Source organism: Clytia hemisphaerica, unplaced genomic scaffold (assembly GCF_902728285.1).
Source record: "Clytia hemisphaerica strain Z4C2 unplaced genomic scaffold, Clytia hemisphaerica genome assembly, whole genome shotgun sequence".
Lineage (NCBI taxonomy): Eukaryota > Metazoa > Cnidaria > Hydrozoa > Leptothecata > Clytiidae > Clytia > Clytia hemisphaerica.
The window spans coordinates 728,418-869,619 of NW_027104591.1; the positions used below are offsets into that span (position 1 = coordinate 728,418).

Sequence of the window (141,202 nt, forward strand, 5' to 3'; positions counted from 1 at the left end):
TATTTTTGGCACTGTACGTTAAACAATAGAGCTATTGTTTACGTGTACATAGGTTTCATAAATAGGTTCCAATCCTCTCTCTTTAAGGTTCGACTAGAAGATTGACCTGTAGATCAGATTAATTAAATCTCTCACTATTTTGGTTATATTGCAAAGTACAACTTTCTGTCCTTTCGGCGCTCCGCGAGTACAAATCTCGAGAAATTCATTTGTTTATTCTGCTTTATCAGCAAAGAGACGCGCCTCCTTTCTAGAAAAGAATATCTTCAACAAAATATCATACTTTTTTCCGGACACTCTTTATCAAAACCTTAATCTAGAGGCTATTATATCCTAATCCACAGCCACGTAGGTTGCACATAAATATCTTTGCACGTGTAGGATCGAACAGAAAATTTTGCATGATTTGTATCTCTCTAAAAAATCTTTCAATTAAATTAGCGGTCACATTAATCTGAAAATCATGATATTCCAGGTTTTTTTGAATGTGTGTGAGCTAAAAATGCTATTTTAATCAATAATGTAATTTTTGTAAACTAATTAGCACAAATATGTTTTTTTAGCCAAAAAGATTTTTTTTTCAGTCTTTTCTATTATAAAAACATTAGGAAGACCAAAGGCGCCTTAATGTAGGTCCGGTAATTATTAAAACATTCTAACTCACGTTGTTAGCACCTCACTAATGAGGTTATTTGTCTAATTATAACCCCCCGGTGTTGTGACATCAAGTGGTCTTTGTAAATCATCAAGAAAATGTTTCCCAAAGGCTCAAACCCAAATTTTTATTACCACTTCGGCACTCAAATATACAGATAAATATACATCGAAATAATAGACAAACTTTATGCTATGATTCTCTATCACTGACTCTTTTTAAAAAGCATCGATGACGTTTTTGAGTTGTGTTCAACGACGGGAATACAAATATCAATTTTGAACTCCATCCAAGATCTTGGATGGTTGTCATGGTTACTTCTCTTTGCGTTGTTTGCGCGCTGAATAGAATCCCGATTGGTCGACACAGGTCAATATATGATATCGGCCTGTGCTTTTCACGGTAATGTTTACGAAATGAAGTCAGAGGGATATCTGCTACTGTTATGTAACTAGTCATTGTTTCTCTCTCGCAATGTAATATTTTGTTCATCTTGACAAAAATAAAATTTTCATTATTCTGAATTCGTATAGGCTAACGCGCTATTTTATTTTAGACGACACGTCAGTCTTGGCTTCAAATTTGCACTATACTTTAGGCGTACAAACTTTCGCGAGCAGAAACTTTTTAGCGAATTTTAGCCCTTTTCACGAAATTTGTCGTTCTTTTTTAATGTTGCGAAAAAGGCACTTTCTCCCCCCCCCGTACTACATGTAATCTACTCCGTTTTTTAGTCTGTTATAAATATGCACTACGTACGTCATCGCTAATTTGTTCCTGTTTGTGGAATTATATCTTTTTTTATCCGTCCCCGCGTCCGCTCGCCCCCATTCATGATTACAGTTTTTCCGTTATTGAAATGATCAAAAATCGAATTTCAGGTTAGGTTCTAGCGTCATGAATTAATTGAACTAATTTCGATTTTGCATGATTTTTCTTCGCAGCACCACAGTGGCTGTTAATCAATGACAAAGTGATCTCAAATAATTTAAAAATCAAGAAGATCCTAACATATATTGTTAAACTTCTATGGCGACAGATTGTAAGATTTTTTGTCGCACGGCTCTGTGTGAATAATGTTGTTACTTTTCGAAAGATGTTAAAAGAAGAAGATTTTCCAAAGTTCTACAAAAAACTAATTCGCACAAGTCCTGTGATGTCTCCACGCACTTGTTGCACACTCGAACCAATAACAGTACTTTATATCTTACTTTAAATTCATCCAAAAATTCGATGAAAATATCAAATACTGCATAAATCTTCTTGTCTTTAATTGTGAAATGTTTATCATTGTAACCCAGAAGGGGGGGGGGTAGTCCCTTGCCGAGCGACGGGTTGTGCCACTGAGGTTCGAAAAATGAACCCAACGTGGGACGCTTTTTTTGAAAGCTTTGCCTAAATTTGCGGAAAAAGTGATCCCGAGAGGAACTGAAATTCAAAATCTCAAAATTTTCCACTTTGTTTTCTAAATTCCCCCAAAATCTTACGAGGGACTGATTTTTGATTTTGATGTTTTACGTCAAAAATCCATCTCCGGAAAACCAAAGCCACTCTGTAATTAAAAGCAAGCTGTTTGTTATCTGCTCGGAAAGAATAAATAGCATTCATTTCAAACATTCTTTTTAAAGGTTGGCTTGAAATGCTTTTTTTGCATATTTTTTCAAGAGAATGTGCCCGCATTGTTCGTCACAGAAATTCATGTCATACACCTTTCAAAAAAATAACCTTTGAAATTACTTGGAGGGGGAGAACTATGGCTTAACTCAAAAAATACCTAGTTCTTTACTGAACATACACAACTAACCTTTCGTAAGTTTAACCAAATAGTTCTGTTTTCACCCAGTTCTGACCGCCATCCAGAGGCAACGAATAGCTCATTGGATAGTCAAAACTGAATGGAAATAGGGAAATATTCATTTTGAACAAACAACAACACGAAATATTTGAATTTTAATTAAAATTATTCTTGGCTCCAATATTTTGATAATTGATAGTTGTCATATTTTGATGTTTTGAAGGAAAATCCCTTATTTTGTTCGTGTTTTCTACATCGAATTGAATTTAGCCCTTTCCCAGCTGGCAAACAACGTTGTTTCAACGTCCATCTAATGTTCATAACGTGAATATAACGTTAGATGAACGTTGAAACAACGTTGTGTGCCAGCTGGGTTCTTTGTTTTCAAGCGGCATAGTTTTCGAAATTTGGTGACAGGTTTTAATTTCAATCTGGCGTTTTGGATGGGAAATGAGTGACTTCATTTCTCGTCTAAAAGTTTCGGATCTAGCCCATTCAGGGCTTTGAAATCAATGAAATGCTCCCTCTTTGCACTCGTACGATGCAGGAGATGCATTCTGATTACATTACATAAAGTTGTTGGACTGATTCACATCAAGGCCCTTCACTGTTCCCGAATGATTTTCTAGTATGGACTCGAGTCTCAGTCGGTACAGCAGTGCACTAGCGATGCAAAAGTCTTCATTTCAGAGTGGTTAGCTACTAAATTGAGGATAGCCTTGTTGTTATTGTTGTTGTTTGACGATTGAATGTTGTTTATTGAAAAGCTACTTCCTTCATTCCTTGTTTGCTGCTCAAGCTGTGCATGATTCATTAATAGTTCAATCCTATTATTGTTTTCGATTATCGATAATACCTTAATTACATTTTCCATAAGAATCAGTAAATTTTTCCTCAGCCTCGGTTATTCTTATTATTTTATAATCAAGCTTAGATGTTTTCATCGTTTTCTTAATACGCTTCTTTGCGTAAGACTCAAAAGGTGCTTATTTTCTCAGTGATTTGTGAATTCATAGTCTCGGATTGTTTTCAATTTATTCGGCCTCGTGTTCTTATAACGTAAATTTGTTCTTATATTAAGTAGCGTCGGGAACACACACTGATAATCTGTGTTCATACAACTCCGTTAAGTCAATTAAATCCACCGATAAATTCCAAATTTATTAAAGCTTTTTTCCTCAATCATTGTATTTCGACTTATCATAAAATTATATAAAAAATCCTAAACTTCCTATTATGTCTGGAACGTTTAGTGTAGAGTTGAGGGTAGCCGACGTCAGTTATGCAACTACCCTGGGGGTACTAGGATTGTGAAATGACGGGTGTGTGCCGCCCGACTTATGGCGGTGGGACTCTTGGAGAGACTGAAATAAAGGAAAAACCTAAATCTTTATAAATTATATGACCCTTATTGGAACTATTTTGCTTGGAATTTAGGCTTTTGAAGTTCAAGAAATAGGATTTCAGCTGATTTTACAACCCTTAAAGGGACTGGAATTAGATTTTGTGATTTTTACGACCCTTAATGGGATTTTGAAGAACGAAAGGGTGCCTCTTAAGGGCGGCACATACCTGTACCCTCCTTTTGCATAAGTGACCCCCTTCTCAGGCATGAGTAGCAGAACTTTCTCAAGCTCAGAATTTGGACACTTTTTAAACTATAACATTGTTATGAAATGGGTCACATCCTTTTGTGTGAAATCGTCGGAAATCGATCACCCCACTATAAAGTTACTTACGTATTTGGACCTCTCCTTATTAACTCGATTGTTTAGCCTTGCTCACTTGTCTCGACAACATTTTTCATAAATTTTCGTAATGAGTTATTTTAATCCTGCTTTAATTTGAAGAAAATGCTAATCAAATTGAAAATCACCCAAGGGTGGTCTTTGCAAAATGACTGGCATCTTTCGATGGTTAATTAGGATTTCATAAGCCTCTGTATTCTCAGAGTTTTTGTGGAGGCTATTTGTACTTTAGACCCTTAGAAAGACTGAACTATTTCATTTTATTTTTTCCCTTACAGAGACTCAATTGCTTTTTAATGATTTTTGTACTTCTTTGGACTTTCGAGGGTGCTTGAAAAAGGGACCCTTATGGCTGACTCCCATCCCCCCCTTTATTTTGGGGAATAAAAAGAAATGTGTCTTACATTAAGTAGGAGTTAGATGCAGAAAAGTTTCCAGCCCCCTTGTTGTATTCAGAATTCATTTTTTCCTTTTTAGAAATTTGACTTTGATTTCTTCCGCAGATAATTTATTAGCTGTATTCGGTTCGTCACGAATGACGATCGAACCAAATAATTATGTCATTATGTTTCGTTTCGGTATATAAGTTACTAATAGAAACCAAACAGGTAAAGATCCCCTGACAAAAATTAAGTGTAAGTCTAATTAATTATTTTTATAGACCTATTATTTTCTATACATAATCTATCATCTGGAAAACAATACTTTGGTGGCGGAGGTAATTAACATTGTTCAACTACAACCATTTATAAATCATGCCATAATTCATTTCTGGCAAGCGTACTGGATCGATTGACTATAAGTCAAAAACATTTTTCGACAAATGTCTCATGTCTGTACTCAGCTGAAATCAATTATTTGTAGTTTTTTCTTCTAAAGGCCGTAGGATGTTTTGACCTGGAGGTCAAATTTGTCGGGTATACCTGCCACATGAGGGTATTTGTGATGTGAAATGTGTGTGTAATAGCCTGTACATAATTCATCCATCCAATACTACTGCTTACACAATGTCATATGTGTTCAGGTTGGTATATGCACGTTTCGTGTCATAAAGGGACAAATGCTTAACCTTACTATTTGCCGGGGGGGATTGCTTTGAAATTTGTTAAATTTGAAAAAGTTTTCTTAACTCGTACCTTTGAAAAGTTACAGGTTGGACTTGAACAAGAACAGGTTTTTTTCCTCTACAATCTTGGACACAAAAGATTGTAGACTTTTCAAAAATGCATGAAAAATCGTTTGCGTGACTGCATGGATTACCCGCTTTTCTCCATTTCTCGTACTCTCGGGTACCTAATAGCCGTCCCCCCCCCGCTAATTAATTTTTCGAAAATTTTCCACCCAGGACATTCTTATTCCAACCCCCCCGCTTATTAATTTTTGGGAAAATGTTTTTGAAAGTTCCTTTTTTTGTCTTAATTCTGCTGTATTAGCCTCTTTTTCAAACATTTTCCACCCAGGACATTTTTATTCCAACCCCCCCGCTTATTAAATTTTGAGATTTTTTCCAACCCCCCTGCTTATTCCAACCCCCCCGGCTATTAGGTACCCGAGAGTACTTGTTTGAATGTGCATGAGTGGAACTAAGTGTTCTCGTCAAAGTAGGTTGGCATCTTACTCTATGTTTAACATAAACAAATCCAACAATGATTTCTTTCTCTAACAACAATATTTTTTTTATCACCGTTTTTTGGTTTCAAGTGGATTTTTTCAGATCATCGTTTGCGGTCTATGGCCATCGTGAACAGGATACTTAGCAAAAATGTGTGTATATTCTGTTAATTTTACAATTAGTGTTTGCTTAATCTGATTTCTGGTTTTGGATTTTCTTTAGTGTTGTTACTTTCCAAGTTAGCAAAGCATGTTTTCGTTGCTTCGATTTGAAAACGCTTGGCCAGCCTAAATTGACTTCGTTTACCATTGTTGATTCTTATCTAGATACAAATATCTAACTTCTTTACCTTAAATGACCCGATTGACCCTTTTTAGAAGCGTGTCCTTATTGGTATGCAGTGGTTTATAAGAGCTAGCAAAACGGGGTAGAGTAAAAAAGTATCTGACCGTCTGTTTATTTCTATCTTCTAATCCTCTCATTTTTTTAGAGACAAACAAACTAAAACTCGCCAGTCAACAAACATGAATACTTTCAATTTGTTTCTAATCCTATCAATGTCGGTGACCGCAACATTTTGTTTACCGACTACCAGCATCGTTAGCATAGACGACAATTGTCGTCAAGAGTTCGTTCCAAAAACTATCCATATCAACGGCTGCCGAGATCGTCATTTCCCGAGATTCCCCGTATGCAAAGGATCTTGTTTCAGTAGTGAAGGCTTGGAAGGAGTGCTTGTGCTTGATGATAACTACATGGCTTCAAGAAAGAAAGACACTTGTGAATGCTGTGAACCTATTGCTCACAAGATTTTCAATGTTGAATTTTCTTGTCTGTTCAACCAAAAAAAACTGGTTCCTATTCACGTGCCGACCACGTGTAAATGTACGGCTTGTAGGGCTGATGATTATGATATCGTGGAAAAATCACCGCCAACTATGAAGCGAAAACGTAAATGGCGTCGTTATTAGATTTTTTATCAACTTTTTGACGATTGAGGGATGAAAGCATTATGGTTTAAAGACATAAATGGTGGTGAAAATCCGTGGTTCATATAGGAATAATACATCGATGGATATTCTGGTCAAATCTATACAGGAGCCTATATGTGCAATGAGCAGATTAACGGTTTTCTGCAGTGTATCTACACTCCATATGGATCGCCCCTTCACTGTCACTTTCAAAACTAACTTAACTACAATTTTGAGACAATGTGCATGGGATCTTCAATTATGTTTAAATCGCAAATTCAGAGGAATCTTTTCAAAGTTGAAGAAAACAAAAAATGTTTGGTGGAGATGTTGTACAGGAACTTGTAATGTCGTATTTATGAAAACATTTTTGAACATTAAAAATATGATTGGTGACATATAGCGGAAAACCTAACGGCCCATCGACAGTTGGTGGAACTACCTTGAAGGACAATATAACGCTGAAAGTAAAAAACAACCGGATCAAAGAGTTGCCCGTTATAGACAATCATTTGTTTCAAACAACGCATGTATCTGAATTCTGATTTTCGTTGAAGAAGGACTTTGGATTATTTCCCTTAAGGTACGTCATGCTAATGAATTGAGTTAAAGAATTTTCATTTCTAAATTTTAATAATTTAATCGTTTTATGAAATCCAAAAGAATATAGTTATCAAAATTTGTTTGTAAATTTTAAAAGTTAATGACGATAAAGAAAGTACAAGTATCACTTTCAATGAATATACAGTAGTTGTAATACAAAAATAGGCAGAGGTATCTTTATAAAGGTCTTTATGGTGTCTCAGCTTTATTCATCTGGTAAACTTTATTCATCGAATTAGGGAGACATTTTGAAAAACTCATCTGCTACGCGAATGTCCCCTTATCTCTAATAATGTCTCTCTCTTATGTCCCCCCTCTACTGACTGCAATTTTGAGATTTGACTGAGATTCGATTATATTCGACTGAAATTTGATCTCTGTCGATTGTGTTCAATCGTGTTTAAAGACGGTCGAAATATACCCGTGTTTTTTCAACGAATTTTTGCATTGCATTTTTCCTGTGACGGGGGAGGTTAGTTTTTCATTTGTCTAGATACTGAAAGTAACAATTGGCATTAAGGGACTCCTTATACCCTCACAGACACGTATGTTTTTTTGGAAAAACACTTGAACTTATTTATAAAGTCCAACTTTTTCAAAGGGTCTTTCTGATGGAAAATGACGGCTAGAATCAAAGATGAGAAAGTGGAACAATGTACTTAAAGCCAGGAAGGTAAACACCTTATTCATTCTAACAATCCAGGAAATATCAAAGAGATAATCCAAATTACAATTTTCCACTTTCTGATCTTTTATTTGGAAAGACGGGAAACTTGTAAGAATTAAATATTGGCATTTTATAATACAGGAAACACCAAAAAATGAAAAAAAAAAAAGATTGCTTTTTTCCACATTCTTTATACTCTACCCGTCAGGCCGTTCAACGTTGTTTCAATGTTCCCATATAACATTTTATGAATGTTCTGTGTCAACTGACCATTTCTGGCCGATGTAAAAATTTTCTTCAGGCATGTAAAAGGTTTTGACGATCTGAAAAATGTTTAACATCATAAGTGTGTTTACAGTACAATGGAATTTAGTCTGAGTGCGCCACAAATTTTACAGTAAGTGGTCTGGGGACATCCTCATTTTCGGTTCCAACCGTTGAGGCAGTGATACAGTATATGACCCAGACAAGAAAGTTTTAAATAAAATCTTCATAATCTATCACTGCGATGTGAATTATTGAAATCCCTAAATGGAACTTAATTCTGTCTAATCACAAGGTTCTACTCGCAAAAAAAAATTACCACCAACCTTGTCACTCATCAGTGTCACCAAGGATTTAAATTAGGGAAAGGGATGACCCAAAAAAACTGAATAATCTTTAAGTAACATCCCTGTCTCATTGACCTGGTGAGATTCTTCTAGTTATTGGGAATAAAATGGTGTTGAAATTCAACGGCGGGGGAAGTCACTTGAGCTTTTGAATTTTTAGATTCCAGGGTTTCCAGTGAAAAAGGGTCTCACTCGGGTTTGTTATAGGGGTTTTATCAGTTAAATTTGTACTGGTTAATTTTGAATTGTCTTCGAATTTTGACTAGTAGTTAATGACCCAATGTAAAGTGCCCTGAGAGATTGATGGTCGGTATAGCATTAATAGATTTATGTATCATAGGCTAAAATTTTAGCCGAATGACTGATGGCCCATAAATCTTACAACTGTTACATTATCTTGACAGTTAGAACAGGATTAGTTTAATTGATATTTAATGGGCATTATCTTAACCAGTTAGATTTAAGCGACATAATTTTGATTATTATACGCATACACATCATTGTTTAAAAATAGGATAGATAACGGTTTGAATACTTGCTAACCAGAATCAAAGCTCCTATAGTACATTCTTAAACCGCAACTGTGATAAACTATCGATTTAGGTAATTGTAAATTTCAGTCAGATCTACCATTAGAAACTATTAATCGGTGCTATAAAGTGTTTTTTGATTGATGTCAATTTAATTGAGACCTGGAACACTACGTTTTTGAAAAAAAACAAAAAAGCTTAGTCGAGCCTCAAGAGGTCTAAATTCATGGTATAATTTTAGGGATTTTTCCACGTGCCTGGAAGTGATGCAATACTCTGCTTCAGATTTTGAAGGATAAGTGGCTGACAACTATCTTTCATCTTCTGAGTCATGGAGTCAAAAAAACTAAATAAACTCGTCAACAAACATGAATACTCATAATCTGCTTCTAATCCTCTCAATGTCGGTGACCGCAACATTTTGTTTACCGACTACCAGCATCGTTAGCATAGACGACAATTGTCGTCAAGAGTTCGTTCCAAAAACTATCCATATCAACGGCTGCCGAGATCGTCATTTCCCGAGATTCCCCGTATGCAAAGGATCTTGTTTCAGTAGTGAAGGCTTGGAAGGAGTGCTTGTGCTTGATGATAACTACATGGCTACAAGAAAGAAAGACACTTGTGAATGCTGTGAACCAATTGCTCACAAAATTTTCAATGTTGAATTTTCTTGTCTGTTCAACCAAAAAAATCTGGTCCCTATTCACGTGCCGACCACGTGTAAATGTACGGCTTGTAGGGCTGATGATTATGATATTGTGGGAAAATCACTGCCAACTATGAAGCGAAAACGTAAATGGCGTCGTTATTAGATTTTGAAGACGCTTTTGGAGTTTCTTTTGGATCTGAATTTATCAACCTTTTGACGATTGAGGGATGAAAGTATTATGGTTTAAAGACATAAATGGTGGTGAAAATCCGTGGTTCATATAGGAATAATAGATCGATGGAGATTCTAGTCAAATCTATACGGGGACCTATATGCGTGCAATGATCAGATTAACGGTTTTCTGCAGTGTGGCTGCGTCCTATATGGATCGTACCCCTTCCACTGTCGCTTTCAAAACTAACTAAACTAAAATTTTGAGACAATGTGCATGGGATTTTCAACCATGTCTTCATCCCAAAGTCGGAGAATTTTTTTTTTCAAAGTTTTGAAGAAAACAAAAAATGTTTGGTGGATATGTTGTACAGGAACTTGCAATGTCGTATTTATGAACATATTTTTGTACATTAGAAGTATGATATTGATAACATATAATGGAAAACCTAACGACCCATTGACAATTGCTGGAACTACCTTGAAGGACAATATTACGTTACAAGTCAAAAACAACCGGATCAAAGGGTTTCCCATTATAGGAAATCATTTGTTTCAAACAACGTATGTATCTGAATTCTGATTTTCGGATTTTCTTTAAAGAAGGACCTTAGAGTATTGTTTGTGCTGCGAACGTGTTGTATTGCACACCCAGGGGGTACTAGGTTTGCGAGGTGACGGGTATGTCCGAGCCGAAAATCGAAAATCGACCCTTTGAAAGACTTTTTCCTAAATTTTGATCCATTTTTTCCAAATTTTGGTTTGATTTTCATCGCGAAATCGTGACCCTTTTAGAGAGAAATTTTTGATTTTCGTGATTTTGAGACTAACTTTTGAATTTGTACCCCTTTTGAGAGACTTTTGAGGAATGAGAAAAGGTACCCTTATGGCTCACACATACCCGGCACCCATTTTGCCTAAGTACCCCCCCCCCGGGATTGCACATAACCTTAATTGACTGTTGCAAAAATATTTCAAGAAGTAGTTTCTCTTTACAATCAAAAGAGAGAAGCTCTTTGAATTTCTTTGCTCTAGACCATGCGAAATTAAAGGTCAACTAGTTTTTAGTCTGGAGTTATACATTCTTATACACGTATACGCAAAAATAAGACTGACTCTAATACATTTGTAATGGCTTCAATGATTTATCTACGTCTTTGTGCGGTCGGGAATAATGCGGGACATTTTTTAACACAAGACACCACAAATCAAAATTCAATTATCATTTGGCTATAGTTTCTAATTCCTTTCCACGCAGAATTGAAATTTCTTTTTTTCCGGAATAAATCAAAGGAGAAAGCTTTCGGATGGATGTGATATTTTTTGACTTTTTTCCGGGAAATATTCCGTAGGTACCTTGAAATATTTACCATCACTTAACTTTTCAATACCGAAGACAAAAGTATCCCTCCACCTTAAGGGAACTAATTTTCTCGAAAATAAAATAGTTCCCTTAAGGTACGTCATGCTAATGAATTGAGTTAAAGAATTTTCATTTCTAAATTTTAATAATTTAATCGTTTTATAAAATCCAAAAGAATATAGTTATCAAAATTTGTTTGTAAATTTTAAAAGTTAATGACGATAAAGAAAGTACAAGTATCACTTTCAATGAATATACAGTAGTTTTCATGAAAAATAGGCAGAGGTATCTTTATAAAGGTCTTTATGGTGTCTCAGCTTTATTCATCTGGTAAACTTTGTTCATTGAATAAGGGAGAAATTTTGAAAAACTCATCTGCTACTCGAATGTCCCCTTATGGAGACTCTACTGACTGCAATTTTGAGATTTGACTGAGATTCGATTATGTTCGACTGAAATTTGATCTCTTTCGATTGTGTTCAATCATGTTTAAAGACGCTCGAAATTTAGCCGTGTTTTTCAACGAATTTTTGCATTGCATTTTTCCTGTGACGGGGAGGTTATTTTTTCATTTGTCTAGATACTGAAAGTAACGATTGGCATTAAGGGACTCCTCATAGCCTCACAGACACGTATGTTTTTTTGGAAAAACACTTGAACTTATTTCGTCTAATAGCTAGCAGTTGTATATAAAGTCCAACTTTTTCAAAGGGTCTTTCTGATGGAAAGTGACGGCTAGAATCAAAGATGAGAAAGTGGAACAATGTACTTAAAGCCAGGAAGGTAAACACCTTTTTCATTCTAACAATCCAGGAAATATCAAAGAGATAATCCTAATTACAATTTTCCACTTTCTGATCTTTTATTTGGAAAGACGGGAATCTTGTAAGAATTAAATATCGGCATTTTATAATACAGGAAACACCAAAAAATGAAGAAAAAAAAGATTACTTTTTTCCACATTCTTTAAACTCTACCCGTCAGGTTGTTCAACGTTGTTTCAATGTTCCCATATAACATTACATGAATGTCCTGTGTCAACTGGCCATTTCTGACTGATGTAAAAAAAAATTTCAGGCGTGTAAAAGGCAGTGCAAAGTGTAAAGTTCCAGTACAATGGAATTTAGTCTGAGTGCACCACAAATTTTACAGTAAGAGGTCTGGGGACCCTCATTTTCGGTTCCAACCGTTGAGGCAGTGATACAGTATATGACCCACATAAAAAGTTTTAAATAAAATCTTCATAACCTATCATTGTGATGTGAATTAGTTATGATTATGATATAGGGGGCCTATATGTGCAATGAGCAGATTAACGGTTGGAGATGTTGTACAGGAACTTGTAATGTCGTATTTATGAACATATTTTTGTACATTGAAAGTATAATTGATGACATATAACGGAAAACCTAACGACCCATTGACAATTGCTGGAACTACCTTGAAGAACAATATAATGCTGAAAGTCAAAAACAACCGGATCAAAGGTTGCCCATTATAGGAAATCATTTGTTTCAAACAACATATGTATCTGAATACTGATTTTCGTTGAAGAAGCACTATGGATTAGAGTATTTTTTTGTGATGTGAACGTGTTGCATTGCACGTAACTTTAAACTGACTGTTGCAAAAACATTTACAATCAAAAGAGAAAATCTCTTTGAAATTCTTAGCTCTAGACCATGGGAAATTAAAGATCAACTAGTTTTTAGTCTGGAGTAGTCAAGTTAAACAATCTTATACATGTAAACGTAAGAATAAGACTGACTTTATACATCTGATGATTTCAATAATTTATCTATGTACGTCTTTGTGCGGTCGGCAATAATGTGGGACATTTTTAACACAAGACACCACAAATCAAAGTTCAACAGAGTGATCAAAAAATTGCGTGTTGGGATAGAGATAGGCTAAGAGGAAACCTTCGGACGGATTCGATATTTTTTGATTTTCTTCACGGGAAATATTCCATAGGTACAATCATGGTTGAAATATATTGAGAATTTCGGTTATTTTAACGTTTTTCAAGATTTAAAGTTCCGGTGAGAAAGTCGATTTTGGGCTATTTCTTTAATTTAATCGAATATTTCAATTTGGGAGGGGTTGGCAGACTTCCAGTCGATTGTGGTTTCAAAACTTCTCGGTGAATTTCCTTTTTTTCTCAAATATTATGACCTTGATTGTACCTTGAATTATTTGCCATATTCTAAACTTTCAATACCTAATACAAAAATTATCCCTCCCCTTAAGGGAACTAATTTTCGCAGGAGCTATTTTTCGCGTAGTGCCTACCGCGAAAACTAGTTCCCTTAAAAGGTACGTCATGCCAATAAATTGAGTTAAAGAATTTTTATTTCTAAATTTTAATAATTTAATCGTTTTATAAGGTCGTTCAACGTTGTTTCAATGTTTCCATATAACATTACTTGAACGTTCTGTGTCAACTGGCCATTTCGACCGATGTAAAGATTTTCTTCAGGCGTGTAAAAGGTTTTGACAATCTGAAAAATGTTTAACATCATAAGTGTGTTTACAGTACAATGGAATTTAGTCTGAGCATGCCATACATTTTACAGTAAGTGGTCTGGGGACACCCTTATTCTCGGTTCCAACCGATGAGGCAGACAAATTACCACCAACCTTGTCACTCAGTGTCACCAAGTACTTAAATTGACCCAAAAAAAATTAATAATCTTTAAGTAACATCCCTGCCTCATTGACCCGGTGGGATTCCTCTATAGTCTCATTACTCTTATCTCCCGAATAGACGGGGGGGGGTCCGAATAAGTAGGGGGATAGGAAGATTTTCTAAATTCTAATAAGCAGGGGGATGGAATAAGAGGAGGGGGGGGGTAATTTGAAGACAGATTTTTTTAAATTGATATCAATTTCAACAACAAAAAAGTAACTTTAACAGATGAACACATAAAATAAGAACCAATACTGACAAAAAGGACAATTTTAACAAGTTTAAGGTCTATCTACACTGTAATAAAATATTGAGTTATTCGAATTTTACTAGTGGGGGGGGGGGGGGTCTTAATAAGAGCGGGGGGGTGGATTTTTTTTTTCTTAACAATTAGCGGGGGAAGTCACTTTGGCTTTTGAATTTTTAGATTCCAAGGTTCCCAGTTAGAAAGGTTCCCAGTTAGAAAGGTTCACAGTGGGTCTGCTATAGGGGTTTTATCAGTTAAATTTGTACTGGTTGATTTTGAATTGTCTTCGAATTTAAAGTAGTTAATGACCCAATGTAAAGTGCCCTCAGAGATTGATTTCCATTACAACATTTATAGATTTATGTATCATTGGCTAATATTTTCGAATGACTGATGGCCCATAAATCTTACAACTGTTACATTATCTTGACAGTTAGAACAGGATTAGGTTAATTGATATTTAATGGGGATTATTTTAACCAGTTAGATTTACATTTAATTTTGATTATACGCATACACATCATTGTTTAAAAATAGGATAGATAACAGTTTGAATACTTGCTAACCAGAATCAAAGCTACTATAGTACATTCTTAAACCGCAATTGTGATGAAACTATCGATTTAGGTCATGGTAAATTTCAGTCAGATCAACCATTAAAAACTATTAATCGGTGCTATGAAGTGTTTTTTGATTGATGTCAATTTAATTGAGACTTGGTGGAACAATACTTTTTGATAAAAACAGCTTAGTCGAGCCTCAACAGTTCTTAATTTGTTCTTAAATTTATGATATAATTTTAGGGATTTTTTCCACACGCCTGGAAGTGATGCAATACTCGGCTTCAGATTTTGAAGGATAAGTGGCCCGAGGGAGGGGGCACTTAGGCAAATGGAGACTTTTGATAAAATTAGAATTAGATAGTGGTTTTGTGCTTGTTGAAACGACAAACAGGAGTGGAATATTATCATAAAGAAAAAACTCAAAAAAGATTGGAAAATGAAGATTGAAAATGAAGAAGAAGAAAATCAACTTCTTCAATAATTGTGCTATAGTTATCATTTTCACACGAGTGATTCTTTAATCTTAGAACATCATTAATATGAAAAAAATTTCCAAAAAGATTTATTCCATCTAAAGATAAAGTCCAAAGTTTATCAATGATTGACTTCAAAAAGCATCAAAAATCATCAAAAATCAACAAAAAAGAGCCCTTTTTTAATAAACCGGGGCAAAGTTTCAAACTGTATTTTTTAACTGAATGATTATTTTTGATTTTTTTTTTCGAATTTAAGACACGTTCTAAGATTAAAGAATTTCTGATATAAAAATGAAGATCATAGCATTATTCTACAAGAAGTTGATTTTCTTCTTCTTCACTTTTCATCTTCGTTTTTTCATTTTCGAATTGTTTTTCTTTTTTGATAATATTCCATTCCGGATTATCTTTTAACGAGCACAAACTGCTATCTAATTCGAATTCTATCGAAAGTTACAACCTTTTCTATCTCCACTACAAATTATATTGACACAGACTTTACCCCGACATTTAGCCCGAAATGGGCCAAATTTCGGGAAATAAAGTCCCAAAATCTACAAATTTTCGTTTTTCTTCGATTTTAGGCCCTAAAATTTCAGATTTTCAAAAATCGGGCTGCACTAACCCGTCATCTCGCAAACCTAGTACCCCCTCTCGGATAAGGGGCTAACAATTGTCTTTCATCTTCTGAGAAGATATCTGTGACGGAAGTTTCCTTTACTTTAGTCAAAGATATTTGAGTACTGATTTTTTTCCTCAGAAAAGGTTTGAACTGTCTAGATTGTTGGAATTAAGATATCAGTTTTGGAAATAGGTACCGTTCCCCTTTAAGACATTACTCTTGGGTGCCAAATAAACGCCCCCCCCCCCCCACTTGTTAATTTTTCGAAAATTTTCCAACCCCCCCCCCCGGACCTTATTAGGACCCCCCCGTTTATTAATTTTAAAGAATATTTTCAGTTGGCTAAAAGAAGTCTCCTTATTTTGCTCCAAAAAGCCTGATTTTAGCCTATATTTACCTTATTTTTGAGTTTTCAAAGTACAATTTCCCAACCCCCCCCCCCGGCAATTAGGTCCCCCCCGTTTATTGAAATTTCGAAAATTTTCCAACCCCTCCGTTTATTCGAACCCCCCCCCCGTTTATTTGGCACCTAAGAGTATACTTTCTACTACAAGAAAGTTGAGCTGAGAAAAGGTAAAAGGTACCTACTGAAAAGGGGCGGTTAGAACTAATTTAGTGACATATAAAAGTATATTGAAACGCCTTCAAAATACTCAACATACATCAAACATTACGCTTTAGTCTAAATTTCATGGCTCAACAATGTAAAATTTACAAGAATCACATATTAGTTGACCCAACAAGCTCGTTAATAACGCGTGACTTGCGCGTAAACTCTGATGACCGTTTTGTAAAATATTTATTGAAGCTTAGAGTTCTTCGTTTAACAGTTTTTTTGATTCGATAGTCCATTCTTTCTTTTTCAACAACTGTTGTCACCCGCCCTTCAATACTGGGCGTGAGGGAGTGACTTCGCCTTCGACGATAACGTTGTTGATAGAAGGTAGACTGCGACATTTTCTGGGTTTCTGAATTTTTTGAATTGTATTTGTTTTCAAAATATCGCCAGCATTCGAGTGATATTATCAACAATACGCATGAACCAATCAGGACGTAGAAATAGTATGACGTAATGAACGGGCCAATTGATATGTAAATGGTAGCAAAAGCTATGGTTGGCATAATGGCGTCAACAATTTCATTTGCGTCTCTAAGTTTCGCTCGCTGCTTCACCATTTCCATAACATATTGGTTTAAATTCTGATGGTGCTAAAAGAGAATAGTTCAATGTTAGCCGTATAATAGCAGTTGCAAGTAAATTCTAAAGTGGAATATTTATCTTGTTGCTTTACAATCCTCTAGATAAGTTGAACACGCGTCCAGGAAAATTCCCTGAAAGATCCCCTACTGAGACTTAGATTGAGATGATCAACCTCAATATCCATGTTTTGACTCCGACCGAACTATGAAAAATGTTTCATCTTATTTAGTTTGAGGATTCAATGAAAAACAGTTGCAAATTCCGCAAAATAGACTTTTTTCCATTGAAAAGTATGAAATTTTACCTTTTCATATTTTCCCTATGTTTCATCCATAATTTTTTTGTCTTTTTTTCAAACGCTTTTTTTATAAGAATGGTGTAAATCCATTTCATCATGGATATTCTTAACTTTTTTGGGAAAATCATCCTAAAATATTCTTACAGCATATTCTTAGGTTAGGGTCCTATTCAGACTAGATTTAACATTTAGTACATACGTCTCAAGCATAAGATGGCATTTTTGTGAAAGGAGTGAGCATTACTTGGGGGTAATTGTCAATTTATAATTGAAAACGCTCTAAAAATGGCATTCTTAGCTTGAGTAGCAAAATGATGGTGATATTCTTAGCATATTCTTAATTTTTTGGCCATTTTCATCATGGAAATTCTTATAAAGTGTATTCTTATAAAAAAAGCGTGTATTAAAAGAAAGAAGAAAGTTCCGTCGATAATAAGCGGGTTTTCTCGTTTTTCTTATTCAAAAACTTCTGTTATATACGCGGGGGCAATCAAAAAGTTGATTTCAAAGTCAGAAAAAAGGAATTCTTAATGGAAATTTGATAGGAAATACTCTTCTTACTAAGATCTGTATCTCTTTCCCATCTCTGTCTGGCAAAATCTTTCTTAGGGAGAAAATATGAAAATTCAATTTAAAAAGTTTTTTTCGCATTAGTGCAATGCAACATGCTCCATCCCACCAACACAAGAAAAAAAGTACATGTTTGGGAAAAAAAAAGTGAGGGAAATACTCAAAAGGCACGCTGATTTTTTCCCTGAGACATTGGAGCAAAATTGATTCGAATCAATTTTACTCCATTGTCACAGGGACAAAAGTGAGAGACACTCAAATATAAAAGTTTTTATTGATAGAAAGAAAAATGGGGTGGAGACAAGAGAAAGCGTTTCAGGTTGGTGAGATGGAGCTAGTTACATTGCACCAACGCGAAAAAATCTTCTCGTGCCCCAAGGCTTTAGTTCCACGTATAGATTTTAAGCAACTGAATCGGGATAATATCAAAGAGTGCTGGATCTGTTTTTCTGAGTTCTTTGGAATCCCTCCTAGAAATATCTATGTGTTGTTCCCTTAGAATGTCAAACTGAATTTAGGACCCCTTCTCCTAGATATTTGAATCTGTTGTTCAGTACCCTGAGTATCAGAGGTTAGTTATCAAAGAATATATTAACCTCTGAAGAACAATAATAGAAATTTTATCGCGCATGTGTCAATCTAATCACTGTAGAAAGAATCAAAGATAAAGAGCAAATATTACCTTATTAATGTCTAGCAGACCGTATCAGTATGCAGTTTACTATTTACGAATTCCCCAGAAACCTCCAAGTGTAATCGAAGTGAATTTCTTTCGAAAGGATCTTTTATATGATCCCCAAATGTAAAACAGTAATTACTAAACTATTAATTATGGAAATGTCACTTTAATTGAATCGAAATAATAGACAGACTTTATGTTATGATTCTCTATCACTGACTCTTTTTAAAAAGCATTGATGATATTTTTTAGTTGTGTTTTCAACGACGGGAATGAAAATATCAACTTTGAACTTCATTCAAGATCTTGGATGGTCGTCATGGTTACTTTTGTCTTCGTTGATTGTGCGCTGAATAGAACCTCGATTCGTCGGCACAGCGTCGATATATGATTTCGACCTGTGCTTTTCACGGTAGTTTTTCAGCTAAAATCTACAATCTACTTTCCTTTCCCTAAAAAAGTGTATTTGATTTGCAGTACAATCTGTACTGTTCATCAAATACGTCAATATCCAGTAATATCTAAAAATTATCATCTGGTGACACAGGGTGATATCCTTCATCTAAAAAAACTACCTGCTGTTCATCGATGATCTCTTTTTCTGTAAACAAACAGCAGATAATTTGAAGAAAACAAGCCATCCTAGAAAATGGGATGGGCTGGTAAAGAACAGCAGATATGTCCTACAAGTGGCTCGCCGGATACTTCTTGCAATCTAATGAGCTAAGTCCTAAAACAAATATCTGTAAAACAGAAATCGATGATCTCATTCAAAACTGAGGTAATATGAGGTATTTTTGTATAAGGCGTAGAAAAGTCGAAGGTTGAAATTGGCCGAAATTGACTTAGCTTTAGATTTTTTGTTAAGTTTTTGAATTGCTGAAATAACAGGTTCATTAGTTTTGAATGACCCAAAATGTTTTGACATTAGATTAGTAAAAGGATTTCGCGTTATGAAGATCTATTTTATGGTAAAATTGTTTAAAAAATCGAAGCTAAAGCCTTAGAAAAATAGATTTTTCCTTCTCAGAAAGAAACATACAGTCATTCAGGACCACTTTACAAGACTTAATCGCGGCAGCTGGCCAGGTTAATTGAAACAAACTTTGTTGAGGGCACCTTTTCTAGGCCCCTCCTAGAATTACGGCAAGCAGTGCTATCCTTAAATAGGCTGCTTGGTCATTTGAGTAGTTACCATAATTTTACTTTTGTTTTAGTTAATAAAAAGTACGATCCAGTATCTCAAACCGCCTACGTGCAAGGTCTTGATTAAGTATTTCCAGCTTACCAAACCTATACCCGTCAACAATTTCTCATCGCCGTAGGACTTCACACATCAATTCATACGTCTATCAAAATCAAATACCTGATGAGGATTTGTCAAACAAAATTTCAAAAAGGATAAGTAGAAGCAACCAAACATCAACAGGACTGTCAAATGCGGAGGCGATGGTAAACACAATGAGACAAATGCTAAAACCGAGAGGATCCTCATCAAGCCCAAACAAATATCTAGAAAACATGAAGAAACCTCTCTTTCATTTTATCCTCACTGAGTAAAAGAATATCATGAGGTTATTGAGACAAGGTTACCGCAAGGTTGAAAACCAAATCAAACCCGTAAACCGGGAACGACCTTGAATTAAAATGCACATTTTCCTCTCTAAAAATTACTTTCCTTAGCAGATCGAAGCTGATAGATTTACAAGACATTTTTTTACTCATCAATACTTATACAGTGGAGCATCCATAGCTGAACACTTGTTCGAGTTAAGGAGACTTTGGAGATTCAATTCAATGAAGTGTAAACCCAAAGGGCTAGAATCGAATCTTCAACCTTTCTCATGCAAGAAAAAGTGAAGCCTTGAATTATGCGTCGTATTTCTGAAGACGGATTGGATCTAGCGATTCCTTTGTTATCGAGTGATATACGATATACGAGCCCTATACTTCATTGCTTCAATTTGTAGATACTCTACTGTATTAATAAGAAACTCAAGAACAACTTAATAGATAAAACTTACCTCAAAAACCATTTTGTTTTTCTTGTCAATCAATGACTTCAATATGCATGAAACCAGCAGTGACGGCCAAGTGGCCTAAGGCCTCTGTGAGCAGTCTGGCTGTGGACCCGTGAAAACAATCTGATTATCGAGCTATCCACGTAAATATCGACTTTTGATAATAGACAGCCAATATATTTCCGGAAAGGTTCTAGTGTTACTAAACTTTTGTTAAAATATAATTATCCTATGAGCTTTCACTTCTTCATTCGCTCCATAAATGTTAATCTCATGAAATCATTAAAATTTCATTTGAGAATGTAAAATTTCCATCCTTATTACCAGCAGAACAGCGAGAAAATATTCTAAAACCGTAGTATAATTTGGAATTCAAGTGCTGTTAAACTTTTATCTTTTTAAGTATACTGAACCCTTTCAAAAAAGTTCCTTTCTCTATTAATCATTAATTTTTAGTGATAATTTATACGGAAGACGGCCTTAATGCGTTTACCAACTACGCTCTCTCTTTGAAGTCTATTCTATGAATCCAGAAAAAGTTTTCTGCTTTTTATCTTTTAACTTTTGCTATCACACCTTTTGCAATCAAATCTTTATATACTGCGAAAATTGAAAAACTTTCTGACTAAAAAGTTCTTAAATAATAAATCAAAGTCTTTTTCTTTTAATTTGAAGTTCTGACTTCAAAATCGAATTATCTATAAAAAATGGGTCAAGTTTGGGTTATAATTGGAAAGTTCAATTTCAAGATTTTTTCGAAATGTCAAAAAGCATGAAATTTACCTCTAGGTGGTATATAAAGAATTAATGACTTGGTGGGGAGCAAACCTGACAAGCTAAAAGTAAATTCAATTTTTATTTATTTTTCATTAAAATATAGATTTTTAGTTAGAAAAAATATAAAAGATTTAATTCTACCTTTAGCTTACAAATAAAATAACTTATATCAACTTTGAAATTTTAAATAGCATGTCTTTCTCAATTCCACTCGACTCTCTTACAAAAAAAACTAATACGTAAAAAATTGAAATAATAAAAATTAAAATCAAAACTCAACAAAAATATTACTTAATTTAAGTATTGGGAATATTATTTCAATTTTTCAAAGAATAGAAAAATTCGTTTCCAAGGACTTGGAATGAGTCCTTCCTAGGACTTAGGACAAAATATAGTTAGCGCATAAACAGTTTATAAACTTTATACATTTAACATAAAAAGAATTGTAGTCCAAAATCTTTGATTTTTGTGCATCATTTATAACACCTTAGATACAGAGCCGATGGAAACCGCTACCACCAGGAAGAATTGGCCAAAAGAAATGTCGCAGTTAGAAAAATGTTGGAATTTATCCCCACTGCGCGTCGGCTTAAAAATGTTCTCGCCGGGTCAGTCTGAAAGGGACGTGTTTAAAATTTCACCACGCCTCGTATTTATTAAAGATTATTGTCCCGGGGGGGGGGGGGGGTACTACAAAATGGGTACCGGGTATGTGCGAGCCATAAGGGTACCTTTTCTCATTCCTCAAAGGGGTACAAATTCAAAAGTTAGTCTCTGAAAGGGTCCCAAAATCACAAAAATCAAAGATTTCTCTCTCAAAGGGTCACGATTTCCAAGAATTTTGACCAAAATTTTGTGAAAATCAAACCAAAATTTGGAAAAAATGGACCAAAATTTAGGAAAAAGTCTCTCAAAGGGTCCCAAAATCACCAAAATTTTGTCTCTCAAAGGGTCGATTTTCGATTTTCGGCTCGGACATACCCGTCACCTCGCAAACCTAGTACCCCCCCCCGGATTATTGTACTTCAACATCCATATTTGGTACTGATGCAAACCTGTCGATGTTTGGGAAATTGATGGTCTGTAATGTTTATTGCTTTGCTACTCATTTAACAATTCATCGCAGATTTTCCCCATTAATCAAAGATGTTCTTGGTAAATTAAGATTGTTCCATCGTTCGTTTCCAATGATTCCGAATGTTGTTCGCCAGTCAACGTACACATTCCCTGTAAACAATTATCTATTGTGTTACAAGCAAATACTCTATTGTTCTAGTATTCACAAACAATAATGTTCTTTGACCCATTTCAGCTCCTCATCACAAATGACTTCACAACAGTACTTGAACTGACAATTCTTTTTAATTTTGCGTTGCACCCATCTCCAACCTCGGCCACGACAGCAAATCTCATTGCAGCTTTTCTTTCCCCGCAACATCTCATTCGGGGGAACCTCCGCCAGACAAATCCGATTCTCAATACCAGATGAGAAACTCGATTTCCGACAAAAATCGGGCGAATGTTCATAAAATTTCAAATTTTCAACGTTAAATAACATATCTGAACGCCGGCTTCTTACGGAGTTGACGCTACGTTGTTGCGGTGTGTCGGCGTCATCGACGGGTAGATGATTGACGTGTATTTTTGGTTGTTGCCGATGTCGGATTAAACTGTTAGCGTCAGTCTCTATTGTTCGTTGATTAGGTCTCTCGTAAACTGCTTTTTCATATAAATCATATAAGTGTTGTCCGATAGGTTTGAAAGTCGGTGGCATTCTTTTTGAACAAATTCGGACAAGACAACTTCCTGATTCACCATGGCATTGACATGAAAGACGAGTTGATTTTTCAATTTGCTATTAAAAGAACGGAAAAATATAAACCTTATTGCCTTATAAAAAAGTCGGGGTCGTAAATCAGAGTCTTAAAAACAGTCTTTTGAAAAGTTTTTAGATAAATTTTGGAATATATTTCCAATAGACGATATCGGCTTTCCGAATTCTCTCCGAATGATTACCCATGATGCATTGCGCAAAAAAATTCACAGACAATATTGACTTACTGAATATTTTTGCGCAATGCATCATGGGTAATCATTCGGGGAGAATTTCGTTAAGCCGATATCGTCTATTAGAGTCAGTTTTTGGTCAAGATTTTCTTTAAACCTTCTCGGCACTATTTCGTCAAGAAGATACTCTCAAATTCTGACTCAAGAAACCTTCACCTACCTTGTAGCCCACAATGCTGTTTTTGATATTAAAGACAGCTCTGATATCACTGTATGGCTCGCCTTTAAACACCACATCGTACCAAGTCCTAAAACCGTATCTCAAATTATCATTACAAGCATCGTTGATTGCATGTGTCCCATTCAAAAGTCGTGTTTCTTTGATGTTAACTTTTTCTGCGCACGTGCGTTGACATCCAATACGACCTTCGGAGCATGCACGAACCATCTCGTATGTTAGACCAGCTGAAGCGAGTGCATAGACAAACGCTGTCTCGCGACACCCTGCAAAGTATAAAGAATTGAAGTATCGTGCAGGGGAATTTGCAAAAAATAACAGCATTCTTAAAAACAGAGATGATTTGATACATATTACTTAATACTTTATAAATTTATAATTAATAGTAGGGGTAAATTTGTTAAATCGCTCGATTTTTTTGTCAAAGCATTCGTTATGCATTTTTGGAAAGCTAAGGGGTAGGGGAATCAAAATAACTTGGGTGCCAATTTTTTTCGGACACTTTGGTGTGATTTTCGGATAAATATGACGGTCTCAGGAATAAATTATAGGGTCAGAAATTAATGAAAATCTTAGCTGTAGAAAATAGAGACCTGTTGTATATTTTTGGAAAGCTCTCAAAAAATTAATATTAGAGATATATTGCAATTATAGCAGTGAAAGTGATTTCAGTACCTAACTCGAGATATTGAGCTCCAAAAAGCTCAAAAACTGGACAAAACAGCTGCTTCTAGCTGAAGACACTGTATTTAAGGGTTAATATCTCGAGTTAGGTACAGAAATCACCCACTCTCGCACTCTCGCAATATATCTCTATAATCTTAATTTTTTTGAGAGCTTTCCAAAAATATAAAACATCTTTCAAAATCGAGCGAACTAAAAAAAATGAACAAATTCTCCTACTATAAATGCAGTTCCGTATTATTTTCAATATAAAGAAAAATTCATCTCAAATTGAGTCTTAGAGTAAATAGAACGATCGATTAGGATCCCTTTGATATAAATAAAACAGAAAAAATTCTTTTTAAGGAACCACAAGGACTAAAACAGGAAATTCCTAATATTTATCATTAATTTAACTTGTTTGAAGGACTTCGTACCTTTTCTTACAACGTCACCAAACGGCTCATGAGGGTTATTTGACCGACAATTCCATCTGTTATATTTGAACAAATTTTGACATTCACTGACAGCTCTCTTTATTCCTTTATTGACGTAGGCGCTATGACTTGGGTTTTGTCGTAAATAACGGCCGTAAGCTCCTCGACGTTCAAAGTAAAACACATCCATCAATGCATACCTCCTAAAAATTAAGGAAGATTTTTCCCATTAGGTATGTTGGAATCAGTGGGGCCTTAAAAGTGAAATCGAAGTTTGTCGGAATCTTATTTATAGCGTGAGGTCTGCAATGTATTGTAGAAAAGCAGGCAACTTTTTTATGAAAATGGTCTGGTAGACGCCGCGACAGAAAATTCGTTCAGACTCGTTTATCTTTTTTACGGAAAATATGGGAAAAAAGGGTGAAATGGTCTTTTAAACAAATTTGGAAAATTGAAAAATTCACCACCGGGTTTATTTTTAGAGCCACAAAGATGCAAAGTTACCCATTAGTTTAGTTCTATTCATACTAGGCTTTTAAGAGCCGTTCAGAACTAGGGCTTTTCCTGTACCACCCCTTAATTTTTGTTCTTTGGTCTTTTTAAATAACCCTGTGTTACAGACGGGCTGGAACCCCAGCCCCTATAGAAAATTCGGCAAAAATGTTGTCCTTATCCGCAGTGGAAAAAATACCCGAGGATTTCAGCCCCACTGGGAAATTAGCTTTCATTATATTCCCATTCGAAATTCAATGTTTAAAATTTCCACTCCAAAACCATCACTGGATTTTTTAATCTTGGAACAATATAATTTTTATCCCCCCTTGAGATTTCAATAGAAATTCTTATCCCCGCTATGGCAAAAAGTTTCACCGGGGCTGTGAGGGGTGTTTTTTAATGAAATTTGGTACACAAGTTCCTTGCCAAGTAAGGTAAAAATTGATGAAAAATAGAATCTTATTTGAACCTATAAGTAGCAAACCTGCTAAGTAGCAAATAGTGGAAATGCCGAACTGTGGGGAGTTGGGGAAATATATAAGTGAGACTCGGATTATGGTTGATAATATCAATGATCGCTTATTTAATTTCTTTGTAAGGAATCTTATGCTACCTGTTTTAAGAAGTCAAATTTAGAAATAGTAAGGCGAGGCCAATTAAATTTGTTGTTTTACGGGTCAAGCTACCCCAAAAAGAGGGTCTTTCGGCGAGAAATAAAAATAAACAAAAATAGAATTTCACCAATAAAATTTCCTAAAAAGGCAGCATAGACTACTACGTCTTGACAAAAATGCAAAATAGAAAATAGAAAGACACAAAAAGCTCGAATTCATGGATAAAATGAAAAATTGAACATAAAACTTTCAAAACTTGGAAAAACTACAAAAATTTTGAAAATTTGGCAGTCTGTAAAGCAACGAAAATAAAAATGTACTACCAAAATCAATTTTATTTTATTTCAATTTCGACTTTTGGAATTTCAGGGTCGGTCGGGCCTGTAGAATTGGTCTCGCGTCTCACCTAATCCAGCGAATGAATCTTTTTGAAGTATGTCATTTAAAATTTATAATATTATTAAAAACTACAAAATCTACATTGAAAACGGGAGCTTATCGAAAAAAAAAAAAAAAAAAAAACAATCAACAACTTAAAATTAGCGAATGCAAACTGTACAGAAACAATACCCTACTGAAAATGCCCAAAATGTTACACCTACCACCAGTAGCTATAAGAGGTCACAAAAGTCGGTAAAAAAACCAACAAAATTAAATGTTGTAAATCCATTGTATTGTCGCTTGATCAGTGTAAAAATTCAATATTTAGTATGTATTATTTCTTGAGTCTCATTTCCAAAAAAAATCCGTTAAAAGTGGTACCCAAAACGGTTGTATTTTATATGTTCCGCCAGTCAAGTTTGCTCCTAATCAAGTAACATGAAGATCGTCAGAGTAATAACGACCAATTAGCTGTGTGCCTGGCATACGTTGAGTCTCTCAATTAAAATCTAATCAATATCGTCTTGCCGAATAAATAGCGTAATCAAAACAAAATGATAATTTAGTTCGCCGTGAAAAAAATTGTACAAGTAAAGAAAAAATTAAAAGACAAATTGAAATTTATTTTTTTGATTGATACACATATATGTATTAATAAAATGTTGGAATTTCTTTTCTTTCATTTCGACCTATTCTTTATTTCTTTTGTCTTATTATTGTTTTAATATCAAAAGGTATCTTTTTTGATCTAATTTGCCGAATATGAATAAAAAAGTGAGAGAAAAAAATGCTGTAGTACTATTGATTAACATGTTTTCATTAGGCTAATAGTATAGAGGTTTGAAAATCGGACTATTCGAGATCTGTCTGACTACACATAATATTTCAAACAAAAAATTAACAGCTTTTGTTTCATATGTATTATTTTGTTCTATTTCTTTTTTTTTGACTTTGACTATATTTTTGTTATAATTGAATGATCTTTTTTCGGGTCTCAAAACAAATGTAGTACTTATGGTCGAAAATTCGCACGGTCTACTTCAAGTCGAAGTATTTAGTACCTCTTTAGTCTCTTTTGATAGAAATCAAAATGTAGATTTATACACGCGTTTTTTTATAAGAACGTCAAAAAGTTTCGAAGCCTGCAAATGTTCTTAACTTGAGTTTTATGCTTGAAAAATCTTCATATTTTCTGTCTGTAACTCCCCAAAATGTTCTTAACTTGTTCTTGATATTTTGACAATCGAAGTTTTTTATTCTTACTCAGTTTGCTACTCTCCTTCAGGGTACTACGTACTAGAGAAGGAGAGTCGCGCCAATTAGTTTATCGCGCGACAAGTGCAAAATCTTACGCGTTCGCGTTAAAAAACGCGCGGAAAGGAAATAACATTAATACGTTAAATGACGCCTACTTTTTATTAATTAGTGTTGTATTCTTAATAAATTTGACCATCTAGTCAACATCTAGAAAAATGTACCTCGCTTTACTTTTTATATGTCAGGGTTTAATTAGTTTTGCTATTGAATTTAACTATCTTTTATAACTTTGGAATGACATTTTTCTATGACGTCATTTTGTCGGATTTAGAAGGTGCAAACTAAACCTTATTAGAGCCTCCATTCTGACAAGGTTCGGGGACTTAAAAGTGTGTAAAACTTTTTCCATGTCCAAAGTACAATAACAAGCACTAATAACAGACTAGTTAAATTTTGATGAAAAATAAAAATTCAAAACTAGATTTTCAGTTTTTAGTAAAGTCTGCAGTCTCTCCGGTTTAGTACTTCAGGCTTAGTTGGCCGAAATTTTAAGAGCAAGTAAAGAACATTTAAACTTTTCATGGACTCTAAAACACCCAATATCTTTGGAAATTGCACAAATAATTTAAGAATATTTTTAAGCTTAAAACTTTAAGAACATTCGAAAAAAAACATATACCTATAAATATTACTAGACAAAAATAATTTTTTCTACATAAAATGAGATGAATTATGAGGATGATTTCAATTTGTATAAGATTCTGATCGGACTTTTTTCGGACAGACTTTTCATTGTAATGAGGATTGAAAAAGGGTCATGAAGGTAGCAAAATTTCATGGATCACTGCAAAAAGTAGTTTCAAACAATTGTGAAATGGAACACCAGGAGGTATTTGGAGAAGATGAATTTTTACCCACTTAATCACGATTACCGCAAAATTTTTAGTATATTTCTCACATCAAAATATTATGGGTTTATCATGATAGAGTATTAGTGAAAAATCGATCACACACTATATAAACAAAGTTTAAGAAATGATGTCGTCATAATTTATGAATTTTTATTGATATTAAGATGTAGCTGATTCTTAATCGAATAAGGAAGTAGATTAGCACTACAACTTGGCGCTCATAATCCAAAATGCTTGTAAAAAGGAATATGACTTATACCTAAAAGTTCAAAGAGTCTTGTATGGAAAAATTGAGACCGATTAAAGGTATAAAAATGAAATAAAAATGATCTTTCTCCAGTTTAATTAGTCATAATGTACTATCTTTAATTTACAAAAATAAATTTCAAAAAGTGTAATCCTGTATAATTTATATTGAAATCATAGCATTTTTTTAAAACGTTCTCGATTCGTATAAATACCCAAATTTTTTTTTCGTACCCTCGACTTTGACATTCTTGTTCGTAAGATGTCTTAAAATATTTCTCGATAATCTTCTTCATAATTGATAATCCTTGAGAAAATGACAGAAAAAATATGTATCACTATTTTACTGTAGTCTCTCTACAATTTATAGTATCGTTTTTTAAGTCTCAAATATTCCATAGCTAAAGGTTCAACAACAGGTCAACTCTTCAGGAGACATGGCCATAAAATCTGTGGAAAAAATTTCGAAAAATGTATCCAAGACTTTGCAGCCAGTTGGTTCAAATACAATTGGAAGAAGTTAACTCGAAATAAGATCGTGATTGTTTTTACCTCCTAAGCTCTATAGTTGTGTTGAGGAACAGCCCTCAAAAAACAACTGTACGAGAAAATGATGACTATATGCGTTATAAATCAGGTCAACATATATAAAAAACATAAAACTTTGTAAAATGAAGAAAAATTATTCACCTAATTTTCCAACACATCAATCAGCTTTTGCAACTTTTCTTCTGGTTTTCAATTTGTTTGAAGACTTCACTGCTGTAAAAAAAAATCAAATTTCATTATTTTGTTTAAATTGTCTCTTTTTTGAAATCTTGCAGATTTTACACATTTTTAGTTTTGTTAGAGATGCACATGTCTTCTTTTTTTGATCCGATTTCACTTTTCACCAAATCTGATCTGATCACAATCAACCTTTAGCAAAACAAAAAAATAACTTAAAAATTACCTTTTTTGTTTTTTTTCTTTTCTTTTTCATCCATTTGTTTGACCATTAGATACGATAAATAACCACAAATCATCATCAAAGGTGTGATACAAATGAAAACTGAAAATCGAATCAAATTATTGATGACTAGAGCTTCTTTTTTAAATACAAAGCATCTTGAAAAGTCTTGAGAGTCATTTTATCTATTCTACTAGTCTATTTTCCTAGTCATTGGATCTATTAAATTAACAATTAATTTAATTGAGGATGTTAACTTGAAGTTTTAACTAAAACAGACATTTATGAAGAACAATGCTTTCCAAAATTTGATGGCGTGTCCCAATAAGCCATAAGTTTGGCAAGAAAACCTATTATCATTCATACAGTTAGTCACACTAGGAAATCAAGCTTTCAGAAAAAACAACATCAGTCATCTACAGGATGTATTTTGAAAATCGAAAATGAGATGAGAGTTGAGACTCATCTCTACACAAATGAGAGTTACCTGAATTAAGTTCAAGTTCCCAAAACAATCAATTAAAACTTGAAAACTTAAAATCAGAATATCAACCAACCAAATTTTGTCATTCAATTTGTGAATTGAACTGACTGATGTCTCGAGAGGCAGCGCTTTGACATTTAAGGCCTTCATTTATACGCTATAGTAAAAATAATCCTGCACATGTAAATATGGGTCAGTGTTTGAGGTCCAGCTAAATTTCCAGGAAATAGCCTATCCGGCAGTGCACGGATCTAGGTGGGTTCCGTCTCCCCCGTAGATATTTTTCTTGGGAAGTTGTTCTTCAAATCAGTTTTAAAGTTTGGCTTGGCTCAAATTTTAGGCAATTTCTCATAGTTTTTGAAAATGTTAATTTCATTAAAAAGCACCGGGTTATTTTTCTATAGCACTTTCACATCATTAATCTTTGATACGCATTTCGGTGGGACGCTATCGTGACTAACTGTCATACATCAAAGAAAGCGTATAATGTTGAAGATTTCAAAAATCACTTTTTACGATGTTATAACAAAATTTCGAGAATTTAGGGAAACCTATTTTTTGACATCATAATTGATGACGTTATAAAATTTCAATATCTCAAAAAGTACTCATCAAAAAACTATGAAACTTTGCCAAATGTCTTGTCTTGGTTATTTCTAACTATTAATAAATATGTTTTCAATTTTTCTGATGATGTCAGCAAAAATCAGCTAAAATGAATCATGACTCAAAAATGATAAAACCAAAGCAAACAGGGTGATTCTGATGTCTCTGGTTTCCTTTTTTTGGCTGCTCGCAGGGTACTTAAATTTTAGCAGACAGTTAGTTTTTTCTGTTTCGATTTTGGCGACCGCTCTTTCCCGTAAAAAAAAGGTAGGTAAAATTCCGGTTCCCGTAAGGAAAAGTAGCAGAGAAAAAGTAGGTAAAAAACTCTTTTTAATCATAATCGTAAGTTGGTCTAATGTCCACACCCCTCTTCTAATTTCGACACCCTTCTTTAGAGAGAGGAATAATGGGAAGGTCTGAATCACTGATTGAAACTATTTTTCTTTACTTAGCGGTTAGAGAGGAAAAAATTTCTTGTTTGTCATTGACTCTGACCTTCCTATTATTTCTATCTCTAAAGAAGGATGTCGAAATTAGAAGAGGAAATTTTCAGGAGAGATCCATAAAATTATCATTGATATCATGTTCAAATATCTAAATCATTCTCTTTAAAGGAAAGAAAAAAATTGACAATTTTTGCATTGCTCTAACCTTCCCCATTACTAAAGTGCGCATTTTTACCTCTATCGCTTTCACGGTGGAACACAATGGAGATAGGGAGACTCCTAAACAGTGTATTCCAGGAATTTTTGTGACAAAGTTCTGTTCTTTCAAACGACTATTTTTTCAGAACTCTTATTGAAAAATCTTACTGTTTGTATCCAGGCTACACTACAAACCCAAAAAATATTTAAAATCTAATAATATTACCAAAATGAAAAAGTTATTTAATTTCAAATGCTAGAAATTCAGGAAATTTGGAGGTAGCTAATCAAACTTAAGAAAAAAAGTGTTTAAAATTTCACCTAAATCAAAATTATAATCAAAATCTTATTAATTTTTACTGTCAACTGCTCCAACTTGGGACTATCTGACAAAACATGGGACGGCAATTCGGCCACCATTTCACCAAACCTACAAAGTCCGCTATACTGTTGATTATGATTGCGGAGATAATTAATTCTCCATTATTTTTAAAATGTAAGCTAAGCAAGCCATAGCGAAATTAAAGATGGCTGACGAAACAGCGATGAAAATGAAAGGCAGTCTAAACTTAAACTCCTATATCAGGATTAGAAACTAGGCTAGTCTTACCTCTTTTATCTTTTCCTTTACAACAATATATACAATGCTGACAAGTTGACACAACACATGTGTACCTTAAGTGGATAAATTTTTGTGTGGATTAATTTTCGCGGTTTTTTGCGAATTTTGGCCATTTTCGCGAAATTTAGTCCAATTTAGTAACAATTTATATAGTCGCAAAATTAATTAAAGAAGACCATTTTCGTGAAATTAAATCCACGCAAAAATTTTAAAGACCCTTGATTTGCGAAATTTAATCCACGCGAAATCTTTAAATTCTCGTCTCGCGAAAATTAGTACACGCGAAAATTTATCCACTTAATGTACAATGTACATTGACAAGTACCGTGAGAACAGGTAACTTGCATCAGTGGAGGCTAACATGCATACCCCTCAAATGAATGACCTGGCTGGTCATTAAAATACAAAGCTAAATCAAAACAAAATGGTAGAGTAGAGCTGCGAAGCGGAGCTGCATACTTCATTTGTTTTGAAATTTTGCTGCTTTGATTGGTCAGTCATTTGATGGCTATGCAAGTTTCCCTCCACTGATGCAAGTTACCCGACTTCACGGTAATCCCTGAGAGAAGTTTTTATAGAAATCTGCAACAAAAACGAATGTGGTCTCTTCTACTAATTGCTTACCAGAGCAGAAATTTGGCACACACCTTCCTGATGTTAAAACTGAGGGGTAATTTTTTCATTTTTTTAAATTTCGCTTTTTTTTGCGAGTTATTCCCATTTTAGTGGAATTTTGCGCTTATTTAACGTCATAAAAGTCAAAATAATTGACGTCAAATATTTTTAATTTTTTTTAGATTCATTGACGTAAATGAATTTATTTGCACAAACCCCTGTAACTATGGGAGAGCACCCTGTTGCTAAGATGTTGGCTTGAAATCGAAAATGAAACCACCCAAAACAAAAGTAAAATCAGCCCGTACACTGGAAATCCCGTAATCTTGATATACTATGAGTTTAAGTCTATACTGAAAGAAGAAAATTTAGAGTTTCATTGATTTTTGATAATTTTTAAACTTTGACGTTAAGAGGTGGGGGTGGGGGGGTTTCAAATTAGCGTCAATTTGACGTTAGTCGTGGGAAGAATCGATATGTGAGTGACCCCTAACAGCAGTGTAGACCTAACTCTTCACACAAAAATTACGGGAAACGCATGTTTGGACTTTGTACCCTATGCTGCACTCAAGCACTTAAGCCAAAGTCCCGCAAAGGCGGGACAAAAATCAGTTTTTTGAAGTTTGCAAAAAAACGCCACATAGAAGATCTTTTAAAACATAAATTCAGTAAAAAATACAACTTTTCTATTTTTGCTTTTTTTTGCAAAAGTTCTAGGAATGAAAAAAAAGGGATAATGATAATTGAATACTATCCATTGATGATCCTCGGCACTATCGTAAAGCTAGAATTGCTTCGCGTACTCTTCGCTTGAGAAAATGATTGACAGATTGAAGTTTTTCATCTCCGCGGTGCGCGCCGCGCGGGAGTTGGGCGCTCTGCAAGAGTTCTCTGCTCAATCCTCGGACCGCGTTAAAAATGGTAGACTGAGCTGTGATAGATCATTTCGATGGAAGTTGTTGGAATGTTTACAAGGCTCTTGACAGAAAATCGTTTGTTTTATTGTCAATGATGACAGTGCGGTTATTAATTTTGTTAGATCTGACAAATTGATGTTTGTAAGTGCACTTAATAGTTTTGATTCCCATTGAAGAATCATATTCTGGTTTTCATGTTATTAGATGCTGTTTTAGAGCTTTAGGTCTACACTGCTACTGAACAGTACTGTAAGTGAAAATACCTAGGCCAGATATCAACAAGTCCCATGTTTTGACCAATCGTCTTAAGTTAGAGCAGTTGACAGTATTAGATTTTAAATATTTTTTGGGTTTGTAGCGCTAATGCTATGCATGCAGTCAAGTTTTTCATAGAGGTTATTTGCCACCCTTTTCATTCTCAACACAGGACAGGCAGTTACATCAAAATGCCTCGAAAATGTCAATATGAAAATTGCGTAATCAGAGAACGTATGTCTCGCTCATTATAAAAAGGCCGAGACAAACTTTCAATAATTGGATTGTAACATCGAGTTAAGTCTCTTTTGTTAAGTCACCAGGGGGTAAATAAAACAGACCTTGATACATTTATCGTTCGTTTCAACTTGACGATTGTTTAAAACTCAGCCTCCTAAATATTTGGGGTAGGTAAAATATGTACAAAGAAATTCATACTTTTCCAACCCGGCAAATCTTTAAAAAAGAAGCAAACAATAAAATATAATTACCCTTTCCAAATAAACCTCTTCGGTGGCGAGCGTAGTCTACTCTGACGTAATTGTAAAATTTATGTGATGGGAGTTTGAGATAGTAATGTAATGTTGTTTGGGGAATTATGAAGTTCTCTGGAATTTCGATTGCATTTATTCAGGTTGATTTTTTATGACTTCTAATGGTACTTTTTCTAACGAGTTTGATTACTCTGTTCTCACACTTATGTCTTTTTTTTTCGCGTCCTTTTCCGTGATTACTTTTATTTATATTTTTAAAGACAGGTAAGAAGGCATATTGATGTAACTGACAGGAGGAGTTCAGCTGATGACACACTCAACTGAGAGAAAATTATCCCAGCAGTTTCATGGTAGAGCCTGATGTTTAGGAGCTTGCTGAAAAAATATTATATACTTACAAGAAACTAGAAAATCCTTTGGGTTTTTGGCAGCATATTGAGCAAATTGATCGAAATAGTCGAATATTTTGTCTTGAATTGACAGTGTTTTGTCCGCCATGTTTGATCCCGTGTTTTGATTTTAAGGCCCCCGATAGCCTAGGACCTTTAAAATTTTCGATGTAGAAAGGGCACTAATTTTTCACGGCAGCCGATATCGAACATTTCATAATGGGACCTACCCTGGAGATCATAAACAAATCACAGCGAAAAAAATGATACTTTTAGCAGGATTTAGCAGTTTAGAGGCACCCTGAAGCTTTTAACCATTCACTTCTATTGACATTGAATATCAGGTAATTTATTGAATATTTTGATCCATGATGCTAATGAAATCCTAATTAAATCAATTTTTGTTTGGGATTTCTTTTTTGAAGGAAATCATCAAGACAAGAGGTCAAGGGCAGAATTTATTTACATGCCTACGGCGTCAATCACAAATATCTTCATTTCGCGTCCTCGTTGGGTCTAAAAAGTGAGTCGGTCGGTCGGTCGGTCGTAAAAATTTTCGGGTTTCCATTTTTCCATCCATTTTTGGAGTGCATTCTTGGAGGAAACTGCCAGCCAGCCAGCAGCCAAAACAACCGCATGTAATGGGTGGTTTAAAATTATGACCTTTGAACACTGTGACCTCTGACCCCAAAATGGGGCATGTAATGATAAACAAAGTCAAAATACTGCGAATGCGCTGTAGAAATTGCTCGCAAAAAATCGGCAATTAATAAAATTTTTGAACGAAGGAAATGTCATTGACAGAAAAAGTCCGACAAATTTACCGACTCACCGACTCAATTCTACTCAATTTTCGAGAGTCGGTCGGGCGACGCGAAACGAAGATATTTGTGATTGCCGCCTACTGTACTGTACAACAGTAAAAACGAAAATTTTTTTTTTAACGTAGCTCATTTTTAAATGTACATTTCCAGGATATACTATTTACAGAAAAAATATATCTACCCATCTATCTTGTTGTGAGCAGTCAGTCACAGGGTCTCCTTGGTCTTTTTTATAATATAAATATATATATTTGTTTGGGATAGAATGAAAACATACCTGATCAACACAACCAATCCAAACCTTCCAGTCAAGAACAAGTGCAAATTAGGATACCTGTCGGCAATCTCTCCTACTTAGGAGAGTTGTATCCTAATTTGGAGATTTAGGTATCCTAAATAGGAGAGCAGACACTTTGACCTGAATTTTGAGGTTACTGCTTCGATCCGCGTTTGGAAAACTATGCAAACCTTTTCTTAATTGAGATTTGCACCACTGACCAAAATTTCAAGTAATTTCTCTTGTGGGTTCCTCGAAAATTAACATCCTTAATAATCTGCCGTTCAGAGCCTAAAATTTTGCGAACACGAGCTAAAGATTTGTTTTTCTTTTTACGGAACAGCCCGATACGGTCTGATTTTCTCGCAAAAAAAGCGTTCGTGTATGCTAGTTAGCACATTTGAGTGGTGTTTTGGGCTATAGTTTTGCATTCCGCCAGCCAAACTCGATGAAATTCAGTACACAATCTCATTTGCTTATTATTTACATCTTGGAAGTGGTAAGATGGCGCGGATGTCTCTGGTTGGTGGAAAATACGGGTTTTTTGGTTTTTAGTATCCTACCGTGAGAGGTCCTAAAGCCGACACCCTTGCCTAATTCCGACCCCCCAAATAACTGTTATGAAAAAAAATTCTATGTTTACAAACATTCCCTCTCCAAGTTGAACTAATGTTAGAACTCTCGAAACAAAACATCTAACAAGATAGCTGTAATGTCAAGATGTCAATTAATGTAATTAAAAAGTGTGAGTTGTAAAAATAATTACCTTTTACCCAGAGTTGCTCATATTTAAAACGATAACAGAACAGTTTTGTAATAAAATGACTTGTGCGGGAAAAATACGAAACAACTTGGGCTGGTTTCCATCAAGAAACAAACGGGTAAATTGCAAAAATGGTGCGAATTTGAAAAAAGGGCGGATGCGGTAGCACTTAATTTGAATAACAAACATTGAATCAATGAGCGGCAACTATCAACGCCCTCTTTACTTTACCACCCATAATTCCAGATGTTTATTTACGGAAGGCCCGCAACCAAGCCAAGTGCCAGTGTAAAGTAATAAAAACCAGGCTTGATTACGTAACGTTTCAAAATGACCACGCTCGTACACAGACCTCTTTTATATTTTCGTGTGCTTTGGGAAATCAAAACATCTCATTACTTTTTATGATGCTGTTACTATATACTGTTGTCATTTATGACGTTGTGCATATTGCAATAAAAAAATATGTTTTGTTATAAGAAGCAATTATTGTTATTTGGTTCGATTGGTTCAGTGTATCAAATCTCTCAGTTTAGTTGACACTTTGGTATCTTCGTTGCGTCACAGCGAAAGGTTTGTTTTTATTTTAGTTTGTATCTTTGAAAGACCCCATCGGATTTAGGCAGTGGTGTCGGCTTTAGGACCTCTCACGGTAATTAGGATGTTGATTGCTATTTTGGATACTTTTTTGTATCCAATTTAAGATACTCTCCTAAGTAGGAGAAATTGCATAAGGTATCCTAATTTGCACTTGTTCTTGACTGCCTTCTGTCTTGCGTTTTTACTCTTTCCTTCCCAACAACTTTCGTTTTTGCTTATGTAGGTCTTAAAATCCACAAGTAATGAACCTATTATCTTATAGCTTTATCTGAATAAATCTGGTTGAAAACCTTCTTTCATGTTTCATTCCGTACGTTTTTTATCCACGTGGTGAACCGGTTTCCCTGATTTCCCGCTAATTAAAAATTTGAAACTTTCCCGTGGGCGCGATTGCGCCATCGCATAATATTTTTCGTGAAAATTTACCGTATTCTAACGCTAATATAATCTAGATAGGAAAAAAATATTAAATTTAATTCTTTTTTTGTTCGTATTTCTAAATTTCACGATAAAAAGGACTATTTACAAATTATTTTCTTTAACGGGCGTTGAATCGGCATTGACATATTTAATGATGTCATAATCAATATTTTGTCAACATCCTTTTCATTTGATAAATACCACTAAGATATACAAGAGAAGTAAACATAAATTTATCGCCTGCAAGCACGGCTTAGCTAAGCGCACCTCTCTTATTCATTGTCTAAGAATTGGAACGGGCAAAGATTACGGCGCGGGCTGATAGCGGACAAAGGTTATTTGAAGATATTTTCAGTTATAATCCAAGGTAGAACAAACTAAACATAGAAAGGGGGTATTTTTTAGTGCTCTATACGGTGATCGGTATTTTTTTTTAAATTCTATGTTTAGATTTTTCTACCCAGCCCCCTTGCTATGTATGCACGCTCTGTTGCTAAGACCTTTTCTTGAAAATGAAAGTGAAACCAAAATAATTTAGCGCGCACTGCCGTTCGAGTAATATTGATAAAGTGAAAGGAGGTCCTGACTGGTTGTGAGACGTGCGGAAATTAGCAAAACGCCCGTGTCCGTCCTATACGCAATAATAGATAATAGAGTCAAGTTACCAAAAAAAACAAACAACCAAAACACAAACGACCCCAGTGCACGAACAAACGTCTTTGAACTTGAAAAAAAACAACCAAAAACAAACTTCTATAGAATTTCCTTTGTGCAGCAGAATCCTCTCAAACTATCCCTGCCCCTGCCTTAAACTGTCCAGAAATTAAAGTAAACGGAGTACTAGAACAACACCAAACCAATTTTGAACGAGGCCAAGTAAAAAAATCACGAAATTCAGGATTTTTGTAAACATGGCTGATTGCAAAAGGAAATGTTTTATATACCATACCGTCAAGTGATGTTCTAACTTGGGACTATCTGACAAAACATGGGAAGTCATTTGATTTGAGTTAATGAATGGCGTATTAAAAAATAAACAATTTTTCTTTTGCACCAAGTAGGCTTTTAAATCGAAATATGAAAAATATCCGTAGTGGAACACACGCAAGTGTCTGTGAAGTAACTCGCGCGGTAAGTTACACACTCGTCATTCGTTAATCCCATCAAGCGATAGGCGAAGGTGTCCGGTCATTTTGAATGAAAACAAAAAAGTTAAAAAGGGCGCCCTATCAGTGAAAGTTATCGTGACATGCTACCGTCAACTGCTCCAACTTGGGACTATCTGACAAAACATAGGACGGCAATTCCGCCACCATTTCACCGAACCTCCAAAGTCATTTGATTTGAGTTAAGGAACGGCGTATTAAAGAATACACGATTTCTCTTTCGATTTTACAGTAAGTGAAAATACAGACCAGATATGCAACAGTCCCATGTTTTGACCGTCAATTGTCCCAAGTTAGAGCAGTTGACAGTATGACAGAAAGTATGATTGATAAACTTGATAGATAGACAGTGATGCAAGTTACCCAATTTCACGGTAGTTATTCAAAAGATGCGTTCTCTGACACCCTTTTTTAGAGCTGAAAATAATAGAAAGATCAACGTAGATAGAATGTTAAAAAGATGTTATAACGATGTTGGTTTCAGTATGCTACAGTTAAACGAATTTGTTTAATAATTATCTAAATACAGCTTCATATTCTTTTTTTTTCGTACAAAAAAGTGAGGTCTCTGTGATTTGATATGGATGTACATTTCTTGAGAAATTCTTTAGAGGTCTTTAAGGTAGGATTCCTTGTTATCAAATTGAACAATGACACGTTTTTGTAACCTTCTATTTCAAAGATTCATGCTCAAGCGACTCAAGTTGTACCGTGAGATCGGGTAACTTACATCAGTGGAGGCTAACATGCATGGCCCTCAAATGAATGACCTGACTGGTCATTAAAATACAAAGTTGAATCAAAACAAAAATGGTAGAGTAGAGCTGCGAGCAGAGCTGCGCAGTTCATTTGTTTTGAAATTTTGCTGCTTTGATTGGTCAGTCATTTGATGGCTATGCAAGTTTCCCTCCAGTGATGCAAGTTACCTGACTTCACAGTAAATATTTCATGATAGAAAAAAGATGTCTGAAATTTTGGAGCAGCTTTATTTCAAGTTTGAGATAGGGATATTAAATCCGTTAAACTACAATTGTCAGTTACTTGAATGGTTGTCTTTTTCCATTTACTGGAATGGTTTCATCTTTCCATCCTATGAGATATTTTATTTGTGGTGTCAGCATTCAGTCCATTTCCCTGCACTGAAATTTAAACAAAAAGCTAAGTGTAAAAAAAAAACAACAATTAAAAAATATTATAATTCACACCTTCTGCCATTATGATCTTTTTAATGTCACTTGTAATTTGAAATTGGAAAGTAATTGTGTTAATATACACTATACATGTTATTTAATTGTTTGTTAATTTGGTGTGGGAATTACTGTCTCATAATGAAAAAAAAAGAATTTTATCTACTTATGTCACATGTTTTTTTTCATTAAATTTGGAATTGATGGCAAGGATGTTTCATGTCTTCCAACATTTTGGTCATTGTTTAACCATGGTATATTTTATATGTATTTTATATCCTTATGCTCATGCAAATTCATTGTAGATTTACAAAGAGACTGGGTTCACAGAATTTATTTCAAACAAAACCAAAATATTTTGGAAATACATCCACCTTCTCTTGTACCAAAAACTGTATGAAATAAGCAGGGATTGAGTTTATTAGGGTGTCTAATGTGAATTGATACATATTCACATACCTTATTACACTTATAACTACCTAAGTTATTTGTACTAGTAATCTCATGGTTATGAGGAGTATTTAGGATAAGATTCCTGAGGTCACTTTTGAAATTTAAAATATTTCGAAATTTGACTGAGGGTAATTTATCCAGAATTTCACGAAAACAAGCATGAGATTCCTGGTTGAAATTCTAACAATTTTGAAAGACGTCAAAACACTGGAGATCAATCTGAAACTTAAAAAAAAGAGGTCTCCAAAAAGTCATACAAAGGCGATTCGAGTTTTAATTGGGTAATATTCCATTTACTTAGTCTTAAGCCTTCGAAGTTAGTAAGAAATTCGAAAAAGGCGATGAATTTCCAAAGGATGGGAATTTCACTTTTGTGGGAAATTACAAAATTTAGGAGGGAAATTACAAGTTTGTGGGAAATTACAAATTAACGTAAGCAAAAACGTCGATCAAATTTCAATCAACCATGAGATTATAACGCTAATTGGCTACCCTCTGCCTTTTGCGTTAATTAATTGTTGCACTCATTTTTTTCTGCATTTAACTCTTGATTTATAATATAAGTGTAATAAGTTATACTCGCTTTTGGCTCTGGTAAACTCAGAACTCATAACCCATCCCATTATTGGGTAATTTTATTTCTTTATTGTGGCACATCTTTTTTCATTTAGAGTTTAAATTTTATCTTTCAGGGTAAGTTAAATTCTTTTTTTACTAATTAATACATAAAATCCACCATGAGGGATAATGCACTTCCATACCATAACACTAAACGTCCCATCATTATGGCAATGTTCAGTGGCCCTGGACCCGCCTGCGTCGGTCGACTTGGTCTTGACAATGGGCCTAAATATTCATTTGGTTTGAAACCTGGTCAGCGGGTAGATGCTTTCACTCCTGGTCCTGCTGCATACACAGTTCATGATAAGTCAACACGGTTTGGTAGTGATGGTTCCCCTAAATACACACTTCACTCACGCACGAAACAAGGAAACTCCTTCACCACTCCGGGACCAGGTAAAATAAACAATTTTCTACAAAACTTTTACAAGAATTTTTCATCCCAAGCTGAGTAAATACTAAATGCCTGAACGGAAAGAATCTTAATGTACAACCTTATACTAATTTGTAGCTTACGTACTTCGATCAAATAATCCATTTTAAACTAATTTTTTAAGTGCGTTTCCTAAATTTCTTTTGAACTGATCGTTTTGGTAATAAACTTTATTTCCTATTCATATCATTATAGCTGCCTATTCAACAGAAAAAGTAAAGATATTCAAGCAACCAACACCACCCAGTTATTCATTCGGATCAAGAACTCGTTTCAATAAACGTGATGGGTCACCGGCACCTAATGCTTATACCGTACCTCCCATTTTCGGCTCCAAAACGCCCACTAAACGTTCGCCACCCGCTTATGTAATGACGGGTCGAGGGCGTGTGGGTGGATTCAGTGAAGACTTGAGTAAGGTCAGACATCTTTGCTTATTCTTCAACCTACAAAGCAGTCTTTCTTGAGTTAGGGAACAATTCTAGTCGAGAAGTTGCTAGTTGCTACTTTCGAGTTCGGAAGTTGCTAGTTTCAGTTGGTCAGACGTCTTTGGTTGTTTGTCAATCTAATAAATAATCTTAGATTTATCCATGAGCGAATCTAATACGATTCTGCTCATCAAAGTTTATCCATTCCTTATTGAACAAAAAGAAGTCTTTCGTTACGTCGCACTTCAATTATTTGAACCTTTCTATAATTGGAAATAATTATCAGTCCTCGCCAAGGTGGAACCCTCTCAAAATACTTCCTATCATTTGATATCTCTAATGTTTTTCGACCAAAAGCAAATTTCGAATTAGTGACAGTCAACTTTTTATACTCGATTGTTTAATCGTTTCAGACACCTGGGCCGGGGACTTATAAAGTGAACGATCCAAATTCATGGAAACATCGGGCGCCAAGCTACTCAATCAGTGGTCGATTTATGATGCCTGGTGATTCAACACAAAAGCCTGGACCTGCGCATTACAGTCCTCATAAGGTAACATTTGTGTTTTGTTAATTACTGTTTGCTTTGTGTTGTTTCGGTCGATGTTGGTTATATTCGAGCTTAATTTGAGTGAAAAGAATTCATATTTTTCTATTCAAGATTGTTTTAAATAATGAATTAATTAGTGGGTGAAAAAGAAGTAATCAATTTTATCCACTATCCTTTGTGTTGTCGAAGTGGGCAAGATTTCATTTTTCGGACTAAGATTAAAATTAAGACTCGCTTTTTCGGAATACCAGCGAAAAGAATTTTTTTTTCAAGAGGTACGGAAAACAGCCTTCTGCCAAATGGCTGACTGAAGTTCATTTATCAAATACCCGAAATGTTGATCTTTTTCTGCTGGAAAATTGCAGTGAAATCTTCATGAAGTCATCAGACTCATTTCGACGGACGGTATTCGTCATATAGATAATTTAAAATATTAAAATAAAATATTAAAGTATTAAAATATATACAGATACATTTATCATGATTTGACTTGGCCAAAAAACAAGAAGACCTACTAAAGTAAGCTTTTTTGCTAGTGTTGATTTGATTGAAATTGTTCTATATTTCCGTTTCTCATTTCAGCAAAGATCCGGAACTGGTCCATCTTTTGGTGTACGGCATTCAGAATATACCGCACCTGTTCTTTTCTCTACATGCTGATTGGTTGTCGCCTGCAATTTGATTGGATTTGAAAATGTTTTATCTGCAAGCTGATTGGTTAAAGATGTTGACAATGCGAACTGATTGGTTGAAAATATTAACTATGCAAGCTGATTGGTTTGTTTAAAGTGTTATTTGTGGATGGGAAGTTCTGATTAAATTACATTCCAGAGATAAATTGAAGTGTGCTTTCATGGTTCTTTGTTGTGTGCTTTTTAGTTTGATTTTAAATAAATAGTTTTTATCCACTCTGTCTTAGTAATATACTAATTCATAGATACTTTGATTAACTGCTCTGTTCTTTTGTGCTTACTTGTAGTGGATGGGGCTATACTGGATTTTTTATGCTGTTACTCATTCCCCAGCTGGCACACAACGTCTTGTACACGCTGGGTCTGAAACAGTTTAAATATTTGACGAATCGAAAGCGAAAGTATAACTTTAGAAATAACTTTCTTTTTCCGCAATCCCTTATTCCTAGTTCCTTATGACCCTTCCCTCACTACACTCAAGCACCAGAGATCTCCATGTAGGGTAAGTATATCTTTTACTTTCGACTATTTTTTCTTGTCTTGTATTATTATTTTGTTATTCTTTCTAAAATCAAATTTTACAGGAAGGCTTTACTCCAAATTTTATAATCTTTTTCTGTAACATATACAACTCAAATTTTTTTAACAAATTATTTTATTTTTAAGTGATTTATATATTTTTTTCTTCTTAACAAATTTATATACACGTTTTTTTTATTAGAACCCAGTTTATAAGAACATTGAGGCTGAAATTCGTCGAAAAATTAATAACATCGTAAGAACATGCCCAGCCTCAGTTTGGAAAAAAATGACGAGAAACTACAATTCTAACTGAACTTAGAGATGAATTTCCTAAAACCGAAAGTCAAGTATTGTCCAAATTTTACCAATTTTAAGTGCTCTTTATTTTGCATGATATTGTCGATTTACAGTAGTCTGAAAAATTAAGAACGCATTTAAGAACATTTTAGGCTGAAAATTGCTAAAAAAGTAAGCACATCCAGGCTCAGCCAAATTTTAGGTGTTCTGATAAAAAAAACAACGTGTACCTACTATTTTATTTCACCTAATTATTTCTTTTATGGGCGTGGTCCCTCATGTACGCTTTTCAATTATTTTTGAACTTTCTTCTTAAAGCTGCGTAATTTGAATTCAAGTCTTTTTTTTATGTATTATTTTTTCTAAAATTTATTTTATTTTGTTGATGGTATTGTAAAAAGAAACCTACATAGTATGAATTTTGAAAATTACGGTGAATGCTTACATTATAATAAAAACTTGTCGAAATTTCCAGTTTCCTCTAGTAAGTCGAAATCGAGGGGGGTCCAAAGGCTTCTTTTTCGTTAGCTGCCTACCAGATAGAGGAGGGCGCCACTCCTTCTCCTGGATTTATGCGCTTATCCTTGACCTTTATCTTTAACTTAAGTCTTCAGCTGAGAGGCACCAAGTACAATTTTTTAAATCTTTAATATGTTCGTAACTTTGTGCACCGTAGCCCAATCTTCTACCTTTATGCCACAGATCCTTTTTTTGCTCTAATTTACCAATTACTCCTAATTCATTAGTTAATCTACGTCAAATACATATCAAGAAATATGACTTTGATATTTTAAGATCAAAATTAACTTATATTTTCTTTAATTTAGTGAATAAGTATAAAATGAGATTTACGTAACATGAAAAGAAAAAAAATGAGTGTAGGAATGACCAGTGACCTTATCATCACCAGACCATGCAAGAATCATTGCAATCCCAAAAAGACTGGTATGAATGGGACAAAGGTACACACATAACTTTTTTATAAATCGTGCCAGAATTTAAACTTTTTTATGTTCCAATTCCTACGCAGTGAAACAAGCAAAGAATCTTTGCGCAAACTCTTTTTCATGATTTACAAGCTTAAAGCAGAGATATCTGAAATCTATTGTAAAAATTTGAATGAGGATGAACTTATTTTTTTTTAATAAAATTTTCAGTGACTTTGTTACCCCCTATACCCTATGCTGGGTACTTTCGAAATGACTTTAATTATTTTTCAAATTCTTCAAAAATCACTTTCAGCTATTCTGTTGGGTCCTTTAACCTATTCCTTTGGGTTAATTGAAAAATCGGTATAAATAAAACCAAACATAGAATAATATCAACATTCTTTTGTATTTTTTGACACTGATTAATACTATTCATCGAAAGTCAATTTTCCCCTTTTTCTTTATCCTGTTGTTCCTCTATTTCCATCTTTTTTTAACAATTTTTATTTCTTTTTTTCTATTGTAAATTTAGTGACAAGATGGCCACCATCTGGGTAAAAAATGGAGGTAGCTTACTTCATCAAAAGACTGTTGTGCTTCTTTTTTTTATTTAACCTTGAATAGTTTCAATCACCCTTTTTTGCCTTTTTTGCCTTTTTTGGAGTCCTTTTTTAAAACTTAGTACAGTTACCCTAGCCGAAAATGGGAATAAAGTTTTCAAGACGTTTAAAAATCGATTTTTTACTCGTTTTGTGAAAAAATTAATATCCCTTTTTTATCAAACATTAATACGAATTTAAAAAAAGATCCAAGATTAGACTTGATTCATATATAATAGTTAGAATGTCTTAACCCCCTAATAGAAAAGGTAACAGTCGCACCCGCTGTAACACTTCTTTGAGAGGAAATTCAAATTTATTTATTATTTAGAATTTTTGTCCAGTTCTCGTACGCATATAATTATAGGTTGCCTTAAAATTGTTAAAAACATCTATTGGTCGAAAATTATATTTTACATTATATCTATCAGTTGATAGATACAAACCGTCAAAATGAAAATGTTAAAAACTTCAGCGTTTTTTAAAGACTTTTTAAGAAGTTTATCTTTCCAAAATGAGCGAGGCCTTCGAAGAAAAAACACTTAGAAACAACAAAAAGGAGCGAAACTAGTCAAATTTTACGAGATCAGCATATTGTCAAGCCCTTAAAGACTAATGTTTCTTCATCTCACAATTGAAAAGAGGCTAAACTATAAACTCTTTTAATTAATATAATAAATTTTCTTTCGGGAAAAGCTTGGACACATCTTTATGACTTTTTCTATTTCGCTTGCAATCTGGTGTAAAACACATTTTTCTGCGTTGATGAAAAACAAAACACACAAAACACGAAAAACAATACGAAAGGACAAGGCGGACAAGATTTAAAGAAATAATTGTAAACTTTTACATCTTATCCCTTTTCTTCTGTACACCTTTTGGCCCGTAAAACTAAAAGATGGCAACTTTTTTTCCCCAACGTAAATATAATTTATCTTTTTTTTTCTCCCTTGTGTTTCACCTTATGTCCATACATCTTTATATATTTTTTGTCTTTTTTTCTACTAGTCCTTTCCAATTGGGAAGTCTACTTGGTTTAAGAAAGAACACGAGCATACAGAGGTTTCTTTGAGTCACAGAAGTTTTTGTTTTTATTGATTTATTGTTGTTGTTGTTATTTTGTTTTAAGGTATTGTTTACTCATTCAAAGATGTTTTTGTCACGTGATCATTAATTTTTGAAGATCTGAGAAGGTATGAGCATTGTTTAGATTTTTAGTATAAGGCTATTTTTCCCAACATATTAACACTTTTTTGGACCTACCCCGGTGGGGTGGAGGTCCTATAAATTAACCCGTGTTCGTTAGTTAGTTAGTTAGTTCGTTCGTTCGTTAGTTACCAACTTTTCTCGAGATTGGCTCATTCAATTTTTCTGATTTTTTGCACAAAGGTGCATTACTATAAACCCTCGAATGTGACGGAGCCCGATTTTCGAAAAAAAAATTTTTCCGGCCGGTAGAACCGGAAATGTCCCGAAAAAAGCGGTTTTTTGAGATTTTCTCGAGATTTTCTCATTAGTTTATTGCGATTTTTTGCACATAGATGCACATTAGTACTGCCGAAAAGGTGTCGAAAACCGTTTGCCGAAAAAAAATTTTTTCCGGTCTGTAGAACCGGAAATGTGCCGGAAATCTTCGTTTTTTCACATTTCCGTCACATTTTTTCAACTTATTTAATTGTTTCTTTACAGAAAAATGTTCTTTATGATGATGCCCAAAACTTAGCATCGTTTGATTTCCAAAAAAATCATCCTTTGAATCCGGAACTTTTAAAAATCGCCGGAACAGCCGAAAACCGGCGTAAAACGGTTTTCCTTCATTTTTTTCAACTTATACTCGACAGATTTTCATGATTTTTTGCCAATGATGTAAAATGGCAAATGCCCAAAATGTGACAGAGCCCAATTTTCGAAAAAGAAATTTTTCCGGCCGCTAGAACCGGAAATGTCCCGAAAAAAGCGGTTTTTTGAGATTTTCTCGAGATGAATGATTGATTAAAGTGTCGATATTATTTTTCTTTCACCGTTAAACATCGATGCGTTTCTTAATTGCTTTCTCCGTTCCAATAGATATATAAATCGAAATTTAAAATTATACATTACTTCCATTAAATTCTAATTATTCGTTTTATAAATAGGTAGGTCCATTAAAGTATTACTTGTTTTCACCTAAAATTCCTATTTCCTCCTCCAAAAGTTGTCCCCGATTTTTTAATACCCCACTTAAAACTTCTCTGTTTTCTTTCATCTCCATGGAACAAATCCATAAACTTTCAATATCCGTTTGTTTCCTGGTTTTCGAGTCTTACCAAATTTTCACACAATTTGTAAACTAAAATTTTAATGGTGTTTCAATGGTGTTCAAAGATTAGTTTAGGAATTTTTTGTTGAAAACTTTGATACCAGAAATCGGAGTTAGGTAAAAGAGTCTCTTTTTGAAAGATCGATCGGTGAAAGTGACTCGGAATTCTTGCAATGACTAAAATTTTCCACTATTTTCTCTCTAAGCAATACACCTTTTCGACCGTAGTCGCGCGGTCAGGTGCGTGTCACTTAATTATTTAATTTACCACCCTAAACTCGATCCAATTTTCTATTGCCTTTAGGCGAGAAAAAAAGACTGGGACGGTTTTAGGGTGGTAAAAACGGACAAAAAATGTCTGCGCGGCAATTGGAGGCTACGGTCGAAAAGGTGTATGGAATCTTTACAGGTCCCTTTAATTTTTAACAACAGTCTCGAAGTATTTGAATTTTTACAATATCTTCCTTGAAATAAAAATCATCATAAAAAACAATTCAACAATAATTACACAACTTCTTTAAATAGTTTTAAAATTAATTCAGATATTTACAGGTTCAAATGGAAATATGGCTGCCAAGCAATATCATTTCTCAAACTGAACTATTTATATTATAAATATTTCTATGAAATGAAATCAGAAAGCTACTGGCTAAGATATACCTTTAAAACTACTTTTTAGTGAATAATCACTCAAAAATGTTCTACTGAAAAACGAAAATTCTCCAATTTTACCAAAAGCCGATTCAAAATGATAATCGATTCAAAAAGTCTCTGGTATTTAAGATGAAATTACGAAATAAATAAAAAAGATCTTTAAAAAATTAAATGACTTGAAACTGACTATCAATAATACTGCATAACTTGCGAGAAATTATCAAACATTTCAGGGTGGTGTTGATGCGTAAGAGTTGGAATCGCCAATCTTTCATCCAAGTTTTTCAGAACAGGTTTAACGCCATCCACTTTTGAGTCTTTCAAAATGGTTGAAAATATTTCTTCGTGACTTCGTTCTTTTCTCATAACGCCCGTTTTATTACCGATAACTTTTTGTTCATTAAGCAAGTCAGTTAACGCTTTTATATAATTGATGGCAAGTCTTAGTGTAGTTATTTTTGCCATATGTCCGTCAGCTATGTAACACGGTAACGCATCACGTAAGGACTCAAACGCTTTGTTTAAGACTCTCATACGGTCCCGTTCACGGGCGTTAACTAGAAGACGTTTCTGGAGGCTCATACGTGGACGTTTAGGTTTCGGTTGGCGCGGTCGATTGTTGGTAGGACCATTAAAGTTATTTTGCCAGGGTGGGGGATACATCATTCTCGGGTATTGTCCAGGCCCCTCTGGAGGCATCCCGTGCGACTGCCTATCCCATGGTTGCGCTGGCTCTATATTACGAGATGGATAGAAGTTTGGTTCGTTCCGGTGGAAGCTTCTACCATTCTGTTCCCCCATCATGAAAGGTGGTGGATAGGATGAAGAAAGGTTGTAAGGGTAGGGTGGTGTAGCTGGCGGTATTGATAGAGAAGGCATCGGTACGGATGATACTCCATTGTGTTGATACTGCTCCTTGGTTTCCTCCCCTCCGTTGCTTTGTCCGTAACCTGAGTAAGGTGCCCCACTCGTTAGTCCAGCCTGGCTGCTACTATGTAACGAGCTGAATGCGGATAGTGGTGGTAAAGGGAAGCTTCCCCCATAATGTAGAGAAGATGACATATGTTTGGAGATTGTTTATATTAGCGTATGTGAACATATGACCTTCCGATCCTATCCCTCTCACAAAATATTATTATGATAATACGGTGACAGCCTGATAATCCTCTTCGAACAAAATAAATGTAGGAACACAGGTTTCTAAAAACAATATTCGGCAATAATAAAGATGGTCAAATTTTTTTGCTTTGTTCTTCTCTTGAAAACAACAAAAATCTTCCTTTCGGACCAGCCGTTTTTTGTAAAATATTGTTCACAAGATAACTTCTTATATGACAATCTTGTTCCTGATGGCTTTTAATTTAGTCCAGCTTTTTTGACTCTGATCTGCATTCCTCTGTCTTTTTTTTCTCTCTGTCTATTTATTTTTCCATCACATCCATTATTTTCTTTGCTATTGTCCTTTTTTACAATCTATTGTTTTCATTTATTATATTCGATAGCGCAATATGGTCGTTCGATGATTAACCCTTTTCTTTGTTCCTTGTTTTTCGTTGGTTTACTCTATGTTGAACTTCTTTTTCGGTCTCGTGGTTTTAGTAGATTATTCTATTAAGTCCATATCATGATAACACATTAGCTGTAGAAAGTCCTGATGAAATTTTCAACTAAAATCTTAGATTCAGCATTATTCATTTTATTTCAATTTCCATCTTCCTCTTTGAATTCCATGTGCTTTTATTTCAAATTGTTTTTAAATGAGTTTAAAATATTCGATAGTTTTTGTTCATGGAAGAAAATAACCTCCCTTCAAAAATTTTTACCCTGAAATTTTTTTCTATAAAATCGATGATTTATTTTTATTATTCTATCGAAACAAGGCGGAAACCATTTTTGATTGTTTTGTTTCTGTTTTTTACATTGTTTTTTAGGTACAGGGGACAAAAATGTAAAAAACACATCTCTCCGTCTTTTCTCAGTTCTGTCATTCCCCTTCAACATGACACAAAAAAGGTTAAAACTTCTCTCAGCCAATCAGATTTGATCATTTTGATAGATTTAAACCAATCAGAGTAGTGAATTTAAATTATTCATGACTCCTTTTTAAAGAACGGGGGACAGAGGTAGCCCAGATGGCCGACTTACTGATCGAAAAAAAATAGTTTTGAAATATCCTTTCAATGATAGTTCAAAATAGACTGAAATGTTATTTAAATTCAAATTTTCATATTATTTTTTCCTTTCTCGAGACGTGTGAATTCAATCATCATTTTTTTCAGATTTTGTTTTTTCCAGATTTGATTATTTTTCATCGCGAATATTATTATTCTCATGAGTCAAAATAATAGAAAATGATGTCAATCCACATCTTAACTTTTCTTTTACATAAATTTATAGAATGAAGTTACTTTTTCCAAAATTTACAATTTACTATATAGATTAATATACTGCAGGCGTCCACTCAACAAATAGTTCAGCGTCCGAAATTCAGAAAAGGCCTTAAAAATGGATTTTTAATCAATCATTAAGATTTTTTATCAATGATCAAGGATCCATCTGTGCAAGCGATTGTTTTTGAATCTGAAAATCATAGATTTGATGCTACTAACGGAAAAGTAAATTATTCATTTTTAAGGTGGGTAAATATGCTGTCATCATCGGAAAACGCCTAAAACGTCGACTTTTGGCATTAAAAAGGCCCTTTCTCTCGCTCCTTTATTTTGTTTTCAGACTTTGAAAGGGAATCCTTAATAAATTTGATCGATCATGGAGGTATAAAGAAACAGGAGAAGTATGCTATTGTAACCAAGCTCGCCCTACGATTAAAACAATTACGGTGTATGCATGCTCATAATCTCATATATCGTGCATTCTTAATGAGCTCTTTTATCCATAGGTGAAATCCTATTGGCTCATTTAAGCTTTAGAAATTAGATGAGACGAGATTCATTGTTTCTGACATCAGTGTAAGAAAATATTTGGACTAAAAAAAGGCCTGTAAACTTGGCAATCCTTCATCAAATGATAAGATTTTTCGATCAATGTTTTCCTTAAGGTGAACTCTATTGCTTGATACTTTCCTCCAAAATCCTCCAGCGATTTTATGTCTACACATTGAGTCTGAAATCGTGTGTGCTTATAAAGAACTTTTCATTTTCTGACTTGAGAAAATATATTTTTGAAACAAAATTGAACGGATAGCGAAATGGAACATAAACTTGCTTCGTGGACGAATTTTTATCTAATTTTCGTATATTAAAAGGCGAGAATCTTCAATACTGATTATTAGAATGTTCATAGCAAACTTGAGTTCTACTAAAAAGTCTTATTTCATCGGGCGAGCTTAGAATTTCTTTTGATACATTTTATAAAAGAAATCAAAAGACTTTAACGACCAATTACCGACACATTCAACTCCTGTTTTTCTTTATACCTCTATGGATCGATTAACTGAAAATCGATTTAAAAACTGCAAGAGATTCGAGAAGCAATTTTGTTCCTATCAGGATCAGGAACAAAATAAAATTTGTCCTGATCTAAAGGGTGCCCGACGAAGTGACGCAATCAACCCCTGTCGTCGGCCGCTGGTCTAAAATCGGGCATCTTGGGTAATAGCATAATTGATGTCTAAAATTATTAGACCCTCAAAAATTTTCCAGTACAACCTTTTTCAAATTTTTCTTTGAGTTCCTCGGAATTTCCAATTCTGTGGTTTTCTTATCAACCGCCAAACCACAAAAATTTGCAATGAATGTATAGTCTAAAGTTCTTTATTGGTTGAAAGTAAATTTTGAAGTGGTTATCTTTCAAACCACAAACCTTAAAAGTCACAGAGAACTCTCTGCCATATTCCTTGCCCAGTTCTAATCTAGTTTTGTTTAAATGCTATCATTGGTTGTGACATACTCCTCCTGCAATGATAGACTCTATAGATGTAGTTCCCTTAGCTCGATCATCGCTCATGTCGCAAAGCTAACGAACTTTACTAGCATATTTGGATGCTGAAATTTATCAAGAATGCCCAGGAATCCATAAATTGAGTTTTGTTTATCTCGGGCACGCCGGCTGTAAACTTTTCCTCGAACATAAAAATTTCTTATCCAATCCTTTAGTTTTTAAACAACTGAAATTCTCTGTATCCTCGTTGCTGTCACGTGATATAAACTCGTAAGGTGATTGGTCATCGTAACATAAATGTGTATTCGTTGATTTCTTGATAAGTATACATCGTCTGTTTCTCGAAGAAGAATCTAGAAAATAAAAATCCGACCTTTAAAATGAAACTCTGACTTCATTGCGTTCAATTTCTTGGTTCTCTAAACCTTTATATGCAGCTAAAAATATTTACTTTACGCTTTTCTTTAAATCTTTAAGTGCCACGGTCATTTTTTTCTAAATTTTTAAAAGAAAATCGCTAGTTCAAATTTTAAAGGCTTACATCTCCGGATCTAGAAGGAGTTAGAAGCTTGTTCATAGCTCGTTGGATAGCTTAGAGTCTCTTTTTTCTCGCCGAAGGCGCCGCCCAATTTAGAAAGGGCGGGGTGGGCGGCGGCTAAGATGGTTCTTTTAACAGTGTTAAGGGCTCTGGACATACCCAATTTTTCGATTTTACACAAACTTAAATGGCAATTTCCGCATTTTAAACATATTAATGTATAACTTTTTTTATATGTCCTGTTAAACCTACCCTTTTAGAATTTAAAAATCGAAAAATTGAAATGAAAAAATTAAATGAAGAAGAAAACGAAGAGTTTTTCGAAGAAGAGTATTTCACCTTTGAAAGCCCTAATCTCGGTAAAAATCAAACATTTTGGAATTTATTTTGGTTTAGGTGATGTATCTATTTAGTATCTAAAAATATAATTTCGGAAAATTTTTGTGGCAACTCATTTTTGGCAATTTTCTCCACTAAATTTCCATACCAAAACATAACTTGGGATGTAGCCAAATAGAAAATTTTTCCGAAAAAATCTAAATAAAGAAATTATTTGTCTTTAACTTAAAAAAAGTTTGAAACAATAAAATGATTTCCCCAAGGAGATTAGGCTTTTTTTGTTAAAAGTATATGAATAGCGCCGTTATGACGTTTTATTAAGGTCCATGCCACACTTATTCCTTAATTACTCATGATGTAATTACTTAAATTCATTTTTTCAAAAGCAGTTTGTTCTTAAACATGTCAAAGAAGCGAAAACAAAAGGTTTTATCTTCAAATTCTGAAATTGATTTTTCACTATGACCAGTGCCCTTAAAACTTTAAACCGCAAAATTTAAACTGATTATCACCTTTATTTGTGATTTCCATTTGAGGCAGTTCTGATCGTTTCCGGAAACAGAGATGGGTGTCCGCCCACAGACTGTCCGGTGATTGATGTGAAATATCTAAACACGTGCATCTGTTACATCGTTGAGCTTTGAGACCTGAACATCCACAGCTTGTTGGGAATCTCATATCTTCAACCCATTTGAAGTCGAATGGCCAACATGGAACTAAAAATTAAATTTTTGAGTGTACAAAATTTCTAGTGCACAACCCTGATAAAAGTGTGGAACCTTTAGCACGGCGATCTTTAGAGTAATGTTTAAAAATCGGGGAAACTAAAATTCATTTTTGTAATAAGTGCAGAACTGTTTTTTAAAACGGCCCCATTTTTCCACTCAATAAAGCCTATATGTGCTCTATTTGAAAACAAAAAAGTTTTTGATAAAAACTACTCAAAATCGGGAATTTTTTTGGAAAGTTTGATTTTAGATCCCTCAAAATCCCGCTTCATCCCGCTTTAGATCCCTCAAAATTGGAATCGATTTAATTCCCGATTGGGAAGAGCTAGAGTTCTCAAATTTTCACTGGACATTCGTTTTTAGCTTTCTTATGAGATAAAAGAAGAATCCTGTCGTTAAACATCGTCAATTTTTCTTTACGACCAAAATAAGGCATTTTTTTAATCCGATAAATCCGATTACAGATCGCCGTGTAGCATCCTCCTCCACCTTGCTTTTTTCTAAAATTTGTTGTTGAAAAGTTAGAATTGTTAATTGAATCATGGGATAGCAGGGCCACAAGTGATCTGTTAACGAATACCCGTTGCTAGACGTTTTGGACCAACAAGAAACCCTTATATGCGCAGTCCTGATTACTTACTACGCCTTACAGGAACTGTGAAATCACCGACTAATCCATTGAATTAAGATATTTACTTACAAAGGTTGACAGTAGGTGGTTGCATGGTGGTCGTTGTATCTGTCTTTATTTTCTTCTTCGGTGTCAATAAACCCAACATAAAGACTGCTTCTGGAGAAGGTTTCTCGTCTAATTCGTCGGAAGTTGAATCTGGTGGTAAAATCTCTTGTTCTTTACCGACGGTTGTCGTTGAAATTGTCGGTGGGTTCTCGGTAGTAGTCGTTTCTATTGTTGTTGGGATTTGGGTGGTTGTTGTCGTTGTGGTTTTAAGCGGGATGAGGTTGATCATGTCTTGTTCACTTTTCGTTCTTGTTGTCGTTGATGATGTTGTTGCGAGTTGTACGCCGAAAAGATCCAAGATTGGTATGGTGGTTGTGGTTTGAGTTGTGGTGGGCGTTGTGGTCATAGTGGGCGTTGTGGTTTTAAGCGGGATGAGGTTGATCATATCTTCTTCGCTTTTCGTTCTTGTGGTCGTTGATGATGTTGTTGCGATTTGTACGCCGAAAAGATCCAAGATTGGTATGGTGGTTGTGGTTTGAGTTGTGATGGGCGTTGTGGTCGTGGTGGGCGTTGTGGTCGTGGTGGGCGTTGTGGTTGTGGTTGTGGTGGTCGTTGTCGTTGACGTGGATGATGTTGTAGATGGCGTAGCTGTTGTGGTCGTGGTGGTTGTCATTGTTGTTGTCTGAATGGATGATTTGTAGTTTGGACACTATGGTGAAAAGAAAGACAATGTATTGCTATTTAAAGGAATATTCAATTAACTAATTAAATTACACTTAAGGCTCGATGACAATTTGATTAAAATCTTATTTACAGGTCCGACCTATACTAGAATTTGAAAAATATAGGAGCTTATCGAATAACAGAATGTCAAATCGTACAACTCCGTAAATTAATTTCAAGTTTTAAATCGCAATATCACAAATCACAAATATACTTACATAAGCGTGGTTAATTTGTTCTAAATCTGTTTTGCTGAAGCCAACTCGCTGTCCGATCCTTGATGGAGGGATGTTCTTTGGAACAATGGTTTTTAGTTTTCCTCTTTCATCACTGAATGAGTATTGGTTATAATGCATGATTGAATAGAGATCATAACTGAAAAGAAAGTGAACATTTTTAATGTGTACTTGAATTGGATTGGACTTGCGCGCTGGTTGTTAATATGGTCTTTGGACAAATAAGGACATTTTTTACGGATTACGTCTTTTTAATTTTCCATTTGGACTAAACTAAAACTAAGGGAACGACACTTGAACCCGTGAATAAGCGAGCAGTACAACTTACGGTGCTTTGAAGTCACTGACAGTTTTATGATCATATTTCTGAAAATTCAATTCCATTCCTAAAAGGATAGAAAGGTTTAAAAAAAGTGTTCAAGCCAGGATTCTCAAAAATAGACCTTTTCATAAATTACGTAAAGAGCAATATTTTCCTCGTTCTCCAAAATATTACTATGTGGTAATCAATTCTCAAAAAAACGTAATCAATTCTCAAAAAGACGTAATCAATTCTCAAAAAGACGTAATCAATTCTCAAAAAGACGTAATCAATTCTCAAAAAGACGTAATCAATTCTCAAAAAGACGTAATCAATTCTCAAAAAGACGTAATCAATTCTCAAAAAGACGTAATCAAAAGTGGAATATTATGAAATACTGTATAGGGAAGATAAAAAATGAAGAAAAAAAATAAACTTTTGTAGAATTATTGTGTTATGGTCACCATTTTTAAATCAAAATATCTTCAATCTTTGAACATTATCACTGTGAATTAGTGATAATTTGTGGGTTATATCTTTAGTCAAGTCAAAATCTTTCTAATCACAATTGTGCCTGTCCCACCACTACCATTAGAAATTTGTGCCTTTTTTCATGTGAAGAAAAGTTCAGTACAGGCCATGCCTAATCTGGCTAGTATAGTGTGAACGCTTCACGACTTACCAAATCTTATATTGTCGAAATTGATCTTAACGTGTCTGTCACCTGAAATAAAGAAACATGGATATTCGTTAAATTCGTTAAATCCCTTATCGGCCCTTTTTACGCCGGCCCTAGTTTAACGCCTGGTCTTATTACGCCACAGCCTGAATTAGGACCGTAAATAACGCCAAAATTTTTTAGAAGGGCTATTTATGCTTCAATTTACATTAAAATATCATTTTTCAGTAGTAAACTGTTGAAAATTCCATTGAAAATCACTGATTTTTGCGAAGTTTTAGCTATGGAGTAATACAGTAAAGCAATGGATAATCTTTTATCTTCGAATCATATACCCAAATCCTTTAAATAGAGAAAAATGGTCAAAAATAACGCCGCTTTTAGGCAAAATTTGCAAGATTTTGGCCCTTTTTACACCGGCCTTTTTAACGCCAGCATAGCAGATTGAATAATTTCCTTCAAGGCCAACGACAATGCGATAAAAGATTGAGCACTTAAGATGACAAACAAACAGAACAAGGAATCTTGGTCGTATTCTCAGGTACCTAATAGGCGTCCCACGTTATATACGTATATTTTTTATATATTTTTTGGAAATTTTCTATTCGGGAACTCTTATTCCCCTGTCCTCCTTCATTTTCGAAAAAATGATTTTCAAAATTCAGTATTTTGCCTGTCTTGATAGATTTCCAACTCGAGACGACTGACCTTTATATATCCCTGGACCAAGCTATATCCGCCATCTTTGATCGAAGTTTTTTGAAAGTTGGTACCCGTAAAGAAGCCGTTGTAGTGTTTGAAACTTTGCCTACCGACAAACGGCGCTACATCACTAGTGGACAAGCGAAACAAGAACTAGTGCTCTCTCCGCGGTTACCAATTTCAAAAAAACTCCGATCATAATATTTTGCTTGGCTGGCATTTAATAACTTGGTCTAGGGATATATAAAGGTCAGTGCTCGAGACATTGCGAGACATCGCGATACATTGTATTTGGACTTTGGAGGACGGTAGAGTGGCAGTAGAGGGATTTGTAATAACCCGCAGTTTTGACCTGCAAAATTGAGGACGATAAAAGTGCTGATTTATCGTTGTCCTCAGCTGGTTAGGATGTACCTTAAAGGAAGAAATTTTGGCGGAAAGAAAATTTGGCGGATTTGGCGGATTTGACTAAAATCCGCCAAATTAAGTTCCCGCCAAAAATTTATTTTTCCGCCATCCGCCAAATTAAATTCCCGCCAAATTAAACATTTTGAAAATATGATCTCTTTTAAGGTGTTTTTGCTATTTTTTCGCTGTTTTGACGCCATCTTAAGGTTAAATTTTTAAGCGACCGCCAAATTAAATTCCCGCCAAATTTAGTTTTTTCGTCCATCCGCCAAATTAAATTCCCTCTGAAAAAACTTTTTTGGTCATCCGCCAAATTAAATTCCCGCCAAAATTTCTTCCTTTAAGGTAGTCAAATTAGAACCTTACCGTCACGAAAAACACACATACATAAACTCGGTATTATTTCTCAAACCTAGCCAGGTCTTTGAGGTACCTGAAAATAGCCATTCGTATACAACCATAAAAGGTTGTAAGTTTTAACAAAGCAATAATTGAGACAGTAGGCGAAATCAAGTTAGTCAAACAACTTTTTGCGGAAAGAAAATTCACTTCCAGAAAAATAGAACAAAACATACGATCAGGTCTTGTATGTTCATGAAAGAAACCAAGGGTATGCATCAATTCATGAAGTAATGTTCCTTTGTATTCACATTTGCGAGCGATGCTTAGTTTTTGTTTGCCACCTGTTCTTCCCAAGTATGACCAACACCTGAAAGTAAAAGAGGTTCTTGTTGATTCGGAATCACATAACGGCCAATATAGACCAATACAATGCTCCTCTGAAATTTCGCAGAGATGTGTTTTTAACTCGAAAATTCCAATATTCGACTGTAATAAATTGCACGATTTAGCGGCGCTGTTTATCAAATCAGCGTCTGTTTGCGCGAAACCACTATATTGTAAAGATTTGTGCTATACTATCTGCTATTTTGTTAAGGTCTGTGATTCAGACTAGATGATCCTGGGACTCTAGCATTCAATTGATTACTAACCAATCCCCACCGGTGGTGCTTCTTCTCATTTAGATCATAACTTAGTTGGACACCCGAACCTCAATCAAAGTATCACTTAGTATTTACGAACCCTCTTTCTTTGACGAATTTGACGTAGTCTTTTTCATCTTTTTCTCTTTGAATAAATCGTATGCAAGTAAATTTCTTGTAGTCTTGGATAGCTTGTTGTAAAGCGAACCGAGCTCTGTCTTTTAAATCGTCTGATATCTTGTATGGGATCACCACGATGGAGCTACCATCTTTATCTTTCGTTACCGGCCATTTCAACGAGTCTTTTACTTCACGTTTTTCGGACACAGTCCCCGATTGCAGTTTCTCGACGGTATTGGTCCGTCTGATGTCACCTTCCAAGAATTTATCTTTGTCTTCGAGAGAAGCTATGTGAGAATTTCGATCGAAATTAGACTGCAGGGTTATAAAGGTTGACTGTTGCAAAATTTGTTGAATTTTGTCTGCAGGTTGCTCGAGTGGCAAAGGAAAATATGATTTTATTACTCTGTCACCTTGCTAATTTTCCATAGGACTTCTAAAAGTCAAACAACGAGGGGATGGAAATAATTATTGATTCATTAGTCTTCATTTATACGCGAATCAGCTAAAAACCAGTCGAAAAGCAGTCGAAAATCGCACTGAAATCGTCAATTATTTAACAACAATAGCACAGGGTATTTTACACCGAAGATCTGACTTTACGAACCTTTTTCTTCGGCTTCGTGTTCTTCTTCCAGTTCTTTTTCACTGGTCGCTTTCAATCCTAAAAGAAGAGGCGGATCTAAATTGATAAAGGTTTTGTCTTTCAAAGCACCCCCATACAACCTCCTCGTTCCCAATCTGACTCGAAATCTTTATCCAACTTTCTACATAATGTTCGATAAGTATTCACCACCATTGATTTCACCGGATAGTTACGTAGAGAGGATTCAGTTTATGCGAAAAATATGAAGATGCAAAATGGAACAATGACCAGAACTCGAACTAGAGAAGAGTCGCTCTAACCTTTTCCAAGGAAGGAAAAGCGAAGTAGTAGATTTTACATTCAATCCAGCGTCCGTGTTAAACCCATGCGGCTCACGCGTTTCGAATAGGAAATAAGTGCCTTCATTTCCCATCCAAGAGTTTCATATCTAGCCCCTTGGGGTTTAAAAGCAATGGCTGATCCTAAGATTAAAAAAAGTTGAAAAGTTGGAACATAAGGCTGCATATGACACAAGAAAAAAACTTAAGACAATATTGTAGATCATCACAAAATGAACAAAAACTTCCACTACACCTTCTTCTCCGTTGACCACTTCATTTGTTTCTTTCAACACTTCTTCATTTGCATTCTCACTTCGCCGCCCGCCATCATTTTTCGTTGTTTCCGCCCCTAAACCGCCATCATACTCTCTTAAAGAGGCGTTTATCCATTCTCTAAAACTGTTGTCTCTTTTCCCGAACAAATTCTCTTGTTTCGGCTTCTCCTTATGGAAACCAAATCGTTGTCGAATAAGCGGTGAAATTCTCGCTAGTGTCAGAGATTCATATACATGGATTAAAGTTAGGAGTGTCAAAGCTGTTTTGAACATTGTTTTTCAATACGAAATATTTTCTTGTTTTATTTTTCGAATTTCCTTGATTGCTTCATTTTCAGTTAAAGTTGACGAGATATCGTCTCAATACCCTACCAATAAATGCATTAATAAATAAATAAATGCATAAATAAATCTAATCAGAATTTCCACGATTAATTGTAAAATTCCTTTTAATTAATGTACATAAAACCAATCAAATGTGTATATAGCTCATTAGTATAATTGATGCAAACATGTTTATGAACTTTCTAGTTTTGAAAATACATTCAAATTTCTCTTCTTGGGAATTGATTAAATTTCGAACAGTTTCGACAAACATTTCTGTCTGTTTGCAAAGTTTGTACAATAAGTTTTTGAATCTTTTTTAAAAAATGGTCGAAAAATCCGCAAGATTTTCTTTTCACTACAATTTCTTCCCTCGAGGTAGTTCCGAGAATTAATATTGAAGATTTCATTTCTTCTAAAACTTTTTTGAAATTCTTTTCGTTTCATATATTTAGCGTCAAAGTAGCTTGAGTTCGTTTGACAATAGTTAGTTTCAATATTAAGGCAAGGTGAAGCGTGATGCTACAGATCAACTCTGTGTTTTGACTGGACTCACCAGCCTCTTTAATTTATAGGTACAGTCTGTTTTTTTGCAACAACTTTTCTTTAATCCGAAACACTCATAACGACAAAAACACTCCCACTTCTGTTTGATCACTTTGAAAAAGATTTTTTGCGATTTTTAGGCTTAAAAAAAAGAAAAAAGGACCAGGGCCAATACTCTCTATTTTAAGCATGCAGTTTTTAAAGAATACTTAGGCTCAATTTCGGCAAAAAGTAAGCATAATGCTAAGCTGAAAGAAAAAATTCGTGCAACTTTTCTAAAACGCTGACCTTTTTAGGGTTACTTTTAAAGCTTTCTTAGAACAAAGACTTTCGCATGCGGCGCAAAGTTACAAAGAAAACTTTCATTGAGCCGAATCAATATTCCGACTAAGAGATTTGAAATTTTCATGAACCCAAAGAAAATCAACAAATCTAAGCATATAAACAAGTAATACTTTTATGGACCTACCTGGTTATGCATTCAACAAATATAATTGATATCTACGTGACCAAGACCGTTAAACAATCATTCAGAAAACAAATAGTGACGATCTATTAAAATTATTTGTTTCTTATAAAAAAACGTTTAGAAACGAAAATTTCATGCTCTTGAAATAATCTTTCATATTCAAGACTTCGTGAGCAAAAAAAACATCTATCTCATCAAAAATTGAGTAATGTGGCTAAGAACATTGATGTATGCTTATTAATAGTGATTCTTATAAATAAAGATGCGTTTTTGAACTGAAAATTTTTTTTTTTACAAAAATCTGCTTGAGCCATCTTTTACCTACTTTCATGCAAAAAAAACAAAAAACCCTTTTTTTAGCCGTTTTTTGGCCCAAATTTGCCCAAAAACATTTTTTTTCGAAAATCGGGCTCCGTCACATTCGAGGGTTTATAGTTATGCATCTTTGTGCAAAAAATCATAAAGAATGAAAAAGCCAATCTCGAGAAAAGCTAATACCTAAGTAATTGATAATGTGCTTATAAAGAAATATCGAATTTGGCCAGTTTTTCTATAAAAACACGCTAAGCAACCAAAATTGCATGTCTAAACACACATACTCTCTAAAATTAAGCCCTCATGAGCAAAAAAAAACATCTATCTCATAAAAAAATTGAGGAATTCGACTAAGAACATTGATGTATGCTTATTAAGATAAACTTGTGTTTTTTGAGCCAACAAAATTTTTTTGCAAAGTCTGCTTGAGCCATCTTTTACCTATGATGGTACCCTACTTTCATGTAAAAAATCAGAAAAAATTAATGATCCAATTTTTCACTAAGTCCAAAAAGCCCGTTTTTTAGCCGTTTTTTTTTGCCCAAAATTTTTTTTTCGAAAATCGGGCTCCGTCACATTTTGGCCACCACCACTTTGCACCTTTGTACCAAAAATCAAAAGATTCCTATATGATTCAATCCTGAGAAAAGTTGGTAAAAGACGAACGAACGGACGGACGAACGAACAAACACAGGTTGATTTATAGGACCTCCACCGGGGCAGGTCCAAAAAGAGTGTAGTTAATAATAATATCAATTTGAGTTAATTTGGTTCTATACAATATTTTTGGTGCAGTGCATCTAACAGAATTGGTTTCTAATACAAATTTGTCGTTAAAAGAGTAATTTTAAAAAACATTACCCTAATTTTATAATTGTTCACAAAAAAAAAATTATTAAGTTTTGAAAAAAGAATCTACGCGACGGTCGCACACAATTCATGTTACTAAGTCAAGTTTCTTTTCAAAACATGTCATTTAGCATAGCCAATCAAAGGACTGGTTCATACGTCAAAGCATCCTTGTTAATTCTCATTGGTTTTCCTGCCTTATGCGATTCTTCGCAAGCTGAAGCAATCAAGCTGATCATTGCCACATCTGTTTTACTAATACATGGTTGTTTTCCACCAATGACCTCTAAGAAATGATCTATCTCTGCAGCATAACCTTCAGGATAACGTTGAGGAAAAGAGAATTTCAACAAGTCGTTACTGACACTTGATTGGGTGGATTTTCGTAATGAAGTCTTGTGTTGGTTTTCTGATTGGAGCATTCCTTTATCACCGAGAACTTCTACACGTTGATCGTAACCATACACCTATGGTCAAAATAGATGCTTGGTAAGATAAAATACTTAACTGAGGACCTTGATAATTCGTTGAAAATCTCTTCACCCAGGACATTTTTATTTCAACCCAACTGATGATTGACATTTGAGAATAAGTTTCTGAAAGTTTCTTTTTTAAGAACTTCTTACTCCGAATTTAAAACTGTATCAAATAACATAAAAAAGTGCATGTTACCCTAATAAGACCGTAGGATGAATATTTTGCAGTCTCAAACAAAGCTTCTACGCGAAAAGAATATACTAATGCTCACTTACGGCAAGACGTGACAAATCAATTTGTCCGATAGCACCAGACGGAAATTTCATTGAAATGGACACCGTATCAACATCATTCATATCTGCAATGAACTTTCGAAACGCATGCGCGTAAGTAAATACTTCTACAGGGTATTCACCTAACACCCATGACGCCATATCGATATCGTGGACAGCGCAGTCGTGGAAAATACCGCCCGATATTTTGAGGTAGGCTTCACTTGGCAATGGTGAGTCACGACTGCAGACTTTTACCATGTGTACTTTTCCGATTTCTCCTTGAGCGACGGCGTTCTTGAGGGACGCGTGTGTTTCATCAAAACGGCGGTTGAATGCACAGAATAACGAAACGCCGTTGCGTTCGGCTTCCTCGTAGCAAGAAACTAGAAATGGAAAATGATTCGATATTGAATCAGAAACCAATCAATGTTATTATGAATCAGCCTCCTCTGTTAGATTAGACTAACATGTCTCTTTAGAGTAGTTTGTTGCGCGTTTGTTATATCGATGAGCCTTGACAAGCTTTGATGGCAGTGCTTTAAAACGAGCATTTTTCATCAATGAAAAGGATTTCCAAACTTTTCACAGTAGATTTAATAAGGATTATTATGGTTTCAATACCTGTATCTTTTAACGACTCAGCGATTGGTTTTTCACAGAAGATGGTCTTCTTAGCTTCGATGCATTTCTTGACGAAGAATTCGTGTGTATAAGTCACTGTTGCTATGATCACTCCTTTAACCTCTGGATCGTCTACAAAATCAAGAATAGAGAAGATTAGGTTTTTTCAGCAGGTGGCTGGCTGTCCGTTTTCTTTTGTCAGTAAACTCTTTACCTCGAATCTTTCCACAACTCGAGAATAATTTATTTTAATAATTAAATTCTCAAACCAAGAATCTCTACAAACTCAGTCTCCCGAACTCGAACAATCTTATTTCAATCCATGTGATGTTCGAACTGTAAGAGCTATAATAATGACAAAATATTTCTAGTTGAAAATTGTGTACCGTTCCTCTGTGGTTTTCACCAAATACCATATCCCGAGATAAAAATCTGGCTTTTACCATCACCGTAAGTCACCTTGAAACCCCGTCATCCCGTGTATTTTTCCCACGAAAAAGATAAGATCAGACAAAAAAGTTTTACCTTGTACTTTCTTGAAATCATCAGTATGTACCACAATAGTATCGTTCAACCCAAAATTTCGTTTCACTTCTTCAGCACGTGCTGTGTCAATCTCTACGAAATATTTGATGTGTACACGTGGGTTTCGTACACAGTTCCCTGTGTGGATTGAACCGGCTCGACCCAGGCCACAAATAGCAATACTCACTCTGAAATTTGAAAAATTGAAAAGATTTTTGGTGGACTGGAAAATATTCCAGATATTTGGGATTTCGCAGTGACCAGGGAGGGGGTACTTAGGCAAGTGAAGGTACGGGTAAGTGTGGAAAAATCAGAAAATTAAATCTCAGTCCCATTTTTTTTCCCCTAAAAACATCGAAATTTGTCCAAATAGGGGTTGCAAAATTCACTTTCCGAATTTTCTCCTTTTTAGTCCCAGTAAGGGTACGAGGGCCGAAAACCGGACGGCACCCTCCGTCATTTAGTTAACCTAGTACCGGGCCTGGGACGGTGACTACGAAAAATACCTTTTTCGAGAGGAATTCTGGGTCATGTGTGAAAAATACAAACCTTTCCATGGTTGTAAGCTTGTTTGTATGTTGATCTCTCAGTAGATAGTTTTCAATGGATATATCTTATCTTTTTTCAATTATTTTTTTACTAGAAAATACAAAATAAATCAAATGGTGAATGAATAAGGTTCAAACTTTTATAAATTATCATTAGAATTTTTCAGGATTTTTGCTCTTTGCTGCTTACCAAAATGAACCCCTTTAAGGCATTTTTCTCAAATGAACAACCTGTTCGTACAAATAAATAGTTTAAGTCAATCCAAATTTTGCAGGCCAATGGCAGTAAAAAACCTTGAAGGAACTATTTTAACAAGAACTAAGCTACATAATACATTTTTCAGATTTTAGCTACGCGCAAATATTAGTTCTCTCGAAGGTGGCTTCCATAATTTACATGTGGTCCAGCTATGACCGTGGGCACACTAAAAGTCTAAAGTCTTGAGCAACAACCAAACAGTAAGAAACTTCAAGATGAATGACACTCATAATGGTTGCAAGAGTTTTGTACTTGTGTCTCTATATTTCTAAACCGCTAACAGTGTTTTTTTAACCTCTTATATAGTTAAACGTAAATAAACAAACAACCCAATATGGTCTTGTGAACAACCAACAATAATAAACAACTTCAATAAGATAATTCATGACTATCAACTCGGTGTAAAATATAAGGGCTTTCATCCTCATTAGCGCTCTATTTCCATTTGCATAAGTGCTAAACATAAGGGCTTTTAAAAAGTACGATGAAAACTGCGACATATCTTCACTCACCGACAAGTCGTCATTTCGACACGGAGATCATGAGAAAGCAAACAACCTGCAAAAACAATTCTGTAGTGTTTTGTCATAAGAAGATCTTCCTGGTTTCCAACGCAGAACAGAGCATGATATTGCTGACATCTTCATAACCAAAGATATGATAAAGAAAGGCTCACGTGTGTGGATACAAAGAAACCATTTGGTCTCTTTCAAGGTAAATGAAGAAGACAATGGCTGAAGGGGTTTTATTTGAGCATTGGAGGCTTCGCATGGGCATGACGTGGGCATGGCTTGGCAGTTTTGTCAACTCTAAGTTCGGTTTAGTTAAACAAGATTTCACCAACTTAACTCCAGAGATCCTCCGTAGACATATGTAAACTACCTTTGATCGACCTCATCTCGCAAACACGTCAATTTGCGTGTGGAAGTTCAAAGACGACTCTTATAGCGAGAGACGTAAAATACTCCACTTACCAACATTCGAATTTCGAAGACAAATTTGTGATATGGTCCAGGTGTACACTTATCCTTTTGATGATAAAGCAACAATACCCAACCCATTGATCAGAAACCACGTCCAAACCGAAGATATGCTCATAAACTCTTATCACAGCTCGCGAACGACGGCTTTTACGGAACACGAACAAAGCCTTCTACTACAGGTGTGTAAGCTACCAATTTTGTGTAAGCAGGAAAGGGAGCCTCCAGGAAAACCATCGCTTGAGTGCGATACAAGAAGAGTTTAAACAAGATCGAGCAGAGGCCTGCGACCCTGACTTGTAAATCTCTTACACAGGGCAGGGCATAGGGAATTTTCCATGTGGGTATTCTACTGGGTAAGTTTTGAAGTTTTGAAAACTTATCAACGATCTACAAACATGGTCATATTATGTCAAAAAAAAAGAAGCAAATTTACAAGAGAAAATAACGAATGAAATTAATACGAACTTAGTTCTGATTGGTTCTTATCTTTAATGGTGTTCAATGTTGACCTGTAAACGTAAGACATTATTTTCAACCAGATTTGAAACTTCAGTCCATGAAACGTATTTAGGGATCCCCCAGTCCCCTTGTTTCTTATTCATTTCTGGCTTCCGAAAAGCACCCGTCTTTTCGTACCCATCTTTTGTTACAGTTCGTTTGCATTTACGAAGCTCGTCTTCGTATAAGATACACCAATAAAGTGTGGCATTCATTGGCCAATCCACAAGATCATCGTAGCTTCCATATGCACAGTTGAAAAAAATAGATAAATGATCAGCTGATTTTTGGTTGTGTCCTTTTAGAAATATAAACATTGTCATTTTCTGTAAACGAGATGTAAAAAAGTAGCGTTTGATTGGCACGCCTGATACAGCTTCGCGGAATTTTCGTTGAAAATCATCGATTTGGATAATGTGCTCATCTTTGAAAAGTGAATAGCAGGGATTTACCGCCATTTTTTCTTGATTTGACTTAAGAGCAATAATTTCATTCTGTTGTTCAGTAATTTTGTTTAGAGCGAGCGACAAATGGTATTGAGTGGCATCGTTGTTGTGCTTGAGCGAATTGTCAATAGTCGTCTAAATCAAACAAATGATGGGGTGTTTCTATACTGTTAGAAGTTAAAGTACCAAAATTTAGTTTTGCGTCACCTTTCTTTTTAGAGACGATTCCAGCCTGGAAATCGCGTATATATTACAAAGATTTATCATTTTATCTCACTAGCTTGTTAAAAGTTTTAAAACCACTCAACAAAATAATTGGGCAAACAGGCTTGGACAAAAGACGAACAAAGCATGCATAAAAATCGTTGTTTCAAAACCTGCTTTTGACAGCCTAAAAGGACAAATTCGCATGGCTTCGGTACTTTGACACATTCATCTGAGATATGAAACTTCATCTAAGAGAAATGAAAATAAATAAATAACATGATTCGTTTCATTATTACAATATCTCAATATCGAGCACCTCTGATAAAAGGGCACGGGATTGGAATTTTTGAGAATGCCACCATTAAGATAGGGTTAAAGAGCATACCTGATTTCTTGGAATGTTTGTTTTAGTGCAAAAATCACAACACAGTGGAAATATATCGCAACTGCACAGATGTTCCTAAAATAACGAAAACAAACAGCAAAAAGATTATTTGGTAACTGCTTTAACGTTCGAAAACCCATAGTACAGTATCTACAGCAGAAGGTATTCACGAGATAAAACTTCTCCTGATAAACTAATAAGGTACGAACTAAAGCACACAGTAACTAAGATAATTTCAAAACTCAATACACATCGGCAGTGAGGTTTTGGGATCAAGGAAGACCCAGGGAAATCTGGTGCATAAATTTAAGGGGTACAAAATCTCTTAGCGGTTGACATTTTTGGACTCCAGTTAGAAAAAGCGTATAGAACCTTTTCAGTATAAAAAGCATAATCTTCGAAACAAAACGGGCAACTTTTAAGTCTGTATTGACAAGCTTCTGTGTTGTGCTCAACCAAAAAGCGTCTTTGAAATTTCTCTTTGCATTCTTCTACTCGGCATGGCACTTCTTGAAATTCGCATGTACTTAGATGGTTCTAAGAAAAATATATCAGCGTCAGTGAATGAACGGATACAAAGACTTGAATGATAGTTGCTCGACAAAAACAAAAGGGTACACAAGAAAATCTCCCATCGCAAATAAAATGTTTCTATGTCGTTGTTCACATGACTAAAGGTTAAATCTCAAAATTAGTACCTTACAAAATTTAAAGTTTTCCTGTGGTGGTCTGAGATTGCCCTTTTTCCATGTAGAGAGTAGATGCTTTCATATGAAAAAAAGGCCAATCTCAAAGAGATGACAGAATTGCAAGATTTCCAATTTTCCAAGACACTTATTTTGAGATTTAACCTTTAGTCATGTGGACGACGGATGTTATATTAAATAAGATAAGTGCTTCGATACAAAACCTGTAGATTACGCAATTCCTGATGTATCTCACATCCATCTTTGTGGTTCCTACACTTGACCATACGACTGAGTATCTCTCGTTCTTTCCCTTTATCATTGAACAACTGAAGTTAAGAAAAAAAAACCACTATTTCTTAAAACTTTCGGAAAAAATTAACTAATCTTGATGCTCTAATAAGATGCTAGCTAAATAATCTATTAATCTGTCTAGTTTGCCCAGACCCAGCTAATAAGTATGGTTCTTTAAAAACATAATTTCTTATTAAAAATCTTTAAAAAAGTCTTAAAAATAAAATTCCTTCTCTTTCTTTAGTGCCTGAATTTATCCCATTTCTACCACATGAAGGAGTTTTCAGAAGCAAATAAGGGCCTGGGGAAAGGTACTTTTAAGGCCTAAAAAACATGCTTTTACCTTCATCGAGCGTCGGTCTTTGGGGCATGTATACTCATCATTATTGCTGTCAAAAAATGTTTGAAAAAATTAACTCCCCAATTTAAGCTTTTAAGTCTTTTAGGACATCTTTAAATTTAATGCACTTACTTTTTCTTTAGAGCTTTAACACAACTTTTGCAAAATCGATGTCCGCAACTTTCAGACTGCATCGGTTCACGTAGAACGAAAAGACAAATGGAACAAGTGACGTCATCCATCTCATCATAATCTTTGACAAAATCCACTTCATACCCACCTTTTGTATTTGCTGTTGTCTGTGGTGGCATTTTGATTAACTATTGGAATATTTTTTTCTTTTGTTTTTCTGTGAGAAAATACAACAAAATGTTACTAACAAAATCAGTCTCAGGAATCTCAACCTCTTTTATATTTTATACCTTAAGGGAAGAAATTTTCGCGGGAATTTAATTTCGCGGTTGGTCAAATTATTTTTTTTCGCGGGAATTTAATTTCGCGGTTCATCGATTTTCGAAAGATTCGCGGGAATTTAATTTCGCGTTTGGAGGATATTCTTGGCCAAAAGCGTTATTAAATAAGCAAAAAACCTGTTTTAAGGCTTGAAATAGTACGAATTTGGGGGAATGCGTGAAATAAATTTTATTTCGCGGGAATTTAATTTCGCGGTTTGACGATTTTGTAAAATTTCGCGGGAACTTAATTTCGCGGTTTTGGGCAAAATCCGCGAAAACCGCGAAATTAGGTTCCCGCGAAAATTTCTTCCCTTAAGGTATGCTATCTAGTCATCTGATGGGTCATAAAGAAAGCTTGAGAGGTTTTGAATATCAATGCCATATTAGTGAGAGAAATCCTTTCCTAACCCTATCCGCTAGGCTTTATACATGTTATTCAGTAGTCTAGGATCACGTAAAACCAATGTTTCTAATTTTTGTTTTAAGCTCATTAAGTTATCCATATACCATAATCACTCTTGACGCGGGTAGAACTCACAACCGACGAAATAGATATCATAAATAATTTTTTTTCAAAATTTACAAAAAAGTATATTGTTGTGTATATGAAATCAAATAAACTACATAATAAAATAGACTCAGCTCTTTCCAGAATCTCTTTAAGAAATCGTCTAAAATTTAAATAGTCAAATACCACAGAGAAGATTTTTGGTTAAATTAGTGAAAGTTTGCAAAGAAATTCCAACAGCTTCAAAACCCCATTGGGTTCAATGGCGTGAAGCTCTCCAATTCATATTGTGTGTTTAGCTTTCTTTCATTCTTTTGAAATATAGGTTGAAGTTATTCTCGTCTGCATTGAGATATATCGTGATAAGTCAATCACCACAATCAAGAGGGGTTGGGTAGTCGATTGAAATGTTCCAAAGCCTCTTCTGCACTATCAAAACATATGTTGTAGACTGGGTGTAGTGGTTGCTAGATGAAAAGAAAGAAATAGAGTAACATGCGAAAGACATATGGATTACCAAGTGAACTGTTTCAATAACAGAATGGGTGGAATTCCGGATAAATGTAACGGAAAAGCAACCGACACGACCGTAGAATTTTTCCCAAAAGAAAATCCTCGGAAGGTTTCAAGTCCTGTAAAAAATAATTGCACATTAAAGCTCGATAAAAATAGCGGTCGTTGGGGTCATAAACATCACGTCAGCACGTCACGCTAATTTTAATGTAGATATGAAAAGTAGGAGCGCCGTGAGTCATGTATGATTCGATGGAAGGACGGTACCCAGTCAATCAAGAAACATAAATGACCTCAAGGTTAAGGAGTGGCTGTATGGCAACGTTATGCGAAGAACATATGGAGCTATAGTTAGTAAGTTATGATGGATATTTAAGGGCGAAAAAGGTTACCAGGAGATTGAAAGACAGTTTCAAAATGCATCTACCTTAAGGGAACTAATTTTGGTGGGTTTGCGGATTAGTTCCCGCCAAAATTAAATATTTTGTTCACTCGCCAAAATAAGTTCCCGCCAAAATTTTTTTTTTTTTTTTTTTTTTTTGCCTAAATGAACCCTGAAATTCATCAAAGTTGCTCAAAATAAGACAAAATAGAACAAATTTACGCTGTCATTCGCCAAAATTAGTTCCCGCTAAAATTTAAAAATTTCGCCATTCACCAAAATAAGTTCCCGCCAAAATTAATTTCTTTTAGGGTTTTTGCTGCCCGCCAAAATTTATTTCTTTTAGGATTTTTGCTGCCCGCCAAAATAAGTTCCCTTAAGGTAGTACCTAATACATTGTCGAGCAAAGATTTTCACGTGCGAATTAAGACTTAAGACAACAAATAGCTTCTAAGTTAGGTGAATTTTTTTATTGCTTCACTGAAACAAACAATCCATCTGAGAAGGAGCACCTTTGAACGCTGCTAATAGAAAAAGGCCTTTCCAGTGATTTCCAAATAATGTCCTATCAAGTACATAAAATTGAGATCAGTGTAGAAAGATTGATGAAAAGGTCATGCGCAGGATCTAAATATCCATTGAAACGAAAAAATATTAAAGAAAAAATAATTGACGTCAAATAATTTATATCTGACGTCAATTATTACAAAAAAGTTCTACATATTGGTGGAGTTGTGAATAACAAAACAAAAATTAACACTTCAAAAAAGTTTCCGTCAAAGATGGCCGAGTCACGCAAGGACAACGAGCGTGAAAACTCATTATCCAGAGTCCAACCGTCTGTTATGGACGCCAATCGCAAAAACGCCTTATCCAGGGTGCAACCGTCAGTTATGAGCGCCAACCGCGAAAACACCTTATCCAGAGTGCAACCGTCAGTTATGGGGATTGATCGGGAGAACGGATTATCCAGGATGCAACCCTCCGTAATGTTTGTTCCGAACAACAACCGGCGCCGCTCAAGTCTTCCCGCTAACACAGGTAAATAATTTCGTAAGCATAACATATTAAAGTATAAAGATTCTATGCATTACAATAGGATTAAGTTGCAGGAAGCTTACACTTTCTATATTTCTAACACACAGCTGTCCCTTTTGTTTCTAGTTACCGACTATATCTCTAGTCTTATACCCTATAATATTTATAGCTCTTCTTTCTTCTCTCCTATTCTTAATTTGGAGCATCTAGCGATAAAACTTATTTCCGTTTCTAGCGGGATGTCCCTTCTTGTCTTTAACCTGATAAAGGATATATTAAGTACCACCTGAGGTTCTAAACAGCAACGTCTTGGACTATAGTTTCCGAGTACATCTCTAGTCTTCTACCACATAACATATCTAGTTACTCATTCTTATTTCCTATTCTTAATTTGTTTCTCTTCTAGAGGAAGGTTCCAGAGTCTCTGGCTATAAAACTTATTTCTGTTTTCTGGCGGGATGTCACTTCTAGTCGTTAACCTGATAAAAGATTTATTAAGTGCCGCCTGAGGTTCTAAACAGCAACGTCTTTAATTTCCGAGTACATCTCTAGTCTTCTACCACATAAAATATCTAGCTACTCATTCTCTTTTTTTTTACTTCTCCGTATGCAGTAGTCCGTATACTTCTGTGTTGAATTACATTCGACTTTATGATTTTCTTTATGGACATTATATATAATAGTTCCTCCTTTTTTCTACGATCTACTACTTCTAGGGAAATGTAGTTTCTTCTAGTCTTGTATCGTATCTCATAAACGATCACAGATCTTGTTTCTTCTTTATTAAACTCCATAGTTTTCTGTCTTTCTCTCTGGGGTCACCGTATAGCAGACCGTACATGCTTCTGTGCTGTATAATATCTATTGTCTTCATTTCATATTCTATCCCTCAGGTATATTTCATAACTATAGGTTATTATCAAATTAGTTTCGATTGTATCACGCTTACTCAACTCGCTTTGGGTTATTTCCTCCAATTATTATTTTGAATTCCTTTTTGAATTTAAACTTTTTTGTTGTAATTTACTCTGTTTGGACAGCTACCTCACCCTTCAAGCTTCTACTTCGGAGTTTAATTTTCTCTTCACAACTTTCAGTTCTAGCTTTTATTATACTTATGAAACTTTTTACGATTTCTATGATGCTTTACTTGTTTACATTTATGTGACTTATAACTTTCTGATAATCTAGGTTATTGAAAATAGTTTTGGGCTTAACTATTTTGAATAAATTAATTTTGCATATCTGTGCATCTGTGCAAAATTTTGTATTACACACTGCGCGCTTCGAGTATCTTATATTTTGTTTTATCTCTCAAGGCCATTGTCACATTCAGAAGTATTTTCAGTTAGTGTTTTTTCTTAATTACCATTTCAACCAAATCCATGAATAAGGGGTTTTGCAAACTAGTTCAGATAAGTAGTCGACATTTACTGATATAGATAGACTTTGACTATCTCTTAGGATAATAGAAGGAGTTAAAAAGTAGGGAGTCTCCTGGTAGAAAATCTATATCGGAAAAATGACACATTTAGTATACGAGTACGAAATTTCATCATAACTTGTACTTTTGTAATCAGTTTTCCTTGTTTAGCAATTTTTTCACTTTCTCAAGATAAACACTTCATTTTCTTTTCAAAGGTTAGGGCGCGAACTATCTATGCAGCGTACTGTAAGGGTGTTTAGGTGTATACAACCAGGGTGGTAATTAAAATATCTTAAGTCAGCAGTTTGAACCGATCATCGCCTAATCTTGCTCGTATGAAATAACATAATAAATATGCTAGGCTCCGAATCACGTCTTCAAACAATAGAATAGGACCATATAACCGTAAGCAAGATGTACGCATGACTAAGATAAAATATGTAGCTTAGCTCTTCTAATCTAAGCGGTAAGTGGCTTGAAGCTGAGCGTAGATATGATTGCCACCATGTCAATCGCCACTAGACCATAAATTTACCGAGAATCTAAAATCAACGCACAACAAAAAATTAGTATTCACCATTATAGTTCAATCTTGGTCACCTGTAAAATGTCGCTCACCTTTTTGAGCTGTTTGGAGTAGATAACTTCTTTGCTGCCTAAATAGTCAAACAAATCATAGCTAACGACTTTAATTACTCTCGGGCACCTAATATATTTTTGGGAAATTTTTTTTTGAAAGTTCCCTCTTTTGCACCAATTCTGCTGTATTTAGCCTTTTTTTCGAAAATTTTCCACCAGGACATTTTTATTCTAACCCCCCCTGCTTATTCCAAACCCCGGCTATTAGGTACCCGAGAGTACTTTAAACCGGTATGATTTTTATCTAGGTGGTGTCAAACCTTCGGTGATGTCATTGGTGTCACAAGGACATCTGTCATCTGTCCAATCTGAAGCTTTGCAGCCAAATATATCGAAAACTAGACGTCTATCCGAGACACCCGCGAATCTTAGACGTGGCTCCGAGGCGCCGAAACCTAGTGTTGTAAGCTTTAGACGTGGCTCGGATGCCTCAAAACCTAGCGTCGCGAATGTCAGACGTCGTTCTGAGGCGCCAGAGCCTAGTAAAACCAATGTACGACGCAGATCCGAGGCGCAGACTCCTGCTGCTCCAAGTACAACCGTAGAGAGTGTTCTAAAACAAATTGAATGCTCATCGAATCAGAGTGTGGATAGCGATTCCAGTATCGAACAGTCAGACAGTACTGAAATAGTAGACTTTGAAGATGTCGAGGTCATTATTCCTGGATCAGAATCTGCTGAGCACCTTTTGGCCCCCACACCGCCAGAAGTTGCCAGTCTTGAAAATCAAATGTCAGACCCTTCTGGAACTCTTTCTTTGGCTACAGCATCTTCCAGCGCTGAAGTTTTACAATCTTTAACTGAAGCTGTATTTGCAGAAACATTGCCACCGAAATCTAGCGTTGAGCCCCCAGAGGCTTTAACTGTGAAGGCTCCGATGCCACCACCAACCCAAACGCCACCACCGTCAGCACCACCACTAGAAGTCATTGCTGAAGCTCCACAACCCTTAACTGAAATGGCATCTGTGGCAGCGCCAGAGCCTTTGGTGGAAGAGGCTTCTGCTCCACCACTAGAGCCTTTAGTGGACAATGTTTCTTTGTCGGCACCGTTACCAGAGGCTACTGTGGAGTCTCCAGATCCTCTAACCGAGAAGGCTTCCTTGCCAATACCACCAACTGACTCTTGTGATGCAACTCCTGAACTTTTAACCGATAACTCCTCCTTCCCAACACCGCCAGCGGGTTCAATCATAGAGATTTCAGAGTCATCACATACCACAGCACACAGCTCCAATAATCAGATTCAACAACCCTTAGTTGAAAATGTGACAAAAGGACTGAAACAACAATCCGCAACAAGTCAATGTAAATCTGACTTGATCAATTTCGTCAGTAACCAAACATTACAACCGAAGCTGTCAGAAAATGTGGCAAACGATTCAGCACAAAAACCAGATCTATCAAGTGGTTCTAGTACCACAAATCAACCAACTGTCGATAAAGTGCCGTGCACTTCACCGAAGACGTCCGAGCTTACAAACGGTTCTAGTGATAAAACTGATGAACCAGATATCAAGAGCGTACCAAGCTGTCCTGCGCAAGATACAGATGTATCAAATGCTTCGAGCGTTACACAAACACCTATAACCAAAACATCGCCAGAAAGTTCGAATTTACCGAACGGATCGGCCGATGTTACACAAAAGCCGGATGCATCCAATGAATCTGGTAGCACACCAGAGCCTATGGTCGAAATAGTACCAAGTCTTTCTCCAAAAATTACGGATTTATCAAATGGTAAAAGTGATTCTACACAAGCAGCAAGTGTCGAGAAAGTTCCTATCACTTCTGGTGATGATCAAGCTGCTGAAAGTAAACCAAGCAACTCTGCCAAAGAGCAAGGATCTGCATCTAAGGAGCCAACAAAACCAGAGAAGTGGCTCGAATCGAAAAAACCACTCCCGCCACCGGTGTCTATCCCACAGGACTTGAGCTCCCTTAGCCGTGAACAGATGGAAGAACACATTTCACAACTTTTGGCTGAGAATGCTTCCATGAGAGAGGTTAGTTACACATTTCTATCTCTTACCAAAAAACAGTTCAGTTTGAATCTATCCCTCTAACATCTAATTGAGTTATGCTGAAGTTCATTTTAACAGTTGCGGAGCAAGTTTTAAAGGTTTCATGTTTTCCGTATTCGCTAGCGTGGCGTTATATTTAGAGCGCCATGTTTGCTAGCCCCTTCGGGACTTTCAATCTGACATTCACATTGAAGGACTGAAAGATTAGTACCCAATACAGCGTTTAAATATTTTTTGAATGGTTTCATTTTTTTCATTTGTAATTTTCTCTTTACTTGTAGAGCCAAGGTGCCATTGTAACAGAAGCTGAGGACAAGCTGAATACTCTTTTCGACATCGGAAAAATCCACGAAGTAATGGTTGGTGATTTACAGTATAGATATGCTGTTTTAAAGATGAAACATAAAAAAGAGGTAAAACAACAATTTTCTTCTTTATTTTAACTTATAGCTTTATAAGAAAATAGTACTGAAAGATTTGCCAAAAAGGTAGAAGCAACTAAAAATAGAACAATGCAATCATCAGATTTCAGAAGTATCTGATCAATAAGTCTGTTAAGCAATAAAGAAAACTGAATTGAGTCGACAAATGAACATGTTGAGGAGGTCTATTTTTGTTGAGGGAAGTACTCGAAGGTCCCAAATGAATGTCCCCCGTATATTAATGTTCAAAAAAAAATTTCGGAGCCACCTGCTTTCTGTTTATTTATTTTTGAAAATAGTTTCAGCTATCAGAAGCTGAATTGCTCTAAATAGCCTGGTTTTAGTATATAATCACCTTATTTTTTATATTATTTTTAGTAGAGGTAAGATTTCAGAACTTCCGGCAATTAGCCTCCCCTTTTAACATTTTGAGAAAATTTCGAACCCGTGTCCTTTTATTCGGACCCCCTACTATTCAAGACCTTAGAGTAGTCAAAAAGTTAGAGGTGATTGGTATTTTGGGACATGGGATGCAAAGCATTTTTTCTTGAATAACTCCAATAAAAATCCGTGGTTGTTATTATTTCCCTTCTTACTATCAACAGGTTCTAGAAACTGAAGAACTAAATCAAGAACTTTACGATGATCAAGTGGATAAACATGAGGAAGAAACAAAAGAATTGACAACTCGGTTGGAATTAAAGACTTCAGAATGCGAAGACCTAGAAACGGAATGTGAAGACCTTAAAACGAAATGTGAAGACCTTAAAACAGAATTTGAAGGACTAGAAACAGAATGCAAAGACCTAAAAACAGAATGCAAGGACCTCAAAACAGAGCGCAAGAGCCTGAAATCACAATGCGAAGATCTTACCACTACTACCAAAGAACTAAAGGATGAGATTGCCTATTTGAAGTCACGCACTTTCAAGAAACGATGTTCGTCGTTTTTCCGACGCTTGGCACGTCCTTTTAGGGGACGTAGCCAAAACGTAAGCGCTTAAGTTGATTTCGAGGTCGAATGCTTTCAAAAGCACTAGACCTTGAAGTTGACGTTTTCATTTTTTATTTATTTATGTTATTTCTTATTTGATTTATTGATTTATTGATTTTTTTTTATTTATTTAGTATTTGATTCAGAGAAATTTTAAGAAAAAAACAGAAATAAAAAATAAAAATCTTAAAACAAAAACCTAAAAAATTATTAATCTATTTATTTCATTCAGTATTTTATTTATGAAAAAAAAAAATTATCTTTTTATTTTATTTAGTATTTTATTTATAGAAAAAATAAACAAATCATAAAATTAAATTAATAAAATGAAATTTTCAAAAACAAAAACAAAAAATAAATTTATTATACATGTCATAACGAAAACGATTGAAAAAAAACTATCAAAAAAATTATCATTACACAGAAAATTATTACCATCAAAAAATGCATAAAGTCGATCTAGAGGTTGCACAATCTAAAAGAATTAAGCCCTCAATGTAACATCTTCTCACATTTAGTGCGTGTGACCTCAAAATTGACAGGTTGTGTAATGTTTTTGCTCAAATTCTTAAAAATCTACATATTTCTGTTGTAGTCCGTAAAACCTGCCCTATATTCTTGTCTATTTCACAAAAAAGTCATTTTTTAAAGAAGTGCAAAGTTCACTTGATCAAATTATAAGCTGAATAATCTAGAAACGCCCTCATTATACCATCTAAAACGCCCTCACTATAATACCATCTTTTTATTAGATATTATAGCTTCAAAATTTGTCTTCTAGTTTACTACGTTCTTTTGCTCTAATTGGCACTAAAACCTTAAATTTTAAGACCCATAATTTTGTCCTAAAGCAATTCAAAGTAAAAAAAAACAAATAACGATCATTTTATTTTTTCATTTCTCATTTTATTGTTTATTATTTATTGCTTATATATTTATGTTTTTTATTATTTGATTTATGATGTAAAATCATTTTTTTGTAAAACTATAAACTTCTTTTTATAAATAAAAACTTAAAAAAAAAAACTCTTTTGTGTCTCAATGTTTTGCAAGTCCTGCCTTTCCTTTTTAAAAACCATTATTCCTGTAAAAGCTTTTTCCTTCCACAATAATCTTTTTAGAAGATTTGACCCCTGTTGACCCACAAATGATTGATACAATTTTCGATATTCTCCAGGCATAGCTAAAGCTTGTAGCATTTCAAAATACTCAGGCTCATTTAAAGAAGACAGTAAATTGTACAAGTACTCAATTAACTTACCAGAACGTTTTTCTTGCCACCGACAATTTCCTTGCTCTCCCTCACATCATCCACGATGAAGTGTTCTGCGATGGAGAGACCACTCAAACAGTAGCATGTGTGGTAGTAATCTCTTGACCTAAACCAAGGAGAGATGAACAAACCTTCAATAAAGCTGTAATTTACGTAAAAATCTGGAAAGATTTTAACCTGTTTTAAATGATTAAAATATTTGGTTTATTTAGAATTAAAATTTTTGAAAATAGACTTTTGGGGAAGCAAATCGAGATATTGAAGGTTTGAGCCAGTGCTGGAATATCATTTTTTTAGCGATGTTAGACTGAATTCAAATTTAATTTACACTTTTGCCTATCTGTAGATTAATGACTTTCATGACTAGGGTAAAAAGAACTATATGGGCAACGTCCTCAAAGAAAAAACATAGAAACATGGAATTAGGATAATTAGGTATTTTTTGTTTGACTTTTTAGTTTTTATTTTGTATTAGCCCCTGAGATATGCTCTATTATTACTTACTTGCCAGGTTTGTCTAACAGTCCACCGCTATAACTTTGACAATTGACCAATATGTACTCTTCTAGTGCTTCTGTAAAAATAGATACAAATTATCGTTTTTTTAAGTAACAACTCATGAGAAATACCGGATATGGAATTTTAAACTTCTAGATAGGAAAGTGACGTGTCTAAGCTTAATGACACTTTAGGGGGGGTTTCAGGGGGTACCCGATTCCGCAATTCCGCCAATTTTTTCTCCAATTCCCGTCAAACCGTCTTAAATTGAACCAAAATTCCGTCACCGAAAATTCCTTTGAAATTCAATATTTTTGTCGAAAATTCCGCAAATTTTTAATATCTTTTACCAATTGCAAAATTCCGCAAATTTTTCAGCTAAATTCCGTTTTTCCGCACTAAAATTGTCTAATTTTCTGTCTCCGTCAGAGAAACCAATTTCCGTAATTCCGTCTAAATTTTCGCCAAATTCCGCCACTCTGTCCGAAAAAAGGGCCACTTCCGCTCCTCCGCCACCCATGAAACCCCCCCCACTTTAGGCAAAGGCTTTTAAGCTCACTAAAAACCCATACAACTTGTTCCAAACACAAACAGAAAATAATCAAGTGACGATTTTCTTTCCAAATAGTGGAGCGTTATAGTTTTAATGGGATTTCTAAAATACATTTTCTTGGAAAATTTTAAAACAGAGACTCACTTTGATTGAACATCCAATTTTCTTGACTGAGATCTTCATCTCCATACATTTGAAGGATGTTGTGGATAATAGGTAATAGTGCACCTTGCCAAAATGAATAACATCCATCCACTAGTTTATTTGTCCGACCCTGGAAAATTTGAAGTGTTTCAACTTTTATTAAGCTTCTTATAACATGTATGCTATTTCTTGAATAGTCGAACGTGCGCAACGCAGTGGGCTCAATTCAGAAGCTTCAGATTATTCGAAGGCCTGATTGTAGCAAAACAAACTAGCTTTAAAACTCATTATTGAAGTCATAAATAATCATTTTGGCAAAAAAACTGGCCCCCACGCCCCAAAAATCAAAATTTTTGAAAAATAAAAGCACGTCCCCAGATATTCACCCAAGGAACAAGTGTGCCAAATTTCAGCCAAATCTGACAAATTTTGAAGTCTCCAGGCTGCCCCAAAGTTTTAGCCTCGTTTGGGCAAAAAACTCGTCCCCAGGCCCCAAAAATCTAAAATTTTGAAAAATGAACCCCCCCCCCTCAGGTTTTCACCCAAAGAACAAGTGTGCCAAATTTCAGCCAAATCCGACAATTTTTGAAGTCTCCAGGCTGCCCCAAAGTTTTGGAACATACACACAGACAGACACACACAGAGACATTCTCAGATTCTAGCTCAACTGAAGTTGAGAATAATCTTAGCGTGTAAAAATTTGATTGAAATTTGATTGAATGCTCAAAAATTAAAAAAAAATAAATAAAATCGATTTTGTGAACTTTACAATAATAAGCATCATAAGTGCTTTTAAAAAATCAAAATAATAATCTGCAAACCTGAAAGCCTCCTTCGAATTTCATTTGTCGGTTAACAGTCCATTTCTATAAGAAAAGAATGTAGGGTATTAAAAAAGAATGGATTGATAACAAAAAGATATAATCTTACAAAGGTATTTCCATAATGTTATAATATGCTCTAGAGCTAAAAACCCACCTAGTATATTTTTAATGGACAATTCTGAGTTGTAGAGAAAGTAATTTATTTATGTACCAGTAATTTTTTAGTATTTGCTTTTTGTTCTTGTCCAAGGAGAGCTAATGCAGCATATCCACAAAATGTGTACCCACCGTGGGCTTCAAGCCCTAAAATTGTAAAAAGGTGCATAACACCAATGGCATTTTAAATCCATAAATTAAAATTCATAAATGTTTTGTTATTCCTATCATCATTTTTAAACGAATAAATTCAAATGAATAGATTATACAGTTGAGTATTTACTTTCAAAAGTATTTTTATGAAAGATAAAATCAAGTCTTATCAAAGTTTACCTGGCAGGCCTGAGAAGCCACCCTCATATGATTGGCACCTATAAGATTGTAATTCTTGAAATATAAGTTTGGACAACACAGAGTTTTTTGGGAATAATAGAATTAAAAATCATTTCCTTCAGCTCTGTTTTGTTTTTTATATTTAATATGAAAGAAAAGCATTTTGTAATCAAAGATAAAAATTATCAGGATTTATCTTAGTACAAAAAAGACCTGTTACAGCCTGTTAAAAAAGACAAACAATGATATACTTTGCAATCCAATCAGCCGTTTTGTGAAACATTTCTCTTGTGAAAACATTGGTTAGCCTTGCAGCTACTATTGCACAATATGCTCCCCTAAAAAAATAAAAAATTAAATAGAACAGTACCGTAGCTCATTATCAAAATCTCTTTAAACAAAAAGCCTTGAACACTACATCATTCATTATACCTGATATCAACTTCACCATCCTGGTGCATTGTGAAGGATCCTTCTTCAGTACGTCTGCTGATCAAAAATTCAGCAAGTTTTGGCCTGCAAGAAAATGAGTAAAAAGAATTCAAAAAAGTATTAAACATATCAGTTTTTGACATACTCAACAACTTTCTATTGAGGATGATTAATATTGTTTTTTTTTTGTTATGTTTCAAAAACAGAAAATGATCAAGAAGAAACAAAGTGCAGTAAAGATATTTGTTATTTTATTTATTTTGGTTTTACAAGACCCAAAAATATGTTTTTACCTATCAACAACTTCATATGCTTTTGCCCAGAACCGCCCAAGTATACATAAAGCACACACTGCTGCATAAGTCGGTGCTAAATGTGGCATTTGACTTGGACCTCCTAAAAATAACATCAGTAATTAATGCCGAAAACCGTAAGTTGGTCTAATGTTGACATCCGTCATCTAGTGCCGACACCACACAAATAAGAGATTATTCGGAATTATTGATGGAAACTAAATTTATTTGCTTAGCGATTAGAGAGCAAATATCATTTTGACCATCAGTGATTTTGACCTTCCTACTATTCCTATCTCTAAAGAAGGGTGTCAACATTAGACCAACTTACGGTAATGACTTCATTTGCAAATAAAAATGCGACTTTAAAAACCATTAGAAACCAGTAGAAACATACCTCCAAACCCACCACGATGCTTGTCTTGACATTTATCTAAAAATCCTGCTACTCTAGAAAACAGAAAAAATACACGGATCTCAACAAGAAATCCATAAAAATATTTCTTGCAGATAAAAATATTATGGCAGTAGCAGACTTGGCTTGTAAGTCAATTAAAGAAGCATTCATTTTGCTAAGAAGAGAAACTTGAATATATTTTAAATATATTTTAAATGTATGTTCTTAATTAGGCTAACAAAAAGCTAAAGATCAATGAAAAGTTATGAATCATTCTAAGGTTGTAACAATACTTGGAGCAAACTTCCTCAGGAATTGGCTCATTGAGTAGTTCTAAAGAATGTAAGATCCAAAAACAAATCCATGGTCTACTTGCATCTAAACACTGAAAATGAAAGAAAAAGAACGTTCTTTATCCATTTTATACAATGTGGCGTTATATGATTTGAAAAAGTATACAAATCCAAATTCTAGTCTTTATATTAATTAATTGGTTTAAAGTAAATGACTGAAAACAAAGTAGTACACCAAATTCTTGCTTCAAAATAAAAAGGAAGATTTAAAAAACTACCTCATAACCACATGATAAGTTTTCTAATCCTTTTTTTAAGTAATTTATGTGTTTTGAACGATAAAGTTTTATTCTAAAAAGAGAGTATAGAGATAAAGTTTTAGTCTTTGAGAGCTTTGTAATTTGTCAGCTATGAAATGAAAACTTTAAGGGTAAAAAAAACTTTTCTCAATCTTTTGTTTGTAAACTTACTGTGTTTTGTTGTTGGGTATGTTTTTCAGTCTTTCATAATTCTGTAGAACACTTTGCTCAACTTTTTTCTGAAGTAAAATAAAAGCATGGTTGGTACAGCAGAAATCTACTCATTTTTTAATGTCTATCGGTGTCAGTAGTGTGGTTGCAAGGTAGGCAGGAGGGTTTTCCAAAGACAAGGGTTGGAAAAAGACACATCTGGTTACTAATTTTGGCACTCGTTTGCTCTTTTACACCTTAGAACTAGCGGTTTTCAGCCAAAAAAAATTGCCTCCCCAGCTTTGTTTGACCACCACGCTTCTGATATCAGTGTCGACAGCTTTTCTATTTAATTTTTCTGTCTTTTTTACCATTACTCGAAGTGTGCATTCTCTCCCTTAATTAAAAAAAAAAATTAAAAAAATGTAAAGTTTTTCTCATCTTGTGTAGCAACATTTAATATGGCCAACTCATAATCAAGCCAACTCATTAAAAATGAAGTATCACAAAGTAAGTATCATTTTTAGGAAATTAAGTAAAAAGTTGTGATATCTCAACTTTGGAAAGAAGGGTATGGAAGCGCTTGACCAGTGAGACAGATTTTTACCAATTGACAATCAATGAATTAATCCATTTTAAGATAAATTTAAAACGCTAATAGTTTTGTCAAGATTGAGACCTTTTGTTTATTGCAATCATGTTGAATAATTAAAAACTCTAGTATTGAAACAATGACAAGAAAAATTTAGTAAACACTTTAATGACTAATTATGCATGTGTTTTATAGGCCTTTTGCTAGTTAGGATGTCATGTTGAATAAAAACTCCAGCATTAAAACAACGCCACATTAATGCATAAATATTTCAAGTGTCCATTAATTTTTCTTATTATTGTTTTGATGTTTGGGTTTTTAATTATTCAACATGACATCTTAACTAGCAAAAGGTCTTAATGTAGGTTTGTAAGGTTTTAATGTATTTCCATTTTGTTAAAAAAGGAGTCATTGCATTGTTGTATTTTTGTTTTTGAAGAAAATAGCTTTGGAAAGGTTGGAAGGACCCATTTTCAGGGGTAAAAAGTTTTTCTAGAAGGAGAACTGGACGTGTTCATTAAAACACACTACTAAATCAATCGTGAAAAAAATCCAAAAAGTACAACTTTGGCTGTAATTTTTTTTCTAATTGTCTCAATTTAATCAAGTTTTTCAAAGATATTCTTTAGCTAAGATATAAGGGATTGTTTTTTTCCCCGAAAAAAAAACAAACACTAAAACAAGATATGATAAAAAGTTCCATTTTTTAATTTGTGATTTTTTGAATGTTGTAAATTGAAATTTGTTTTGAATTTTTTTTAAACTTTATTTGTGATCATGGTGCAAAGAAAACACCGAAACGTCAAGAAATGAATAAAATTAAATTTCTAGTTTTCACTTTTTTTATCAAATTTATCTGGCCCAGCAAGAGATTTTTTCAAGAAAAGTAACATCGTAAATTCAAGAAAATGAATAAAAAGTAAATTCTTTGAGGGTGTGTATATACTTAGTTATCCATTTTCTTGCGCAGCTTTTATCCCCCTTAAAAATAAGATAGAAGACCCAGTATTCAGTATTGCATACCGTGAGATCGGGTAACTTGCATCAGTGGAGGCTAACATGCATAGCCCTCAAATGAATGACCTGGCTGGTCATTAAAATACCGTCAACTGCTCTGAATTGGGACGATTGGTCGAAACATGGGACTGTTGATAATCTGGGCTGTATTTTCACTTATATACTGTTAAATCTCTTTGACAACAAATTTGTTTTGATAACTCCACCAAGTTTATCAATCATACTTTGTCATAGCATGTTACGATAACTTTCACTGATAGCAAACCTTTTTAACTTTTTTGTTTTCATTCAAAATTACCGGACGCCGATTGAAGAATAAGAGAATTCCCACCGTCTAACCGTCTATCGCCTGATGGGATTAACAAATAACGAGTGTGTAACTTGCCGCACTAGTGACGTCAAATGCTCCATGCCATCGTTTTGCCACTAATTTGGTCTTCTTCGTTCCAGCCATTCGCGTGTGTCCCACTACGGATTTTTTTTCATATTTCGATTTAAAAGCCTACTCAGTGCGAAAGAGAAATTGTGTATTTTTTAATACGCCGTTCATTAACTCATAGTCGAACGTGCGCAACGCACTGGGCTCAACTTCAGTGGCTTCAAATTATTCATAGGCCCAATTGTAGACCCCTAGATATTTACCCAATGAACAAGTGTGCCAAATTTCAACCAAATCCGACCATTTTGGAGGCCTGTAGGCTGCTTCAAAGCTTTAGCCTCGTTTGGCAAAAAACTCGTCCCCAGGCCCCAAAAATCTAAATTTTTGAAAAGTGCAAAAAGCACCCCCAGATATTCACCCAAGGAACAAGTGTGCAAAATTTTAGCCAAATCGAACAATTTTTGAAGTCTCCAGGCTGCCCCAAAATGTTAGCCTCGTTTTGGCGAAAAACTCGTCCCCAGGCCCCAAAAATCAAAATTTTTGAAAAATGAAAAATACACCCCCAGATATTCACCCAAGGAACAAGTGTGCAAAATTTCAGCCAAATCGAACAATTTTTGAAGTCTCCAGGCTGCCCCAAAGTTTTAGCCTCGTTTTGGCGAAAACTCGTCCCCAGGCCCCAAAAATCGAAAATTTTGAAAAATGAAAAAAACACCCCCAGATATTTACCCAAGGAACAAGTGTGCCAAATTTCAGCCAAATCGAACAATTTTTGAAGTCTCCAGGCTGCCCCAAAGTTTTGGGACATACACACACACAGACAGACAGACACACACACACACATTCTCAGATTCTAACTCAACTGAAGTTGAGAAAATCAAATGACTTTGGAGGTTCGACGAAATGGTGTCCGAATTGCCGTCCCATGTTTTGTCAGTTAGTCCCAAGTTAGAGCAGTTATTGACGGTACAAAGTTAAATCAAAACAAAAACTGCTTAGGCGGCAATCACAAATATCTTATTTCACGTCCTCGTTGGGTCTAAAGAGTGAGTCGGTCGGTCGTAAAAAATTTCGGGTTTCCATTTTTCCATCCATGCCATTTTTGGAGTGCATTCTTGGAGGAAACTGCCAGCCAGCCAGCAGCCAAAACAACCGCGTGTAATGGGTGGTTTAAAATTACGACCTTTGAACACTGTGACCTCCGACCCCAAAATGGCGCATGTAGTGATAAACAAAGTCAAAATGCTGCAAATGCGCTAGAAATTTTTCGCAAAAAATCGGCAATAATAAAATTTTTGAACGAAGGAAAGGTCATCATTGACAGAAAAAGTCCGGCAAATTTCCCGACTCGCCGACTCAATTCTACTCAATTTTCGAGAGACGGTCGGGCGACGCGAAACGAAGATATTTGTGATTGCCGCCTTCAGCCTTAGTTCACTTGTTTTGAAATTTTGCTGCTTTGATTGGTCAGTCTGATAGCGACTCCAGAAGTCATGCAACTTTCGTTGACGTCAAACCAAATGTTTCATTTTTCCGTGAACTTTGAACCCTTCTAACTTCTTTTCTATGTATGCTAAAGCGTTCCGGTTTTTACTAAATGAAAGCCCGTGATCTTAGCTTTCCAGCGGTATACAACACTGTGGACACGGGCTAGACGGCAAATTGGTAAAATGCCGAACGTTTTGCAACATTTTGAAAATTGTTTGCCGACGGGAGAAAAAAAATTTGCAACTATCGAAAAACAAATGTGTCTGGAAACGGAGGAAAATGTATTTGGAGGCTGAAACTTTGTATGTGTATCAGAAAAAGGGTGAGCAATTCAAAAATCACAATCGCTAATTCTAGTTCTTTCATTTTCATGTAGTTTTTTCAACTTTTTTGCTTCTTTAGCATGGGAATGTCCCAAAAAAAAGTTTTTATTTCTGCCGAAATGGATTTTCTTTCATTTGGGGCTTTCCTTTCAGAAAAACTTATTCTTTACTCATAGTTTTTGTTCCTCCATTTCCAGAGGCCCCTTGAAAATGGGTCCTACCACCTTTTTTGACTCATTTCAACCTTGTCCAAGCTATTTTCTTCAAAAACAAAAATAAAACAATGCAATGTCTTCTTTTTTCAAAAAAAGATATATCTTTCGTTATTTTGATAAACATACTAAATATTTTACAAATATTTTTATATAATAATATTTTAACACCATCAAAGAATTCTCCCTTCAAATTTGAGGTCTCTAGCTACACTAGAAAAAGAGATATGCAAAATTTAAGAAGCATGACTGGAAAATTTCTTTTTTTTCTTTTTTGACACATTTTTCGAAATTTTCCAAGCTATTTTCCTAACCTTTTTTTTGACATTTTTAGTCAAATTTTTGACACTAAAATTTGAATATCTTTACAACCACTAATCCTCTGGAGGCCTATGACCCCTCATTTTCTTTCTTTTTCAAAGTTCTACAAGATAGGATAGATTTTGAAAAAAAATTAAAACTTGAAAAATCTTCTGGAGTTGCTAAGTCTGATGGCTATGCAAGTTTCCCTCCACTGATGCAAGTTACCCGACTTCACGGTACTCTTTATTCTCAGACATTTTTTTGTTTGTCACAAAATACTAAAATTTCATAAAGATATGCAATGTTGAGTGACAGCACCTGAGGAAATAGCAGTTTAGTAGTGCGTTTTTAAAATGAACACGTCCAACTCAAATCAAAAGAAATAATCCATATTGGCAGAATTAAAAACCTTTTCTAAGAATACTCCCATGTTAGAGAAGGTGGTGTTGGCGGCAGGTTGAGCACAAAGACAAAAGAACACCGAAATAATAAAAGACGGTACACAATGTCGTATGTTTGGATTGGGTTTTCAAAGGTAAAAATCTAAGATTTAGTGGCCGGAACTTGGCCTGAATATCAATGTTTCTTTCCAAAAGAAAGTGAAGAAGTGAATTATGAAAGAAAAGTAATATTCTTACCTGTTCCCAGTACGAATGAGTAGGAGCGTCATCATCATTTTGAAAAAGGTGATCAGCTTTCCCAGCAAGGACAGAAGACAGCGCCATGCTTTTCAGTAAATTTTTTCACTTTCGATTTAAAATTTTATTTACAATGCATTAGAATGAAGTAGGTTAAAATTACAGACCGTCCTGATTGAGTTTTGATATCACAGTCTTGTTTTTATTGTTTAAGCCTTTATCTCGTGAACCTCGATGTAACTTCTAAGTTTAAAAAAATCGTTGGGCGTGAGGGCGTTAAGTTTGAGTGCACCGTGATTGGAAATTTCATTTACAGGAATGTTTCAGTCCGGGTCACTTTGGAACATATTTGAAAAAAACTTTTAATCATACTTTCCAACCACTTTTCAGATTTCTCATTGGCAACCAAAACATTTTTCTGGGAGAAGGTATTTTCTAATGTATTTTTTTCTTCAATTTTTTTATTTAACTATTTAACTTCTTCATGCTTCTTCTCATTTCTAAATCTAGATACTTATTTTTGCAGCAGACCCCCAAATTTCACGCATTCACGCATTTTTTTTTGAAATTCACTGCATTCACACAAATTTTTCTTTCAAATTCACATCACCAGTCTGGAAAGGAGGGAAATGTTATGCTGAAGCTGCGCCAACTTAACTGGGAAAAGTTTAAGGCAGCAGATCTCAAACCTCAAATCTACGCCGGAGATATCCAGTGCACAAGCTCCACCTGTGTTTTTTTACTTCGCACAAGCTGCAATTTCCTAACCTGAGATCAGATTGTCAGTCAGGAGTTCTATCCTATTAGGACGCCATAAGTAAAAATCTGCCTAATTAGGCACGTTAGTTCTAATTAGGAATATTACAAGCGTAATAATTTCCCGCGCTTTTTTTCCCGCGCTTTTTTACCCGCGCTTTTTTTTCTTTTTGTCGCCACCTGCAGTATAGACCTAACTGTTCATACAAAAATTACGGGAAACGCATATTTGGACTTTGTACCCTATGCTGCACTCAAGCACTTAAGCCAAAGTCCCGCAAAGGCGGGACAAAAATCAGTTTTTTGAAGTTTGCAAAAAAACGCCACATAGAAGATCTTTCAAATTCAGTATGTGAATAGAGCAGTAAAAAATACAACTTTTCTATTTTTCCTTTTTTTTGCAAAAGTTCTAGGAATGAAAATAAAGGGATAATGATAATTGAATACTATCCATTGATGACCCACGGCACTATCGTAAAGCTAGAATCGCTTCGCATACTCTTCGCTTGAGAAAATGATTGACAGATTGAAGTTTGTCACCCGCGCAGGAGTTCGCGGAGCGTTCTCGGCTCAATCCTCGGACCGCGCTAAAAATGGTAGACTGAGCTGTGATAGATCATTTCGATGGAAGTTGTTGGAATGTTTACAAGGCTCTTGACAGAAAATTGTTTGTTTTATTGTCAATGATGACAGTGCGGTTATTAATTTTGTTAGATCTGACAAATTGATGTTTGTAAGTGCACTTTATAGTTTTGATTCCCATTGAAGAATCATATTCTGGTTTTCATGTTATTAGATGCTGCTTTAGAGCTTTAGGTCTACACTGACCTGTGTTTTTTACTTGGTTCATTCATTTACTGTGACCTAGATACACCCGCGTTTTATACGCGTTTTTGTCGTGGGTAATAGAACATTTTTCTAAATGTCATAACCCAAGACTCCATCCATATTACTGTATCAAACTTTCAAAATCTGCTCTACACACTAAATTCTTTCATTGGGCCATTCCAGAAAAAAAACATTACCCCCTAATGGATGACATCAATTTTTGAAATAAATTTTGGCACGGAATTCCAGACAAACTTTAAAGAGAAAGTATCGGAATTCCATGAATTTTACTTAATTTTGCATTAAAGTATTGGAATTCCATGATTTTTTTAGGTTACAGTAACGGAATAGACCTTTTTTCAAAGAGGACATCCTGTTGAATAATTATGTAGTCCAGCCATAAAAACAATGATAGAGCCATGCATAATTACTGTATCATGCATATTGTAATAATTATGCATGGTTTTATCATTGTTTTTCTGCTGGACTACATAATTATTCAACAGGGTGGCCTCTTTGAAAAAAGGTCTATTCCACGGTTTTGATAGGTATTTTGTTAAAATTTGTTATGGAAATTCCAGACTTTATTGAAAGTAATTTGCTACGGAAATTCCATGTCGTCCATTGCATTGGGGGGTAACGAATAAAAACTGGAATGGCCCATTGGAGGCTGATAAAAATCTGCGGAGATTTGTATTTTTGGAAAAAAACTGAAAATTCGATATATATTCTTAATTAGGATTGAAAAAGAAAGGGATAATCCTAATTAAGAAAGTCTGTGCGATCGAAAAAAAAATGCTTAATTAGGATAGAACTCCTGACTAATTGTTTTTTGCACACCACGCTGAAACTCTAAAGGGATGTGTGAAAACAAACAATATGACGAATATGCAATCTCGAAATCGTAAGGACCACGTTCATCTAAAAGGACTAGGAACGACAACAAAGTTGCGTGATTGTGTTTATGAATAGGGCGCCTGGGCCGTTTGTTTTGGTTTTCAAAACAGACCAAGAACAGACGAAGCGATCAAACTGAAACATGGCGAGAAGTAATATTTGGCATGGAATGAAAAATCGATGTTTCTGGATTTGAAAAAAACGTCAAGAACCTTTAACCCACCCACCCATATACGTCAATTGACGTTTTTTGGACCTACCTCCAGGTACCCCGGTGGAGGTTCTATAAATTAACCCATGTCCGTCCGTTCGTCCGTTCGTCTGTTACCAGCTTTTCTCAGGATTGGCTCCTTAGTTTTTTCTGATGTTTTGCGCAATGATGCAAAATGGCAATGCCCAGAACGTGACGGAGCCCGATTTTTGAGAAAAAATTTATTTGGGCAAATTTGGGCCAAAAACTACCTAAAAATAGGGTTTTTTGGACTTTGTGCAAAATCCTGTCATTACTTTTTTCTGATTTTTTGTACAAAGATGGAGGGCAAGATTCTCTAAAGAATGGTTGAAGTGGTTTTTCCCGGAAAATTCTTATTCGCCTTTAAAAACGGATTTTCGTATTTTGGGGGAAATTCCCTTTAACCAAATAAGAAAATATAGCTTTTCTCAAAGTTGACTCGTTATTTTTTTCTGATTTCTTGCACAATGATGCAAAATGGCAATGCCTAAAATGTGTCGGAGCCCAATTTTCGAAAAAATATATATTTGGGCAGATTTGGGCCAAAAACTGCCTAAAAATAGGGTTTTTTGGACTTTGTGTAAAATCCTGTCATTACTTTTTTCTCATTTTTTCTACAAAGATGGAGGGCAATAAAGCTTATTTTTCCATTCTGAATTTTTGTACAATTATTGTCACTTTTTTCTTATTTTCATCTGATGTTAATCATTAGTAGGTCCATTCAGCATGTTGCTTGATTAACCTAAAATTGATTTGTGAGTGATCCCTAACTAACTGACAACTGATTTTAAATTGCTTTATAAACAAACCTGATCTGATCAAGTACGCATTATTAGCGGAACACAGTCAAAAATTGTGTGACATTTTTGGAAAGTCAAAAAATTGCTCTTTTTGGTAAATTTAGAATAAAATCCTAAATAATCATTTTTAGGCTTTGAAATTTTACACCCAGGGTCGATGTCTTAGCACAGTATTGTCATAAATTTTTCGGAAGATTTAATGGGGTATTTTTGAGGTTACCATCATTTTTATAGGGTAACCTTTGAAACACCACATCTTTTAGTAAAAACTATTTTAACCTCTAAAAACTTGAGAGCATACTCTATACTGACATGGCAACACTTGGTCAAAAAAAGTGCGAAAAATATTGAAGATTTGGTGTGATTTTTGAGGTTACTTTTCGGTGGATTGTAGTAACCTCAAAAACCCATCAAAATTTGAATTTTAAAGATTCTGATTTCTTCTACTTCTAATAATCCATCTTGAGATGTGATTTAGTTTATGATTTGATGTTATAGTCATGCAAAACAAATAATATTGATCTTTGATTAATAGCCTTATTAGCTTTAGCTTAACACATGATTACAGTGAAAATGGTGCTTTCTACAAGAGTAACCTTAAATATACAACCTTTTTGTTTATCAGTCACAATTTTCATGATGAATTTAGCTTCTATTACCTTTATCAAACCAATTGTCAACAAAATATCCACTTTTTTTGAAGCCAATAAGATGATAAAGGGGTTTATGAAAATTGTGAATTGGTAACCTCAATTTAGCCCCAAAAATACAGCTTATAAGAAATCCAAATTAGTTTTTGTTTAGAATGAGGCCTACTTGAGGCATATTTAAATTTTGAGCAATTTTGCTTCAGTAGGTATTGATTTATAAGATTTAGAATGAGGTAACCTCATTTGGGTAACCTCACTTTAACCACATCATATTTCTAAGTATTACTTACTCAGGATTGAAGTAACCTCTTAAATTCGTGTTTCTTCTAAAACAACGAGAAATTTCTATACTTGAGTTCTTCAAAGTTTTGATATGGTAACCTCAAAATTCCACCAGATATGGTATCAGATATGACAGAAGGTAGAAATGTCACAAAACCCCCCTTTATTTTTGACTGTGTTCAGCGCTTCTTTGATGCAAGTAACCATTCAAATAATATTTACCGTGAGTGGTCCTAAATCTGACAGCCCTGCCTTTTGAGTTTTGTTTGAAAATATTTTGTGGAAGAGGCCATTCCAAATTTCCATTGGGACTTAATTTCGCGGATTTTCGCGGATGACACCCAAATCCGCAAAATTTAATCCCCGCAAAAGTTTATCCCATTAAAGTATTCTTGAAGGAAACTGCCAGCCAGCCAGCTGCGTGTTATGGGTGACTGGAACACTGTGACCTCCGACCCAAAATGGCACATGTAATGATAAACAAAGTCAAAATGCTGCGAATGCGCTAGAAATTGCTCGCAAAAGATCGGCAATAATAAAAAATTTTAACGAAAGAAATGTCATAGACAGAAAAAGTCTGACAAATTTACTGACTCACCGACTCAATTTTCGAGAGTCGGTCGGGCGGCGCGAAAGGAAGATATTTGTGATTGCGGCCTAAGAAAAATTACCTAAATTTTGAGCCATTTGAGCCAGGGAGAAGAGACAACCACCTAGATCCACGCACAGCTGACCCGGATTAGCTCGGATAGGGTATTTCCCAGAAATTTTGCTGGACGACCTCAAACATTGACCCATTTACTGCAAAGTCGGGTAACTTGCATCAGTGGAGGGAAACTTGCATAGCCATCAAATGACTGACCAATCAAAGCAGCAAAATTTCAAAACAAATGAACTACGCAGCTCCGCTTGCAGCTCGACTCTACCATTATGTTTTGATTTAACTTTGTATTTTAATGACCAGACAGGTCATTCATTTGAGGTGTATGCAAGTTTCCTTCCACTGATGCAAGTTACCCGACTTCACGGTACTATGTGCGGGATCATTACTACTTTAGCCTGTGATCGAGGTCTGACAAATTGAAACATTGAAATTAAATAACAGTAGTTAAATAAATTGATGAAAAAATAACCCGGCGCTTTTTAATGAAGTTAACATTTTCAAAAACTATGAGAAATTGCCTAAAATTTGAGCCATAGATGAAAAAATTTGAGCAAAGTCAACCTTGAAAACTAATTTGAAGATCAACTTCCCAAGAAAAAGATCTACGGAGGAGACGGAACCCACCTAGATCTGCGCACTGCCGGATAGGCTATTTCCCGGAAATTTTGCCGGACCTCAAACACTGATCCATTTACATGTGCAGAATTATTTTTACTATTGCGTATAACAAAGCCTTAAAAATCAAAGCGCTGTCTCAGGAATTGAATGTCAAAATTTGGTTGGTTGATACCTATTCTGGCTGCTGCACATTTACAATCAGTCATTTTCTCTCATTTTACGTTTTCAAGTTTTAATCAATTATCTTGGGATCTTGAACTTGATTTATAGGTCAACAGCTCTGGAACCAATCCAATAGTTGTTTTGGCGAACGCGACGGTCTTTTGAATAACTAGTTACTCCACAGCAGTTACGTAGAGGCAAGATAATTTATCATGTTTTTATTGGCTGAGGGAAAGTAATGTATGTGGAATAATTAGTTATTCAAAAGACTGTCGCGTTTGCCAAACATCTATGTGATTGAACGTGAATAAATATTTGCTAATCTCATTTGCTAATATTCGATTGTGTTTGATTGCGTTTGAATTTTGTTCGATTAAGATTCAATTATGTTCGATTAGTTCTATTACAATAATGTTCAATAAGGTTGAGTGCCATTGAATTAGCCCACTCCTCTAGAGCTTTAGAGCTATAGTGTGGGCGGCCGCCAATACGCCATTGGAAAATCAGATAAGAGCAAGCTCTTAGTACCGCACAAGACAAGAGCGATTAATGGTGAGCAAATGTAATTGAATTAACGGAACAATCAAACATAATCAAATACAATCGAACGTAATCAAAGCAAACGAACAGCATATCCTGTCTGGATATCCAGAATAAAGTCTGTAGCTCCTCTGTTGTGATTTTATCCGCAGCCACGTTGTGGAATACTACACCCTAACAAAATATTGAAAGAATACAAGAAAAGTGTGTAATTTGTTATCTGAAGTAATTTCCCAATATGTCCCAATTTACATTCCAAATTTGGCTTTGAACGGAAGCTGATATACGGTGGTGGAGCAACACGAACTTGTCAAACAAAACTACAGGGTGTCTATGGGACATTGAAAATCTTGAAAACCTTGAAAACTATCAATTTTTTCTGGAATAAACCTTGAAAACCTTGAAGAATTGTTAAAAACCTTGAAAAGCACTTCTTCCATCATCATATTTATTATATACTCTTTTCTGGAAAGGGCAGTGGCTAGAGTCTACGTTTTTCTCAAGAATGGAGAATTGAGGCATCTCAATCCCTCTTCTAGTCTTTCAATGAACTGGGTTCTTCGATCGATTGCTCTACCAGGTTATTCCAGTAACCCTTATCAGTTCTGATTGGTTTTGTTTTGGAATGCTTTTCAATTTATGCTTTTCTCATTCATTACCGTATGCTAATCTTATCATAGTATAGTACACGTTTTTTTTATAACCCTCCAAAGTTTTTGAAGCCTCAAGATGTTCTCGGCTTTTTGAGTTTTAAGCATAAAAATGTTCTTTTAACATGTTCTTATTTTCGCCATTTTTTAGTATTTTTGTCCATTTTCCTAGGAAGTTGGGTGTTTTAGAGTCCGCAAAGTTTTAAAATGTTCTTAATATTTTGCCCATCAAAGCCTTATGTTCTACAATACAAACATGAGAAATGATCAATTTAAGAGTTTGGGACTTTAGAGTGCACATCGGAAGCAAAAGGTCTTGTTTGTATTGTTTGATTTAGGTAATTTATGCAATCGCCAAGGCTTTGTAGACCCCCTGGAATAAGCTTTTCAATACATTTTCTTCACTTAGGAATATTTGACAAATTCTTGCACAACAGCTGCAATCCAAAAGTACACATAAGTGGATTACATCTTCATTTGCTTATAGGAGTCTTCTATATGGCTTTTTGAAAGCTACCAAAGACATAAGTGATTGACTTTGGATTTTTACCTTTCCTAGGGGTTGGGATTGAAATCCACAAAAACTGTTGCCAAGAGGACATCACTAGGGGTGAATCGATTTACGAATGGTAGGCCCCGTCAACTTTCCTTTATGAGTTTTTCTTGAATTTGAATACACATAGGCCCCCATAGTAGCTTCTTCTCAATCTAATATTCATCTAATTTTCTGATTTTATTTAATAGGGATGTAATCATGACTTTATATAAAAGATTTTGTATTAAAGGATAATCCAGGCAAAATGTTGATTTATGTTGAAAGCAAAGTATTTCCTGTAAGTTCATGTTTCATTTCATGTTCTCTGTTTCATTTTGGCTCATCAAACAACCAAATTCTCCAGGATTATGACCAAGGAAGAAAGTGTTTGCCTCCAGCAATTTCTCAAAACTGATTGCCCAGATCTGTTTACACAAAAACGAGGCCAAATAAGGTAAAAGTAGAAACAAAAGAAACAACCTTTATTGAAAGCAAAATAGTGAATATATACCAAATGGGAGTTTTTTTGATTGATGATTTTTTTCTCCTTTTTTTCATTTTTTAGAGTAAGACATTTGTCTTGCTAGTGAATCACATGGATACTATTGCACGTGCAAGAGCTCACATGCTGCATATACTATATGAACTTGGGAAATCTGATCACCAGTTTCGATTTCGTTTCAAAGGAACATATCTAAGAGATGCTTATACATTTGAGGTTCGATTCTTTCTTCGATTGTAAATACTTGAGATAACAACTATGCATTTTTTTATTGTCTTTAGCATACTTATAAAAATTTATTTAATACTTTTATTTATAATGATAAAACTTTGAATAGTAGAAACATTATGCTACTTCTATAATGCCCAAGCATAAATTTTTTTCAGGATTACAAGATAATGGATAGCTCTGTCATCAAAATGGTACCAATGGCTAAATCAAGACATGAGGTAAAGAGCTTATAGAATCTAATTTATAGCTGACCTTTCTCAAACCAACTGCAACTAGCTAAATCTATAATTGTTATTGATTTTATCAATTGATTGATCTAGGTTGACAAATATTTTGTATTTATGGGCATATCATTTTACTGTTCTTGAGAGCACAATTTGTTTGAACTCTTAGATTTTCTTGGATTCAAATTCTACTTCACGCAAAGGACAAACACTTGAAGAGATTGATAAGCAAACAAAGAATAAAAAGAATGGGAAAGACAGTTTCATTGATGAAGTCCAAACTGCATTATTTAAAGAAGTCGGTATTTTCAATAGAAGGGAAACACTAATTGCTGTTTTCAGGGTGAGAAAACTTTTGCATGGCTTGATTCGACCATCTTCTTGGTTTTTCTTTATAAAATATAAAATGATGATTTGGAATCTTACTTATTATTATTGGTTGAACTTTCTAGGTCAGTGACTTTTCCATTGTCATAAAAGCATTAGCTGGTCTTTACGCTTTTCTACAATAAAGGTCATAATATTTGAGAAAAAAGGGAAATTCCCCAGGAAGTTTTGAAACCACAATTGATTTGTAAGTGCTCTAAAATAGGTTCGAAGGTTAGAGTTTCAACTCTGAGTTTTAACGCTAGACTTAGGACTTCAGACCTTAGGATCTGAGGATCCAAAAGCTCAAAAATAGTCCAATAAGGCTCAGAATTTCGAAAATCGACTTTCTCGCCAGAACTTTAAATCTTGAAAAACGTTAAAATAACCGGAACTCTCAATATATTTCGACCATGATTGTAAGCGAATTCTGTACTGTTTTTTTAGGTTTTGCTGTGGATTCATTTCTTAGCAATCTTTTTATCATTGGTGACAGTTTATCCATATTCTTGTACTTGGGTTGGTAAGTGATTTTTTTATTTCCCATTCAAATATATATTTTTTAAATTGGCCCTGTATATACTTATGTGATTCTGGTGTGTCTTGATATAAAAGCACCTTCAACTTAAAAGTTCAACAATGAGAAATTGGTGTCTGTGCTAGTATACTTTGATTGGGATTGATTTTTGTGAGAATTTGATAAAAAAAGATAAAATTTACGGTGTATTTTATGCTGAATATATCTGAGCAGTTGTAGATTTAATTTTTGTGATCAATCCCGCACAATATTGCAAGTTTCATTATCTTAAGGATAAGGCAATTCAAGAAAAGGCGAATTTAAATCTTGCAAATACTTATCCAATTGAAGTATTTGATCTAGACTTCGTTTTTGGACCTACCCCGGTGGAGGTCCTATAAATTAACCTTTGTCCGTCTGTCCGTCCGTTAGTTACCAGCTTTTCTCGAGATTGGCTCATTAGTTTTTTCTGATTTTTTGCTCAATGATGCAAAATGGCAATGCCCAAAATGTGACGGAGCCCGATTTTCGAAAAAAAATTTTGGGGGGCAAATTTGGGCCAAAAAACGGCTAAAAAACGGGTTTATTGGACTTTGTGAAAAATTGGATCATTAATTTTTTCTGATTTTTTGCACAAAAGTAGGGTACCATCATAGGTATAAGATGGTTCAAGCAGATTTTTGCAAAAAAATTTTGTTGGCCCAAAAAACGCATGTTTATCTATAAGAATCGCTATTAATAAGCATACATCGATGTTCTTAGTCAAATTACTCAATTTTTTTATGAGATAGATGTTTTTTCTGCTCAAGAGGACTTACTTTTGAAGAATATGTGTGTTTAGACAGGAAATTTGGGTTGCTTGGCGTGTTTTTATAGAAAAACTGGCCAAATTCGATATTTTTTTATAAGCACATTATCAATTACTTAGGTATTGGCTTTTCTCGAGATTGGCTCTTTCATTCTTTATGATTTTTTACACAAAGATGCATAACTATAAACCCTTGAATGTGACAGAGCCCGATTTTCGAAAAAAAATGTTTTGGGGCAAATTTGGGCCAAAAAACGGCTGAAAAACGGGTTTTTTGGACTTTGTGAAAAATTGGATCATTAATTTTTTCTGATTTTTTGCACGAAAGTAGGGTACCATCATAGGTATAAGATAGCTCAAGCAGATTTTTGCAAAATAATTTTGTTGGCTCAAAAAACGCATGTTTATCTATAAGAATCACTATTAATAAGCATACATCAATGTTCTTAGTCAAATTACTCAATTTTTTTATGAGATAGACGTTTTTTCTGCTCAAGAGGACTTACTTTTGAAGAATATGTGTGTTTAGACAGGAAATTTGGGTTGCTTGGCGTGTTTTTATAGAAAAACTGGCCAAATTCGATATTTTTTATAAGCACATTATCAATTACTTAGGTATTGGCTTTTCTCGAGATTGGCTCTTTCATTCTTTATGATTTTTTACACAAAGATGCATAACTATAAACCCTTGAATGTGACAGAACCCGATTTTCGAAAAAAAATGTTTTTGGGCAAATTTGGGCCAAAAAACGGTTAAAAAACAGGTTTTTTGGACTTTGTGAAAAATTGGATCATTAATTTTTTCAAATTTTTTGCATAAAAGTAGGGTACCATCATAGGTAAAAGATGGCTTGAGCAGATTTTTGCAAAAAAATTTTGATGGCTCAAAAAACGCATGTTTATCTATAAGAATCACTATTAATAAGCATACATCAATGTTCTTAGTCGAATTACTTTTTTATGAGATAGATGTTTTTCTTTTCTCACGAGTGTTTAGACAGGAAATTTTGGTTGCTTGGCATGTTCTTATAGAAAAACTGGCCAAATTCGATATTTTTTTATAAGCACATTATCAATTACTTAGGTATTAGATTGATTGGCTCTTTCATTTTCTACGATTTTTTGCATAAAGATGCATAATTATAAACCCTCAATGTGACGGAGCCCGATTTTTGCAGAAAAAAATTTTGGGGTATAGTTTAGCTAAAAAACGGCCATAAAAGGGTTTTTTGGACTTAGTGAAATATTGGACCATTGTTTTTTTTCTGATTTTTTGTATGAAAGTAGATAAAAGATGGCTCAAGCAGACTTTTGATAAAAACGAATTTTTCAGCTCAAAGAAGCATCTTTATCAATAAGAATCACTATTAATAAACATATATCAATGTTCTTAGCCAAATTACTCAATTTTTTGGAGATGTTTTTTTGCTCACGAAGTCTTGAATATGAAAGAACATTTCAAGAGCATGAAATTTTGGTTTCCAAACGTTTTTTTATAAGAAACAAACGACTAATTTTAATAGATCGTCACTATGTGTGTTCTGAATGATTGTTTAATGGTCACGTCACGTAGATATCAATTATAAACGTGTTAAATGCATAATCCAGGTAGGTCTATCAAAGTATCACTTTTTTAGCTGCAATTGCTGCTTATGGACTTTGGTTTTGTCCAAATTACACTCGAATAAGTGGCTATGTTGGTGGACACAGCATCAGGTATAAAATAGACTGATTTTTTGAATTTTAAGATTTTTTTAAAAGGTCTAAAATCGAATTGATTGAAATATTTTTGTGACTGTGTGGCTTTTATACTACATGAACCTCAGTAAATGCTCATGGTTTTTTGCCATTGTGGAAATCTGAACAGATTCTTCTATGGATTAGAAAAACCATTTTGATAATCCAGGTTATAAAAATTGTAAAAGTACTGTAGTAGTGCCTTCACAATCAGAATGTATTCTTATGTTTCATGATATCTTATTATGGTATCATACAAGTCGATTTTCTATTTGTACTTTTTAGCAAAGATTATTTTCTGGCAACATTTTTCTTTGGGATGCTTATTAATTTGGCAGCGAACATAACTATGGGCGTATTTCTATTACAAGATGCTTTAGTAAGTTATATTTTGGCATACGATAAATTAAAATTTGAAATGTAGAACATAGTGTACTCATACTCAACATATGACCTCTCTGTTATCCTTAGTCTTAGCCGAATAAAGAACCATGATTAGAAGGTATATAATACAGAAACCTTGAATATTTTTAGCAACATGGTTGTGCAGAATTTAAAGGAGATTGCTCGCATATGAACATTTGGTCAAGTAAGCTTTTGTGATTCAAATTCTGAAGTTAAATTACATTTTACTCATTTGCTACACTTTCTGTAATTTTCAATGAGATTCTTTTCGTTGATTCCAATTTCAATTTGTATATCTTATTTGATTATCTAATGCTGTCGTAACACACGGCTGATTGTGAATGTAATTGTAAATATGCAACTGTACTTAAATAACTCAGACCTATCCTTGTGGTTGAAATGTCAACTAACCTAACAAAAACTTTAATTTTTTGCAGTAATTTGCTACTTTGGACATGGTTTGTTTTTGGTCATGACCATGGTCTTGATTGTCATTCTGTATTTCAATTTCAAAGTTGAGGTAGGTTAATTTGTATTGAGGATTTTGAAAACCATACTACACCTCTCACAGACCAAGTAGGATTTTTTGAGCCAGTGGGTATAAAAAGAACGGACTGAAACTTGATGGGGATTGATATTCCCATATTTTCTATGGCTGGGGATTTACACTCTTATGTTTTCAAGTTTCAGTGGGGGTGGGAAAAATAGCATAATATTTTGCAGTGAGTATCTCTTTATTTTATCATTTTTGATGGGGACAAAAATTTGATTATAGTTTCCACGGAAGACAATATTTCTTACCATTTTTTTCCATTGGGAAAGGGTCCAAGTGGGTCTGTGAGAAAGAGGTGCCATAATTCTGCTGCGTAGTAATTTGTACACCGGAAGATACAGAATGAATACGAGACTTTGAAGTTTGCGGAATTAAAGATTAATGCCATATCTACTATTAAGACTGATTTTTCAGCGTATTGAGCAGTGATTCGGAATTTTCCTATTTTGAAATTGTTTTAGGTTGGAGATATCATTGAATATTATCTTGTTCAAAATAAAGATGTTACAAAGGTCTTGCGACTTGCCAAAGTTGGAAGGTTAGATTTAGTTTTATGTTCTTAGCATAATAATGTCGAGAAAACTCTGGAAGGGCAAATGATTATCGTTTTTATAATGTACTAAAAGATTTAAAACCAAGAAAGACCAATAAGTTAGTTGAGTCTAGGGATCTGTCTATCACACGGATGTCCTTGATTCTCCACTCTTGTCTGAGAAGGCAAGTTTTCCAAATTTATTCCTAATTTTCAAAATGCATAATCTTTTGAAGGAAATTGGGAAAATATTTTATCATATCTTATCATTCTTCATATCTTTGAACAATACCAGACAATCCACGCTTACTATTACTATTCAAAATAAGTATTATTTACTATTTATCTAGACTGAAGGAGCGTCGAAACGCAGCATTCGAACTTGCAAGTCTTGCAGCTACTGGTGAAGATGCCAAGAAAAAAATTGTTGATAATGATGGGTAATGCTGTTTTCCCTTGAGCTTCAGAGATCGATTAGATTGTCATGGGAAATGTAAAGTGCTAGACGGTTCGGTTTGAAATTTAAAATCATTCTCAAGGTTTGACTACAAAAAGTATTTAACAAGTTAATTACACCTGATGCTGACTATAACCCACCCATAGTAAATTAAATTCTCTATCTTGTCTCGAGATTATAAAGTTGAATATTTCTTCATTTTATCAAAGATTCTCCGACCTAACGGTCGAAGGATGATGTTGATCAAAGATTCATTGTTTTTATATTTGATGGAGCCGTCCATTGGAATTTCTATTCATTTCAATTTCAGGTTGCAAGTTTTGATGACGCTTGCACTTTGTTCCGATGAGGTAAGTTTATCACAGAATAGCAGGATATGACACTGTATGATATGACTTTTTATTTAGTGAAGTTTGAGTAATTTTTTAGATAATTATACCCTATACTCTTGGGTAACTAGGGGGTAACTAATAGCCGGGGGGTTGGAATAAGCGGGGGGATTGGAAAAACTTTCAAAACTTAATAATTGGGGGGGTGGTTGGAATAAAAATGTCCTGGGTGGAAAATCTTTGAAAAGGGGGCTAATACAGCAGAATTAGGACAAAAGAGGGGAACTTTCAAAAACATTTTCCCAAAATATTAATAAGCGGGGGTGGAATAGCAATGGATTCCTGGGTGGAAAATTAAAGGATGCTTTTCATTTGATTTTATTCAGACAACTCAAGAATATGCAACTGAAGCTCTCGCCGAACTTTTAACTGTCAGCCAAATTCAGGTATGTAAACTCTTAGTGGATCCTTCCAATTATTGAAAGCAACGCCTTTGTACTTGTCACTTGAACCAATCCTTATCTGCCAACTGATGAGAAAGAAAGATCATAATGTTGGCTTTACGGAATATATTCTCTGTTTAGGACCAGTTCATTGAGATTGGAGGTGCCCGAACACTTTGCGCATTGTTGCATAGCAACAGTCAACGTTTAATGAATGAAGCAGTCATGGCAATCTCTTACATTGTTGCTGATAGTGATACCAACAAGCATGCGTTGGTCGCTGAAGATGGGTAAGGGATGGAATAAAGTCTTGAAAACTGCTTGATCATTAGCTGTCATTAGAGATACTATGAGATTTTCTCTATCAAATTTAGATAGAAACTATAATCTTTCAGATATAAGATTAATCTTTCAAATTCTTAAAAATAAAAATAAACTAAGAAAAGAAATCAGTTGTTATCTTTGTTTTTTATTCAGTTTGTATGATTTGGCAAGTGCTGCAAGAAAAGGTAATTTTACCTTTTTGGGTAGGTATTCTTCTGTGTTTAATTGTAAGGGGGATCACTTTGCAGTTTTTCGGAAAAAATCCCCAATAGCATTTTTCTTTCCACAAAAGAGCCAAAACCTTCATTTTCCTTGGGGTTTGTGAGAAAATTACCCCAAAATCTTTTAATATTGACCCCCTCCCCGTTTTATGGATTTTCTCCCACCTTATTCCACCCACCCCTACAATTAGTACTAGTAATAACATGGTTTAGAGGGTGATTTGGGATTAATAACCCCGAGGTTCATTGAAAACATTTCAAAATAGCCAGAACGTAGTGAGGGCTATTTTGAAGTGTTTTCAATGAAACGAGGGATTATTAATCCGAAATCACCCGAGAATACCATGTTATTCCTCGTTAATTATATGGTCAAAAAAAGAATTGAAGAACACTCAACACTCGCTATTCTTTTCGAAACTTATAAAAACATTCGAGACTATAAAAAAACATTCGACTGACACTCTTATTTTGATTGGCTTAAAAATTTCGTACGATATTTTGTTAACCAATCAAAATATCGTACGATACTTTTCTTTCAACCAATAAAAATTTTTGTTTACATCAGGGCGATTACAAAAAAGCGGGGCTATTACGGATTTATCGCCCCGCTCGTCCTTTACAAATCTAAACTAAATGTAATCAACCATATAATTAAGCACAGAAGAGTATGGTTATTACCAGTAATAACTAATTGTTATGATTTCATTGATAAATGATTATTCTCTATTTACAAATAAATGGTCTAGTGTATAAAAAAGGTTCCATGAAGAAATTAAAATAAATAAGAAAAAACTCTTCCTGTAAAAAAGGTTTGTACGCCACGTAGCAAATTTCTTTACTTTTCTCATCGCTATCTTTTCGTTGCTTTTATAGCGCCTTCGCAAGCCGGTCAAATTATTGCTGGGATATATTTGGAGTTATCTTTTAACCCTGAAATACGCGCCCAACTTGCATCCGATTCTACTTCAGGTATGTACTATAAAAGGGTCGTGTGTAATACCATGGTCTTTATAACGTCTATATTTTGAAACTTGGGAAAAGTTTATCAATTCGCCATAGATACCTTCATATTAGACTGAACTTCATTCAGCAATATTTTTTATTGAACATTTGTTAGGTGAGACAAGGGTATTTTTTTGTTGCTGCTTATTATAATTTACGAATTCTGCAGTACGTGATTTTGATTCTTTGTTTCTTGACTTGATATTTAAAGCTTCTGCACTGATCCATTTGATCAAATCAAAAGACGATGAAACAAAAAGACTTGGCCTACAAACATTGGAATTGCTCGCCATCGAGAATCCTGAATTTGTTGTGACAAGGGTATGTTTTTTTTACTGACTTTGCACGTCATTTTAGCTGAGGAATTTTTCAAAATTAAGTCCCATGAATCCAGTTAGAACATTCAGCAAAGTACTAAAAAAGATACTTTCTTGACAGAGGACTTACAAAGTATATCCTGTAGAAAATTGCCGGTCGTCAAAAATCGGTATCAGTGTCTGAGAAAAAAGGAAGCTTGTCTCCAGCTCTAGGGAATTGTTTCCTTATTTCGATATTGTGTAATGTACGAACTGTTAGCACACTTTTTGGATAGCCCTCAACTTAGCTGTGTGGTAGTATCTAGATGATCATTTTCTATTTTTTTCTCCCTGGTGTAGGATGATTTGTTGACCTATTTGATTGAAGTTCCATTCAACTCAGCAGATGACCAACTATGTCTCCTATCTGGAAAGATTTTACTCTATTACGCAGAGACACCTGAGGTATGGAGTTGTTTCTCTTACAGGAACTGTTAAATTAATGTTTTTTTTTTTATCTTTGTAGGGTAGGAATTCCTTTCTGTGAAACTCTTTTTTTATATAAGAAATATTGGGAAGGTCAACCGCGTCATTCATTAAGTCCATGGAAAAGAATGATTACATCTCCTAATGTACCTTTAAGTATCTTTTTATGCGTAATTGTAGGAAGTCGGTATCTACGGAGATTTATTCCTTAAAACAGGGGTTCTTAATTAGTTGGCTTTTAGGAAAACGACGATTTTGGACAAAAAATCGTAAAACAGGGAGGGTCATGAAAAATTAGAGTTGATATTTTGATCCCCTATGATTAGCTGTAGAAGAGTAAACAACTAAATAGACTTTGGGTCGCAGGTTTTGTAATACTTATTTCACTTTTACAGACATGTGATCAGCTGATTGCCCAATCTGGTTTCAAGGACGGTTTGCTGCAACTAGCCTATAATCCAGACCCTGTCCTTCAAAGTGTTGTTGCCAAAATCATTCTTGCTACATTGGAAAATTGTGAGAACAGGTAAACACCTTGTCTGTACACAAACCCAGTATCTACGGCTTATTTCAAGATTCATTGCCGTACTACGAAGCGATAAACGTGAGATACACTCTGGTACAGAGTAGTAAACACTAGGTTTTGTTGCTTCAATTATGAATTATGTACTAAAACTTTCTAGCGTGACTACAAAATTTGAAATCAAATCAATGAAGAGCAAAATTTGGAAAATATTATTCTTCTTTTCTTTACTAAACCCATTCCCTAATTCCGATTATGACCTCGATCAATTCATCCCCTTACCCGTTGTGAGCCCCTCCCACTGGAAAAATTGGCCAAAATATCGTTTTTGAGCCCACTGAAAATAATCAAAATAAACAAATAGCAAAAAAATATTGTGCTATTTTTTACCCCCACTGGCTGAAAAAAATCATACCCCGTCCGTGAGAAGGGAGTGTTTTAACCAATTCTAAATTCTTTCTTCTTTGTATACAGACAAGACGTTTTAGCTGTTGGCATCATAGAAGTATTGGCATATCTCCATGACAACTGCTTAGACCGTGAAGCTTGGGAAATGGCAGAGAAAGCTATAGATACGTTGCATGGATACACAATGAAAATCAAGAAGAATGGTTCTCTTTCTGATAAGCCTGGATCTTCGGATGGCTCCAGTTCTTCTGGAGGACCTCCAAGTACGCTTGATTCCACTGATAAAAAGAAATTATGAGACTCTCATCCTCCGTTTTCTGATGAGATATATTGACATGTTAGTCAGTGTTATTTTCCACCATAATGAGTGTTTAGAAATTTACGCAATGATTGAACCTGGTTGAACCTTTGGTCTCAACCCTTGGTGTAAACCACTTATAATATAATTGGCCATTATGATTTTTGGACCTACCTGGAGGTCCTATAAATTAACCTCTGTCCGTTCGTCCGTCCGTTCGTCCGTTCGTCCGTTCGTCCGTCCGTCTGTTACCAGCTTTTCTCAGGATTGGCTCATTAGTTTTTTCTGATTTTTGGCACAATGATGCAAAATGGCAATGCCCAAAATGTGACGGAGCCCGATTTTCGAAAAAAAATCATTTCCGGCCAAAATTGCCGGAAATATGCCGGAAAAACCTGTTTTTTGGCATTTTCTCAAGATTTCATCATTAGATTTTTCTGATTTTTTGCACAAAGATGCGTATTAGCAATGCCCAAAACTTGGCCGAGTCCAATTTTTGAGAAAAAATCTTTTCCGGTCGAAAATGCCGGAAATATGCCGGAAATCGCCGTTTTTGCAGATTTTCATTGGACTTTTTCCTTATATTTCGTTGTTTTTTCATACAAAAACATTATTAATAGCAATGTATCGCCGGAACAGCCGATTTTCGCCGGAAAAACAGTATTTCTTGAATTTCTTGAGCTGTACTTTATATTTTTTCATGAAATTTTGCACACTGATGCAAAATGTCAATACCTAAATTGTGACGAAGCCCGATTTTCGAAAAAAAATTCATTTCCGGCCGAAATGCCGGAAATATACCGGAAAAAAAAACTGGATTTTTGGCATTTTCTCGAGATTTTATCATTAGTTTTTCTGATTTTTTGCTCAAAGATGCGTTATTAACAATGCCCAAAACATGGCCGAGTCCGATTTTTGAGAAAAAATTTTTTCCGGCGGAAAATGCCGGAAATATGCCGGAAATCGCCGTTTTTCTAGATTTTCATTGGACATTTTCCTTATAATTGGTTGTTTTTTCATTCAAAAACATTTTTAATAGCAATGCCCACTATCAAGCATGTTTCAATTTTCAATAAAATTGATTTTTGAAGCCGGAACTTTTTTAAAAGTTGCCGGAACAACCTATTTTCGCCGGAAAGACAGTATTTCTTGAATTTCTCGAGCTGTCCTTTATATTTTTTTTATGAAATTTTGCACACTGACGCAATATGACAATATCTAAAATGTGACGGAGCCCGATTTTCGAAAAACATTTTTTTCCGGCCTAAAATGCCGGAAATATGCCGGAAAAACTGTTTTTTTTACATTTCCTCGAATTTTTATTTTTATTTTTTTCTGATTTTTTTGCAGAAAGATGCGTATGCGCAATGCATACATGGCCGAGTTCGATTTTTGAGAAAAAATTTTTTCCGGTTGAAAATTCCAGAAATCGCCGTTTTTGCAGATTTTCATTGAGTTTTTTCCTCATATTTCTATGTTTTTCACACAAAAACATTATCGATAACAATGCTCACCATCAAGCATGATTCAATTGTCAATAAGACTGATTTCGACCAGAACTTTCTATTTATTTTTTCCCTACAACCCTTCCCTCTCCCCCCACCATCAATCAATGATGAATTTCTTGCGTTATGCATTTTCGCTAAACGCTATGTTTTCTGACTGATTTTTTTCATTTTTCTCCTCGCATTGCTATCTAACTTTCATCATCAGGTAGGTCCATTCAGCATCTAGCTTGTTGTACTTAAAACTGCACCTTTTTAATCCTAAATCGTCTTTATTTTTTAACTTTGTATATTTTTAAAAGAGTAATTTTTGTACATACTGTTTCTAGTGATTTTAATGTAATTGTAATGGTCAAGTGCGTAGATTTGGAAAAACTTTTGGAGAATTTTGTTGCTACGAGATGTCATTACGGCGTGGATGGAAGTATAAAGTTAATGCAAGGCATTGTGGGGCTCAAAATACTTAGCTCAGACGTCAGCGGTTGTTTAAATTTCAAGATAAAGCGTCTTGTTGTCGTTTTATTACCATATTTGGGTCTTGTATAATGAATGAATAGAATACGACTTGCTAACATTTTTTCACCTGTTAATAGTCGATAACAATCTTCTGATCCCACTCATTTGGGTCTGTTCAATTTTATATAAGCGCCATTGTCACCTACGCACACATACATTAAGCGTACAAACTTTCGCGAGCAGAAATGTTGGCCTTTTTTCGCGAAAGTAAACATCTTTGTTAATTCTTAACAGAAGTGCAACCGTCTTCATCGGATTTAAGGAATATTTTTCACTATATCTCTAATCTTAATTTTTTGAGAGCTTTCCAAAAATATACAACAGGTCTCCGTTTTCTCGAGCTAAAATTTTCATTAATTTTTAACCCTATGATTTTTGCCTGAGACCGTCATATTTGTCCGAAAATCACACCGAAGTTTCCGAAAAAAAATTGGAAACATCGTAATTTCGATTCCCTTACCCCTTAGCTTTCCAAAAATGTATAACAAGTGCTTTGATCAAAACATTCGAGCGATTTTACAAAATGCCCTCTATTACCACTACGTTTTGGATCATAGAAATATTTGATGCTTGTAAGTTGTATATATTTATGAAGGGATGCACTGATAAATTAAAGAAAATATAATATAGAATTAAACATGAAGATTTGTAAACTAAAAACGCCAATCCAATCCTTCTATTATTCGAATCTTCCTGTAATTCAACCCTCTAAGGCTAAGGGCGATACGGGTCAGTTTTCAGAGGTCTAATCCGCACATATAATTAGTCCGACATTCTCAAAGCTAAAATCCTCCCCTCCCTTCCCGGGCTAAACTTGAGCAAATAATATGCAACCTATCGAAATACAGTTGAACTCGTGTAATTCGAATTCTCAAGGGACCGAGAGTTTTGTTCGAATTACATGAGTTTCGAACTAGATGAGTTTTCGTATTTCTGACCTAATTCTTTCCCAGGTTTACTTTTGAGCAATTTTTTGTATTTTCGAGTTAGAATAATGAAATACTACGTACTAAATTTATAATTTTTCAAAAAAGTCTTTAATTGTTGATTGTTTCATTTCCTGCTCTCGTTTCTTGGAAATCTCTTCGGAGATTGAATGTAAAAAAGAAAGCATTCGAAAACGTTCGATTGACAAAATGTCGAGTTTGTCAGCTTCAAAAACTCAAAAAAATTCAAAAATTCGAATTACATGATTAAAATTTCTTGATGGGACCGGAAAATCTGTTCGATTTACATGATTTTTCGAATTACATGGGTTCGAATTATATGAGATTTCTTGTAAGGTTTTCAAGGTAAATTCTGAGGGGACCACAGAATCTGTTCGAATTAAGTGAGTTTTCGAATTATAGGAGTTCGAATTACATGAGTTCAACTGTATTTACGAATATCATAAATACATAGCCAGTCTAAGCTTGACATTTTACTGATCCTAACGACCGTAACGAGGCTGTCAAATAAATTTACCCAATTCGTAAACACAACCGCTAATTTTTTCCGGCCGACTTAAATTTCTAAGAAATCGAAAACGAAAGTAAAAATTTCAAGCTTTGTTTATATTCGAAATCAATCGAGCGTAGCAAATGTGATAGCATCATCTTCTAATTGGTTCGCCGGGTTTTTTGTGGAGCAAGACTTTTTCCAAGATGGCGGATGTCAATGGATAAAAATAATTCTTCCTGTGATAAGGAAGAGACATCAATTTTTCATGTTTGATCACTCATCTTTTGCATTTTGATTTGAAAATACCAACCAGGTAAGAATATTGTAAAGATATTTTTCAAATTTTATTTTAAAGTAAGTTTAAACGTTCAGGAGACGCGTGTGCGTGTGGTTTGTCATTTTCACACACTCTTATTCAGTGCCATTTTTTATGTGTGCCTGGTATCTCCAAGATTAACTGAAGACAGTAAATTTGGTCTGAATTCAAGGTAAGATATTTATCTACCTTCAAACCTCAGACATGCAAAGTTTCTGTATTATCTATCTTTCTACCTTAAAATTCCATTAATTTTGCGCCCTTTTCTATTTTCACATACTTGGCCGCGCAAAAATTAAAGGGTGCGCAAACTAGTAATCGTTCTGAACGTGTAGAAATTTCATCTTTTTTTTTTTTTTTTCTATTTGGTTGAGTTGTAGGAGGCTTTGAGGCCTATTTTCGCAACTTTTGACGCTTTCAATGAGCGCCCTGTCAGCACCTTGGACTGACTACCCAATTCCCCTCACATGGCATGGGTTGACCCGGGCGAAGGTTCATTCACTTGCCACTTGGCTTGATTGTGGGCCTTCCGTAAATAAACATCTGGACTTAATGGTGGTAAAGAGGGCGTTGATAGTTGCCGCCTCATTGATTCAATGTTTGTTATTCAAATTAAGTGCTACCGCATCCGCCCTTTTTTCAACTTCGCGCCATTTTTGCAATTTAGTCTGTTTGTTTCTTGATGGAAACCAGCCCAAGTTGTTTCGTATTTTTCCCACACAAGTCACTTTTATTACAAAACTGTTATCGTTTTAAACATGAGCAACTGATCCAGAATAAAAGATAATTATTTTTACAACTCACACTTTTTAATTACATTAATTGACATCTTGACATTATAGTCATCTTGTTAGATGTTTTGTTTCGAGAGTTCTAGCAATAGTTTATCGTTCAACTTGGAGAGGGAATGTTTGTGTAAACATAGAATTTTTTTTCATAACAGTTATTAGGGGGGTCGGAATTAGGCAGTGGTGTCGGATTTAGGACCTCTCACGGTAATGTTTTCGCCCCTAAATTTTGGAGTCAAAACAATATTGTAACTAGCAAAGGTCTTTTGGGGCTACTTTCATAACTTTCAAACAACAGGCTCCTTTGGTCTGCAATATTTCAATTATTACTCCTTGTTAAGTCTAAGACCTAATTAAGTCATTGAAAGTTATCATCACAAAATATTTGTTATTGATAGTTAAATTACCAAAATTGGCCTATAAACTGTCATCTTCATGATGTTAATAATTTTAATATCTAAGTCTTGATCTATCCAGCTGTATTTTTTAGTGATTGAAATCTTTCCATTATTACTTTTTATTCACTTTAATTTCCATTTTGGGTTTTATCTAGAAAACCTTTACATCTTGTGTTTTTTCCTTTCTGAATATCAGACTAAGGTTGTTATTCTAAGTGGCAGTTTATTTACATTAATTGTTATTAAACAAATTTAGCTGTACTTCTCATATTTCCTGTTATCTGAAGACTTTCTAGAAAAAAAGTAGCTAAGCATTTGAATATTTCTTGAACTGCCATATACTCAAAAATTGAAATTTATTAATGTATTGTTATTTTAAAAATGGACAATTTAAATAAAAAGAGGAGATTTTATTACAGCATATCAGTGCTGCCTGAAGGTGGACAACCTAACCATGCTAATACATTTGAATTAAAAAGTAGTTAGTTTTTTTTCTCAAATCTTTTATATAAACTGAGCAAAATCTTTCTCATTATTTATATATTTTCCCCCTCAATTTTTTCTTTTTAATCTTTTTAATTCTTTTTTATAATCAGTTTTTTTTATTCTAGAATATCTAGACTCTCATAAAAATTAAAAGAGCTTCAAATTGTTAGGGTGTTTTATTTTTGTTTTTAGGCTCTTTGCCTGGCCAATGCCAATCAACTGAAATGGCAGATTATCAACAGTTAAACCCAGAGTCTGGAAACAATGACAATGGTAAGAAACTGCATTATATTTAAAAAAATTTAAAAACAGTTGTATGTGAATGATTAAAATATTTTATTTCCTTGTCCACCGTGTCAACATGTAGTTTCAACTTCCTTCTATTAAATAGCAATTACCATTAATTTCAACATCAGTTAACTAATTTGCTAAAACTGTTTGTCAAATTTTATAATTTTATCCCACTGTTAATCCTACTACAACTTGTCTTTTTATCATAACATATTTGTTGCTTTATAAGAAGCAGTAAATTTTTAATGGACTCAGCTGCTCTTATATTTTTGGCACTTTGAGCCTCAATCCCCAATTAAGTTTATTTAGTAATTCCAGGCACGGCATTGTTCTTAAATTGTTCTTATCTTTGGTAATTTGAGCCTCCTTGCTCTTATAAAATTGTTCTTATAATAAAACGTTTGTTTCACTTTCCAACATTAATTCTTTTCTTTATTGCAGACCCTGAGGTTGAGCAAAGGAAACCCTCTAAGGTATTTTTCAATTTATCTATTCAAAGTGTTTTTTGTGGATTGTTTCTTGCAGTATTATGCAATTTTTTTCATGGAAATCAACACTCAAAAAATTCTTACCTTCAAATAAGTAAAATATATTATATAGTTTAAAAAATGTGTTTCTAATTTTGAGATGTTTCAAACGTTTTTCATAGTCCTTTTTGCAATATACTAAGTGGAGTTTAGAAACTCAAATATGTATCTCATAATTTTTAAAATCTTAAATCTCTTTTAACTTTTTCTTTAGATGCTATGGGGCTACCCAATGCAAGTTTACTTCATTTTGGGAAATGAGTTCTGTGAACGCTTCTCCTACTATGGAATGCACGGTAAATCTTTCACTTTTTGCATTTTTAGGCTTTTTAGATTTATCTTTGCAATCAAAGCAAAAATTTGAGAGTTTATTGAATTTTATATCATTGTTGTTGAACGTCATTTTAAAAGAGTGCTCGATAACTGTGTAGAGCGAATTCATAAATTTATTTCAAAATTTTAGCTTCAAAATTTTAAAATGAATTTATAAATTTTATATCATAATTTATTTTGTATTTATTTTTTTAAATTTAATTCCTTACATATTACTTTTTTATTCTCTTCAGCAATTTTGGTTATTTATTTGACCTCTTCACTACACATGTCCAAAGATGACGCAACAGCTGTGTATCATGCATTCAACATGTTGTGTTACTTTTCACCAATATTTGGTGCTATTATAGCTGACAGTTATTGGGGAAAATACAAGTATGCTTAGTATTTCCATTATATAAATCAAAATAAATTTTTAAATTTTTCTTTCCATTAGAAAGTATAGCAATAACAATGAAGGATTTAGATTGAGTAATACCATCTTAATAATCTTTCAAGCATATTCCTATAAACAATAAGCCATTGCAAAAGTTACTCTGAATAGATCCTATAAATAAATAAGGTTTACTCTGAAGTAAGGTTTTAAATTACTGGTTTTCATTGCTATTAAACTTTCTTTTTAGAACTATCTTATATGTATCACTGATATACGCACTTGGAAATATAGTTGTTTCAATTACTGCTGTACCTTCAGTTCTACAAGCTGTTCAACAGTGAGTCATTTCTCTGATTATTTTGATAAACCTAAAGCACCTAATCACAACAATAAATTAGACTAGACCACACACCAAGCCACAATTACCTTGATCATTAACCAGTCGCAGCATTATTAAGAATGACAAAACTTAGAATAAATAATAAAAATGATGTAATGTATTTCCTCACAATTATCATTATTACCTGGCTTTCTGTTTTATCACTAATTTCTGCTAATTTTGCTAATCAAGTTATTCCTAATACCTGAGTTTTGTTGTGGACATAGTTTTTCTTGACTTTTAGGGCTGGTCCTTATATAGGGTTGATATTGATAGCCTTAGGAACGGGTGGTATAAAGCCTTGTGTTTCTGCTTTTGGTGGTGATCAATTTGAAGCCGACCAGGTAAGATGTGAAGGGGTTTTCTCAATCATTCTACTTTAATCATAGTTGTTTGAAAGACATATTTTTTCTTGAGGCTCTGCACCACACTTATTAAATTCTGACTTCAGGTTAAGAAGTTGTTCGTTTTGAAAGTCCATTACTTTTTAGCTGAGCTATATAATAACTTGAAGTAGTGTTAAAACTTTACACGAAAAAGAAAACAGCTCACAGCATTCATAAGTTTTTCTCTGATTCTACTTGGCTAAATCATTTTTAAAACTTTTGCTTCAATTCTAGGCAAGTAAACTGGCTTCCTTCTTCTCCTTTTTTTATTTCTCAATAAATCTTGGAAGTGCATTCTCTATGATTCTAACGCCAGCTTTAAGAGGTGAGAACAATAACAATAGGAATGAAAAGTCAACTTAAATTTGAACATGGGCATCATTTTTTTCAATAGCAATTTCGCTCAAAGGGCATTCGACAATTATGTTGTAAAAAAGTCTGGTTTTTAATAAAGGAAATTGCTTGCTATACATGACAAATTCAAAGGAAATGATGCCAGTTATTCAAAATTGAGTTGATTTGTTCCTATCTTAATATATTTATTATTTTCAATTGTTTTTGTTTCTTTTGTTTTCAGGAGGATAAACTGCAAAGCTTCTTTTCAATATTTTATTTTGCAATTAATTTTGGTTCTTTAATTGCCACATTATTAACACCTGTATTGAGGGGTAAGATAAATGTTTAAATTTAATTGATAACTTATTAAATAATATAAACCTTATATTAATATTGATATTTTAATCTTTATTAAAATCGCCAATACTTATAATGCATTAGGTTGACATAACTCTAGAAAGATAACAATAATATTAATGATTATCTAGTTCATGATTTCTTGATTTAAATTTTTTTCACAATTTGTTTTTCCAAATAAAACTCCTTCTGATCAGTAACAGAGCTTTATTTGTTATAATTATAATCCTGCAATGGTGAATTTTACTCTCTAAACCCATTTAAACCCTATCTTTTTACTAGAAGTTCTTTTTGACACCCTTTTCAGACGCAGGGGCTAGATTTTACTTTAAATAAAGTGCATATTTTCTTCTGTCCTAAAAGGGTTAAATAACTTATAATTGATGAGAAATGTTTTTCTACTTTTCTTTTCTTTTACCACTACATCATCAGGTGATGTCCAGTGTTTTGGTCGAGATTGCTATCCATTAGCTTTTGGTGTACCAGCTATATTGATGGTGGTCTCCTTGATTCTATTCGTTTCTGGTAGCGCTTTATATAAGAAAGTACCTCCTGAAGGAAACGTAGTGATAGAAGTAGCATCTGCTTGTGGAGTAAGTTTTCTTTATTTTTTTTCAACTAGCTACAATATCATCATGTTTGAGACGAAAGGGGAATTCCCTACCAATATTAAAAAACAACAAACGATTGTTAAAGACTGTAACATACTTTGAGAATGTGGGGTTTTAACTCTGAAATATGGCATTGGACTTAAAGAATTAGGATCAAAAACTTAAAAATGTTCTAATAGGCTGAAAATAAAGTCTTTAAGCCAATAGATTCTTCCCTAATCGAAATGTCCAACAAATAATGTGGAATGTTGAAATCACCATTCTTGCTCAAACTTTTAATTTTGAAAAATGTTGAAATTTAAAAGTACCCAGAAATAGAATGATTTTAGAAACCTTAAAATCTTCATTTGGCTCTCACGAAAAATGGCGCTTGTAAAGCTTAAATTAATGGGAATTTTTCAAAATTTGAGATTTCTCTTATTTTTGATGAGACAGGTAGTTTTTCTTTACTTCCTACTTCATAAAATTTTTTTTTCTTCTTTAGAACGCTATTAAAAATCGCTTATCAAGCTGTGGTTCTGGTGAAAAACGAGAACATTGGATAGAATGGGCTGACACAAATACATTTTCTGTAAGGATACAATTTTTCGTCACAAAGAATATATCGTCACTGTAAAATAAGAATGTCCATTTTTGACATTTTGAGGAAATAGCATTTTAAGTATTTTCATGTTTGTAGTATTGGACTCTTATTTTACAGTGACGATATGATGGCTTTCACATGTAATAAAATGTTCACTTTACTGATGGCCCCAGAATATGGGATTTTAGTTGATTTTGTTTCATCTGTACCACTCAATGTCAATATCTTAACACCAACGATTCTCTTATGAGCTAAAACATGATATATTTTCTTTTGTTTTTCAGCCCATTTTGAAATCCGACATAAAAGCATTGTTCAAAGTGTTATTCATGTTTTTACCGCTACCTATATTTTGGACCTTGTTTGACCAGCAGGTGAGGAGTAAATTTTTTTTAAGTATAGTTCTTTTTACTGTTTGCAAATATTTTGGCTCCATCCAATAATAAATTCATCTACTTTCATTAAATTCATGATGGATTCATAGTGCCATGTCAAGTTTCCTGAAATTATTTTCTGTATTTTATTTTTCAGGGTTCCAGATGGGTACTTCAAGCAATGGAAATGAATGGCGATATAGTATGTTTGAGTTTTTGGTTATCCTCCGAACTGTTACACCGCCCAATCCTCTAGGATTTTCTTGAAATATTTTGTATTATTTTTAGTTTGGCTCATCTTACAAGACGTGTTTTGGTATTTTTCAAACAAAGCTCAGGACATTCTTTAGGTTTAACAATTCTTGAGATATGAACATTTGAAAATACATGTATTCGAATAATTATCCCATAATATATTGATGTCCTTTATTTCATTGTTTTGAAATTATTTTACAGGGATTCACCACAGTCAAACCTGATCAGATGCAGGTAAAGAGACCTTGTTGTTTTGTTCAAGTGCCCAATTTATTTAAGGAAATTTATCCAAAAACCATTATAAGGACTAAATAAAAGTATTGTTATTTTTCTGTCAAGCCTTCTTTACATTTTGCGGAGACTTTAGATTTAAAAATTGTATTTTGATAACGATAAATAGTCTACCTTGAATGTTTTGGTAGTGAGATTCATATTCAGGTTAAGATTGAATGAAGTTTTGAAACTTTTAACAAAAGGTTTACTGTTTTCTATTTTAGGCTTTAAATCCAGTCTTTGTGATGGTCTTAATCCCATTCGTCGAGTTTGTTGTGTATCCGATTCTTAGGAAATGTCATTTATTAAAAACGTAAGTAAAGCCCTCATTTCACTATAATATGATATAAGTACCTTTCATTACTTGACTCCCAATGGTGAATCTACAGCCAGCTTTAATAAAAGTCATAACTTAAGGGACTAACATTGTTAGGTGAGAAGGGGTCAATTCTTTCCAATTCTTATCAGTTTCTTATTGTTTGCTTTCTCTTTCGTATTCAGACCGTTACAGAAGATGGGTTGTGGTATGATTTTGACCTCTTTATCCTTTGTGGTGGCTGGTTTCCTTCAACTGCACATGGAGGTTAGTAGCCTTTGTTTGAAATACCAGTTTTTGTATTGACGCTATATAGTTCTGCTCGAATCTTTTTTAATCCATTAGTCTGGGAGTTTTTTATGTTGAAATCCATGCAAGACGTTATTCCTTATATGTTTTTTTATCTGAACCTTTTTCTCGTTATAGATTCACCCCTTTTATAGCACTTTGGGAAGACATTACTATATCAGGGACCTAATTGTTTTCTTTGTTTATTCCTGCAGGCTAAATCTTCAGTTGCAAATCTGCCGGCAACCGGATTTTCTAATTTCCGTGTGATCAACACGGTGCCATGTGGAATTAATGTTTATGGTGAAAATATGAAAGTCAAAAATCTATCCATCCCATATCACGAGGTACTTATATTTCTAAATAGTCCTTTTTAACCGATGTCCGTCCGTTCGTTCGTCCGTTCGTCCGTTCGTTCGTCCGTTCGTCTGTTCGTTCGTCCGTCCGTCTGTTACCAGCTTTTCTCGAGATTGGCTCATTAGTTTTTTCTGATTTTTTTGGCACAATGATGCAAAATGGTAATGCCCAAAATGTGACGGAGCCCGATTTTCGAAAAAAAATCATTTCCGGCCGAAAATGCCGGAAATATGCCGGAAAAACCGTTTTTTTGGCATTTTCTCGAGATTTCATCATTATATTTTTCAGATTTTTTGCACAAAGATGCGTATTAGCAATGCCCAAAACATGGCAGAGTCCGATTTTTGAGAAAAATTCTTTTCCGGCCGAAAATGTCGGAAATATGCCGGAAATCGCCGTTTTTGCAGATTTTCATTGGACTTTTTCCTTATAATTGGTTGTTTTTTCACACAAAAACATTTTTAATAGCAAAGTCCACGATCAAGCATGGTTCAATTGTCAATAAAACTGATTTTTGAAGCCGGAACTTTCTAAAAATCGCCGGAACAGCCGATTTTCGCCGGAAAAACGGTATTTCTTGAATTTCTCAAGCTTTACTTTATATTTTTTTATGAAATTTTGCACACTGATGTAAAGTGACAATACCTAAAAAGTGACGGAGCCCGATTTTCGAAAAACATTTTTTTCCGGCCGAAAATGCTGGAAATATGCCTGAAAAACTGTTTTTTTGGCATTTTCTCGAGATTTTATCATTAGTTTTTTCTGATTTTTTGCTCAAAGATGCGTATTAATATTGTTCAAAACATGGGCCGAGTTTTGATTTTTGAGGAAATTTTTTTTCCGGCCGAAAATGCCGAAATATGCCGGAAATCGCCGTTTTTTCTGGATTTCATTGGACTTTTTCCTTACAATTGGTTGTTTTTTCATTCAAAAACATTATTAACAGCAATGCCCACCATCAAGCATGTTTCAATTTTCAATAAAATTGATTTTTGAAGCCGGAGCTATTTAAAAATCGCCGGAACAACCTATTTTTGCCGGAAAGACAGTATTTCTTGAATTTCTCGAGCTGTACTTTATATTGTTTTATGAAATTTTGCACACTGATGCAATATGACAATACCTAAAATGCGTCGGAGCCCGATTTTAGAAAAACGTTTTTTTCCGGCCGAAAATGCCGGAAATATGCTGGAAAAACCGGTTTTTTTACATTTTCTCGAATTTTCATCAAAAGTTTTTTCTGATTTTTTGCAGAAAGATGCGTATTCGCAATGCTCAAAACATGGCTTCGATTTTTGATAAATTTTTTTTTTCGGTTGATTATGCCGGAAATCGCCGTTTTTGCAGATTTTCATTAGATTTTTTCCTTGTATTTCTATGTTTTTCACACAAAAACATTATTGATAACAATGCTCACTATCAAGCATGATTCAATTGTCAATAAAACTGATTTTTGCGACCAGAACTTTCTATTTATTTTTCCCCTACAACCCTTCCCTCTCCCCCCATCAACAATCAATGATGAATTTATTGCGTTATGCATTTTCGCTAAACGCTATATTTTTTGACTGATTTCTTTCTCCTCGCATTGCTATCCAACTTTCATCATCACACATCAGGTAGGTCCATTCAGCATCTAGCTTGTTTGGTTTATGGTCTCAACGAAATGAAAGATCGAAATTTGTGGTTTGGCATTCTAATTTTATACTATTTTACTCAGCAGCTTTGGTTGTGTATCTTGTATAGTCTGTCTAAATATAATCTGTAGCAGAAACAAAGAGTTTGCGTAACCTTTGATAGAATTTGAAGCAGAGAGCAGTTTTGTGCTCATTGAGAAGATTGAGAATGTTGATTTTGTTGTGGTTCTATTTTTGCTATTGATGATATTTCACTCTTGAATATTTTTCCAATGGTTACTATCAAATTTGAAAAAATTACAGACATTTTTCGTTTCTGCTGCAGTTTATTTTGAAGCAGGCTTTGAATATTTCTTAAAAGGGTTAAGTAAAATGGACAATTTTTTGGTGTGATTTTTCAAATCAATGATTTTTTCAATTGTGCAAAAAAAATTAAATGATTATTACAAGATATACTGAATAAATAATGTCAGTAATAAATTTATATTAAAAAATATTAATAATAAATAAGATAAGAAATCTCATAGTTCTTAACATAATTTGATCAATTCTACAATCTTTGTCCTACTAATGCAGAAACAGATTGACGTCTAGTCGCGGCTTCAGGGAATTTAAAGAAGTTAATTAAAACTCCTTTTCAAACACCACGTTGAAAAGAGCATAAACTCTGGGCTAGTAATGGGCCATTCCATTTTATAACCATACAGGGGGGTGAACGAACTTTTCCAGGGGGTAATCCAAGAAGAATTTCCAGGAGGTCTAAATAAGTGTTTCGTCATTTTTCCAGGGGGTAAAAAGCTATTCTTAAACTTCCAGGGGGTAAATGACTGATATTAGTTCGTCCACCCTCACTTTAAGACATAAAAATAATTTTCTCCAGGGTCTTTTTAGCAAATTTTGCCATTTTCCAGGAGGTATCCACACATTTCCAAGAAATTTGTTTTGACTTGAAAGGTTCGTCCATCCTCCTTGTATGGAAACTTTATGGAACAGCCCAATGTTACTGTTGCTGATAAATTATTATTTTAAAATAATGATATTGTTATGAAGTCAAGTTTTGACCCGTTGAATTTGAACCAAAAATGGACAAAAACGTTAGCATGCACAATGAATTGGATGCTGAGGACCATTGTTCCCTTGATTGCACCAAGCATCCATTCCAGAGATGTTGGAGAACGGAGGGATAGCTTTACAATTGCCAGAAACTTTTGGTGGTGATCGGGTAGTAGTTGTGGTGGATTTCTCTGTTGGGTTGGGTGGCATGGGTGGTGGAACGCCACATGCATTTTTATTTGTGCAAGTGTACACGACATTTTGACCAAGAGCTGCTTTTTTAGCTGCATTCATCAGAGGATATTTCCCTTGTCCACAGAATCGTCCGCTGAAATCATCGAGATCCAAAGCCCAGAACATGTATCCTTTGAGGTTATGTTTCTTCATCACATTCTGGATTTTGTAAACAATACTTTGCTGGTCATCATATCCTATCCACTGATCACCAGAGCTTCCGTAAGGTGCTTTGACTGGACTGCTCTCTGTACAAACATGGTTCTGGAAATTCATTTGACAGATCTCGTAATAAGCCAAGAATCCTGCTTCACCAGTGTGTGGTCCTTTGCTTCCAAGTTTAGCTGCTGCCCCAGTGTTGATTCGACAGTTATTTTGCAATGTGAAGCTTCGACCGTAAGAAGCAAGGCCAAGGACCAGTTTATCTGGAGATGCACCTTGTTTGAGCCATTGTTGGACAGTGTAATGTATATTTTCTGGTCTGGAGTTTTCATCAGTGTTGGTGTGGTGACCAAGTCTGTTATCCCAAGAACCATATAAATCGTATGTCATCAGATTGATGAAATCCAAGGATTGTGAAATTTTGGCAACTTCATAATTTTGATAAACAGCGTTAGCAGCTGCTTTGACGGCAGCAGTGACCAACAAACCTTCTCGGTGATAAGCATCAGCAAGTTCTTTACAAAGTGAACTGAATCGTTGTCGATCTCCAGCTGGTGATCCTCTAGCTGCTGGAAATTCCCAATCAATGTCCAAACCATCAAATTCTAAAGCGAAATAAGAACTCAGTTTTATACCTAAATTTGAATACTTGAACCTCTTTTGTGCTTAAAATTCAGCTATTACGCTCAGCTTGAATTGTTCTTATTTTTGACGTTCTTATGAAATGTTTATCATGAAAGTACGAAAAGGAGATTGAATTCTGCATGTATTTTTGACTTCACGAAATCTTTTTGATAAACTATTAGTCTTCATTTTCAATGTATTAGATGTTTCAAATTATGTTTGAAATAAAAAAAAGAAGAATCCTTACCATATTGTTTCACATATCGAAGAGAGTTGGTGACGAATTGAGCTCTGCTTGCTTTGTTGGCAACCATTTCTTTGAAGCCATTTGAACCATGATTCCAACCACCGATCGCTAGAAGAGTTTTCAACCCTAAATCTCTCTTTTTCAAAGCTTGCATTTGTCTGTAAAGAACTGATTGGTCGTTCCACTCATAAGGTGCGATTGTATAGCCATTGCTGGAAGGAACGACTTTTCCGAAAGAGAAAATCAAGTGGGTACAAAGCCCATCCTGATAGTCTCTGGATAAATCATATTTGGCAAGTCCAGTTCGATATTGTGACCAATTGGTGTAGTAGCAAACACGAATATAAGCTTGAGTAGCCATTACCATAGCCAATAGGAGTGATAGTTTGAATATGATGGTCATCTTTAGTTGGTGTCTGATACTTGCGCAAGATTTCTGATGTTTAAAAAATCTTTAGTAACGCTTAGGATTTATATATACTATAAGATCCTACCGTATACTAACGAGTTTTTAAAAGATGTTTGTTGCTTCTGGTCGAAGACGCTTTCTGATGAAAAGGATGCAAATCTTCCCTTTTATACTGTTTTGTGTGACCTGACCCAATGATTTTTCGGTCCAAACAGGAATATCGTACTTGGAATTCTTTTGATGTTTTACACTTTGGTTACGTGTTGGAAGTTAAGTCTGGACCAACATGTGAAAACGACATCATAATTGACGTTGGAGTGTGGTTTTAAACGACAATGTATACTGGTTTCTAAGAACAGTTTTTGGAACATGGCTTTGACTGGAGCCATCATATCCATGTCAATTAATTAGTCATTAAATGAAAGTATCAATTTATCCAAAAACAAATTCTTAAAGCGAATATTCTCAAACAGGGAAATAAGGGACCGAAATAAAGTTCTTATAAAGAAAGGGTATTTTATTGTGTCTTTCATAACCTGAGCCAAGCTAATTAATTAATTGATGGCTAATTGCTTCCAGATAGTAAGGAGACTAACTACGTCATATAGAATGGTGAGGTGTGTGGTTTTTTCGATGATTAGCAAATCAAAGCTTGCGACTTGGCGAGATAAACTCAAACTTACTTTCAAACATTCTAAACTCTCTAAGTAATTTCAAGGTGAAGACTTTTACAATACTTTTAGTATTGGAAAAAAAAACACGAAAGTGGTAATAGAGAAAAAAACCCTTTTGTATTAGGAACCTTTTTACACACACTAACATATATGATGTTCTCTGCTATTCGTACTAAAATTAATGAAATATCTTAAGCTCTGTCTTATTTAATTAGTGGAATATTATAAATAATTAATAATTATGAAATCGAACTAACTAATAGCCATAGGCGATAATTTAAAACCAGTTTTTTCTGTTACCCACGTTTATAAGGCGTATTTAGAGATATTCGAGAACTATCACCAGCCCTTACATATGATTTTTTACGGTTATTAAATCTATTTACAGGCAACAGATTACTTTGCGGTTCCCGTCAAATTCAATTCATTACAAGTTTCTACTACATGTTCACCAAAGATGGAGCTTTCTAAAGTTCCCATCTCCATACAACAACAGAAAAGTTATTCACTTGTCATTGGTACAAACCACAGTAAACTCATCACAGAACAGGTGCGTTGGTGTCATAGTTAGGCCCGAGGGGGGGGGGTACTTAGGCAAAAATGGATGCTGGGTATGTGCGGACGGTAAGGGTCAGTTGTTTCACCTTTCAAAGTCTCTCTAAGGGTCACAAAAATTAGAAAAAATTAAATTAGTCTCTCTAAGAAATTTTTTTTGATTTAGAGTGAAAAAATTGTAAATTATAAAAAAGTGTCTCTAAGGGTAGGGAATTTTTCAAAAATCGAAGAAAATCTTTAAAAAAATTCTCTCTAAGGGTAACCTTTTCAGCAAAAATCAGTCTCTCTAAGGGTCGCTTTCTGGAGATCCCATCCGCACATATTCATCATCTGCCAACACCCCCCTCCCACCGGATAGTTAGGTTATGTTAACTTAGAGTATCTATATGGCTAAGGTGAAAAAGTTGTAAATTATAAAAAAGCCTCTCTAAGGGTAAGGAATTTTTCAAAAATCGAAGAAAATCTTTAAAAAAAATTCTCTCTAAGGGTAACCTTTTCAGCAAAAATCAGTCTCTCTAAGGGTCGGTTTTTGGTATATGGCTAAGGTTAGGCTGCTGACATTCAGTTACGGATTTGTGCTCCTATACTACACGGATTTCAATTTAGACTTGGCTAAGGTTCAACTGATTATGTAAAAATTTTCTTCCAAATTTTCTCTAAATCGGATTTGTGTAAATTTCGAGCAAATTTTCCAAGACCCTTCATCACATTGATTTTGAAAATAAGTTTTTCAATTGATATCAACAGCAGCCGTATCAAAAAAGCTATTCCTTTAGCCTGGAACTTTGGAACTTTTATCCAGTAAATGCATCTCTCTCCGTTATATTTTCATGATTTCTTTACTTTAGTTAACAGATGATGTTACACCTTTAAAACATGGTAGTGCCAAGGTGCGTTTTGTTCATGCTGGAGGTTCAGTGGCTGACCAAATCAGTGTCAAATTGGGCAAAACGAAAATCAGTTTGAAACCGTTCGAAACAGTAGAGTATCGAAAACTTGATTCAAGAGATTATAATATTCATATCAAGGAAAATGATACCCATGATGCATTGGGCTCGGTAAGTGAAACCTTTTATTATTTCATGGATCAAGTATCTTGCTAAAGGACACGAGAAGTTTTTTTCGTGTTGGTGCAATGCAACATGCTCCATCCCACCAACTTGAAACGCTTTCTCGTGTCTCCACCCCTTTTTTCTTTCTACCAATAAAAGTGAAATCTCACTTTTGTCCTAGGGACAAAATTAGCGTGTCTTTTGGTTATTTCCCTCAATTTTTGTTCCATGAAACGAAAAAAGAAACCATGGGAAACTTTCTTGTGTTGGTGGGATAGAACATGTTTCATTGCACCAACGCAAAAAAAACTTCTCGTGTCCCAAGCTATAAGAGAAGCTATTTAAAAAAGTGTTACTTATTTATTTTGAGGAATCCCTTTTAACTCGTATTACAAACACTATCAGCTTTTCAAAGTTCGAAATTACCCCCTATCATCCTTTCCAAACCGTTGTTGGCCAATTGCCTTCAGTATTTCCCTGTATTTGATTAGACACTTGGTTGGTAAGATTTTACTTCGATTTGAAGATTTTTATTGAAGAAAGATTCCCTTTACAAAATATTCATGACAGTATCTGTTGATGGCAGAAAAGCCATCTTTAATGAACTTTATAATTTAGTTTTAATTATGTTTAATTTGTAATCCCGGGTGTATATAAGTTCTTTTGTTTAGTGTCTTTTCATTTCATTGCGTCTCATGAGGCTTCTTTGTTTTGCATTGCGTCACATTCCCTTGCGTCTAGATAATTGCCCCTCATGGGAAATTAGATTGGGTTTATATTTTGTAACTATTTTGTTTGTAAACTAGTTCGACACAGAGAGAGTAAGAGAGCGTTTTTGTGTGTTGTGCTAGTAGAAGCAAAATTATTTTTACTGTCGTTTTTACAAGAACTTGAGAACTTGACTTTACATTTTTCGTTGTCTATTTTCTGTTTGGATTTCTAGTTTTCTACTTAAGTTCTTAATATTTCGACCAGTCATTAATAAAACCTTTTCACAGCCACAAAGGTAAAAATAATTGCTGAATTTTTTTTGAGACTTTTGTTCATTTTTGATTTTGATTTTTGATTTTTTCTAATCTCTCTCGTGTGTGTGTCGAACTCCTCTTGCGAGTGCTTGAGTGAATAACGGTAGGGTTTAGAACCCTCGTTGGATTTTTTTTGCGTGCAACTTGTTCAGGTAACAAGAATTTTTTATCTTCAGAGAGCGAGATAATGCCCAGGAGTTGGGCCGTCCTGTTTTGAATTTTTGAACAGCGAGATTTTTGAACTTTTGAATTTTTTTTTGAAAGTATTTTTTTGTTTTACGTTTTGCTGCAAGCTTGAGGCGATTTTCAATTTTGCAAGTTTGATTTTGATTTTTTGATGATGCGCTAGTGCAATAGTGCGCAGTTTGGAAAAAGGTTTTTTAACTTAGGAATTTTATGAAAATTGTTTGAACCATCCTCACCCAGAGGAAATCGGATCCGTCAGTTCTTTTCGGAGTCGTTTGTTGCTTTGATTAATAGGCTACTTAATAGGCTACGGTGGTTGCCATTATCTTAGATTTGTAAATTCTGATAATTCTGTTCATTGTTGTTTGATCATGGGTAAATCACGTGTTGTACCTGCAAAGAGTAATTATACTACTCCTCGTCTTGAATTAATTGCTGCTACTCTCTCGTCTCAGATTGCTAAATTCATTTCAAAAGAATTAGATTTCGAAATTGCTTACGAATTGTTTTGGTGTGATAATACTTGTACATTGGGTTACATTCGAAATTCTAGTAAAAGGTTTAAGAAGTTTGTATCGAATAGAGTGTCGCTTATCACTAAATCATCTGATTCGTCTCAGTGGAAATATGTTGATTCTGTTGATAATCCAGCAGATCATGCATCTAGAGGCTTGAAAGTTAAAGGAGATGATAAAAAGCTGTCTGAGTGGTTCAATGGTCCAAATTTCTTATGGAAAAATCCTTTGAGAACTGAAGATTTTTCGTCTGATAATGTATCTGAAAATGATCCTGAATTAGTCAGTCCAAAAGCAACAAAGGTTTTGCTCGTAAAAAATGATTTTGTTGACATAATATGTTACTTTGAGAAACATTTTTCTTGTTTTTTTTTGAGGATGAAAAAAGTTATGTCCTTTATTCTTCTGTTCATTGAAAAGTGTCGAAAAAAGAATCGTAAACCTTATAGAAAAACAAGATCTACACCTGAATTTAAGTTTGATAGTCTTCTGTCAGTTGACGTTTTATCCAGAGCAACAACATGGATTTTTAAACTTCTTCAAGAAAAATATTTTTCTTCTTTGTCTGATTCTAAACTTGTTTCGTTGAATGCCTTTTGTGATAGAGTTGGTTTATTTCGTGTAGGTGGTCGTTTGAAGAGGTCTGTACTTCATGATTCTATCAAATATCCTGTAATCATCCCTCAAGATTCAGAAGTTGCAAAGTCAATTGTTAGATTCTATCATGAGAAAGTTTTCCATTCTGGAAGGAATGCAACAATGAACGAGATAAGGGACAATGGTATATGGATTAGTAGTCTGTGCTCTCTTGTCAAGTCTGTAATCTGGAAATGTTTTCTATGTCGTAAGCTAAGAGGTAAATTTGGTACTCAGATTATGGCAGATCTACCTATTGAACGAACTCTTGAAGCACCTCCATTCAGTTTTTGTGGTGTTGATTTGTTTGGTCCCTTCCTTGTAAAGGAACGTCGAGCGATGGTTAAGCGTTGGGGTGTGATGTATACGTGTTTGTCGAGTCGAAGTGTTCATCTTGAGTCTGTCTTTTCTATGGATACTGATTCATTTATTCTGTGTTTGAGACGTTTTATTTGTAGAAGAGGTTCTATCAGGATGATAAGAAGTGATAATGGTACGAATTTTGTTGGTTGTCAAAGTGAGTTGAAAGAATTGTTTCGGAGTCTTGATCATAGTAAAATCAAATCGTTTTTGAGAGATGAGTTCAATGCTGATTACATCGTTTGGGAAAGGAATTCCCCATATTCGAGCCATTTTGGTGGTGTTTGGGAGCGTCAAATTCGTAGTGCTCGTAATGTTTTGAATGGTATTCTGTTGACACATAGCCAATCGTACAATGATGAGTCTTTCAGGACATTGCTGTGTGAGGTTGAATGTATTTTGAATTCTCGACCTTTGACTGTGGAGAATATCTCCGATCCTTTGAGTTTGAAGCCAATAACTCCAATGATGCTGCTGACTGGAAAGTCCAAGATTGTGTTACCACCACCTGGTGCCTTCAGTGATTCATCAGCTGGATATTCACGAAGACAATGGAAACGTGTTCAACATGCTGTCAACGAATTTTGGACTCGTTGGCAAAAGGAATTTTTAACAAAACTTCAAGAACGAACGAAATGGACGAGCAAGAGACGAAGTTTTCAAATTGGTGATATTGTGCTGCTAAAGACGGACGGCAAGCGAAATCAATGGCCGCTCGGGCGCATAATCGTTGCCAATACGGACGAACACGGTGACTGTAGAAAGGTGACAGTTAAAACATTGTACGGTGAATTCGAACGACCTATTTCGAACGTTGTGCTGTTGGAAGAATGCGATTCCCCACCGAGGAGTTTTCAAGATTAAGAATCTTGAAGGGGAGCCAGATGTTGATGGCAGAAAAGCCATCTTTAATGAACTTTATAATTTAGTTTTAATTATGTTTAATTTGTAATCCCGGGTGTATATAAGTTCTTTTGTTTAGTGTCTTTTCATTTCATTGCGTCTCATGAGGCTTCTTTGTTTTGCATTGCGTCACATTCCCTTGCGTCTAGATAATTGCCCCTCATGGGAAATTAGATTGGGTTTATATTTTGTAACTATTTTGTTTGTAAACTAATTCGACACAGAGAGAGTAAGAGAGCGTTTTTGTGTGTTGTGCTAGTAGAAGCAAAATTATTTTTACTGTCGTTTTTACAAGAACTTGAGAACTTGACTTTACATTTTTCGTTGTCTATTTTCTGTTTGGATTTCTAGTTTTCTACTTAAGTTCTTAATATTTCGACCAGTCATTAATAAAACCTTTTCACAGCCACAGTATCAAAACAATGGAATTTATACAACTGGTTCATGACACCCTGACCTTTTTAAAAGAAAAATCATTACCTCGTCCTCGCCTGATATCTTCCGTTGAAAAAGTTTGTCAAAAAACATGACTGTGACCTCCAGCCTTATTTTCAACAAGGCAATATTTCATGCGCTTTAAATTACTTTTTTCTATTTTGGTTATTTATAAGAATTTACTAGTTTTTTTTGGGCCAATCAGAAGGTTTGAGATATTTGAGAAAACTTTCTGTGGTCCTGAGTAAAACCTTGAAGTATTTTTTCCAACTATTTTCCAACGTCGAGATATCACAATTTGAAACTTCTTAAAATTGGTTAAATGATCCCAGGTTTGGACGCTTAAGCGATCAGATAGATTATTTAAAATTTCGTATTAATAACAATAAATCAAATCTTTAAAAATGCCTATTTTGATAACGTAAAATTAGGGTGAAAAAATTTAAAATGTCTAATCTGACCGATGGGCAAGTTTTATTCAATCTGAATCAATGATTACATATTCGGTGTTATGACTTATTGTCACCATATTTTCAATTTCATTTTCAGAAAAAAATTCATCTTGGGAACGGTGGAATCTATACAGTCGTCATCCAACCCAATAAAAATATCGATAAAGTAAGTTCTCCATTCTACATGGCTTCTATTTCAAATTGTATTTTACTGACCCTGCCTGACAACTGAATTAGATATTAGACCATTACAGAAAAAATCATATTTTGTATTAGGTATGTTAATGAGGTCCTTTCTTTGGGAAGCTTCTGAACATAGAGTAAGTTTTGTGACCCTTCCCTGAAGCAGTGCCCATAGTTTGACTTGATTTATTTGGCTTAAAATTTCCTGAATATTTTAATATCTTTAAAAAGTTAAAGTTTCTGATTCATGGATATTTTAATCCGCTAAAATCTGTATCTGTATTCTTCTTTTCAATTATCGATTTCAACCTAGTCTTTGCTATACCATGTACAATTCCCTTCCAGTTGAAAATCTATTTATACGCGGATGTTTCACCACGACCAATCAGTATTTTGTGGCAGGTTCCACAATATCTCATCATCACCCTCGGTGAAGTCATGTTCTCCATCACTGGGCTTGAATTCGCCTACTCACAGGTATTTCGCCACTTTCAATTACACTCTTTTTTTATATGAGAACTATTTTTTAAGAATAAAGGCCACTTTCGCACGAAATGGGCGACAGTTTTTTTTCTCAAATTTTTATACCTGAAGAAAAGATTACGTCATAAAAAAGTTTCGCGCAAACAAAAAAAAATTGAAGGAAGTTTAGCCTATACTAGCCAGTGCCTTCCCACAAACCAAATTTTTTCTTTGTTAAATCGCGATAAAAAAGCGGTTTTCGTCTAACAGGCTAAGCCTATACTAGTCACCCGCGTTTTTAGTGAGGTGCTCGCTAAAGGAAGTTTAACTTTTTTCAACCGTTACGTTAATTTTGACCAATGGAATAACTTTTCAACCGACCAATGACCTTACAAAAACGTTAAAAAGTTTTCGCTCATTTCGCGCAAAAGTGGAGACCGGCCTTAACGAGGTTATAAAATGCAAAAGATCGATATGTGATAATAACCTTCACTACGACGGTCGAAATATTATCATATATAATCTGAGCCCAGATTACTGAAACCTTAGGGTAATTGTTGTTGTAAAAATAATATGGTATGAAGCCTGAAATACCTCAGCTTTGAACCAAAAATATGAACGTCGAGTTCTGGTTTTGACTTAAGTTCATTATTTTTCATTCATCCAGTCGTGTTTTCTGATTTACTGTAGCGTTTTAATATATTTTTTGACCTTTTTACATGAAAAAATGATCCCAAAGTGTCATAAAGTACATCTTGTTTTTCAATTTCTATTTAGTCACCACCTTCAATGAAATCATGTATCATGGCAGCTTGGTTGTTGACCGTTTCTATTGGCAACTTGTTGGTCGTCATTCTAGCTGGTGTTAAACTTACTGAAGATATGGTAGGTGTTGTTTAGAATCATTTCAACTTTTTGTCATCTAAGAATGCTAGGATGAGATTGAGGAGTTTGTCGAAAACTAAATATCCTATTAGTCCTTATGGACACTTATGTGGTTTCTTTTGGGCTAGTGGTCGATCAAGTGCTGTTTTCTATCAAATTTTCAAACTTATGGATTATGCTTGACGGAAAGAAACTGCATTTTTCCACCAGGTCCTTCTCCAAATTCAACAAAAAAAATTTAAAAGAGTTTCTTTTCCCAAAGTAATTTTGCTAGGGACTAAAAAATTGTTCAGTAACGGCTTTAATCCTTTCTTTCTTTCTTTTTTTAGGCAGAGGAATTCTTCTTCTTTGCAATTTTGTGTGCAGTAGTGACCGTCATTTTTGCTATTATGTCTTGGTTCTATAAATATGTATATTATGGTTCAGAAAGGACTGTTGCTTCACTGGAAAATGATGAAAGCTCACCTCTGATTGGTGGAGAGGAAGACAGTGGGGTGGATAATGACGCCCATGAAATTGATAAGGGCGGAAAAGATGACGAAACTAAAATGTGAGGAACAATTTTTTAGGGGAGTCATCTTTGGAAGTGAAATCTTTGCGCCGGTCACTGATTATGTTCTGACCTTCTCATCGTTCGAAAATCATTATCTGATGTCGATTGAAGTTTCCAGCTTCGATGCACCGAATCCATCTTATTTGTCAACTAAGAACACCAAATCGATTGAGGCTCAAATTATGTCGAGTGTTCATCAACCGTGATCTGATGTTTTTTTTTACACATTGTATTCTGTTGCCAAAGGAGTGCTTTCCAAAGTTCTTATGAAAATGAGAACTTGTCAGAACAATACATACACTTGTTTCTTTTACATGACACATGCACTTTCACGGCTTTTACCTCTATTCATCACATAAAATGCAGTCCTATTACAAATTTCCTACTGCTTAGTTATCTACACTGACAAAACTTATTTTTCAAAAGATACATTTAATTATTCGAACAGTTCGAGAATCGTACAAATTTGTTAGAGAAGTTAGAGAAGTTCGATTGGTTCGAGAAGTTCGATTTGTTCGAAAAGTTCGATTTGTTCGAAAAGTTCGATTGATTGATTTTGACCAAATTTTCTTCTATTTGGGAGCAAAAAGAAATCAAGTTTTCCTATTTTATGAGATGGTACCCAATGGTTGAACTAGAATTGGCAGATTCTCAATTTTCAAACTTACTCGAACTTTACTCGAACTGTTAACATAACTTAGAATACAAAGTTCGAGTAAGTTCGGCTGATTACTCGAACTTACTCGAACTTACCTTAAGGGAAGAAATTTTCGCGGAATTTGATATCGCGATTCACAGCTCAAAATTCGGAAGTTTCGCGGAATTTAATTTCACGGCTGAGAGGAATTTTTGTTTAAAATATGGCTTATTTTGCCCCCAAAACACCAATTTTATAGAATGAGAATATTCTTGTTTCGCGGAATTTAATTTTGCGGATTTGTTGAAATTAAATTCCGCGAAAATTAAGTTGTAAGTAAGTTCGAGTAAAAGAGTGATTTGAAAAGTTTGAGTAATGGGGTCTGAATTAATAAAATCAAAATTTTCAAAAATTGATTTTAGTCAAATTGTGTCAAATATAGGCATTTGTGAAAATATTTTTTTTGTAGAGAATCATATTTATTTTTGCTCTTAGTGGGGTTTCGTACTGAAAATATTTTCTTATTGTCCCTAAATTATATTTTAGATAATTTTGGAATTTATTATTTTTTAATTGATTGTATCTAACACGAGTATTAGTTTTTTAGTGATAGTAAAATAGAAGAATTAGAATCAGTAATGGAGAAATTGGAGAAATGTGTCATTTTTATGTAAAATTTAATTTCATAAGCTGATTTTCGTTTGGGAACAGTCGATCCTAAGAGGAACTAAATGTTATCTCAATAGTATGTATGTGGTGGATACTTTACTTTTGAAACTGTTATCAAGCAAATATTTATGCTTTGCTAAAAAGTTATACAATTGAACCTCCCTATTTTCAAATCTATATCTTTCTATATTTTATCTGAAAAATCAAAATATAATAGCCGCATTCTTCTTCACCGTTCAACATATATTTTAACTTTTGTTACAGACAAAAAATGCTAACAAAAGGTTAAAACAATAGATTTCCAGACTGGTCTTTGTCTGTTTTTTTCCTAACAACCATTTATGCTAAATTTATACTCAGTTGGAAAATTATTTTAGGGGAAAATGATTCGAGAGGAAAAAACCTCTTTTTCATCTAGTTCAAAAGTTATGAAATGACACCTTTCGAATCTGTGCTATCAAACTATACAGTTTGTCTGGAAAAAGTGGAATGGAATTTAAAAATAATAATTTAAACGGAGTATCTAAGGCGCTACCGAATGGAGTGCATTGGGAAGTCAGAAGCTACTGCAAATAGGTTAAAATGCACGCTTGAAGTTTGAAGTTTCATTCATCTTTCTGCTTCATTTTTGCATTTTTGTAAACCCAAGGTAAATGGTGACATTTTCTACCGTAAGACTATGGCCGAGTTGTACACATTTTTATCTTAAGAAACCCTGCCAAATTAAGTAGTTAATAAACTCACAATGACGCGTTGTTGACTTGTTGTACTAAATGTTTAGGCTTCAATTTCATCATTTTGAACATTATCTTCATTAAACCATGAATATCCTAGCTAGAATATAAATTCTGGCCTAATTGGACCAACATCCTAAGTTGGCCCTCGTAGCCTAATTTGCAATTGTTCTGATAGAAAAAGAGATTCTTTACACATATCAACCGTCGCTGTCGGCTGAAAGAACTGGTAGCGTTTTCCGATATTTCAGCCGAGTCAAGTGGTTAACTAGCCGTCAACAGATCAATACGGTACGCTATAAACCATATAATTTTCAGTTAGTTTTAATGGCTACCTTTTGAGCCTTGTTTATGAAAATGCAAATTTTAGGAATGAGCTGGAGTTTTTATAAGATACTAACCTAATTGGTCAAATTAAGTAATGGATTTGACGCGTTCTTTAGAAAAAGTAAAAAAGTGGTTTTATTACATGTTAACGATCAACCAAATCAAATAGGAGCTTGTAAAAACTCCAGCTTGTCCCAAATTTTACTAGGCTGATAATAATGTCATCGGGATTTTGTTTGCAGTCATCATAAAATATCCCCAAAATATCGATTGCGGGCTTTATCCGGAGGTTTTAAGACTCATAATGAACCTCAATGCAGAATTTCGACCGCATACTTTTTTCAAGGTAAAAAATAATTCTACTGGATGGACTAGAAAGGCTCGAGGAAATAGTTGATTACTTAAATACACCTCCTTCTCACAGACCCGGGAGAATTCTTTCAGCCAGTGGGGATAGAAATAACGAACTGAAATTCGATGGGGATTGATATTCCTATATTCTTTATGGCTGGGGATTTCAATTCTTTTGTTTTCAAGTCAGAAAATTCAATGGGGATGAATCACAAAATATCTTGTTGCGAGGATTTTCAATGGGGACAAAAATTGGAGGATAGTTTTCCACCGGGGACGATATTGTGGCCAAACTTTCCAATCGGAAGGGGTCCCAGTGGGTCTGTGAGAAGGGGGTGTTTGAATAGTTGAATAATTTGATCACAAAAAAACATTCATACCAATTTATTGTAAAGATCTTCTTTAAAATGAAATGTCGAAAAAATAATAACGTAATAATAAATCTATAGGCTCCCTCGTTCAACCTTCCAATGTTTCACTCCTTTATATTTTTTGTAGAAATTATCAGCTACTTTTGCCCACTGAGGAACAGGTCCCATAATTTCTCTCAAGCTCATATCCCACTTTTGTGCTTTATTTGTACTGTCGCACTTGACGAGAGAAATAGTCTTTTCTTGAGCATCTTTCGAAGGAGCTTGTAGACATGTGTTGGTTTCCCTGTGCACGATTTGACTCGTCATCTGAGATAGATAAAAGTTTAAAAAAAGTCAAATTCTCTACTCTTCAGTTTCGAATAAGTGAGTACTACAGTATGTAGAATGTGTGTTGAATTTTTTCGACGGTTAAGGGTCGGGTCCTGTCCTGGGTGCAAGAATACTGAAGAAAGGGGCGATATTTAGGAAGGTACTTTATTCACAATGAAGGGGGTGGAAAAAGGTTTCGAATAGAAGAAGTTCAATAGTAGAAGAATTATCCTGGGCTCAATGTCAAACCATTTTTGTCATAGTTTCCATACATGTTCGGTTTGGCAGATTTCGACTGAATTTTTAGCAAAAGCTTTTTAGACGAGAGGATGATTGGGAGTACACACACAAAAAATTTTTTTCAATAAAGAGGCCTCATACCATTGATTCAAAGTCCCGAAGGTGCTAGGTTTGAAACTCTTGGATAAACGCGGTTTTCACACAAACACAAAAAGTAAAAATCCATCGCCATAGTTTGAAAAATATGTCGTGCGAAACAAAGAAATGACCTAAAATTCAATCCGTCATATTAATGCAACGCAAGACTTAAGGTTTCACGTTTTCTTGCTTGAGAAAGGTTGAAGATTCCTCTCTAGCCCCTTCGGAGCTTTAAACTCAATGCTCCATAAGGTATTTTACACTTACTACGTCAAATAAGAAAGCTTGATTTCCTTGCGTTTCATGACAGTGCTCCACATAAACTTGTGTTGGTTTTTGTGAATCGCCTTCCATACAAAGCTCTGTTAAGCCGTACCGTAGTTCGAAAATGTATGTCCAGTATATCTGAAGAAGAAAAGTTAAGTTTATAGAAGTATAACTATAAAAGTTAACTTTGTTTGGACTATCTTAAGCCTACGCCAATTTGTACATCCATGTGTAAGTGACGCAGTTAGAATTTAGTTATTTATATCCAGTTAGGATCAAACAACTTCGTTATTTTGATGTCAATGACATAAGTAAGGATTTTCAAAGGAATTCAGAGGAAGTTTTAGTGTTTTCCCATGGATGAGGATTTGGTAGATTTTTCCTAACGTTTCTGTCCTGTTCCTGTCCCGGGAGAGGGTTTATCGCTTTCACTTTTAAAATGATAAATCGTCAAACATTAGAATTCGTGACATCTTTTTGAGGAAGTAACCGCACTTTTCATTTGAAATTTTTAAGTATTCAACGTATTTTTTCGCGACGTGGGTTCGCTGAAAATACCTGGCAGGTCTGGCAAAAATTTTATTTGGGCTAACCACTGACGTTAAAGTTAACATTTTAAAAACAAAGAATGAAAGCGATAAATACCATCGAATAGAGCATAGAATTCCGAAAAAAAATTTGTAGTACAAGTAACTTAGTCTGGATCGGATTAGACTGCCCTATAATGATTTAGACAAAATTTGATGTCAATCATATCCGCTTTGATCACTTTTTCACGTTTTCACTTACCAGAAAATCTTTATCAGTTTCATCTTCACCACATTCGGTGATCACCAAAGGCCAATTCTTTCGTTTGGATCGCTTGTTGAAGTTGATACACTGATTAGTGGATACACTCTTGATCTAGAATGAAGCGATATACGAGGTGTGAAGAAAGCGAGTGATTTTGTTGAAACTTTAGATTCTGCGAAAAAAGTTGTGACCAACGTTATCAAAGGCGAAATTCGTTCACATTCCAAAATTGTGTAAAAATGACCCTTCCAGCATTTCCCCGGTATATTATAACTTAGGGGGCAATATTTTTACAATTTTCTTCAATGTTGGCATTCTGTTTTTCCAATATTCTTTTCTAGCTACCCGGACCACTACCAATACACCAAGATTCTATAAAATTTACCTCTCATTACCAAAAGTTTCTGAAATTTAAAATAATGATAGTGCACACTATGTAGGAAAAAAGTTTCAAATGTCATATACCTTTCCAAAAGCTCTATTCGGTTCATATCTGGTCCTCAAAGTATCATTGACAACATTTGATAAATACCATTCGAAATCTTTGCATTTCAAATTCTTTCTCAACTGTAATCTTTCAGAAACATCCCCGTGATCTTGAGCTCCAATATCTTCACGATAGTGATATAAAAAGTCTTTGAAACCATCCATCCAAACCTATAAAGACAAAATTATTGAGTTCCTGGATTGAATGTTTTCTGTGGTTGGGTTGGTTGGGTCCACTTAGGCAAAAATAGGTGCTGGGTATGTGCGGACGGTAAGGGTCGGGTTTTTCACCTTTCAAAGTCTCTCTAAGGGTTACAAAAACCAGGAAATTTCAAAGTAGTCTCTAAGGGTGGGAAAAATCACGATTTTTAGAAAAAAAAATTGATTTCGAGAGAAAAAATTACAAAAAGTCTCACTCTCAAAGGGTAGGAGATTTTTGAAAATCAGAGAAAATTTTTCGAAAAAGTCTCTCTAAGGGTCACTTTTTCACTAAAATTTGGTCTCTCTAAGGGTCACTTTTCGGAGGTCCCGTCCGCACATACCCCTCATTCACCAACCTTAGTACCCCCCCGGGCAATTTGCTCACATCAAAGTTCAAGATTATTTTATGTTGACATGGAATAACTTGGAGGTTTTGTGTCTTTTACGAGAATAAAAAAATTCAAGTCGGGTGTATTTTGGAAAAAAATGTAAAAAATAATAAATTTTGGAAAAGTTTGGAATTTTCAATCCAATTCAGGAACTAAAGCTGTTTTAGACAATATGAATTACCAAAAGATTTTGTAAATGAATAAATACCTCAGCTACACGTTTGAAATTGATGAGTGCTGCATTTAATTTGTTGGATTTGTAAGGTACTTTATCACGGTAGACGTGACCAACACGTGAACATGGAATGTTAAACATACGACCTCCACACATCCAAAGCTGTCAAGGGAAAAGAAGGGTTATTTGATGTTCATAATACCTCTCTCTGTTTGTATCGGGTTTGAATTTGAGTCTTTTTCTACGTTTATTGGAGGGGAACGTTAAGGCAAAAGATTTTTGGCTCTTTTTGCTATTAGTTAGATCCACCTCAAATTCTTCCCTTATAAACCTCAAAGCATCTTAATTAATATCTTAAACAGATCAAAGTTAGCCAGAATAAGGTCATGAAATTGCATAAGATAACTCACTTATCCAGCTATTCCTAGGTCAACACTAATAGTTGTCTTTTTTCACTCAACCCATATTCGAGGAAACGACTTCGAAGGAAGATTTCCTTCCCACGGTCAAACAAATGTAAATTTGATTCTGTCACTCGGTCTCACACGTTTCGAAATCTCACCATCGCTCCTTTCAGATATATCTGGAATTTGCAGCGGCTCGCGCTGAACTTTGGGAAAAAAAGGCTTCGTCTCTGGAAAGTAATAATTGTAAAAAAAATACCTTGAAAGAGATTTCATACTGTTCACCTCCCCAAACATACATGCTAGGATCATATTTTCCAAGTTCTTCCCAAAACTTTCTGGAAATTGCGAACAAACCACCTGCCATCACTGGTGACCTGAAAGGACAAAATAAATAGTTAGGTTTTTTCGTTTACGTTACTCAAAAAAATCAATAATTTAATATCACTGCATTTATAAAGAATGAACACTAGGACGAGTCGTAAAATGAGTTTCATCAATAAAAACATTATCTCATGCAACGATCAACACTGAGTGCTCAGAACATTTTAATTCAAATTCGAGGTTAAATATCATCAGATAACTCGCCAGAACGGGCGTTGTTGCTCCATCCTTCTTCGAACTATGGCAAACATTTCTGCACATGCTGCATCTGTTTTTTTATCGGTAAGCCTGTAGAAAAGTGTCGTAGCTAGGATAAAGACTATAATGAACCCTGTCTTCGACACCGACGAGTTATATCGATACATATCCTCGTTAATGATTCAGAAAAAGACCGACAACTTACGGCACTGGGTCGGCTTCATCTTTCCGCGTAAGATATTGCTCAGCAGAAATGGAACGTTCTTTGTAATCAAAACGCCAACTGAAAGTACCACGTGTCCATGTGTGTCCGGCAGAATAGTGGAACGTCCGATGGTCGATGACGTCTATGATCGGACACACTACTGTCCGGTAATCTTTCTCAATTTCTATGAGAATAATGTTGCAAAAGGTCATAGCTATGGTTAATCTTGAAACACACCCGAATAGTTAGACCCAGTGTTAGTAACGCATTTAACTTAAGGTCGAGTTTGGCAAGATTTTAAACAGCTCCGTTATTTTTCATCTTTCTTCTTTCAAGAACTACAATAACTAGAGTATGAAGCAATCTATGTTAGCCACGTAAGGTGAGTTACATTCAAATTAACCTGGGCTGAATAGCATCATATGACAATATCATTGAGCCTATCATATACAATGACTTCAAACACCGTTCATATCTAACTCAAACAATAAAAAAAACTAACAAGCATACCAGACAGTAAAGGAGGCAACCATCCCGCATTAACTTCACAATGTGAATCTAAGAACAGCAATACATCTCCAGTCGAATGATCAGCACCTATCATGCGAGCTCGTATTAAACCTTCACGTTCTTTCGTACGAATGAGTTTCAGTTTTGGTTGTAACTCAACATATCTTTGTAATTTCTCTTTCAGATGTTCTGTAAAATAAAGAAAGTAATGGACAATAATATTGGAGTTTCTTTATAGTATACACTGGACTCAATTCTCATTTGGAAAAACCTCAAAACTTTTTATTTTCGGTCTGATCCTAAACTGTGAGTAAAAATATTCGAAGTCTCAACCCACTAAAATCTACAGATAAGGAAAGTTGAAAAACAAAAGAGATTCGATACCTTTTTCACTGAAATCATCACAGAGTACAATTTCATGAAGAAGTTGTTTTGGTGATCGATCCAACACTGAATGGACAGTCCTTAATAACGTTGACCATCCTTCGTTATGGAAGATGATTACCACGCTCACTTTTGGTAACTTCCATTGATATCCTCTAAAGTGACAACTAAAGACAAAAAGAAGCTAAATAGAATTTTTAATGTAAAATAAAGTACCCCAAGCAAAATATTGAAATTACCTCCGTCATTGACAGAGTACTGTTATGTTACCCTTACTCGAAAGTCTTGCATTCTAATATCAGTGTTTCATTCAAAATTTATGGAAACTGGCCAATTTACAGTGGAGTCTCCATAAGTTTAACACGCGTGGGGAACACAAATTTGCTCGAGTTTAAGAAGTTTTCAAGTTATGGAGAAAGGTTTATAAGGTAATGTTAACTGAAGAGACCATAAACCTTTTTCGAGTTATAGAGGTTCCATTTAAAGAGACCATAAACCTTTTTCGAGTTATAGAGGTTCCATTTAAAGAGACTCCACTGTAATAGCTTCTCTGAGTTAGTATTAATTTAGAAAAAAAAATTTCTCTTCATCATATTCATGCTTTGACAAAATGAACCCATATCTGATGTAATAACAAAATCCAATCAAGTCATCATACCTAATCGGTCGAATATCAGGTATCGATCGATGCAACGATATTTTATCACTAACATATTGATTGAATCCATACTCTTTGTAAGCTTTTTGTATGACCGAACTCTCATTCGCCATAATCCGAACCGGGATACCCTTCTCTCCCGGGTTATCCGGATTACTCAATAAACTTTGTGGTTCGTTCCAATGTATATAACCTGACGGTAATTTTTTGTCGTTTGTTTTTTTATTCTTAGGGAATAAAGGCTTTTGAGGCTCATCGGCAATTTTGTCCGCTGCCTCATTTTGAGTCGTTGTAAGTTCCCCATACTCGTCTTCTGTTGGCATAATAATTTTAGTGGGTGTGGTCATGTAATGATTGATAGCTTTGCCACGTTTTGACTTTTCATCACGCTCTGCTTTGTCCAAGTCATTGAAAGAGGCTGTTAGAAGGATTACAAGGGAAAATAGGAAAACGCAGAGCCCCAATAAAGGCCATTTCTTCCACCGTACTGATGTATTTCGAGGTGTCCTACTCTTCATGTCTGTTTCGTTTTTGTGACAGATCAAATCTAAGGTGTCAAGAAAAGTAAACATATACAATTTAAAACTTTCAAATCAAAACATTTGTGAAGCCTGTCAAATAATAGCTTAATAAAAATCCGTGGATCCAGGGTTATTTATGAACCCCGATTAAATAAAGATTTCCACCAAATGAAGAAGAAGAAATGAAAAACTTTTAACTACAAAACCGAAAATGATAACATCGAAAAACAACATTGTAGCTTATAATACAGTATTACACGTAGACAAGTAAAAAGAAAACCACAGAGAAATAATCATTTAGTATGAGAAGTAAGGAAGTAGAAATGATTTACAAATTGAATGACTTGTCTATTAACTGTAATTACCTGAGGTTGAATTAATCACCTTCAAAAAGTAATCATGAATTTGTTTTCATTTGGATGCGCCATTTTGGATTTTCTGTAAGTCTGCACTGCATACATCTATTTGCTAGCACATGCAGTCTTCCACAAAGTTTAATATACTTTCTTCATTGCTGAAAGAAAAACTCACTAAATGATTGAGATTATGTTCGAAAAACTTTCTAGAAAATAAGAAAGAAAGTTGGACGTGATGCCTGAATTTGAAAAGAAGATATGCAAATTGAAATTTGAAATCAGAAAACTGGATGTTTCAAATTTATAAATTCAATATGTTACAAGAAAATTTTGAAAATGTATTGTTCTAAAAAAAATTAATAAATATAAATATTAAAAAATTTCACCAACGACCAAAAAACTACCATAAACAAAAATTTTAACAAAAATAAAAACAGGGAAGGAA

The 141,202-nt window shown here is 34.6% G+C and overlaps 12 protein-coding genes and 1 pseudogene across 16 annotated transcripts in view; 4 read left to right on the forward strand and 9 right to left on the reverse strand.

The window, feature by feature from the left end:
* Positions 1-22,239: 22,239 nt before the first annotated feature.
* Positions 22,240-26,974, reverse strand: LOC136823664 (protein Wnt-1-like). The gene is made up of 4 exons (XM_067079837.1): positions 26,578-26,974; positions 24,867-25,069; positions 23,749-24,032; positions 22,240-23,376 (listed from the first exon to the last, which is right to left on the reverse strand). The coding sequence occupies exons 1-4, from the start codon at positions 26,643-26,645 to the stop codon at positions 22,801-22,803; spliced, it is 1,131 nt and encodes a 376-aa protein (XP_066935938.1). The 5' UTR covers positions 26,646-26,974; the 3' UTR covers positions 22,240-22,800.
* Positions 26,975-41,095: 14,121 nt separating this feature from the next.
* LOC136823669 (ciliary microtubule associated protein 1B-like) lies at positions 41,096-44,410 on the forward strand. Its single transcript, XM_067079841.1, has 4 exons — positions 41,096-41,452; positions 41,685-41,908; positions 42,331-42,471; positions 43,051-44,410. The coding sequence occupies exons 1-4, from the start codon at positions 41,173-41,175 to the stop codon at positions 43,126-43,128; spliced, it is 723 nt and encodes a 240-aa protein (XP_066935942.1). The 5' UTR covers positions 41,096-41,172; the 3' UTR covers positions 43,129-44,410.
* Positions 44,411-48,275: 3,865 nt separating this feature from the next.
* On the reverse strand, positions 48,276-50,253 carry LOC136823666 (neurogenic differentiation factor 6-A-like). Its single transcript, XM_067079839.1, has one exon. The coding sequence runs from the start codon at positions 49,520-49,522 to the stop codon at positions 48,650-48,652; it is 873 nt and encodes a 290-aa protein (XP_066935940.1). The 5' UTR covers positions 49,523-50,253; the 3' UTR covers positions 48,276-48,649.
* A 2,076-nt stretch (positions 50,254-52,329) lies between these two features.
* Positions 52,330-60,501, reverse strand: LOC136823663 (protein SpAN-like). The gene is made up of 10 exons (XM_067079836.1): positions 59,974-60,501; positions 59,401-59,457; positions 58,774-59,080; positions 58,266-58,399; positions 56,584-56,625; positions 55,929-55,986; positions 55,583-55,739; positions 54,663-55,350; positions 53,747-53,950; positions 52,330-52,710 (listed from the first exon to the last, which is right to left on the reverse strand). Exons 1-10 carry the CDS (start codon positions 60,266-60,268, stop codon positions 52,508-52,510), a joined length of 2,145 nt encoding a protein of 714 aa, XP_066935937.1. The 5' UTR covers positions 60,269-60,501; the 3' UTR covers positions 52,330-52,507.
* Positions 60,502-62,411: 1,910 nt separating this feature from the next.
* On the reverse strand, positions 62,412-65,059 carry LOC136823665 (uncharacterized oxidoreductase YrbE-like). Its single transcript, XM_067079838.1, has 5 exons — positions 64,946-65,059; positions 64,397-64,584; positions 63,872-64,003; positions 63,251-63,633; positions 62,412-62,965 (listed from the first exon to the last, which is right to left on the reverse strand). The coding sequence occupies exons 1-5, from the start codon at positions 64,951-64,953 to the stop codon at positions 62,639-62,641; spliced, it is 1,038 nt and encodes a 345-aa protein (XP_066935939.1). The 5' UTR covers positions 64,954-65,059; the 3' UTR covers positions 62,412-62,638.
* Positions 65,060-66,651: 1,592 nt separating this feature from the next.
* Positions 66,652-69,393, reverse strand: LOC136823641 (TNF receptor-associated factor 6-like). Of its 3 annotated transcripts, none has more exons than XM_067079818.1 (7): positions 69,175-69,393; positions 69,046-69,091; positions 68,633-68,737; positions 68,095-68,259; positions 67,723-67,797; positions 67,508-67,585; positions 66,652-67,265 (listed from the first exon to the last, which is right to left on the reverse strand). In XM_067079818.1, exons 1-7 carry the CDS (start codon positions 69,351-69,353, stop codon positions 66,675-66,677), a joined length of 1,239 nt encoding a protein of 412 aa, XP_066935919.1. In that variant the 5' UTR covers positions 69,354-69,393; the 3' UTR covers positions 66,652-66,674. The 3 variants fall into 3 exon arrangements, with proteins under 3 accessions (XP_066935919.1, XP_066935920.1, XP_066935921.1); XM_067079820.1 differs by having other exon boundaries at positions 67,184-67,265; positions 67,512-67,585; XM_067079819.1 differs by lacking the exon at positions 67,723-67,797.
* Positions 69,394-70,046: 653 nt separating this feature from the next.
* On the reverse strand, positions 70,047-88,196 carry LOC136823723 (protein farnesyltransferase subunit beta-like). Its single transcript, XM_067079895.1, has 15 exons — positions 88,040-88,196; positions 83,109-83,176; positions 82,917-82,989; positions 82,639-82,730; positions 82,346-82,398; positions 81,949-82,051; positions 81,656-81,739; positions 81,475-81,561; positions 81,224-81,261; positions 80,946-81,037; positions 80,732-80,776; positions 79,911-80,040; positions 79,220-79,289; positions 78,704-78,821; positions 70,047-70,472 (listed from the first exon to the last, which is right to left on the reverse strand). Exons 1-15 carry the CDS (start codon positions 88,124-88,126, stop codon positions 70,386-70,388), a joined length of 1,227 nt encoding a protein of 408 aa, XP_066935996.1. The 5' UTR covers positions 88,127-88,196; the 3' UTR covers positions 70,047-70,385.
* On the forward strand, positions 71,594-77,541 carry LOC136823722 (serine-rich adhesin for platelets-like). Its single transcript, XM_067079894.1, has 4 exons — positions 71,594-71,941; positions 74,252-76,008; positions 76,308-76,439; positions 77,054-77,541. The coding sequence occupies exons 1-4, from the start codon at positions 71,683-71,685 to the stop codon at positions 77,450-77,452; spliced, it is 2,547 nt and encodes an 848-aa protein (XP_066935995.1). The 5' UTR covers positions 71,594-71,682; the 3' UTR covers positions 77,453-77,541.
* Positions 88,197-95,862: 7,666 nt separating the features above from the next.
* Positions 95,863-106,420, forward strand: LOC136823622 (uncharacterized). The gene is made up of 20 exons (XM_067079799.1): positions 95,863-95,951; positions 96,219-96,371; positions 96,542-96,604; positions 96,780-96,953; positions 97,424-97,499; positions 99,939-100,017; positions 100,324-100,417; positions 100,573-100,627; positions 100,881-100,963; positions 101,458-101,534; positions 101,879-101,968; positions 102,296-102,335; positions 102,701-102,760; positions 102,899-103,047; positions 103,235-103,266; positions 104,176-104,271; positions 104,516-104,625; positions 104,961-105,065; positions 105,482-105,612; positions 106,084-106,420. The coding sequence occupies exons 1-20, from the start codon at positions 95,919-95,921 to the stop codon at positions 106,313-106,315; spliced, it is 1,932 nt and encodes a 643-aa protein (XP_066935900.1). The 5' UTR covers positions 95,863-95,918; the 3' UTR covers positions 106,316-106,420.
* Positions 106,421-109,957: 3,537 nt separating this feature from the next.
* Positions 109,958-131,366, forward strand: LOC136823695 (solute carrier family 15 member 2-like). 3 transcript variants are annotated; one of them, XM_067079863.1, is made up of 22 exons: positions 109,958-110,089; positions 111,957-112,037; positions 112,497-112,528; positions 112,797-112,878; positions 113,149-113,290; positions 113,539-113,628; positions 113,915-114,014; positions 114,291-114,381; positions 115,182-115,342; positions 115,845-115,931; positions 116,228-116,317; positions 116,475-116,519; positions 116,774-116,806; positions 117,070-117,158; positions 117,347-117,428; positions 117,665-117,796; positions 123,235-123,396; positions 124,250-124,459; positions 129,063-129,131; positions 129,494-129,625; positions 130,388-130,495; positions 130,825-131,366. In XM_067079863.1, the coding sequence occupies exons 2-22, from the start codon at positions 111,989-111,991 to the stop codon at positions 131,047-131,049; spliced, it is 2,211 nt and encodes a 736-aa protein (XP_066935964.1). In that variant the 5' UTR covers positions 109,958-110,089; positions 111,957-111,988; the 3' UTR covers positions 131,050-131,366. The 3 variants fall into 3 exon arrangements, with proteins under 3 accessions (XP_066935964.1, XP_066935962.1, XP_066935963.1); XM_067079861.1 differs by lacking the exon at positions 109,958-110,089 and adding an exon at positions 111,629-111,756 and having other exon boundaries at positions 130,825-131,150; XM_067079862.1 differs by lacking the exons at positions 109,958-110,089; positions 114,291-114,381 and adding exons at positions 111,629-111,756; positions 114,634-114,724 and having other exon boundaries at positions 130,825-131,150.
* Positions 120,505-122,166, reverse strand: LOC136823674 (chitinase-3-like protein 1 pseudogene; annotated as a pseudogene).
* Positions 131,367-134,140: 2,774 nt separating the features above from the next.
* Positions 134,141-140,846, reverse strand: LOC136823720 (polypeptide N-acetylgalactosaminyltransferase 13-like). Its single transcript, XM_067079892.1, has 11 exons — positions 140,767-140,846; positions 139,881-140,427; positions 139,223-139,389; positions 138,839-139,027; positions 138,329-138,512; positions 137,801-137,918; positions 137,171-137,299; positions 136,352-136,543; positions 135,884-135,997; positions 135,095-135,232; positions 134,141-134,446 (listed from the first exon to the last, which is right to left on the reverse strand). The coding sequence occupies exons 2-11, from the start codon at positions 140,396-140,398 to the stop codon at positions 134,210-134,212; spliced, it is 1,986 nt and encodes a 661-aa protein (XP_066935993.1). The 5' UTR covers positions 140,399-140,427; positions 140,767-140,846; the 3' UTR covers positions 134,141-134,209.
* A 182-nt stretch (positions 140,847-141,028) lies between these two features.
* LOC136823721 (polypeptide N-acetylgalactosaminyltransferase 10-like) overlaps positions 141,029-141,202 on the reverse strand; it is a 5,609-nt gene continuing 5,435 nt past the window's right edge. Inside the window, exon 10 of the mRNA XM_067079893.1 lies at positions 141,029-141,202. This exon is cut by the window's right edge and continues 690 nt beyond it. The gene's annotated coding sequence lies outside the window, so the exon portion shown is untranslated.

Excerpts from the sequence above, each read along its gene's own strand:
- LOC136823663 (XM_067079836.1), bottom strand. The coding sequence starts at position 60,268 with ATGTTCAAAACAGCTTTGACACTCCTAACTTTAATCCATGTATATGAA. Across the intron at positions 56,626-58,265 it reads TGAACATACAAGACCTGATC|GTGACAGACACGTTAAGATC; the intron begins GTATGTTTTGTT and ends TCTTTATTTCAG. Across the intron at positions 52,711-53,746 it reads AATGGAAATCACAAATAAAG|ATTCTTCTTCGAGAAACAGA; the intron begins GTGATAATCAGT and ends TTTATTTTCTAG.
- LOC136823666 (XM_067079839.1), bottom strand. The coding sequence starts at position 49,522 with ATGTCATCTTCTCTACATTATGGGGGAAGCTTCCCTTTACCACCACTA.
- LOC136823669 (XM_067079841.1), top strand. The coding sequence starts at position 41,173 with ATGAGGGATAATGCACTTCCATACCATAACACTAAACGTCCCATCATT. Across the intron at positions 41,453-41,684 it reads CTTCACCACTCCGGGACCAG|CTGCCTATTCAACAGAAAAA; the intron begins GTAAAATAAACA and ends ATATCATTATAG. Across the intron at positions 41,909-42,330 it reads TCAGTGAAGACTTGAGTAAG|ACACCTGGGCCGGGGACTTA; the intron begins GTCAGACATCTT and ends TAATCGTTTCAG.
- LOC136823722 (XM_067079894.1), top strand. The coding sequence starts at position 71,683 with ATGGCCGAGTCACGCAAGGACAACGAGCGTGAAAACTCATTATCCAGA. Across the intron at positions 76,009-76,307 it reads AGAATGCTTCCATGAGAGAG|AGCCAAGGTGCCATTGTAAC; the intron begins GTTAGTTACACA and ends CTTTACTTGTAG. Across the intron at positions 76,440-77,053 it reads AGATGAAACATAAAAAAGAG|GTTCTAGAAACTGAAGAACT; the intron begins GTAAAACAACAA and ends TACTATCAACAG.
- LOC136823664 (XM_067079837.1), bottom strand. The coding sequence starts at position 26,645 with ATGGATTTACAACATTTAATTTTGTTGGTTTTTTTACCGACTTTTGTG. Across the intron at positions 24,033-24,866 it reads TGGTGACGTTGTAAGAAAAG|GGTGTCGCGAGACAGCGTTT; the intron begins GTACGAAGTCCT and ends TATACTTTGCAG. Across the intron at positions 23,377-23,748 it reads ACAGCATTGTGGGCTACAAG|CAAATTGAAAAATCAACTCG; the intron begins GTAGGTGAAGGT and ends TTCTTTTAATAG.
- LOC136823720 (XM_067079892.1), bottom strand. The coding sequence starts at position 140,398 with ATGAAGAGTAGGACACCTCGAAATACATCAGTACGGTGGAAGAAATGG. Across the intron at positions 138,513-138,838 it reads GTTGCCTCCTTTACTGTCTG|AAATTGAGAAAGATTACCGG; the intron begins GTATGCTTGTTA and ends TTATTCTCATAG. Across the intron at positions 135,998-136,351 it reads CGAATAGAGCTTTTGGAAAG|ATCAAGAGTGTATCCACTAA; the intron begins GTATATGACATT and ends GCTTCATTCTAG.
- LOC136823622 (XM_067079799.1), top strand. The coding sequence starts at position 95,919 with ATGTTGATTTATGTTGAAAGCAAAGTATTTCCT. Across the intron at positions 101,535-101,878 it reads CGACTTGCCAAAGTTGGAAG|ACTGAAGGAGCGTCGAAACG; the intron begins GTTAGATTTAGT and ends CTATTTATCTAG. Across the intron at positions 104,626-104,960 it reads CTGAATTTGTTGTGACAAGG|GATGATTTGTTGACCTATTT; the intron begins GTATGTTTTTTT and ends TCCCTGGTGTAG.
- LOC136823665 (XM_067079838.1), bottom strand. Across the intron at positions 63,634-63,871 it reads TGAGTCGTTAAAAGATACAG|TTTCTTGCTACGAGGAAGCC; the intron begins GTATTGAAACCA and ends TTCCATTTCTAG. Across the intron at positions 62,966-63,250 it reads TTGATTTGTCACGTCTTGCC|GTGTATGGTTACGATCAACG; the intron begins GTAAGTGAGCAT and ends TTTTGACCATAG.
- LOC136823641 (XM_067079818.1), bottom strand. The coding sequence starts at position 69,353 with ATGCCACCACAGACAACAGCAAATACAAAAGGTGGGTATGAAGTGGAT. Across the intron at positions 68,260-68,632 it reads AGGAATTGCGTAATCTACAG|AACCATCTAAGTACATGCGA; the intron begins GTTTTGTATCGA and ends TATTTTTCTTAG. Across the intron at positions 67,586-67,722 it reads CAAACATTCCAAGAAATCAG|ATGAAGTTTCATATCTCAGA; the intron begins GTATGCTCTTTA and ends CATTTCTCTTAG.
- LOC136823723 (XM_067079895.1), bottom strand. The coding sequence starts at position 88,126 with ATGGCGCTGTCTTCTGTCCTTGCTGGGAAAGCTGATCACCTTTTTCAA. Across the intron at positions 81,038-81,223 it reads TGGCTTCTCAGGCCTGCCAG|GGCTTGAAGCCCACGGTGGG; the intron begins GTAAACTTTGAT and ends TTACAATTTTAG. Across the intron at positions 80,041-80,731 it reads AATTCGAAGGAGGCTTTCAG|GGTCGGACAAATAAACTAGT; the intron begins GTTTGCAGATTA and ends CAAATTTTCCAG.
- LOC136823695 (XM_067079861.1), top strand. The coding sequence starts at position 111,660 with ATGGACAATTTAAATAAAAAGAGGAGATTTTATTACAGCATATCAGTG. Across the intron at positions 111,757-111,956 it reads TAATACATTTGAATTAAAAA|GCTCTTTGCCTGGCCAATGC; the intron begins GTAGTTAGTTTT and ends TTTTGTTTTTAG. Across the intron at positions 115,343-115,844 it reads AAGTAGCATCTGCTTGTGGA|AACGCTATTAAAAATCGCTT; the intron begins GTAAGTTTTCTT and ends TTTCTTCTTTAG.